The 144,179-nt window shown below is 34.5% G+C and overlaps 4 protein-coding genes and 1 long non-coding RNA gene across 5 annotated transcripts in view; 3 read left to right on the plus strand and 2 right to left on the minus strand.

Moving 5' to 3' along the window:
• The window catches only part of LOC127860987 (uncharacterized), a 10,114-nt gene extending 8,480 nt beyond the window's left edge, over nt 1-1,634 (plus strand). The window contains exon 4 of the mRNA XM_052399319.1: nt 934-1,634. Within this exon, the coding sequence (XP_052255279.1) occupies nt 934-1,114 (181 nt within the window). The 3' untranslated portion in view covers nt 1,115-1,634. The remainder of the gene's footprint in view (nt 1-933) is intronic.
• A 15,977-nt stretch (nt 1,635-17,611) lies between these two features.
• LOC127860539 (uncharacterized) lies at nt 17,612-24,998 on the plus strand. Its single transcript, XR_008039836.1, has 5 exons — nt 17,612-17,758; nt 22,556-22,622; nt 22,913-23,107; nt 23,405-23,498; nt 23,871-24,998. It is a non-coding gene; the product is annotated as an uncharacterized LOC127860539 (long non-coding RNA).
• Nucleotides 24,999-46,994: 21,996 nt separating this feature from the next.
• LOC127860012 (proteasome subunit beta type-1-like) lies at nt 46,995-63,286 on the minus strand. Its single transcript, XM_052397706.1, has 5 exons — nt 63,086-63,286; nt 55,522-55,711; nt 53,421-53,550; nt 52,501-52,607; nt 46,995-47,619 (listed from the first exon to the last, which is right to left on the minus strand). The coding sequence occupies exons 1-5, from the start codon at nt 63,172-63,174 to the stop codon at nt 47,434-47,436; spliced, it is 702 nt and encodes a 233-aa protein (XP_052253666.1). The 5' UTR covers nt 63,175-63,286; the 3' UTR covers nt 46,995-47,433.
• A 138-nt stretch (nt 63,287-63,424) lies between these two features.
• LOC127860013 (U6 snRNA-associated Sm-like protein LSm2) lies at nt 63,425-80,423 on the plus strand. Its single transcript, XM_052397707.1, has 4 exons — nt 63,425-63,513; nt 74,844-74,911; nt 75,159-75,249; nt 77,281-80,423. Exons 1-4 carry the CDS (start codon nt 63,511-63,513, stop codon nt 77,407-77,409), a joined length of 291 nt encoding a protein of 96 aa, XP_052253667.1. The 5' UTR covers nt 63,425-63,510; the 3' UTR covers nt 77,410-80,423.
• Nucleotides 80,424-84,047: 3,624 nt separating this feature from the next.
• Nucleotides 84,048-110,268, minus strand: LOC127860675 (endothelial differentiation-related factor 1-like). The gene is made up of 5 exons (XM_052398913.1): nt 110,075-110,268; nt 102,517-102,568; nt 94,370-94,530; nt 89,547-89,640; nt 84,048-84,658 (listed from the first exon to the last, which is right to left on the minus strand). The coding sequence occupies exons 1-5, from the start codon at nt 110,150-110,152 to the stop codon at nt 84,600-84,602; spliced, it is 444 nt and encodes a 147-aa protein (XP_052254873.1). The 5' UTR covers nt 110,153-110,268; the 3' UTR covers nt 84,048-84,599.
• Between the last annotated feature and the right edge of the window lie 33,911 nt (nt 110,269-144,179).

A 144,179-nucleotide genomic window follows, 5' to 3' on the forward strand; every position in this document is an offset into this window, starting at 1 on the left:
GTGAAGTGTTAATTTATTGCAAATACCACCATTACACGTAATAACGGGTTCGATTTCGGTAAGCGCGCAAGCGTTTGAGAGCGTGTTTAATGTACCGATTTACCCGTTATAAATAGCTGATGTTCTCTTTAATCGTATTTTTTGCATTTGCAGAATAACTAAATGGCATCAACCCCTTTACAAGTGTAATATGGTGTTAAACAAGTCCATAAAATCATCCGGAATATCGCGTAAATCTATATGCAGTCTATAGGCAAAGAAGCCATTTTGGTGTTAGCTTGTCTAGGTTTTCTTCCGGCTGAGCCGCGTGATTAAGTGGGCGGAGTGATCACTGATAAGGAGTCATGTCAACTACCAGGGGTAGGGCCAATATGCAGTTCAACTATATACCGCAATGGTACTACCCATTCTCAGTAAAATAACTGTGACAAATACTTAACAATTCAAAGTTTAGTGCACCATATTGCAAGTTATACGAACAATGGAAGGTGTTAGACAAGAAATATCGAAAATAAAAAAACAAAGAATTCATAGTTGGCTTTTTTATTGCGTTAATTACAGGTTCGTACTAGCGAGTATCGGTACATCACATGCCCATCTTTGAACTTGTTGGTCCAAGTACAACCTTGTAGTTACTATCTGTCAAATAAATTAAGCGTTTAAAATTATTTAAAATGCAGTGCAGACATATATAACTGTAAATTATATTTTACGGCATGGTATTTTACAAGTGCGTGCTATTACCGGTAGTGGTTGATACAATTGACGCTATTTTCGGACACTTCAATTTTCGACTCTAAGTTTTCGGACACCTGTATTTTGTGAATATTTTTCGTATCTAAGTTTTCGGACACGAAATTTTTTAATTATTTTTAAGTGTCCGAAAACATAGAGTAATTACGGTAATGTTTAACCGATTATTTGTAATTGCAGAGTGGCTTGTTTCGATGCCATCAGCATCAAGAAAGATCACCGAACACTCCTGTCTAACCCAGCCGCCGCGCAGCCTGATGCCGGAAAGGTCAGCATGGTTACCTATGGTTATGGTTCCGGCGGATGTTCCTGGACCCCAAATCACTGTGGACCAAACTATTGCTGTTGTAAAGCGTTTTAATTAGACCCTAAGAACAACAGGCAAAGCTGTCGGAGACAAGAATATAATTTTTAAGATTCGAAAAACAAAACACTTTCGATTGTGAATTCAATTCGAAAGTGTCAATATTAAAACATTGTTTACACTGATTAGTTCCCATTTAAATAATAATGAGACAAATTAATGAGTTACAGATCAAGATGCTTGTATGAATATTGTTATGAATTTTGTGTGTTATTGTAATGTACTATTTTGTTATATTACAACTCAGAGATATTGGTCCTTCTATATCTATATGACCGGTTTCAGTCTGTAAAATGCGATAGAGAAACCTAAGAGTATATGGACCGGTCACTATTTTTTGTATATGGACCGTTCGGGGTTACAAATCACTAAATTTGCAATGTGCTGAAGCGTTTTATAGAACAGGATTGACACTATTTCAGCTTTATCAAGAGTAATTTTTTTACAATAAACGACACGCTTACCTCAATGCCAACGTTAATCCAATGTTTACAACAATAAAGTCGAAACGATTTCACTTCCATTTTCTATTCTTCCGTCCCTTTATCGAAACTTATTTTAAGTCACACTATTTTAATCCTATCGAAGTTTACATTATGCATGATAAACACACAATCCGAAATACGTTTTGCATTCGTTCGATGCCATAAACACATAATTAACTGTTAAAAGAACACCACGTCCAACATATCCTTAACATCCAGAGAATTTAGCTCCAACTGGAATGTTTCGTCAGAGAAACTACGTCACACGATAAACGTCATCATTTGCGCATTCAGTTGCATGAAAAATAAAAGTACGGATAGCCGGTTCAAAAATGTACAATGATACAGGGGAAACTCTTCGGTGTAAAATAAGAAATAGTAAACTCCACTTCGGTCCCAATGGCATTATAGTGACCATCCAGGCAGCCAAAAACTGTATATGAACTACAGCCTACGGCTTCGGTCCATATACGGTTTGTGGCTGCCTGGCTGGTCACTATAATGCCATAGGGACCTCAGTGAGGTTTACTATTTCTTAAATGTAAACTGCAAGTACTTGTGAAATAAGTATCTGACATTTTTTAATGACCACTTTGTTTTTCTTGTTGTTAAAATAAAACAGAAAATACGGCATAACTAATTGGTGAAAGACGTGAAATTCATTATTTATACCAAACATTGATTAAATGTTGGCTTAAAATTTATAAAATAGATATTCTATTGACATAATGAAGGCCCATTAGCTTATTAAAAATATTCGAATGAAAAGTTGTATTGTTATTTAATGCTTATATTTTATATTAAGTTGATGGATAGAGACGCCTAAACTGCTGAGAAGTCCGATATTGTAGAAACGAATAATGACTGTAGTTAAGAAGAGAAATTGCTATACATGTCTGATAATATATGCTCCATTTCAAATACAAATACATGTTAAAATGATACTTTATACAACAAAATAGATTCTTTAGAATCATAAAAGCACGCGGAATGTGGAGGAGTTTCGGAAATGAGAAATCCTTATCCATAAATTAAGTTTTATTGAAATAGGAATTTGAACAAAAAATGTAACAGTTCAAACCCAGTTTTATTGAAAAAGGAATTTGAACAATAACGGTACTGTTCCAACCCTGTTTCATTGAAATAGGAATTTGAACAATAATGTAACAGTTCCAACCCAGTTTCATTCACTGGCTAACTTGCAAGCAACACGGGAACAAAAAAAGAAAATCCGTTCCCTCATCATTTACACGTTTTCACACACATTCATTAAATTTCAAAATGAAACGATAAATTTGTGAAAATGCTAATGATATTGGTTAATATTTGGCATAATTTAATTGAATTGCACTTATGAATAACTTATCTTACCAGGCTTAATCACTGTATTTGGCAAGACATTTATCAGATGATGTCATGTCATTGTTTACAGATTTGACAAAAATACAGAAGAAGATTTTGATAGTTTATTTAAGATACTCAGGGCAACGTATTGTACTAGAAACAAAACATTAACTGTATAGAGCTCATTTAAAATCAATGAATAGGGGAAACAAACAGTCAATGTAAGATATGACACAACACATGACACGTACATAACAGTCTTACCCGATCGCAAATACATATATAATTTATATTCTGTTTGTGTCGTCGTTCATCAATAAACACGACAAAACGGTAATTAGATTGATATTAAGAGAGTAAGGAATTTACTGGACTGTATTCAGCGTCAATTACGCATACATTGCAAGTCAAGACCTGACATAAATTTAAATTGGCGTCCCATGGGACCCACATTGTATCTGACGTATAAGTTCTCGATATTAGCAAGAAAGACAACCACATTACGGTACATTGCCGAATGCTGTTAGAGTTGCCTTCGTCTGTCGATCATCGACCAATCGTATGCTCGTGCATTTGCGGTTACTAGGTTTATTTATAATATTTCTAAAGAAATCGCATACAATTAAATGCATTTTACTGAAAAAGATATTGCATGCAACGAAGCAAATATAATCGAGATGCAACTCTTGTTTGCGTAGATATTAATAAATCATGTTTACACAAAACCATATATACGTTGCTATTATGAATAAATGTAGTACGTTTTAATGGTGGATGAAAGGCTGGTCAATAGTTTTTCAATATGTCAAGCCTTTCGTCTGCTGTTCTTAAATTAATACTTTGCTTCATCCAATGTTGTGAATAAAGCTTCAAAATCAACAGCTCTGACGTTCAGGACCATTAAGCTGACAATACCGCCTAACCCTTCAGTCATTGTTAAATGTTGTGGTCAGTGAATAGGTTAACATACGTGACAACACACATAATACATTTTTCATATTTTTTTTCTATTGAACATATGGTATCACATTCCCATGTCATCAACAAATATTCAGTAGCAAGTCGATGAAGTTTGAGACCCCTTTGTTTTATTGACTTGACCCCTGAACATCTCCAAATCACGTTTTTCGGTGACATGCGCATATGCGTTTGGGGACAGTGTTTAAGGTAACAGACCAAGTTTCATAACTCTGACCTACAATTTAAAATAAATATGCACATTTATGTACTTAGCAAATTCTGGTTATGTGTGCAACTACTCAATATATCTATATATTGTACTGATATTGAAAAAAAAACACGTTTGATATGTGCTCAAGGTCTACATGGATATTATACGACCTATACCTAAAACTATGACAAGCTTTTTAGAGAGAGTATGCTCCCTTTAGTAAGATTAAATGTAACTTAAGGTTTGCCTGCAACACATATATCCGTATGCAAAAAATACAGATATGTAATTTTTTATTTACATCTGTTTTGGCGATCATCATGCGAGGTCACAGACCAAGGCTCATAAAACTGACCAGTAATTATATAAAATGAAGTCCTTTTTTAATTAAAAAAAAAATCATATGTAAACGTTTGCATGAAACATCTCTTATCTCTGGAAGACACGTAGACCTTGCAAGGGTTTTCATTTGAAGACAGTTGGGCCACTGTTGCAGAACAAATAACATAAGTTTGCGATCTCTTACGTCATTACGGACGGAGATGTTGTGCTGAAATGAGGTGTGTAGGTAGGTTTTATTTTTATCTAGCGAGGGTTGGGATTTGGGGCCAGTGGGCTCAAGGTTACCGTAACTAAAAGTAGAAAAAAAAGACTTTGCATTAATTGTGAGTGTAGGTAGCTTAAATGCAGGCGCATATTGGGATTGGATTTGGGGCCAGTTCAATCAAGCTCACGGTTTCTAAAAATAGAAAAACCGTTTCCACTCATAATTTTGAATCGTTGAAAATGTTTTAAATTAGATATGGTGGCATAGTTTTGTGTGTACGCATACAATAAAATAATAAGACAATTCTTGGATTTCGATTGCATTTAGGGCCAGTTGGATCAATGTCACTGGGTTTTGTTTAAATAGAAAAAATGTTTCTGCTAAATAACTTAAGTCTGTATGGAGGTATTGTGCTGTAATTTGTATGTGGAGGTACTGTATATGCAGGCATTGCAGGAACCTATTTCAACTAAATAATGTGTTTAACATTTGAACATCCTATGTCATGACATGGTCACATTTGTTGTTAATATTAATATATTTTTTTCATTTGTTAGTTTACTATATAAATTCTACAGATATTCAACTTCAAATATATCTGTGTTGGCAGTATATTACTACACTGACACTAAACGTACATTGCCCTATCAAAGCGGAAGAATAGAAGATCGCGCTGACTTGGTACAGCTCTTGTTACATTCTTTAAAGAGTTCTTTATATTCCTTGTCGAGAACCTGATACAAACACTGATAATAGTATAGCGAAAATCAGTCTTGTGGGCTAATTTTAATCTTGAATTAAAATGTTTAATTTATGACGCAAGTTAATTCTGTTTACAAGTTCTCACTATACCTTTCTAAAAATAATGTTGAGCGATGTTCACTTTCAACTTTTTTATGATTGGTCGAATTGCTAACTCGAGCGCACGGGTTTTCGAAAAATAGTTCATACTTGTTTTTGTAAGCGTGGAACACACAGCGTTAAAAAATTTGAATTTTGATAAAAAATTTGATGATCGGAAGTTGTGATAAATTGGAGGAACATTTCGAGTCAGGAATCTTTTGTCAAGTAGAGATTGCTGACATCCTCATTTACTTAATTGTACATTATAAAATGGACTCACCAATCGTTAGAATCATGTAAATATTAAATAGATTCATGAAGTACGAACTATGACTTTATTCATTGTGTAAATAGTCATTGATGTTTTTTAAAAGTGTGTCTTTTTAATGTATAAACAATTGCAAAAAGTACATGGTGCGAATTCGACATCAAACCGCGAACAGTGCATGGTGCGGATACGACGTATGGAAAAAGACCCAAAACCAAAGACATTAAAAGTTCGTTTTGAGGATAAACATGAGTAATCGTTCCAAGAGGGACACAAAAAAGATCAACTACAAGAAATTGAACGATTCAGGGATGGCAGACGTGGGCGAACATAATTTAAAAATAGAAAAGTCGACCGAAGTAACCCAGTTAGAGGCTACAGCAGAAGTACATGTAAACAAAAATGGCGTCCTAAAGTTGCTCGAGGACGATGAAATCGATGAAGACGAGCTTTCGCACATGAAGGAAGAAATTGAAAATCTAAAGAGACAAGAAGAACAACTGCGCAAAAAACAGGACTTTCATGAAACAAAAAAGCAGCTGGAAAAACAGCGAAAAAGGCGAAGATCGAATCCCTGAAGGGTAAAGTAAAAGTACTTTCCAACGGTACTCCTATAAATATGAGGTCGATTTACATCGACCTCATATCGTTTAACGTTATTTTGCAATAGCATCGTTCCGACATGAATTCATGTCGGAAGCTTTAACGGCATCAAATTCATATAACAGCACAGAATAATCATGCAATTAATTATTAAACATAAAATATAAACATTATTTTACTAATTGCATTAGAAAAATGTTTATACAAACTTACAAGTAATGATAGTCCAGACCTTAAAACACTACCACTGTTCAAATTCCATATTGTTGCCATATAGCACTGTGTAAATTGAAAGTTGCATAATGTTACCTCATTGGTCGGTTATAAATACATTGTTTCTCTATATATAGTATTCGATTTAGACGAAAATAATAATTTACGTGGAATGTCATATTAGTTTTCCATTAAAACTTTGATCTTGCCGTGTGTGTTTATGGACGTTATTAATTATGTTATACTTATTTTTGTATTTCATTAAGAATTAGAACGTGTAGCCCTTTTTGTTAACTGTTTTTAGCAAACGATTCGCGGCTTAATAAGACACGGAAATAGTTAAAGCGACACTTTCATTTAAAGGTTTAATGTGAACAATATTAAATGAAACCTTTTTTGGTATTAATATATTTTATTGACATGTTAAATTCAATACTTGAAAAGGTGTTTAGTCTTTAAAAAGATGTCGCTGATATTGTTACGGTAATTTCAATAACTGTTAATATGCTTAATGTTGTATAAGAAATTGAATAGTTTCACTGAGTTGTATTCCCGCCTAAAATCCGATATCGTAAAACGCGTAACGGTTAAGAATAAGGTCTGAATAAGTTTTAGTATTAAGATCCGAATATCAGCAGCTGTGCCAGCTGGGAAGCCCCGTTTTGGCTTTAACAACCGCAAGCGAAACAACATACTTTTTTAAGTCTTGCACTTAGACTCCATGATCACAATAAATAGGTCCATGCTGTGGCGTATGACACCATAGTGTTATTTAGTATTGGTCGGCACAGTATCTGATCATAACGAGATAATTGGTTTGTTCTGAACACAGGGGCAATAAAACCACAGATCTATCAATAAACAAGATTATTGAGATATCTTTTATTGAACACCGAGATAAAAATGCTCAAACCACGGACTCTAGATTACACGGATAAGAAACATGGCAACATTCTCAGAATCATCACTGCTATATGTGTAATCATCTAACAATTTGTCTAAAAATAATTTATATATTTGAGTTGAAGACGATGTACTGTTGTACAAGTCTGAATAAACTATCCGTCTGCCTGTCTAAATCCAAGCCGTCATCGTCCCAGTGAAAAAAATCTGATTTTGAATAGTTGGACATGATGCCCTGATGTCAAAATACGAAATGACCCGCGTAACACCGCCCGTGATTTTCAAGAATCTTCAATAAATTGATAATTTAAGGTAAATAACATTTCATATAATTATACATAATTCCCTCGTTGATAATTAACAGCAAACGATGAATGTTTTTGACACCCATTTTATTTCAAGTATGCATGCAAAGCCGAATAATATCGAGAGGGTCCGCTATATACGCTGTTTCATCGTAAATTTAACACCCTTTCTGTGTAATAAACAAGAGCTGAAATCGTTAATATATTAAGATTTATTTATAATAAGCTTTATTGATATGTTTCGTGAACAAAATACTACAATATATTCCATAAAAAATATAATAATCATGGCAAAGGAAATTCAATGGCCGGTTTCTAAACAAAAGCATAATCGCATCAGTTCAGTGCGTTAGGAACGCGCGCTACTTTCTTCCGTCTTCATTCCTTAATTACTTTCGTTTTTAAACAATTTTTTTTCTATCGTATACAGAATTCTATTCTCCTAAGCAAGATGTACTTTTTAAAACTGAACTCCAAATATAAACGCTACAAATTGGTATTAAGTACGAACATGTCAACTTTAAAACTAGATTCTAAAACTCCAAAACGGTATGATATTTGCAAAAGTTAAAGTTATAAATCGCCGGGGTGTCGAAATCAGAAGAACGCTACAAATTGGTATTAAGTACGAACATGTCAACCGTAAATCTAGATTCTAAAATCCAAAACGGTATGATATTTGCAAAAGTTAAATTTATAACTCGCCGGGCTGTCGAAATCAGAAGAAAAACTTAATATATATTTATATATCTGTTTACTTCGTAACGTAAGCTTTCTAATGATATATAATTTGTCAAAATCGGCCGAGAAATGAAACTATAATTCAACAAAAGACTTGAGTGGGAACATGAAAATGTATAACCTCGGCGCTTCGCTGTACGCTTATTGTACAAGATCGATAGCCACAACACGATAAAACGCGCGGTGGTAAAACATAAAATGTGTATTTCTTGTGTTTATCTCGCTATAAATCCATAAATAACAACGGGAATATACTAAAACGTATATTTTTTGAAAGAGGAATTAATAAGCAACAAGATAACGTATAAACCAAAAAAATCGGATGAATAGTTTTTGCATAAGATTGAATTTACTACAGTAAGGGTCAAATACTCGATTCATCTCCTATCAATATACACTCCGTGATACAACTGGTAGTTTTAACACACACATATAGGTTTCATTTAATTAAAGAGTACAGAAAGCTAAAAAGTGATGTGGTTTGTTGTACAACAACAATTGGTTACGTGTAACCTATTCAAAAAATAATTTCGTTCAAGATAATTCAATGTAATTCTATAAACGACAAACACACTTCGTGTGTTGTGTATGTTTATTTTTAAAAATGTACATAAGTGGTTAAAAAGCACAATTTTTACACATTTAAGAGGTAATCGCTCACATTTATGTCTAATTAATGATAATTTTATGCATTAGCAAAGATTTAACGAGAAAAACTGAAGTTTAAGTTGAACTCAATTTGCTATAGGAAAACGACGGTAGCCGTTTAGACGTAAGCGGGGTAGCTTACGTCTAATTATTTGGACTATTTCTAACGGTAACACATACCACATGGATCTTTAGGTAAAAAATACTCTATTATACTATATAAATATATACAAGGGATACAACTGTCAAATTTTGTCCACAACATCATGGTCTGAACAATAGCAAAAAAATCGCTTCCAAAAGCAATAATTACACACAAAAAAACTGTATAACAATAGCTCAGACATTTATCTATCAGATAATAACTATGTTTATAGCAGTAAAAGTGTTCATAGTTGTGTTTGAAACGAAAGTTTCATGAAAAACTGTAAAATTTTCGAAATGCGACACAGGTGTGCACACCCACTTTGACACATTTTGTTTCATAATTTAATTATTACAGAGAAGTTGAGCAAATTTTACCTTGTTTTATTATCCATAGACACTTTATTAATCAAAGTAGACACCTTCCATAATTGCATGTAACTGCATATATGTAAAACACCGTAAATATTAAATTTGTTTACATTTCTACTATCTTCAAGGATTTGTATGCAATTTGTCAGGTAATGTTTCGTGGAACGTAAATGGCTGGATTTATTACTGCAGTGGAATTTCAACCAATCAAATCGCATGTTAGAAATACATGTGAACTATCCAAAATGAAAGTAAAACATTGTCATTGTGAAATTGAAGCAGATTGATATGAATTTCTAGCAAAATATGCTCACTAAATAGTAATTATGTTCTATTTTACTATGAAAAAAAACTATCCAAGGAATATGTACCAGCAAAAGAGCTTTATAACAAAGGAATACGGAAATTACTTCTAGAATTCTCAGTTTTCAGCTGTGCACACCTGTGTCCAAGTAAGGATTTTTGAGCATTTTGAATGAAACTTTCTCTCTTAGTTCAATGAAAAGCTTGTACTTTATTGCCAAGTGTATTATTTTCTGAAAGATAAATGTCTTGGCTGTTGTAATACATTTTAATTGGTGTATTTATTGCGTTTGGAAGCAAATTTTTCGCTATTGTTTACACCATGGTTGTGTGCAGGAATGTTCACAGTTGTATCCCTTGTATATATATGTAGTATAATAGAATATTTTTACTTAACGGTCCCTATGACACATACAGTAAAACTAAAAGTAAAAGTAGTAAAAAGAGTGATCATGAACATAAGCTTACAATTGATGACTTGAGAAAAGATAAATTACTTACAAATAAAGTTAAGAAGCAAATATCAAAGCTGGGTTTAATAGATGAATCATTATCTGAATCGGATGTTGACAGTGAATCCATTTATAACTTTTCAGAACAAGAGTCTGTGCATTCTGAATCTGATGGAGATTCTAGCTCTAATTCAGAAATATCCCAAATTAGTTCAAAACGGTCAGTCAAGGCAATTAAAAGTAAAAAGTCAGGCATTGCAATTACAGCTAATGATAAGGTTAAACATTCTCAAAGATATCCACACACTTACCTAAGATATGAATTTGTAAGCAAAAACATGACATTTGAAAGTTTGGATTTAAATTTATTTATAGCAGGAGAATTAGAAATAATTTCTGACTCTAAAACCAAATCAACAGAACGAAACGGTAGATTAGAATTGCTGAAACGCATAATGTATCTTAGTATGACATATGAATTCGAAGGGCTGTAATGCTATTATGCGGCTGTGCTTAGAGAAATTGAACTCGGGAAGAAAAAATGGAATGATGAATTCCAGTACTTAGAAATTGCTATCTTAAACAAATTTCAAATGAAACAGTCAAGCAATATCAAAAAATCAATTTCGCCAACATTTAAAAGCAAGAAACCAGATTCTGCCACTGTCGGTAAAGAAGAGTCAAATGTGTGGTTTTGTTCGCTTTACCAGAGAAACAAATGTCAACACAAAAACGATCACACAGCTGTGGTGAAAGGGAAAATGCGGTACGCCCTACATATTTGTGCCACATGTTGGCAAAAAGAGGACAAAAAGATTCAGCATCCTGAATGTTCACAGGAGTGTCCAAGTCGACTGATGTGACTAAACAATATTTCAAACAAATTTGAAAAAGACGATGTAATAATAGACAAATTTCTACCAACATATTGTTTTAAATCAGAATTAGATAATTAAAACTCCAATTTAAATAAACATCTGTGTTCACATTCAAAATCATGCAAAATATGTTCATGTACAAATAATTCTTATCATGATATGCAGGAGATGATAAGAATTCATGAAAAAGTTAAAGCTTCGGCACAATATAATTTTATTGGTTGTAAAATTCCAGTAAATAATAGAATCAATACAGAATTTATGAAGACAATGCTACATGATTATAATGATAAGACAGTGTGTGAATTGTTAAAGTATGGTTTTCCTATTGGTGTAGTAGAATATAATGATAAATTAGAAAACATACTTCCAGTGTGGAAGTATTATAATCATAGAGGAGCTAATGAATATCCAGAAGCTATGTTAAATTATTTGTTGAAAGAAAAGAGTTACAATGCTGTGTTAGGTCCTTTTAAATCTAATCCTTTTAGTAGTAAGTTAAAAATCTCACCGTTAAACTCAGTGCCAAAAAAGGATGTCTCAGATAGGAGAATAATTTTAGACTTAAGTTTTCCAAAAGGTTCTGCCTTAAAGGGATCTTTTCACGCTTTGGTAAATTGACAAAATTGAAAAAAGTTGTTTCAGATTCGCAAATTTTCGTTTTAGTTATGATATTTGTGAGGAAACAGTAATACTGAACATTTACCATGGTCTAATATAGCCATTATATGCATCTTTTGACGATTTTAAAACCTAAAAATTATAAAGCGTTGCAACGCGAAACGATTGAATAATTTGGAGAGTTCTGTTTTTGTCGTTAAATTTTGTAAAACTACGAAGATTGCTTATATAAGGTATAAAATACGTCAAGTATGTGTACTCGGCGGAATAGCTCAGTAGGCTAAGGCGTTTTTACTACAGGACTCTGGCAGGACTCCAGGGGTCACTGGTTCGAAACCTGGACTGGGCAATGTTCTTTTCCTTTTTTAAATTTTATTCTTGATTTTTTACTGGAGCTGTTACGATCCAATGTTTACATTTATCGATATAAAGCATTTAATGAATAAGTTAAAAAATGCCAAAATCTGTGAAAAGGCCCCTTTAAATGACTTTATTAACAAGTCAGAATATCTAGGGGATTCTATAAATTTAGTGTTTCCAAAAATAGATGACATGTGTGAATTGATAAAAGCAAAGGGGAATGGTTGTTTGTTGTTTAAAAAAGATCTTAAACGGGCTTATAGACAGATAAACATTTGTCCCGGTGATTATAATTTAGTGTCATTCATATACAAAAAGCACATATTTTGTGATACTGTTTTATCCATGGGATTAAGGTCAGCAGCTTACATTTGTCAAAGAGTAACAAATGCTGTAGCATATATATTACTTACACTTGGTGTAATTGTTTTAAATTTATTTAGATGATTTTGCATGTGCTGAAAAAGTACAGTATGCTGAGTTTGCTTATTTATGTTTAGAAAATATTTTACAAAAATGTGGTTTGGAAGAATCTACAGATAAATCGGTAAAACCAACTACAAGAATGATTTTCTTAGGTGTTATGTTTGATACTATAAAAATGACTATGGAAATATCACCAGATAGGTTGATTGAAATATTGTTATTAGGGCCACGACTTTTTTTTTTATTGGTTTACAAAAATTATTTTGAAAATGGTCCATCGGGCGGTCGAAAAAAAAAAAAAAAAAAAACATCATTGGAAAAAAAAGTTAATACTAATAACATCAGAACAAAGACAACATATCTTTTATAACCTTAAACACAGAGACAAAAAATCAAATTATGCAATGAAACACATCTATATCTTCAAATAAAATGAGTCCTAACAGCACATTATGTAACATCAGGCAATTTTAAACACTGCATTACATGACATGCGTTCTTCTCCCATTAAAACGAAAAACTGCGCTTCATTTCCATAATTGGATGCGCACCATTACGCAATGCGATGCCCGTTGCATAAATCTTATATAAGATAAACTACTCATACACAAATTACCCGGTATGTGTTTGCTCTTACTCGACTTATGAGATCGTACATGAAAAAAAAATCGAGGTAGATCGATCCATGCGTCGTCGCGGTAATGTTTGTCAAAGTTGTTGTTGTCATGAAAACTCGTTGATTTACAACGCAAAACGTCTTATTTGAACTGACGCGAATTAATTTAATCATATTTGTCAACTTCGCTTTTGCTTTATTTTGATAATTTAATCCAAAGTTTAATGTTAGCAAGTGTTTTTTTTTACTGGAATTGTAAACAAGGAGTCGGTTAAAGTCTTCCGAAAATGTGCAGTCTGTGTGAATTGACAGTTTGACGTCATCAAAGGAAAGCCGCTTTCTGTCGGAAGCAATAAAGCGACAAATTTCGCGCCGAAAAAATTGGCTTCCTTTGTCTAGCAATCAACATGCCGAATCAATTGTGTGTTTGGTTCTCAATTGCAATCCTCCAATTTAATAAAAGCACGTGCATAGCTCCGCCTTCGAATCTTTTGCAGAGAACGGAGGCGGAGTTTAACGGTTAATTGAGCTAGTGTTTTACACAAGTTGAGTTCCGATTTGCCGAAATTACTCGGCCCAAAGCGTTGAAACGACAAATACATTTATCAATGATTTTCCGAGATATACCGATTTGTTCCGATTTCCAAACTTTCTGTACAGTTCCTATAAACTATGGCGGACGTGTTTACAAAATTCCTAAACACATATATCGTAAATAATGGCAGTGTTTTATTGGATTATTTATACTAATTATCAAATACTATCGGGTTTGTTTAATATAATTAACATGTTAAACAATATAGTTGCGTCACAGACACGGAAATAAATTTTGATGGGGTCGACATTTGACTGACGCTGATTTTCTTATTGTCTGTAATTTTTACCCGAAATAAATTTTGAGAAGTGCCCATAAAAGGACTGGTACATAATGTGTCACATTGAAAAATATCCCGATCTCTGCAATTGAATATATGTGAACCAATCGTTGATTGTACTTACTTGATTTTATTCGTACTCAAACCGGATCGTTTTTTTTCTCGTTTTCTCGTTTTGCAGTGCGGTCGGGAATAAAATATTTAAAAAAAAGACGATTTTCCGATTTTATTTTTTTTCCCATTTTCCAAAAATTAGGGTCGGCGGTTTTGTAAACCAAGAAATATAAAAGTCGTGGCCTAGTGGAGAATTGGTTAAGTAAGGAAGTCGCTTCGTTGAAAGAGATTCAACAATTACTAGGCAAGCTGAACTTTGTTGGAGCATGTGTTAAAGCCAGCCGTATATTTATCAACAGACTATTGAACTGGCTTAGGGAGGTATATGCATTTAACTGTGAACATGATAGTCATGCAATACCAGATGAAGTGAAGTTGGATTTAAAGTGGTGGAAAACTTTTTTGCCATTATACAATGGTATTTCAGTGATTTCGGTAGAAGAATGGTCTTCTCCAGATGAAACCTTCTCGTGTGATTCTTGTTTAAGTGGTTGTGGGGGGTTCTTTCAATGACATTATTTTCATGCAACTTTCCCCACATTCATACAAGAATTAGACTTACATATAAGTGCACTAGAATTGTTGACCATTGTAGTGTGTGTACATCTATGGCATATGGCATTTAAAAGTAAAAAAATTCTAGTGCAATGTGATAACATGGCTGTGTGTATTGCTTTAAATTCAGGAAAAGCAAAGTGTAAATTTATGCAAAAATGTTTGAGAGAGATAATATTTTTTGCAGCTTTAAATGAATTTGAAATTAAGGCAGTACACATATCTGGTGTTGATAACAGGATAGCGGATCATTTGTCTAGGTGGCATTTAAATGAAAGTCATAGAAAGACATTTGAAGACATTACAAAAGAAGTTACTTTGTATAATAGTGTTGTACAAGAAAAGGATTTTACATTTTTTAATCCTTGGTAGTGTATCATGTTGTTTCAGACAGACAGATGGGTCAACTTGGTGAGGAATTGAGAGCTTCAAATAGACGAGCTTATGCTGAGGGATCCAGGAAATATTTGAAGATCCAGTGGGAATCATTTCTGTTGTTTTGCTTACATTTTGGGTTAGTTTTTCTTCCTGCTTCAACCCTTACTTTACAATTATATGTACAGTTTCTTAGTAGATCATTTAAATCAGTTGATTCAATTCGTAATTATGTAAGTGGAGTTCGAACCATGCATCAAATCCTTGGGTTTTCTTTAGATAAAGTAAATAATTTCATATTGAATCTAACCTTTAAAGGAGTTTCTAGAATGCTATGTCATCAAGTTAAACAAGCTTTACCCATATCTCCAGAACTTTTGCTAAAAATGTATGCGGTACTAGATAATTCTGACATAAACTCGTCAGTTTTCTGGTGTTTATTTCTTTTCGCATTTTTTTTATTAGCTGAAAATCTAATTTAGTCCCAACAACATTACAAGACCTAAAAGATCCTAAATTCTTATTGAGGGGTGATGTGTCTATTGAGAAGCATAAGTTATTGGTTAAAATGAAATGGACTAAAACTATACAATTTGGACAACGTGTATTAAGCAGTCCATTAGTAGTTGTTAAAAATTCAACATTATGTCCCTTGGCAGCATTTAATGATATGATAAGTAAAATTCCTGCTGGACCTGGATCTCCTCTATTTGTATTGAAGTCAGGAAAACCAGTCACATATAACAAGCTTCGTGAAATTTTATCAAAATGTGAAGTAGATCCAAATTCTTATTCTACTCACTCTTTTAGAAGGGGCATGGCTTCCTTTGCATTCAGATTAAACGTATCCGCTGATAAAATTCAGCTTTTAGGTGACTGGTCTTCAGACGCTTATAAGAAATATCTGCATATGTCTTTAGAAGATAAAGTTGAAATTGCTGAATTCATATCTGGACATATATAATAACATGTGTTGAATAGTGTATATATGTAAATAATTTTAATTTTTTCCACAGAAATCAGAATAGACTGATTCATTGTGCAGTTATGTAAAGGCAATAGGTAAGAAACTGCATGTTGTCGTTAGATGTTTATATATGATCAGTTCTATAGGTTGTCTGTCATTGCTGCTTTAGTTTGCACGCTTTATATTATTTCAGTAATTGAATGGACATGCTTATTATGTGCTATTGTTTGATTGTGTTGCTTTTATTGTATTGTTTGTTTGTGTGTGTTTGGCATTATGTTGGCTTTTGCATGAATATTCTATGAATTATTACATGTGACTTATAATTGTCTTAAATGAAATTGTATGTATGATCAAATTATCTATTTGATTTACATTACTTCTTGTTTGAATTGGAAATTCGATAATGATAATATTTGAATTAATTTCGCTGTGTTACAAGGACAATAAAAATTTAACTATTATTGAATTTGTCATTCATTGTAGTTATAACTTTATATAAATTCTCACTGAGGAAAACTTAAGGAAAGAAATTGGCTAATTTTAATCTTGAATTAAAATGTTTAATTTATGACGCAAGTTAATTCTGTTTACAAGTTCTCACTATACCTTTCTAAAAATAATGTTGAGCGATGTTCACTTTCAACTTTTTTATGATTGGTCGAATTGCTAACTCGAACGCACGGGTTTTCGAAAAATAGTTCATACTTGTTTTTGTAAGCGTGGAACACACAGCGTTAAAAAATTTGAATTTCCCAGTCCCACCCTCCCAAATTAAGTAGTTTAATGAAAATCATTTTATATACATGTAATAGGTCATTGTGAGATAAGATAATTGATAATTTGCTAATGCTTATTAACTTGCTTTGTGTCTATGTTTGTATAGTGCTTTGCAATTATAAAATTAATTGTTTATTTACATATTTAATATTTGTTTTCAGCTTGAATTGTTATTAACATATTGTATAATGCTTGTATTATGCTTTGAATGCTTTTGCATGAATATTCTATGAATTATTACATGTGACTTATAATTGTCTTAAATGAAATTGTATGTATGATCAAATTATCTATTTGATTTACATTACTTCTTGTTCGAATTGGAAATTCGATAATGATAATATTTGAATTAATCAGTCTTGTGTACGCTGACGTTTATGTCGGGAAATCGCGAGATAAAAATCTTGTACGAAAATGCGCTGGATATTTCGTCTTTTTCATACAATTTCTCGGCTCATAATTTATGACATGCTTTGAAAATTTCCACAATACAGCATGAATGTGTCCTTTAAACACTGGCACAATTGGTGGTTTGTAATCCGCTTATTTAATTCAAATTATTCCCCTTGAAAGACACTGTTTCGTTTGAGCAGTTCACATGTAGCGCAATCTGTCTCGTAGTGTTCATTTTCAATGGCTATTAAACGCTGTAAATCAAAATGACATCTTGTACTAATGGATGTCTTCAATCGAAGAAGGTTCGGAAATGATATTTCCACATGCTTAAAATAGGTAAGTGAAAGATATATGTGTATTTTGGCTTTGTAATTAATTTTCGCGACTCGCAAGTTTGACCCGGAAGTAAACTGTACGATAGCAACTGAATTGTTTACATGAAATGGTGGAAGATTTAAATTTGACTTTAAAATAATATGATTATAGGTGCTACCTAATTTACGGGCAAAAGCTTTTTAAGTTTTTTTGATAACCATGTATTTTTGATAAATATATGGACATGATTGTGTTCAAAATATGATAATTGTTGCAATAATTTAGTAATGCATCCAAAAAAATCAATCTTAAAACGAGTTACATGTTCCAAGCTTAAAGATCTAGCATCTTATTTTTTTTTTCTAGCCACAGGAATTTATAGCTGGTTCGGTGTCTGTGGTATAGTGGATGGGGTGTCTGCTAACTGGCTTAGTCACTGGGAGGTCTCTGTATTGATCCTTTAAGTGGGAGCATTCTTTAGATAACCCTAAAGACATACTATGGCGTACTATTTGGGTTGAAAGTCAAGAAGACCTACACGTTAAAAAGAGAAATGTACGTCGAAGTACAATAATTGTACGTCGACATGAATATAAAATACACTTCGAAGTATATATTTGTACGTCAAAGTACAATTTGTACTTCGACATACATGTTTGTACTTCTACGTACACATTTTCTGAACAGCCAATCAAAACACTAGTCTCTTGAGCCGCTTTTCCTTCAGATTTATTCATAATAAATGTTTAAAATCTCTTTTTTAGTTGAGGACAAAATGAATAAAAATATCAGAATGGCAAAATAACAACACATAGAAGTTTCAAGTATTTAATTCATTGAAATAGATTATATACAAATTTGAAGAAGATTCAATTGTTACCTTTTTAAAATTAAAATTATTCAGCATATTGTGTGTATGAAATAATCATGCGGGCGGAGTATCACGACCGTCCAGCGCATTACTGTGTAGGAAATTCCCAACGGTAACCAGTTACCAAGCATTAATGGGATAAATAATGTATTATAAACTCCCCATTGGTGGTATTTTGTGATAACCATAACTTGCATAAGTCAGAGGTTAATTCCGCCACGTCAGGTCAATAAATACGCACAATATCTATGAGTTAGCGGTCGATAGTCGCATAATTTGGTATAAATTATAATAATAATAATGTTTAATAAATACGCACAATATCTATGAGTAAGCGGTCGATAGTCGCATAATTCGGTATAAATAATAATAATAATGTTCAATGTCAAAAATCTCTAAAAGCAACAGACGTAAGGTGTCTTCTGATTGGCTAACACTCAAGGGTCGGTGAAAATTGTACGTCGAAGTACATTTCTCGTTCTACTTAGTAGGTCTTGTAGACTTTCGATGTCATGGTACGTCATATAGACACTAAGTAATGGTCCTACCCAGGAAACAGTTTGTTTCATCAAATGTCTCAATTCAACTTGACAGCTTGCTAAAGCAGTTGCATTTAGCATACAGTACACTGATTTAACATAATCAAAATCATGTGATGTGTCAAATCAATTTTGATTGACAAATTTGACAGGATTTTTGTTTAATCCAATAAGTTTTAGACTGTCAAATAACACACACTACGTATTGAAAGCCATACCTGGAGCTTTCGTCTGTATATCACTGACTTCATCAGAAGAATGATTTCTACTGTTGGGAAACGTTAACACCACTAATTGTCTTTTATTTATTATCCATGTATAATTATGTGTAACAGCATAACAACATGCCTGATTCGCAATTAAAATATTTAATAAATACAGGTATCTTGCAGGTTTCTAATTTTCTTTCGCAAACTATTGTTGAATAGTTTAAATTTTGTCGCCACTAAAAAACTAGCCATTTTGTAGCAATTCTAAAATCACAGTCTTACCTGCATACACTTAGCTCTATAGTTACAATTTGAATGCAAATATTAGAATGCATCATGTTATATCATCCACATTTTTTTATTTAAACATTCAAATAACACGAACACTGTACATATATAAAAAAGGTATGTGGTATTGTGTGGAGATACAAAACACTTCACATCATTTATTTGCACATAAAATAATAGTTACAAAATAAGTAAAACTAAAACACAATCATCAACCTTCATTTCAAGAATATTTACGTATATGAAATTACAAAGTGGTGTTATTGTATTACCTTTTACAAAATTAACATTGCTGGTTTTCTACTAGCCATAAAACATTGATCATGGATTAACAAGTAACAACCAATTTATTAATTACACAATAGAACGGAAATCATATTAAAGCGGGTATATACGATCTTGTCAAATATTTATTTATTAATATAAAATGTGTAAAAAACGTATTATACATATATTTCAATATAAACTAAAATAAAAGTTAAGAAGAACATGTGTCGAAAAATGCGAAATTAGCCATATATTTAATTCTGAAATCGAAAAAGGCTGTACAGCCGAATTCGCCAGCATGTATATAATACATGTACGATGTTAATCTAAATTTAGTTTAACGGTTCATTTTAAATTCCTGCAGCGATATCGATTCATACGACACACGAACACTCACTAAAAAGACGAATGCATCGGTTATTGTAGGAAAATATGTACGAATTATCTTCGTCACAATCGGCTCGGGGCGCTAATTTGTATTTGCTGCATTTTATGAAATTCGTCTTAAATGTATCATTTTTCTTGCATATTGTGTGTTATGATAACATATTTGTATCAATATATTACAATTTAACACATATAAAAATCGTATATACCCGCTTTAATTACATTATGCATTTACAAAACAAGCTATTTGCTACTGTTTAGAATTACACTATCTTACTAAAAATGATCACAGGTACTTAGTGCTTTTACATACTTGTGGTAAGCTTTGTATTACTAGTTTGGCAATTATCGGCAGACACTTGTCGATATACAGACAAAATTTGCATGGGAACTTTCATTTTTTTCAGCATAATTGCCTTTAAATTGTTAATTTAACAACCCTTTGACATTGTTTGCACATCTGATCTTATTATACAATAGCTGATTTTTGTTTATGGATAGACATATATAGACTTTTCAAAGTTCTATAAAAGTTCACACATGTTCCATCCAAGTAAACAAGCAGAACCAATAAAGATCACCACAGATAATAACTGTGTGTATAGCTTGGAAATTTGATAGTTCAGGAATCCCTCCTTTGTTGATTTCTGTAAACCATAACTGTCAGTTTTGCTGGATAGAATGGCTTGTATGATGCTCAGCTCTTGCCTTCGCAGAACAGCTTCTAAAAACGGAAAACCAACAAATATCTTAAAATTTGATCAATAATGCAGACAATTTATAAATGTCTTGTTTTTTGTTGATTTCGACTCTGGAAGATTTTTTACGTAAGATTGTAGTACGAAAATCCAACGGTATCGGATTTTGTGGTTTTAGGCCTAAACTAATTATAGTGATATGTAACCTTTAGGGATATCGGTAAAGTGCGAGCAGACGAGTTGTAAATACGTTAACAATTAAAGCTAAAAGACTAAAAAGTTAGATCGGAATATCTTTAAATTTTGTGAATAAATGTGTTTCTGGTAGATAACAACGACAACTTACCAGAATATTGCTCATGATCACACGTAAAACTTCTTTCTGAGACATTGTGTACACACCGGTCTTACTGACAATAACGAAGTGACGTCACCATCTATGTATAGAATGCTTTCTGAGAGCATTGTGTCACACCGGTCTTACTGACAATAACGTAGTGACGTCACCATTTATGTATAGAATGTTCTGAGAGCGAATGTAAATGCGTCACATATTCTGACAAACAGTAGGGTGTCGTTATTGAAATACCGCGAGAATACTGGAAGAATAGAGATGCCAACTATAATGTTTAAAACAAATAATTTTTTAACAAGCGTTTGTGATTTGTCAGGATAATAATAACAATAAGATATCGAAAAGATCAAAGCAAATAAATTCGACAGAAATCTGAGATTCGGCAATATATTAAAGACGGGTTATGTTCACTTAAATTGTGTTTGGTAAAGACTGTAACTATATGTAGTGAACTAGTCTTCGGCTTATACTCACTGAAGCATAAGCATTCAGGGGAGATAATTGAGTAATGCCTTAATTCTGGAACGGTTGCGAAGAAAAACAAATAATGCGAGAATATTTAGTGCGATTCGCTACACAATTATGATGTCATTGATATAACTTTGTCTGAGGTATGTATTTACATGTGATTTAGCATATGTCAAAGTGTTTTTGATTTGTTCAAGGTCATAAATAGCATCGCGAAAATATATGTCGCGTGGCAAATTTTTTTGAGACGTATCCATATGTGGTATTCTTATGTAATTTTATGTCTAAATTCCCATATGTATGAACGGTCAACGCCCGCTTCGCGGGCTTTTGCCCGTATCATGTCTCAATTTATTAACACCAACACTATTCCATGTGAAATTTCACAAGACCAGGACACTTCGTTTTTAAATTTAAATGATTTATCGAATGTAAATGAACTTTATTTTGAAACTTCTCACCCCGCTACTCAAGATTTGTTTGATGTGGTAGATAATTATGAAAATGACCTTGAGTCAAACCATGATGAGTCTGATATTGATATTGATGTAGAAGCCGTCAAAAAACATCAGATACTGCGTTTATTGAAAAGTCTGAACTTCATGTGGCAGAAGCTGATAAACAAAACAAATTTAAGGTTGACTTTTTAAAATGTTTAAGCACAAATTTAGTTAATAATTATTATAATAAAAAAAGTGTTATGTAGATAAATAACCAATAATTTGATATTCTACAGGTTGGGAAGTTATTTTTCAAGACCCCGAGGAAGTGTGAAGTGTATGGAATCAGCTGTGAAGGATCTGGTATTTGAATTAATTTAAAATCATTGCTATCCACAAACTGAATCGGTCTAAATGTAATCAACTACCAATTGATTATTTACTTTTTGTTGTTGTGTGTGTGTGTGCGTGTTTGTGTGCGTGTGTGGTCTGGATGATATCACTCTCGTCTAATATCAATCTTTTATGATAAGACAATAACCATGCATTATCTAAATGTTTCAAACCACATATTAATTAATTGGTAAAAAACAAACTATTTGGGTATCTCTAGTAAGTTATTACGGTTTATTTATTAGTCTTCTGTTTCACAGGAAAGCAGGTGTTTTACCTCGCTGACGAAGGTCAGTCACATGGTAAAGGTGCAAATGCTGTGGTCAGCCAGGTTCACCACCACCTCAACACATACGGTCTTGGCGAACAGCATGCTCACTTTCAGTGTGACAACTGTTGCGGCCAAAATAAAAACAACATAGTCATCTGGTACCTTCTGTGGAGAGTTCTTGTAGGTAATAACAAGCCCTTAGGTATTGTGTTTCTGATAGCTTTTTTTAATGTTGAGAAATTAATTTAGCTAAACCTGTTGTTAAAAATATTTGTTTGCAGTAATGCAATTGCAAAATGGTAAAGCATGTTGATATGTAGTAAATATGTAAAAAAAATACTCTGGTATCAATCCCAAAAGGAAAATTCTCTTAAAATAATATATTGAAATGAGTCAACATTTTTAAGTCAGTCAATGACTACAAAATACATATTCTAAATTGTAGCCTGATCTTTTTAAATAATTATTTTTAACATTTCAGGTTTACACAAAATCATCACACTAAGCTTTATGTTGATAAGACATACAAAGTTTACACCAGATTGGCACTTTGGCATCTGGAAGTCAAAGTGGAGGTAAATTCCTTATCACAGTATGGTGTATGTGACCTGCATGATCCTTCTTGATAAATCTTGTTTGCATTTCCATAGGTCTATCCAGTTGTTTAGTTCTGCCATGTAATAAAATATAAAAATAATAAAACATAAATCAATTAAAAATAGTGTGTAGGTACTTAATGTCTTTTAACAGGAAAATAAATATTCATTTTAATAGTTTCAGCTGTTTTATTGGTATAAAATTCTTGATATGGCAAACAAAATCCCATGCAAAATCATCCTTCAAACTTTGTAGTTTTCTATTACAACAACAACAACAAAATAATAATTTGATAATAGGAAAACTGTATTTTGCAATTGTTTCTTAATTAAATGGTAATCTTGATACAGAAACTTCAATGCAGAAATGTTGTCTGATGTCGCTGCGTCTGTGGGGTTATCGTCAAGGACGGGCCACAACATCCCCTAGCTTGTGGGGGACTCTTCCAATCCTGTTGTTATCTAAGACAGGAAGGATTACCTTACGACATTGTTTCACCACATAAAGAATGTCACCATATTTCATCAATTTCCATGTGTCAGCGGAGCATCCCCGGTGTTGTGGAATGCAGAGAATTTAGTGACTCACCAGTAATCAGAGTCACTCTCTGGAAGGTCTCGAAAGTGAATGTTAATGTGAGCTGTGGCAACCTGCCATAAGAAATGTTTGCAAAAGGGCTTGATCTGGACCATCAGTGGTATTTATTTGAAAACATTCATGAATTCTGTCGCATAGATGAATCAAAAACTTGACATGTCCGAAACGCGCTACTGGTGAGCAACAAAAAATAGACTGTGCCCCCCAAAAAAGAGGATGCATTAAGATGCGCATCTGATCTTCTCTGATAGTGCCACAACAATTACATACATCATGTATCAGTGTTTATTTTGGCCAAGGTATTGGGTGATATATTTTCCCCCAAACAATGCAAAAAATCCTCTATTCCTAGGAAAGCTAAAACATGTATACGATTGCAAAATATGTCAGTTGAAACAGGTTTTGAAATGTTCAATGCAAACGTTTGTTGTTCTAGTTGCACAAGCTTGTTTTCAAGTTTTTTATATCTCATATTTACGAAACAAAAATCATTTTTTCCATGTAACCATGCAATTGTTTTCACCTTATGAACACAGACTGCCTTTCCAAAAAACTGGGAAAAAATCAGTGTGAATATTGTATTTATTTATGTTTTACAATGAAAATCCTATATTTTTGTTTGTTTGCTACATTGTTTCCATAGTAACAAACACAAACAATTTTTATTTTTAAGTTATTGTTTATTTTGTCTATTTTTCTCTATCAGAAATAATGATAAATAATGATTATTTCATTTACTGAAACATTTAGTATCCAAGTGTACTTTCAACCAACACTTGTCCATGCTGTGTTTTTCCATTCTGTTGTGTTTGAGGTTACATTATACTTAAATACACATGTAACTGAATAAAAAAAAGGAAATTGTTCATGGAACACACAAATTAATGTTGTGTTTGCCTTTAAACAAACACTTGATTGAAAATACAATTCATAGATTTATAAAAGGCGTGATTGTTTGCTCTGGTGATTATTAACATGTAGATCGGTTACCATAGCAACACAAATGGTACATTTTAAATGTCCATAATGCTGTTGTCAGTTTATTGCACTGTAATTATGTATTTGACTAAAGGAAAGATTGTTGTTTTAATAAAACAATGTGCTTGTTGTTTAAATGTTTTCGTAGTTTTTTGTATTAAATGATAACTTTAAGTGACGGTAAAATGTAGGGTTGGTCACTTTGGAAGGTCATAAAATTAGTTTTGAATGGGATAAATAAAAAATCAATATCATTTTTGTTAACTACTATGTTCAGAGAATCCAAAATTGCCAAAAAGTCAAAATGTGATTTTTTGAACACAATATAATATAAAGAAGTGAAACTCCAGCTGCTGGAGCAGTATTGAATTTTCATTAAAAACAATTAGTTGGTCCTTTATTTAAGGCAAGTGACCGATTGCCAAAACAGCACAATACAGCACAATACAAACTAACATAAACACAAAATATGAATAAAGCTGGGGTCACCGCCTTGGAACGGTCAATGCAAAGCATTGGGGGTTTAAACCTGGTTATAGAGCGCTCAACCTCACACTTGGCCCAGCAATATTCATAATACATTGAAGTGTAAATAAAATTTAACGTCATAGCATTGTAACTCAAATTAAACAATAATAAAATGGAATTAAAACGCATTCAATTTAATTACTATTTAATTACTCAATTGCATTGAAGATACAAGAGTAACAGAATTACAACTTTTTGACGAACGATCAAATAAAACTATTAACAATTGTCAACTACATTCCTTTTTTATAGAAAAGATTTGAGAATATAGAATCATAGAGTTAATATCTCAGATAATCATCGCGCAAATACAGGAAGAAGCAGAAATAATGTGTGTAAAAATTACATAGCTTGGTTGTTTATGTGACTGCTTAACAAATTAAAAATAATTAAATCAAACAAGAAACGCCTATCAGAGAGAAAATATAAATAAAATGGAAAATTATAAACCCAATGACCTATGCATGTAGATTACAACTGGGAAAGTCGGTCGTATGACGTCACAAAAATCCATAATGACATGAACAAATTCCAAGGGCAGTACTAAATAAAAATATTAATGGGGCAGTGCTACGAATAAAACAAGTTTAGGTGATTTAATATTAAGAAGCAAATGAATAAAAATGGTAATTCCATTAAAGCGACATTATTGGAATCAAACAGTATATAGGTGTTTTGACAACTGAAGACAGAAATGATTTGATGTACGATTTGAGTCCAAATGTAGTTTACATGCAGATTTGTTCATACGACACAATGACACAATTTTATTCAACAGTGAAAAATGCCTATAATGTAGTATTCAGGCAGATTTGTTCATACGACACAACGACACAATTTTATTCAACAGTGAAAAATGCCTATAATATCACTAATGATTCCAAATTTTAAGGGAAGAAAGATATAGTGAATCGAAAACCATCAAACACGTGTTTTTAAGTACATAAGCATCGTATCCTTTTGATAAAAACAAGTTAATTAAATTGAAAAGTTAAATATGAACATTTGGTTTAACATATTTTAATTTGCGGACACGCTTAAGACTGATTTTCCCAGCTTTGGTCACATATATTAAAAGCGTCCATTGATTTCCGGTAAGCATTGTTGACGTTTAATTCATTGTTGAAAATATGCCTAGAAATGTATCGTTGTATGTTGTTTTTATATCCATTTGTTTAATAAATGTTTATTCTGTTATATTATTATATTACTATGATATTATTAAAAAACATTAGGGACTTTGGGCACATAGAGACTGGCTATCCTCTTCACACGTTCTGAGAGTCTTGAAGTTGGATTCCTACCCCTCAGCAGCCCGGGGCGCTAATAGTTGATATATAAGTCACATACCTTCACACAACACTACATAGGTCTCCATACATAGCTCCGAGACAAAGGTCTCCATACATAGCTCCGAGACATAGGTCCCCATACATAGCTCCGAGACATAGGTCTCCATACATAGCTCCGAGACATAGGTCTCCATACATAGTCTCGAGGACATAGGTCTCCATACATAGCTCCGAGACATAGGTCTCCATACATAGCTCCGAGACATAGGTCCCCATACAACGTCCCGAGGACACAGGTCTCCATACATAGTCTCGAGGACAAAGGTCCCCATACATAGCTCCGAGACATAGGTCTCCATACATAGACCCGAAGACATAGGTTTCCATACATAGTCTCGAGGACATAGGTCTCCATACATAGGCCCGAGGACATATGTTTCCATACATAGTTCCGAGGCATAGGGTTCCAAACATAGTCCTGAGACATAGGTCTCCATACATAGACCCGAGGTCATAAGCGTAAATAGTGAGGTTCGAGGTCATATGAATATAGCATTTGATTACATTTGATTTACTGTTCCAAACCAATTATTGTATTAATAACCAATCATAAAGCAAGGTAGCTTGAGGAAAATTATATACTATTGTATTGTGCTTTGGGTTATTGTCTGAAACATACTATAAAGACCGACGCTCGGTCGAAGGCACGTTACAATTGTGCTTTCAGTCGTTGTTTCGTATGTTCACTGATCACTGTGTGCGCAAAGTACGTTAAGGACATCTTGATTCAAGGCTAAGTACCAGTTAGATGCGCGTGCTAAACTGACACAATTTCGTTTCACGACATGTATGACCATTTTGTGCATATGTCTTGGTTGCATATCTAAAGCTGCAGTTGCTGTTGTGTCATGCGTCGCTTGATGTAGGATCGGAGCTACGTATATATTTGCGCTGAGCAACAGTTCATTCAGATTTTGTTGTTCGTGTGATAAGTAGCTTTGCAAGATGACGACGTATTAGTATATTGCTGTTGCTCTTCTAGGTGAGTTAAATGGTTCCTTATATTACTTGTTACTAGTCGTTTGTTAAATAAGACTTTGCATCTTTTTTGCATGCATAAATGTTATACATGTGAAATTCAGTTGATACGGATCACCAATTCATTACTTTCAGGCTTTTTGAACATTGCAAGTGCTGTTGACAAGTATGGGTTGAGCTATAACTACTTCGACGAGATGGCACATTGCGCTGCAAAGAGTGACGGCTGGGTGTTCAGTCTGAGGCGGGACTGTAATGGCGTGGTTCCAACATGCAACGACATCTGTACGTCAGCAAAGGCCGGCATCCTAAGCACTATCGGAAATGCACGAACTAAGAAAGTACTCACAAATCATAATTATAAGCTACTAATTATTTGCATGATACAGCGAGTGTAGACTGTAGATAAGCGCGTGGACATTGCTCCGTTTTGTTTTTGTTTATTGCAATTCGCATTTAATGCCCGCTTCTTAACTGAGTCGAGAATGGATTAGTTTCGGAATAACTTGGAAACCAGTTATGAATGAAAGATTATTTACTTGACATCGTGAATGACCACTGCGTATTATTTCTGTTGTCATGTACATTTTTTGGAAGATATAAAAGTGCATGAATAAAATGTTATTTTATCGCGTATTATAACAATATATTCAAATCTACGGATGTTAAAACATTATGGTTTTAGGCCTGTAATGAACTACGTGAAATATAGATTTATTTCGTACAGTTCCATTAACCCGAACGGTCTTCGAGTATGTACGTAAAACGATAATTTGGTCACAACCAAAATTAAATATTTGTTCTAGTATTCACCATACAATATCAAATGCCTGTGCGGTGAAGAGGTAATGGTTTCGCTTTTACATCTAAACGTACGGGAGGTCAACTATTTTTATCAACGTTTTGGTTTTGCAATTATACTTATTTAAGACGTTTTACAATCAGTATGGTGTTGTGAATAAGTACATGCTACATATATTTCTCAAGTCAAAAACTCCCCCTGTTTTATACATTATAGAAGACGTGTTTTAAATTCTAAGGTTTTGGTAAGTAATTCCTCCCTTGTCTGTGTAGGTGCCGTGGATTGCTTGCTACCATATGAGTGCGGTATATGCGGGGTGTATAAAATGTGTGCGGTGAAACTTAAATATTTCCTATTTTTCGACTAAGGATACACCCACTGGGGGCTGACGAGGTCAAAGCGTAGTCAGTTTCGCTACGACGTCGAGTATATGTTTTACTACGAAAACATTGTTTAAATACACATGACATCGAGAACGGATTAGTCGAACATTGTGTTTAAAACATGTAAGATTATGATTTTGTAATAACAAAACTCTGAATTTAAGCACAATGTCATTTCATAGGTCTGTTACATCAAATTATAATCCAAGATGTGTCTGGTTTATGCGGTTAAACATGAAATATACCGCTGATTTATCAAACCGAAGTCAAGTTTCACTTTAAAAAATGCAATTAAGGTTTACAACTGTGTATAATTGACACAATTTTACAATTTCCATATTGATTTATGTATTGTTAAGCCACTGGTGTGTTTAGAAATGTGTAGGGTGACCCAGTTATCATAAATAAAAGCTAAATATTATTATAAGGCATGATCATGTCTCTGACAGTATACGTATATGCCTCGCTACGACAACGCTTTAGCGTGCATGCGTTTCTCACAGAAGACGTATTGGTTATCTCTCAAAGGCAAAATAAAGAAAAAAAAATTTTTAATAGAGTCATGGAGTGGCTGGATATTTCCTTTGAGACAGAGGTAGTAACAACGGCACAACATGATCCGAAGCGCACAGTCGACATGGTAATGCACATTATTATGATATAATTACATTCACGTCTAGGCCAATGGAAACGATTAAAATCGCAAATCCATATATAAGATGACAGTTGAGAGTCGAGTACCTAATGTCGTCGGTCTCAATAAAAATGACTCATCTTCTCCTCGTGACAATCCCTTATACGTTTATTTTGATAGAGACCGACGATAGGTTTTCAGCATACGGTACTCTTTATCAAATAACATTCGATTCTCGTTATCCCCAACTCGCTTATCTCGAAACTCTGCTTATGTCAAAGTAAATCCCATGTCCCAACTTCGATCATTATTTATCTCATACGGATTTTGATTTTTACATTGTATATATCAAAGCGATTTTCTTGAATATCGGTTATCGTCAACTAATTTTGAGGTGAATTTCATGTTTTTATACATGATTGTACCTGTAAAATCCACACCTGTAACAGCCGTAAGGTGTGGAAAGTAGGACCCCAATGGCACAAATCCGCAATTGCATAATCAATATATTGTTGTAAAGGTGTGGCAGTGGGTTTCTGTCACAGGTTATTGTTAACTGCGTACATGAGACGGCCGGTAAATTTACCTCGTGTTACAATGCGGTTAAGGCCCAGTCTCACTATGATGCCGGCGGAGCCCCAGTGCGTGATCAGGCATCTACCGGGATGAGCCGGGGCCCTACCGGGATGAACCGGTGCTCCACCGGGATGAACCGTGGACGACCGGGGCTCCACCGGGAAAGTATTAAAATGTTTAATACCTCCGGGATGAACCGGTTGTCCCCGATTAAACCGGGGCGTTGCCGCAGCTCTGCCGGGGTCTGATGCCGGTATAACCCCGATGAGTGCCGGCGTAGTGACGGTTTACCGGGGCTCTGCCGGGACTCTGCAGGCTTTCACCGGGTTCAACCTTTTCGTTTGGATGTTCATGCGCACAGTGAAGCACGGCATCTTTTGCACTGGGAAATGGCAGTCTGCAGTAACTGCAAACTGCATGTGATATGTCCTGAAATGGATACAGAAACTTCGTTGAGCAACCTATGCATTATATTTGTACTTCGTTGCGCAACCAATACATTCTCTGTGCGAAACCTTTACATAAAGCGGCTTGTAATTTCCTTCGAAACAAAGCATTTGAATAATTAAAATATATGTTCGTAACCTGTTTTGTACTTTAAAATGTGTAATGTACACTGAATCAAAGTAAAATGTAGTTTTATTTCATTTAAGTTACCGTAATTGGCTATTTTAACAGAATAACCATCTTATGCATTGCTTCAAATCAAAATAATTCGATTTTAGCTCAAAATAAACTTAAAGGTTGCAACTACGCGCATTTGTTATTAGTTTGTTATTGAAAATAAGTACCTACCATTACTGGATGTTCCGTTCTCTAATCCATAAACACCAGAAAATATGAAACTCGCCTATGAAAGTAGTGTATTTACACCATGTTTTCGTAGTAAAACATATACCCGACGTCGTAGCGAAACGGACTACGCTTTGACCTCGTCAGCCCCCAGTGACACCAGAGAAAATGTATATTCTCAAACTGTGTATTTCCCTTCTGCCATTATTTTTGTAAACCATATTCTTAAAATGACTTACGACAAGAGATTGGTATTATGTTCTGTTTGTCTGAGTGGAACGTCTGAGAATCCCTTATTATAAGATACATATATTTCTTAAACTTTGATTTTGGTTTCAGAATACCATGACAATAGGAAAAATGCGAAGAAAAAACAGGAAATCAAAATGTCGTATAAGAGTGCTAAAACCTTAAAAAGGGTAATGCTTATGTACTTTAAAGTGATTTTTAATCAATGATTTGCTATTGCAGAGGTGCTTGTTTCGATGGCATCTAAATTATTAAAGAACACAAAACACTCCTGTCTAACCCAGCCCAATCACAGCCAGATGCAGAAAAAGCCAGTCTTGGCACCTATGGTTATTGTTCCGGCGGATGTACCTGGGCCGCAAATGACTGTGGACCAAACTATTGCTGTTGCAACGCGTTTAGTGAAACGAACAATAGGCAAAGTTGTCGGATACAAGAATATTATTTTGGTAAATGTGTTTTAGTTTCATATATTTCATTTTCTATCGTCATTATGTGTGGGAAGTCGAGGGCATCCCCCTCTACATCGTACACAAGAACATTAAATGCATGAACTTAAATTAAGCATATCTATCTTGATTTATAAGGAAACCTGTTATTAAATTTATGTATGATTCGAAAATAAACAACTTGGAGTTTTGAATGTATTTGAAAGTCAATATCTAAACAATGTTCATACTTAAATATGTCTACTCAAATTATAATGAGAAATATGAGTTAAAGAACAAGATGCATGTCTGAATATTGTAATTAATTGTGTGTGTTATTGTCATGCACTATTTTGGTATGTAAACTGCAAGTCTAGCTCAAGTAGATATTGGAAATTCTTAATGAACCATTTGTTGTTATTTTCGTTAAAACCCGAAAATGCGTCATTAATATATTATTGTCAAACGTGAGATTCTTAATTAATACAAAAAATTGATTAAATGTTTGCTTAAGAGTGGCAATTTCTATGAGAGCCTTATCAGCAAGGTCAATGACTTTCCACAAGAGAAATACATATAAATTATTAATATTTACTACAATGTAAATTTCAAATTTAATACCTGCATCTAGCAACAGTTTCGCATTTTAAACCTTTATCAGTATCTGAAAAAAATATATAATACATTTTATAAAATGTACATTCTATTCACATAATGAAGGCAAATAAGTTTATTAGAAATATTTGAAAAATTAATTGAATTGCTTTTCCATGCTCTTATTTTAAAATATAATGTCGGAACAAGATGCATCAACTGCTGAGAAGTCATATATTTTAGAAACGGATTTTGACTCAAGTAACGAAGATAAATTGCTATCCATGTCTCATAATATGTGCTCCATGTCTAATGCAAATGGATGTTAAAATGATTTTTCTTAAAACAGAATGGATTCTTTAGAATCGAAAAAGCACACGGTGTGTGGACGAGTTTCGGAAATGAGAAATACTTATGCAGAGATAACGTTTAATTGAAATAGGAATTTGAACATTAATGTTACTGTTCGAAGTCAGTTTCATTCACTTTCAGATTTGCCAGCATCAAACAACACAAAATAAAATCCGTTCCCTCATCATTAACTAGTTTTCACCCAAATTCATTATATTTCAAAATGAATCTATAACATTATGAAACTTCATATGATATTGTTTAATATTTGAGTTTAATTTAATTGCAGTTATGAATGAATATTCTTACCAAGCTTAACCCTTTGCATGCTGGGAAATTTGTCGTCTGCTAAAATGCCGTCTGCAGAATTTCTAAAATTAGCATTTTCTTCGATTTTTTTCAAAGAATACTATCAGAATAGCAAACAGTTTGGATCCTGATGAGACGCCACGTTCTGTGGCGTCTCATCTGGATCCAAACTGTTTGCAAAGGCCTTTAAAATTCAGCTCCAGCGCTTTAAGGGTTAATTATTGCATTTAGTTTAAACCTATTTATTTAAGTTCGATTGCATCGGAAGCCTACGGCTTATTTATAACGCTATCGAGTCCGTTTCCTGGGACTAGAACCAGTACCTGGTGTCTCTGGGGGAGATTTAAAGAACGCTCCCACAGTGGGGATCGAACTCGTGACCTCCGATCGCTAGGCAGACACCATATCCACAACGTCACGGCGACCTTGTATCCGGCATTTGCGACATGGTGTAGTACTTGACATGTCATTGATGATAGCAGGACATGGTGCAGTACTTGACATGTGAATACTGATAGAATGAACCGGCATTAGCGACATGGTGTAGCACTTGACATGTGAATGCTGATAGCTGGAATAGTTTAGTAGTTAACATGTGCATGCTGATAGCAGGACATCGTGTAGTACTTGACATGTGCATGCTGATAGCATGGACATGGTGTAGTACTTGACATGTGAATGCTGATAGCAGGACATCGTTTAGTACTTGACATGTGAATGCTGATAGCAGGACATGGTGTAGTATTTGACATGTGAAAACTGATAGCAGGACATGGTATAGTACTTGACATGTGAATGCTGATAGCAGGACATGGTGTAGTAGTTAACATATGAATAATGATAGCAGGGCATGATGTAGTAGATAACATATGAATTATGATATCATGAACTGGCATTAGCGACATGGTGTTGTAGTTAACATGTGAATGCTGATAGCAGGACATGGTGTATTTGTTAAGATATGAATGCTAATAGCATGAACCGGCATTAGCAAAATGGTGTTGTAGTTAACATGTGAATGCTGATAGCAGGACATGGTGTATTTGTTAAGATATGAATGCTAATAGCATGAACCGGCATTAGCAAAATGGTGTTGTAGTTAACATGTGAATGCTGATTGCAGGACATGGTATGGTAGTTAACATTTGAATGCTTATAGCATGAACCGGCTTTAGCGACATGGTGTTGTAGTTAACATGTGAATGCTGACATCATGAAGCGGCATAAGCGACATGGTGTTGTAGTTAAAATGTGAATGCTGACATCATGAAGCGGCATAAGCGACATGGTGTTGTAGTTAACATGTGAATGCTGACATCATGAAGCGGCATAAGCGACATGGTGTTGTAGTTAACATGTGAATGCTGACATCATGAAGCAGCATAAGCGACATGTGGTTGTAGTTATACATGTGAATGCTGATAGCATGAAGCGACATTAGCGACATGGTGTTGTAGTACACATGTGAATTCTGAAAGCATGAACTGGCATTAGCGACATGGTGTTGTAGTTAAACATGTAAATGCTGATAGCATGAACCGGCATTAGCGACATGGTGTTGTAGTTATAAATGTGAATGCTGATAGCATGAAACGGCATTAGCGACATGGTGTTGTAGTTAACATTTGAATTCTGATAACATGAACCGGCATTGGCGACATGGTGTTGTAGTTATAAATGTGAATGATGATAGCATGAACCGGCATAAGCGACATTGTGTTGTAGTTATAAATGTGAATGATGATAGCATGAACCGGCATAAGCGACATGGTGTTGTAGTTAACATGTGAATGCTTATAGCATGAACCGGCATTAGCGACATGGTGTTGTATTTAACATGTGAATGCTGATAGCATCAACCGGCATAACCGACATGGTGTAGTTAACATGTGAATGCTGATAGCATCAACCGGCATTAACGACATGGTGGTGTAGTTAACATGTGAATGCTGATAGCACTGGTATGGACGTGAAACGAACTGTGCACAATTTTGCTGTAAGAAAGTTTATTTAACAACAGAATTTTAACATGATCAAATAACTGTTTATTTATTACTTCAACTTTTAATTTGTTTGGTATGTGAAAAAGCCCATTAAACCCGTATGCATCCACTTTAACGACTTTATTTTAAATCCGTATTTTTGTTAACCACTGTCTAACTTTTTCTAAATAATCGGTTACAATCTTTGAACGTAGGATGGGGTTTCTTAAAACGTGCCATCGGTTTAAAGTTTAACGACTTTAATTAGAACCTAATTGATGTATAACCACTAATTTAATATTCATAGTTATCGGTCGCAAATCTTTGTAAAAAGGATGTGGTTTTCTAATACCTTACAAATCAGCATGCACGTTAGTGTTCATGATGTTTTAACGGGTGCATATCTAAAGTTTCGTTTTTTGTTTTGTCATGCGTCGCGTGATGTAGGAATTGAAAAACGCAGATATTTTCGCTGAAAAACATTTCATTAACAGCTTTTCCTCCAAATGATAATTAGGTGTACAAGATGACGAAATTTTGGTATATTTATGTTTAAATTAATTATGAATTAAACGGTTTATTATATCAATCCTATTAGTTCTTCGTTTAATAAAGACATCATATTGTTTGCATGCATTATATTTTATTTATACATGTGAAATGTAGTTTTGACGGAACATCAAACTATTATGTTTAAGCTGTTTGAACATTGCTAGTGCTATTGACATGAACGGGTTGAGCTACAACTACTTTGACGAGATTGCACAGAACTATTGCGCTGCAAAGAGTGAAGGCTTGTAGTTCAGTATTGGGCGGGAATGTGTGAGCGTGGCTCCAACATGTATATAAATTTATTTCCTCCAAACAGATGAAGAGCTTAACAAATAATCAGACACAAGTTAACAATTAGTTACCGAAAAGGATTAGCATAATATGTTCACATAGAACACCATCTTACACGTCGTCAGCGATCAACACAGTTAACATTGACATTATAAACAGAGTAAACGTATATACACATATGTTTGAACAATTATTTATAGGCATGGAATTAAATCAAATTGATATTGTGTAGGAAAATAAATCTCCTAGAAGTCAACGAAGCAGAAAACAGTATGCATGTGGTATAAACATTCATATATATCATACTATCATAGTGCACCAGTATATAAGGAAATGGGTGAATACGCTTAACGCACATCCCTGCTGATGTTTTCACAAACCAATGCGGATCAAAACAGTATTTAATTCGAGGTACGAAAACGAAATTCTAGAATAACATCTGTTTACCGAGCATGTACTCATAGGTTGATAAAAACATAAGAAACATACTGGTATTCACGTTACGAAAAGAAAATTATAGAATACCTTCAGTAAGTATTTATGACATAGTGCCCGAAAAAGAGTGTTACATTTTAAACGTATCCCTTTAACCCACGATACAACGTTTGGAGCATTGTAAAATGTTACGCGCCTGCGCTGAGGAAAGTTTTACACACCAATACGTCTGCTTGTTGTTCAAGCGGTAAACTGCACCATTGTAAGTAGAAGTCTTCCACGCCAGTTTGAATGACGAGTGCAACCATGTGTAAAATGTGGGGATTATTATACGGGCAGAAAAAGTAAGTGTTCAACAATATTGTCACACCATCTTGAGCACTTGTGACACTGTTTCGCGTATAGTCTTGATAACATACGACCCACCGCTCTATTCACAGATTTTACTATGGGTAGCAACTCTGGATGGGATTTCGAGATTGCATAAGGCACATATGGGTTACCGTCCTTCGGCAGTATCTCGGACAAACCAGGTCCTTGAGTGGATGTTTCCAAGAACCTGGCTTCTCTGGCTGGATTTGTCACGTGTCTCCGCAGAATGCTCTTCCATTGCATTTTTGAAACAAAGGTCCCGCGGCTCAATTATATATTTAGATACTTATTTAGATTATTCTTATGAAGTAATCTAAATATGTATGTGATAACTCCTTGGCATTGATACCCATTGTAAAGAAATCGCTCCAGTCTATTCAGGAACACGTGCTTTGCCAAGTATCTACAAAGAAGACTATATGACTGTCCAAAAAATGTAAGCTTTCTTTCAACACCTATTTCGAGCGATTAAACATCTTACACTGCGAGTGAAAAGTCAGTGCTGGTATATAGTTTCAATGACTGTATGTGTTTAACGCAAAACCTGTTGGCTGCCTCAAGTCTTTTTATGTTCGTGTGTGTGCATGTATTCCAAAGTTCACATCCGTAAAGTGCTTAAGGTATAACCACTGCTTGGTATAACGTTTTAAGTGTAAGTGGGTTTAAAGGGATCTTTTCACGCTTTGGTAAATTGACAAAATTGAAAAAAGTTGTTTCAGATTCGTAAGTTTTCGTTTTAGTTATGATATTTGTGAGGAAACAGTAATACTGAATATTAACCATGCTCTAATATAGCCATTGTATGCATCTTTTGACGATTTTAAAACCTAAAAATTATAAAGCGTTGCAACGCGAAACGATTGAATAATTTGGAATGTTCTGTTTTTGTCGTTAAATTTTGTGAAACTACGAAGATTGCTTATATAAGGTATAAAATACGTCAAGTATGTGTACTTCGATACATCTGTAGTCGAGAAGACGCTGGATGACCTGCAAATAAATCTCAAATACACACAAGTATGTGTACTCGGCGGAATAGCTCAGTAGGCTAAAGCGTTTTTACTTCAGGACTCTGGCAGGACTCCAGGGGTCACTGGTTCGAAACCTGCTCCGGGCAATGTTCTTTTCCTTTTTTTTTAATGTTTTTTTGATTTTTTACTGGAGCTTTTACGATCCAATGTTTACATTTATCAATATAAAGCATTTAATGAATAAGTTAAAAAAAATGCCAAAATCTGTGAAAAGGCCCCTTTAAACCTCCTGGATGTAACCCACTATTCTGTATGTTAAGAACGTTCCTCTCAGTTTGTTGCTAGCGTCGTTCAGTGATTTTGTTGTAGAAAGTGACTCGTCGCATATCAGACCTAGGTGGCTGAACAACTTAACTTCATTTAGTTGTTGCGTTCCCATATACCACTTTTTTTCATGACCAGAGCTCACACTGTCATTAAAGGCGATAACGCCACACTTGTACAATTGGCTGCTGATGGTTAGCATTTGATAACCCCTTGTAAGGACTTAATATTATTAACCTTAAATAAACTAAGAAAATGAGGATTGCGTTGATTGTATTTTAATCTTTGTATTTTCCATTTTCAAATACATTTGAAGCCCACGTGTAACATGCACGTTTTGGATAAATCCTATTTCCCTAGAAAACTGAATTGTTAAGTAGCATTAAATAAAAAAGAGGGCCTCAAAGGCCCAAAGTCGCTCACCTGAGAGGAAAGGAACTGACCTGTTCCGTGAAGCACAAGATGTCATTAGAACAAAATGTTCTTTCCAACTTTCGTGACTAGTGAACACCCTGGCAGCCACGTTTTTTCAATAGACCAGAACCATTTTCATACACATCCGAGATATCATTTAAACAAATATTCTGACAAAGTTTTATGAAGATTCATGAAGTCATATAAGGAAAAATGCCCCGCCCGCTGGTGGCCATGTTTTTCAAGCAACTGGAACCATTTTGGAACTTGTCGATGATATCATTGGGACAAATCTTCTGACAAAGTTTCATCATGATCGGACAGAAAATGCCGCTTCTAGAGTGTTAACAAGGTTTTACTATAGCTATATAAGGAAAGATGCCACGCCCCCTTGGCGGCCATGTTTTTCCACCAACCGGAACCATTTTCGAACACATCCAAGATATCATTGGTACAAATCTTGTGACCAAGTTTCATGATGATCGGACAGTAAATTTGACCTCTAGTGTGTTAATAAGGTTTAACTACAGCAATATATAGCTCCGACCCTTGGAAGCCATGTTTTTCAAGCAAACGTGACTATTTTCAAACTTATCCAAAATATCATTGAGACCAATCTTCTGACTAAATTTCATGAAGATTGGACAATAAATGTGGCCTCTAGAGTGTTAACAATGTTTTACTAAAGCCATATAAATCCATATAAGGAAAAATGCCCCGCCCCCTGGTGGCCATGTTTTTAAAGCAACCGAAACCATTTTCAAACTCATCCAAGTAATCATTGGGACAAATCATCTGACCAAGTTTCATGAAGATCGGAAAATAAATGTGGCCTCTAGAGTGTTGACAAGGTTTTACATAAGTTGCCCCACCCCCTGGCGGCAAAGTTTTTCCACCAACCGGCATCATTTTTGAACACGTCCAAGATATTATTGAGATGAATCTTCTGACCAATTTTCATGAAGATCGGACAATAAATGTCGTCTCTCGAGTGTCAACAAGATTTTATTACAGCCATATATAGCCAAATATGGAAAAATGCCCCGCCCCCTGGCGGTCATGTTTTTCAACCAACCGGCATCATTTTTGAACTCGTCCTCCAAGATATTATTGGGATGAATATTCTAAACAAGTTTCATGAAGATCGAAAAATAAATGTGGTCTCTAGAGTGTTAACAAGAAGTTACTATAGTCATATATAGCCAAATAAAGAAAAATGCCTCGCCCCCTGGCGGCCATGTTTTTCAACCAACCGGCATCATTTTTTAACTCTTCCAAGCTATTATGGGGATGAATCCTCTGACCAAATTTCATGAAGATCAGAAAATAAATGTGGCCTCTAGAGTGTTAACAAGGTTATTCTATAGCCATATAATGAAAAATGCCCCGCCCCCTGGCGGCCATGTTTTTCAACCAACCGGCATCATTTTAAACTCGTCCAAGCTATTATAAGGATGAATCCTCTGACCAAATTTCATGAAGATCAGAAAATAAATGTGGCCTCTAGAGTGTTAACAAGGTTATTCTATAGCCATATAAGGAAAAATACCCCGCCCCCTGGCGGCCATGTTTTTCAACCAACCGGCATCATTTTAGAACTCGTTCAAGCTATTATGGGGATGAATCCTCTCACCAAGTTTCAGATCGGACAATAAATGTGGCCTCAAGAGTGTTACCAAGGTTTTACTATAGCCATATTAAGCCATATAAGAAAAAAATGCCCCGCCCCTTGGCAGCCATGTTTTTCAAGCAAACGTAATCATTTTCAAACTCATCCAAGATGTCATTGAGACCAATCTTCTGACCAAATTTCATGAAGATTGGACAATAAATGTGGCCTCTATAGTGCTAACAAGGCAAATGTTGACGCCGCACAACGCACGATGAACAAAGGACGATCACAAAAGCTCACCATGAGCACGTTGTGCTCAGGTGAGCTTAAAATAATAATTTGTAAAAGCACTTGCCATTTCGGCTCTGGACATCATACCACAAATGATACAACACGAAAAAAAACGTGAACTTGTTTTGCACTTACTACGATCATTTGAAAAGCATAACCTTTAAGCTTTCTGATAAAACTGTACCTAATGTACCAAAATATCCAACATGTTACCGTCCAGTTACTTCTTATTGTCATCGTCTGCCAATTTTATGACTGTCAAACAGTTAAAACAGTTGTAAAAACAGATGTGTGATGTCACTGGATGATTACACAATTGTTAAATCTGACAGAGAATTAAACTGTCCTAAAATTGAGAGCCATTTATAATAGGGGAAAATTTAAATTTAAAGCGTCAGTTGTTTAAACGAACATAACGTTCTTGTAAATCAAAAGGCCTTATAGTGTACATAACTTTTAGATATGCTTCACTTTAAGCTGTTCGGTGAAATGATTGTCTATTACCGGTATACATGGCTATTGACCCAATTACGCAAGTTTAAGGATCGATTGCCTAATTTGCCTTAAAGGCTAGCATTCGTATACCAGGTTCTATTACCTTATACCGGTTGAAAAAAACAACACATGATCGATAGTCACTGGATACACGCAACAGGGCAGAATTCTGGTAAAATAGCAACGTAAAAGTAATGTAATGTAAAAATTGTGTTCAAACTACGTATGCATAAAAAATACACGTGAAACTTACCCCGCAGTTCCATTACTTTCAAAATACCAATCAGGCGACCTCATGTACATAACAGTGCAATAGTCATAACACCAGGCGGCAAGAATATTTTATGGCAAGAATATTTTATAAAGTAAAACTATAAGAAGTTAAAAATAGAAAATAATATGCCGTATTATATGTTTAGGCTGCACTTGTATTCGGAGGAAATATCGAGTTATAATGGTTCTTTTCGAATCCGGGTCCGTTCGCCCTAATTTCTGTTCGCCCTAAATCCTGTTCGCCCTAAAATCTGTTCGCCCTGGGTCCGTTCGCCCTAAATTTTATTATCAAAGCAGGGAAGCAATAAATAAAACGAAATTTGTTATCTTTTATAACATTTTAATATATAAATGACAATTTAAGCTACAAACTTGCCTATATGTGTGAAAAAACAAGAAGGTGCTCTTTAACGTGTAAGCGTGTTTGTAACAAAGCCGTCGAATGCCAGTAATTTTCTCTTATTGTTTAGTTATTTAAAAACGTAAATGATTTATATATCATTCACGTTCCATAAATACATCAGTTCTCTTTGTATATACATATGGAGCCTGCTTTCTGCGGACGATATATACAAATTTCATGAACTTACAATGACATCGGCAAATTTCACTGACAATACGGCTTTAATTGCTTAAAATATAGTTCTGTTATAATTAATTAATAATAATCTTATTACTTAATGTATTTATTATAATTGAGCATTTTCTTTGAGACCAATTTCTAAACAATTTAAAATATACCGCTCTGTTTCATTTACATAATTTATGTTTATTTTCTTAATCATACGCTAATAATCATATTAAAGATAATTTCTAAAAAAAATGATAATAACAGTTCTGTTTTATAAACATGATTTATGCATGCATCGATATTAAGTATACTCTTTAGGATAATAGTTTCAACTAAATAATCATATTCTACATAACTAATTTCTATATGATTTAGTAATTGTTCTCAATGTTAACTATATTAGGTAAATACGACACTCAATCAATCAATTAACACAGATCGTTATCTCTATAATCTCTTAATTAATCGTCACCGATCAATAAAGGCCGGTTGCTACTTCACACCGCGCAATACACGCGAGAATTATTGGAAGTTGATCAGTTTAGTAAATTGAATATTGATGATGTTTTTTTAGATATAATGATGTTCATATGAATTTAAATTTATTTGCCTATGCAGGGATCGACAAGAATACAAGAATTTAGATAATCCGACAGACGGTGGTTATATATTGCTGAATGAAAGAACCATAAACAACGCAAGAAGTTACACTCAAAATCTCATAATCTTAATGACTATATTACACATATAAATGTACAAATAATTTATAAATTTAATATATACAGCTTATATATAGATTAATAAATGATGCACTTTATCTTGTGTACATATTTGTAATATTTAAATTTCCATTTTAACTTATTTAAAAATTTTAATTAATCATAATTAATAAAGTTTTACTTAATTTCAATTAACAAAATTTTATAATTACTATTGCATATTTTTTAAAGTAACTATTGCATATTGTTTAAAATGACTAGTACATATTGTTTAAAATAACTATTGCATATTGTTAGAAATAATTGAGAAGGAATTGCGCAGTCTGTATCACGCATTAAGCCCATTTTTCACAAAACCACATCGGTATTCTTTTTGTGCTAGGTGAGCTACAAACTCTAACATATGGAAAAATACATTGATGTTCTATAATAAAACAGTTTAGTAAGCTAAGAGAGCGAGTAGCAAATTCCAATCTAAATTGTTTACCAAATCAAGAACGCAAACGCAAGCTTCTTTAATTAATTACATCTATAATGGATCAAAGGATATTAGCGCTTAACGCTACTTCGCATAAGTCGAAGAATGGTAGCATTTAATGCTAATTGAAAATGAAATACGATAGAGACAACATTCAATAAGACCGTAATGGACAGAATGATAAATTATTAAGAACTAAATAATTTATCGTACGTAAATGAAGATCCCGTTACCAGTTACATTAGATGGAAATAATGAAATCCTTAAGGAACATTAAAATATATAGAAAAAGTACGTACGATATGTTTTTATTATATGCAATTGACAAATTAAATTAAACTAACCAGTTCCACATAGCCGATGCTGCCACCGTTCACAAACGTCGCGTGTAATCGCATGTCGTACTTCCAAATTGCACGAAATGCACAACAGATTATCCATTTTTGAAATAATAGAACCAGACATTTGAGCTCCATTTTATATACTGTGATAATTCACAGTTAGGTTATTCCGAACATATCAAACAAAAATGTGTTACCGAAATATAAAAGACGGCGCTCTTTAACTTGTAAGCGTATTTGTAACAAAGGCCAGTAATATTCCTTAATTGCTTATTATATTAATTTATGATGAAATCTAAGGTACAAACTTGCTTGCATGTGTGAAAAATCAAAACGGCGCTCTTTAACTTGTAAGCGTGTTTGTAACAAAGGCCAGTTATTTTCACTAATTGCTTACTATATTAATTAATGAAAACTTAAGGTTCAAACTTGCTTATATGTGTGAACAATCAACTGTTCATACCCCGATATGCACATGATAATATAGGGCGAACGAACCCAGGGCGAACGGACCCAGGGCGAACGTGTAACTAGGGCGAACGGACCCGATACCGTTCTTTTCTTATCAAACAGGAGTTGCTGGCTATAATTGTAAAATGTAAACGAAGAGATCTTCCCCACTGTATTCTCTAAACGTTATCGACCTCAAACATTTTATTATCCCAATTTTTTGGAAAATTGTTAATGAATTAAAATTATTTAGTATAAAGTACGAGTTTATGGCCTTAATAAGGTATCGTGTTTTAAAGGCCATTCCTTTCACTGATACTGTGAAATATTTCCTTAAACGAAGCTGAAAAGCTGTTTGGTCAGTAACTGAAGCTATTATGTTAAATCATCTGGCCTACAAAAAAGTAAATAGAAATCACTGTTATCAAGTACCTACGGTGGGATGAGGGGACATCCAAACTATATTTTTCTTCGAATGCGCAAGCGAAGGTGTTATGTTCGCACTGGAGAACTTCGCGTAAGTCTTTACATTCCCATGTGATTTCACCGTCAAAACTTTACCAAAACGTTTAATCTAATGATTATCTTACCAACATCAATACAAACCATTATAAAACTGTCCTTTAAATTCTCAACAGTATACTTTTGGCTAATTTCAAGCAATTGTGCTGATTCTTCTGTAGTTCTCGACGTGTAAATGGTGAGGCCATTTTGATTGTAATATTCCTTTTTTTTAAATATACGTAATTACTTTTATTAACGAAATAATTTGTAATAATATGCGCCTTTATTATTATACTGTGGCACTGATGATAATCATTTTTGTTAAGGTCGTTACCATCACTCAAAAAGCTTTGGACAACTTTGAGAGAGGGACCCCTAACAATCATTCCCATGCGGCTTCGTTAAATGCATCATTAAGTGCAGAAGGAGATGTTGCTAGAAGAAACAGTTAATGTAAGCATACCCAGATGGACGGACATCCTGTATCCTTTAAGGTCACTATATTACCTATTTAGTCAGATTAGCTAAACAATCAACATATTTAACTCATAAAATACAATTAAACTTAAAAGAACTTCACTTAATATACATCGTCACTAACATCATCGTTGCAAATTATTACAATAGCAATGCACTTTACGAAATAAAAACTCAAAGAGATAATTTTGTATTAACCTACCAATAGTACTCTGATGACTATTACCGTATTGTTTCTTACTTCTGAACAAGTGTTTTGGAATATCCATACTGTTTAATTCAAAGACAACTTATAACTGAATTTTATGCCTGCCAGGCAGTTTTCTGCCATTGCAACTTCAAAGATATCAGTTCGTTTTCGGCCACTAAAACAAGTGTTGCTGTTTTTTTTCTTGAATTTTATCTGACACTAGCGTTCCAAATAAGATAACTAGACATGCAAACTGTTTGAAAGATCTCAGTATCATCAGTAAGCAAATACTTATACATGAAAATGCATGTTTAACATCAATCAATCCGGCTTAAAACTCGCTAAATGGTATCTTTAAGCAGTTGCCCACATCAGCATATAATCGAGCAGCGAGCACTCTGACAAGGAAGCGCTATCTGGAAAGTATCTGGTGAGACCACATTTGCTTGCGTGAATTTCGAAGTTTATGAGGTCCTTCCACCCCGAGTCTACATTTTGTGGTGACCCAAAGTGTATCCTGTCAAATCTACCTTTAAGTAATTCACGTGACTCACACAAATGAGGACGACACGTATATCTGTCGATTTCCAAACTATTAATGTTTATTGAATATTCGCGTGGTATTGTGTTGTGGGCTTGATCTCATCGTTTTAGAAAGTACGGACTCGTGCAAGTGCAGCTTTTCTCTGGTATCCCATGTGCGGTTGTATCCTCATTAAACTTTGCACAACTGTGATGAACATATACGGTGTTTAACAAACAACAAAGGCTGTAACCATAGGATGACTTATGCCCCCTATAAACGCTTAATAGAAGTTATGAGCTTTTTTCGAAACCTAAACGCGGACCCTAAGTTCAAGGTCAAGGTCACAGGGGTCAAAATTTGTGTGCATATGGAAAGGCCTTGTCCATATACACATGCATACAAAATATGAAGGTTATATCTCAAGGGATATAGAAGTTATGAGCATTTTTAAAAACCTAAACGCAGATTTCGAAACCTAAACGCGGACCCTAACTTCAAGGTCAAGGTCACAGGGGTCAACATTTTTGTGCGTATGGAAAGGCCTTGTCCATATACACATGCATACCAAATATGAAGGTTATATCTCAAGGGACATAGAAGTTATGAGCATTTTTCGAAACCTAAACGCAAATTTCGAAATCTCAACGCGGACCCTAAGTTCAAGGTCACAGGGGTAAATTTGTTTGAGCGTATGGAAAGGCCTTATATATATACACATGCATACTAAATATGAAGGTTATATCACAAGGGACATAGAAGTTATGAGCATTTTTCGAAACCTAAAGGAAAAGTGTGAGGGAAAGACGGACGGACAGACAGACGGACAGACAGACCGACAGTCCGATCACTATATGCCCCCTTTTCTACGAAAGAGGGCATAAAAACCAGAAAGACACCTTTAAGGTCAAGTTCATAACTCAAAGTCAACGGTTCCAAAATAGCATTTTTTTTTTTTTTAAAGGGAAGCTCTAATTTCCAGGTGTTTCAAAAGGATTTCAAAATGTCTTGGCACAAAGGTTAACCCATATCTGATTGGCTGTAACACAACAAAACCAGAATGCTACCTTTAAGGTCAACGTCATGCTTCAAGGTCAAATAGGATTTTTTAAATATTCAAATATGGCTTGTTCCCGCTGTTTTCCTCGTGTATTAAAGGATTTCAAAATAACTTTGCTCACATTTAAACCTATAACAGATTGTGTCCCATAAAAGAAAAATGACATAGCTGCTTTCAGATAAAAGTAATACTTCAAGGTCAAATGCTGACCATGAGAATTTTATTAATGAAACAGAGCTCTTCAAAACTCAATTTCTTAATAAATGTAACATTATCAAAATAACATGACACAATATTTCCTTAAATATAAACGGTTGCGTCTAGCAACAAGGTCCTTTAAGACAAGGTCAAGCTAGAGTACGTTATTACTAATTTCCTTTTTATGTTCCTCTATTAGTGTTTCCATTCTCACAACTTCTCATGCAAGCATTGAAGTATTTAGAAATAAATATCCACACATTCTTGCTTATTAATTAAATAAAATACAACCTTCCATCAATGGTTTATATCGTTTTAACAATATGGTAAAATTAATTCAGAGAATCAAGCAATTATTGCTCTTGATCCTTTGATTACATTTTACAACCACAAGACAGTGTGAATTATATTTATTTATTTGAATCACAATGTTTTGCAATCATTAATAATGTATGTCAGATAACCAAACTTTATAACTTTCCTTCTTTCCTTCAAAATTTGTTACTTTTAGTTTACAACTTGGGTTAACTCCAACAATGACAAATTTTGTTTTATTGTACAAGGAATAACTATTTAAATGAACTACAAATATCTTTAAGACGTTTACTAAGATAACACAACAAAATTACCTAAGGAACAGAGCTTGCACCATTTTGACAAATTTAATTGAAAATTAACAGCACATATTCATCTTTGCGTTCAATGAAACGGACAATTTTATGCACAAACACTGTCAAACACAAAGAAATGATGAACAATCTATAAGATGACCCAAACAACATCCCTAGAATGTCTCGCAAGATGACCTAAAAAGATGTAAATAGATGTAGTCCTGCAAATCAATCCCGACGTAGGGGGAACCTCCTGACCTCGATGCCGTCCTTGGTGACAATGTTGATGACGACCTCGTCGCCCGTGTAGATGTCACGCTCTGCCGCGGAGATGAAGCCGTCACGGACTATCTTGATCACCTGGTCCTTGGTCAGTGGGGTGCGCTCCATGGCTGGCTGGTTCTTGAATCCCACCTGTGGAAAGACAAGGATTGAATCACAGGTTGAAGAAAAATATAAACCTGTATTTAAAAGATACCTGCAGAAAGATAAGGAATGAATTACAGATTAAAGAAATGTATATGGCGGTATTTAAAACCTACCTGCAGAATGATAAGTAACAAGAGATTGCCAAGCAATATTGTCCCCTACTGGTGAAACTCCACCCTTGTCAGTATTTTTTGTGTGTATTTGTTGCCATAGCAACCACACTTATTGACATAGGAACAAAATGAATTGACATGCATAATCTCCATATTGCCATCTGTCCACGTTTCAAGTTTCATGAAAAAATATGAAGAACTTTTAAAGTTATCGCAGGATCCAGAAAAGTGTGACGGACTCACACACAGAGCGCAAACCATAAGTCCCCTGCGGTTTCACTGGTAGGGGACAATAAATCACAGATAGAAGAAACAAATATGATTATGACTGTATTTCACCCTTTACTACCCAGATAGGTTCTTTGTAGCCTTTGAAGTCCCTTAGAAAATCAAATTAAGCAAGACTGTATATGTCCCCTACCGGCTCCACCATTGTCAGAATTTTTTAAAATAATTTTATTTCTTGCCATAGCAACCACAATTTTTGACGTAGGAACAAAATGAATTGACGTGCATAATTTCCATATCGCCATCTATTCATGTTTCAAGTTTCATGAAAAAATATGAAAAACTTTTAAAGTTATCAGGATCCAGAAAAGTGTGCAGGATACACCATTTTCAGCAGTATTTCTAGTCTATTTGTTGCTTTAGCAACCAAAATTCTTGAAGTAGGAACAAAATGAAATGACGTGCATAATCTTCATAATGCCATCTGTCCATGTTTCAAGTTTCATGAAAAAATATGAAGAACTTTTAAAGTTATCGCAGGATCCAGAAAAGTGTGACAGACTGACAGACCGACGGACACACAGAGCGAAAACCTTAAGTCCCCTCCTGTGAAACCGGTAGGGGATAATTAAAGTCCTTTCTTACTAGACTCAAGTTTTAAAGGCTTCATTTCAATACCTTTGCTACTGATAAGCAGCAAACATCATAATACCTGAACAGAGATAGAATAACTTGCAGGCTATTCTGGTTTTACGCTGGTTGCATATGGCCATTTTCACTTTGAAGAAAAAATATCAGTACAGAAAGAACAAGGGACAAAATTGTCACAAAACCAGGTTTTCATTGTGAAAAAAAATCTGATAAAGGGAGACAACTCAAACTGAACTTTTGAAATGAACAAACAAAATTAACCCCCTTTGTAAGTTTGTTTTAAAATAAATCTATTTTTAGTCGTGGCGACCTTGACATTGGAGATATTGACGTGATTCTTTCGTGCGACACACCGTCCCATGATGGTGAACAAATGTGCCAAATGATTTTAAAATCTCATAATGAATGACATAGTTATAGCCCAGACAAGCTCATTTATGGCTATTTTTTACCTTTGAACTCAAAGTGTGACCTTGACCTTGGAGATATTGACGTAATTTTTTCACGCGACACACCGTCTAATGATGGTTAACAAATGTGCCAAATGATTTTAAAATCTCACAATGAACGACAAAGTTATGGCCCGGACAAGCTTGTTCCGCCCGCCCGCCAGCCAGCCAGCCAGCCTGCCCGCATTCGCCAATCTAATAACCAGTTTTTTCCTTCGGAAAACCTGGTTAACAAAATGAATTGGATATTAATATTATGCGACTACCAAAATAACAATGAGAAATAGTAATATAAATCCCATCTGCAGAAAGATACAGAACTAATCAGATATTGAGGAAACCAATATGTTGGTGTTTAAACCTACCAGTAGAAAGCAATTAATCATTGATTATGTGATTACCTAAATATCAATGAGAAATGGTTATTTAAAACCCTCCTACAGAAAGGAACGTAATGAATAGGACACAAATAACATGAATTATCAATAATTATTTGAAATCCACAAGCAGATAGGAAAGTAGCTAAAGCTTTGTCACAATCAAGACGACTCTGACAACGCTTTGTTAGCTATGTACAAGGGCTAACTAGAGTGTTATTTTAACCTTTGGTGTAAAGGTGGCAAGCCATTCAGCAAGGAGAATTTAAAGAAGAGATGGAAACAGTATTATTTTTGATTATGCATTATTACATGTTTATATATACTTTGTTACAAAACATTAATAAAACAAGAAACCGTCAGAGACGGGTGATGCTCCCCAAAGTTTTTTTTTGTCACAATATTGCACTATATATTCAGATAAAAGGAAACGTCTTGAGGGGCATAACTTTGGACAAAATAATACGATGGATGGTTAAGCAACTTAAACAAGATGTGTTTGTGAAACACAATGTCCCCCTATATGATGTTTGACCTTGAAGGATGACCTTGACCTTGTGAAGGATGACCTTGACCTTTCACCACTCAAAATGTGCAGCTCCATGAGATACACATGCATGCCAAATATCAAGTTGCTATCTTCAATATTGCAAAAGTATTCATAAAATAAGCAATTTGGGCCACATATATTTGACCTCTGACCTTGAAGGATGACCTTGACCTTTCACCACTCAAAATGTGCAGCTCCATGAGATGCACATGCATGCCAAATATCAAGTTGCTATCTTCAATATTGCAAAAGTATTTATAAAATAAGCGATTTGGGCCACATATATTTGACCTCTGACCTTGAAGGATGACCTTGACCTTGACCTTTCACCATTAAAAATGTGCAGCTCCATGAGATACACATGCATGCCAAATATCAAGTTGCTATCTTCAATATTGCAAAAGTATTCATAAAATGATCGATCTTGGCCACATATATTTGACCTCTGACCTTGAAGGATGACCTTGACCTTTCACCACTCAAAATGTGCAGCTTCATGAGATACACATGCATGCCAAATATGAAGTTGCTATCTTCAATATAGCAAAAGTTATTGCAAAATGTTAAAGTTGGCGCAAACAGACCAACGTACAGACCAACAGACCAATGTACAGACCAACAGACAGGGCAAAAACAATATGTCCCCCACTACTATAGTGGGGGACATAAAAATTCAAAGGGCCATAACACTCTAAATAAATCATCTAACCAGAACCCACTAATAACATGCGCATCTCCTCAAGGTAGTTAAGCTTCCCATAAAGCTTCAGTCAGTCCAGTCAGTAGTTGGGGAGAAATAGCCCGGACAAGAATTGCACTATATGTGCAGTTAATGAAAAATTTCAAAGGGCCATAACTCAAAATCATCCGACCAGAATCCGCTGATAAAATGCACATCTCTTGGTAGTGAAGCTTCCCATACAGTTTAATTGAATTCAGGTTCTTAGTTGCTGAGAAATAGCCGGGACAAGAATTGCACTATATGTACAGTTAATGGAAAATTTCAAAGGGCCATAACTCTGTGAAAAATAATCCCACCATAACCGGCTGATAATATGCACATCTCCTCTAGGTAGTGATGCTTCCCATAAAGTTTAATTGAATTCCAGTCATTAGTTGCTGAGAAATAGCCCGGACAAAAATTGTGCACCGACGGCGGACACACGGACGGACGGACAGACAAAGCGGCGATTATATGCTCCCCCCATTTTTGGGGGAGCATAATAATTGGCTACAAATGCCAATTTACATAATTCCTGAACTGGGTGTGATTAACATATCTGAGAATATATTTTTTACAAGCAAATTCGTTGAATTGATATTCCCCGCCTATATACTTCTGGACACAAAAGTGTTATATTTGACACTAAAAAAGCATTTTTAGGGCCATAACTCTGTTATTATCAGATGGTGTACAATGCCATTTGGTGTGCATCATCCTATTATCAATATATATACTCATACCACGTTTCAATGAAATCCGCAAAAGCACTTCCAAGATATGGCTCCAGACACAAAAGTGACGGACAGACAGACAGCCGGACGGACAGCGCCAAAACAATATCCCTCCGCCTATGGCGGGGGAAATATACTCGTACCAAGTTTCAATGAAATCTGCCAAAGCACTTCCAAGATATGGCTCCGGACACAAAAGTGCCTATAGTAAAAAGCATTTTTTCAAGATACAAAGGGCCATAACTCTGTTTTTAACAGATGGTATACAATGCCATTTAGCGTGCATCATCCTCTTATGCATATATATACTCATACCAAGATTCAATGAAATCCGCCAAAGCACTTCCAAGATATGGCTCCGGACACAAAAGTGCCTATAGTAAAAAGCATTTTTTCAAGATACAAAGGGCCATAACTCTGTTTTTAACAGATGGTATACAATGCCATTTGGCGTGCATCATCCTCTTATGCATATATATACTCATACGAAGTTTCAATGAAATCCGCCACAGCACTTCCAAGATATGGCTCCGGACACAAAAGTGCCAGCCGGCCGGCCGGACGGACGGACAAAACCAAAGCAATATCCCTCCGCCTCTTGCGGGGGATAAAAAGCCTCTAACTAATAAATTTAGGTCAAAATTTAACTAATTTGATCAAAATTAAGTTTACAACGAGAGGAGAAATTTTAAGTAGTTATATGGAAACATATATATCTTTTGATCACGGGAATGGTGCCAAATGGGTCCCCAATTAGCCCTAAGAAATTACTGGGTGAACTTTCCCTTGGAAGGCGTGTGTTATCCAAGAACAGCCTGTGCAGTCTGCACCAGCTAATCTGGGACAATACATTCTCCTTTCATGGAACTTGTCGCTAAAAGCATGTCTCTTCTAAACACAAATCCAGTATAGGCCAAAAGTGTCATCCCTGATTAGCCTATGGTGAAACTTTTAACTGGGACAACACTTTACACACGTGCTTTAAACCCCGTTTTTTTCAAAGCTTGACCAACTTGGTGAATAAATGTCTCTATCACACACACCTGGTTGTCCATGAGAGGTTGGAGCATGGAGCTTGCTGACCCTCCTGCACGGAACGTCTCCCTCTCGTAGGAACCCACGGGGTCAAAACTGAACACACAGCCCTTCCCTGAATACAGATCATGGAAAATATGAACAAACAGCCCTTCCCTGAATACAGATCATGGAAAATATGAACACACAGCCCTTCCCTGAATACAGAATGTGGAAAATATGAACATACAGCTCTTCCCTGAATACAGAACATGGAAAATATGAACGCATAGCTCTTCCCTGAATACAGAACATGGAAAATATTTACACACATCTCTTCCCTGAAAACAGAGCATGGAAAATATCAACACACATCACTTCCCTGAAAACAGAACAGGGTCAAAACAAACACATTGCTCGACTGTTAACACAGACAACAGGTAAAACAGGTAACTCACAACCCTTTCCTTTTTAAGCAGAACATTGGAAAAAAAGCCATCCCACAACCCTTGACTTTTAAAGCAGAACATCAGATAAACTAAATACACAGCTCTTGCATATATAATCACAACATCAGAAAGTCTAAACACACAGCCCTTGTCCAAAGTCTGATGATTGTAAATAAATGAAAACATTTCTTGTCCAAAGTAAGATGATAGTAAAAAAACTGAACACAGCCCATGCCCAAAGTCGATGATATTAAAAACTGAGTACAATCCTTGTCCAAAGTCAGACGATAGTAAAAACTGAACACAATCCCAGAGACGCTGAGGAAGCCTGCTACAAAATTTACAAGTGCAGGGCTTCTGGGCTTTTCATAGTTTCATTCAATGACAAAAGAATAGCAACTACAAAGTTTGCATGGATACTTATATATATCTGACTATCCATTAGTTAAACTTATTAATATTTCATAACAACATTCAAGTGATGATTGCAAACAACGCACCTTCGTCATCAATACCGGCAACAATATTGTAGACATAGTAGGGAAAGAACCTCCTGTAGTAGAGGATAGTTGACAGCATTGCGGCCACAGCAGTTGTGCTCATGTCTTTTGTGTGCTCATGGTAATACATCTGTTATGTACAAAAAAACAGGTCTCCTTACGTCATTATGCATTACACAACATTCGGGTCTGCTTACGTAATAATGAATTACACAACAAACAGGTCTGCTTACTTCATAATGCATGACATAACCAACATGTCTGCTAATGTTATAATGCATGGCACAACAAACAGGTCTGCTTACATGTACTTTATAATGCATGACATAACAAACAGGTCTGCTTACGTCATAATGCATGACCATGGTTCAAACAGAAATCTCAAACCTAAATTCAGCACTTTTCAAGGACTTTTCAAGGCCAAATTTTCACTTTCAAGGCCGAGAACCGTTCGTTAGTTTCCTTAAAAAAATGCATTTTCAAGCAAGTTTAACACAGTAAATATCATTAATTTTCTCAAACAAATTAAACTTATTCCACAATAACTCATACATGTTATTTCTAGTTATTACATACATGTTATCCATCCTTAACTCAATGAGTCTAACATACAGTTTGTCCACCAGTTCCGGATTATCAGCAATTCCGATTGATCTGTATTTAATTTTCCATAATGCCCCAATAAAAACAAAATGATAAGTGTCTAAGGTAAACATTAGGTAAAGGAATAAATTAACAAAGTTTTAGCAATAAATCTTTTGTAAATAGCTTTAATACAGGGTGGAAAAATGCAGCAAAAAGTTAACCGGAACTGATTGAATGAGTTATGTTATGAAATGTGCATATGGATATAGAAGGCTTTATTATTTTCCAATAAACGTTTTGTTGATTGAAAACAAATGCTATGGCAATATTTTGAAATACTAATTTTGTAAGTTGAATGATTTTTAATAATTTTCCGAAGGGTGAACTTTAATTGGCTATATTTGACAAAAAACTGCATATGCCGTCTTAGCCTTACCTGTTATCATACAAAATAAATGTTATCCTTTATTTTTACATCTTCTCACATAGACACTAAATCCCAAAATAAATTATTGTGGTCAAAAGAACAAATGTTTTGCCAGTTGATTCTAAACTGGTTGAATGACTGTATGTCTTTACTTTTTAAAGTTATTAAAAGCAAACACATTGCTTCTCAATTTCATGTTTTTCTTTGTGAGTTTCCCCTTTGTCGTGTCTTTTCAAAGCGCTTTCCCCCATCCCCCGACATCAATGGTCTTCATACAGACCCGACAATGTGCTTTTCGAATTTCATTTGTTTTCTGTACCTAGTAATATTCAGTTAACCACCCTGGTTTGAAACGACACTTCCCCAATTGCTGCGTTTGCACTCGCGGAAATTGATCACAATGGAGAACCTCTAACGTAGAACACATAATCTGTGACGTTGACACATAACGTTTCGTACTCAATAGTGTACGAAACTTATATTTCGTACTCAATTATTTTGCGTGAAGGAATTTATAATAAATTTTCGTAATATTTGCCTTAAGAACGATTTAAGTTTATAATTAAAGCGATGATACGTGTAATTTTGAGCAGAAATAAACATGTTCAAGGCTTTTTTACATGAAATAAGCACTTTTCAAGCACTTTTTCAAGGCCAACCTTTGTTCAAGGGCTTTTCAAGACTATGACTCGTTTTCAAGCACTTTTCAAGCCTTGTGCGAACCCTGATGACACAGTAATCAGGTCTGCTTATGTCATAATGCTTGATACAACAAACATGTCTTCTTACATCATAATGCATAAAACAAACATATGTCATAATGCATGACAAAACAAACAGGTCTGCTTACTTCATAATGCATGACACAACAAACAGGTCTGCTTATGTCATAATTCATGACATAACAAACAGGTCTGCTTACTTCATAATGCATGACAAAACAAACAGGTCTGCTTACTTCATAATGCATGACACAACAAACAGGTCTGCTTATGTCATAATTCATGACATAACAAACAGGTCTGCTTACGTCATAATGCAACTGCCAATTCAACTTGGATCACCATCATATTTACTTATGCACAATACCTTTATACGAGCCTGCAGCACTTTAATGAGTGTGAGAACATCACCGTGAAATCCACATGCACCGACCACAGTGTTCTTAGTGAGCTGGTATGTCTTTGGCTGGTCCCGAGTGTGAATGGAGAAGCCCTCACTGAGCCGGGAGTCAGACGCGATCACCGAGAAGTCCTCCCCTGCCACAGCCAGCACAGACCTGAACATTGTAATGAGATTCATCTTTAGAAAAAAGCTTTATTAATGTAGGTAAAGTGTTGTGCCAGAGTATCCTGTGTAAAAAACTTGATACATTAACCGAACTATAAAAATATTTATGTTTGACAAATAACATGTGCTTACCTAAATTAAGGGTGTTTTTATACACAGGACGTTGGTTGTTTGGGGCTTGATCAGACAAAATAAAACAAAAATGCATATGACACTGCATTTGGGTATTTAAAATGCAAGCAAGTAATTGCCAACTAGATTGAGCTGGTAATACTTACATGTACCCTGGTTACTCTTAAGTATACTTGAATGTACCCCGGTTACTCTTAAGTATACTTGAATGTACCCCAATTACTCTTAACTATACTTGAATGTACCCCGGTTACTCTTAAGTATACTTGAATGTACCCTGGTTTCTCTTAAGTATACTTGAATGTACACCGGTTACTCTTAAGTATACTTGAATGTACATGTACCCTGGTTACTCTTAAGTATACTTGAATGTACCCTGGTTTCTCTTAAGTATACTTGAATGTACCCCAGGTACGGAAAATATACTTCTAATGCTGAATTAGACATTATCGGCTTTTTCCAAATTAATTATGTTCATATTTATGTTATGTAAATATTCTATGAAGTGGCCTGTATATTATCAAAACCATTACTAAAGCAAAGCATATTGATGCAAGTTTTGTTGAAAGAGAATTTTGTTTTGTATTCTGTAGCGCGTCTTACGACATTGGATTTTGGGCAGTAATAAAACTCAGGTATAGTCTAAATTGGCCAGGTACGTGTAAGTATATTTTCCGTTCCCAGGGTACTTTAAAGGGACCTTTTCACAGATTTTGACATATTTTAAAGTTTGTCATCAAATGCTTTATATTCATAAATGTAAACGTTAAATTTTAAAAGCTCCAGTAAAAAATCAAAAATAAAATTTAAACAAGCAAATTCGTTGAATTGATATCCCCCGCCAATATGCTTCTGGACATAAAAGTGTTATATTTGACACTCAAAAAAGCATTTTTTCAAAATACAAAGGGCCATAACTCCTTTATTATCCAATGGTGTACAATGCTATTTGGCGTGCATCATCCTGTTATCCATATATATACTCATACCAAGTTTCAATGAAATCCGCCAAAGCACTTCCAAGATATGGCTCCGGACACAAAAAAGCATTTTTCCAAGATACAAAGGGCCATAACTCTGTTATTAACAGATGGTGTACAATGCCATTAGGCGTGCATCATCCTCTTATCCATATATATACTCATACCAAGTTTCAACGAAATCCGCCAAAGCACTTCCAAGATATGGCTCCGGACACAAAAAAGCATTTTTCCAAGATACAAAGGGCCATAACTCTGTTATTAACAGATGGTGTACAATGCCATTAGGCGTGCATCATCCTCTTATCCATATATATACTCATACCAAGTTTCATTGAAATCAGCCAAAGCACTTCCAAGATATGGCTCTGGACACAAAAGTGCTGGACGGACGGAAGGACGGACAACGCCAAAACAATATCCCTCCGCCTATGGCGGGGGATAAAAAGGAAAAAAGTGGCCCTCAGCAGGGCTCAAACCAGTGACCCCCGGAATCCTGGAGTAAAAACGCATTAGCCAACTGAGCTATCCAGCCAATCATATATAGCATACGTATTTTATACGTTATATAAGCAATCTTCGTAGTTTCACAAATTTAAACGACAACAACAGAACTCTCCAAATTATTCAATCGTTTTGCGTTGCAACGCTTTATAATTTTTAGGTTTTTAAATCGTCAAAAGATGCATATAATGGCTATATTAGACCATGGTAAATGTTCAGTAATACTGTTTCGTCACAAATATCATTTACTAAACCGAAAATGTTCAAATCTGAAACAACTTTTTTCAATTTTTTCAATTTACCAAACCGTGAAAAGATCCCTTTAAGTATACTTTAAGTAGTATCCGAGCCAACAGTGACCAATCGAGCATTAATTACATGTACTTAGCCCCATATATATCCAAAAACTATGTTATCTAGCAACAAATTAATAATTGAGATGACAGACGTTTGCAAAATATACCATATTGCCAGAATGGCTTGTTGAAGTTACAGATAGAAAAGATTGGAAAAATGCAGGTTCCCCAAGGATTTTGCTTTCAGAAATTCAAGCACCACAGCAAGGGACCGTTAACTGGCCAGTGGAAAGCAATTGACAATATTAATTTTTTCGCTATATGTCACAAGGTCTAAATAATTTGACGATGTACACAATTTGTCAAAAATGTGTAGGTGGATAGAATAATACATGTTACATGGTTTCATGTAGCGTACTTGACAGTCAAATAATATTAAAAGAAAGATGGATAACAAAAAAAGTAATGGCAACCTGATTTAGTCAACTGTTTGCCATGCAGGGATTTGGCTTTACATGTAAAGCACATTTTACACACCTGCAGTTACCTTAGTTGGTTTCTTTATAGATGTGGATTTGAGCGCCACACAAGGACACTTTTTATTTTTTGGGCAGTTTAAACCTGAATGTGATGGCAATACGAGAGATTTAGATACTTTCTTAAAATGCACAAGAACTGCACATGGCAACAATATTCAAGCTTTATTTTAAATGTAAAAACAATGGTTGCATATTGTACAAGTGATTCATTTTGCTGTGCGTCCCGTGTGCCGGACGCAAGTTTTTTTCTGGGGACGCATCATTCTCAAACATGTGCGTACTCGGGACGCATTGTTTAAATACTCCGATTTTCAACATCTTCAAAGTTGTACATGATACAGTGTTCGATTCGTGGAGATAAGCGCACACATGTAAACATCGTTTTGAAAAGTAGAACGGAAGTAACATTACTACATTCAGAATGTAATACGCGTATTTTAATTGGTTGAAATATATCAATTATCCAATCAGTTACGGCGTTTTATTAAAAGTTTGTTGGACGTTTAATTGGCTGTCCCAGATGGTAAACAAAGAAAATGCCACCCAAAAAAGTTTTCAAAATTAATCCTCAACAATTTAAACTCGCTGTGTAGATATTTATCAATAACGCAGCCTCGATGTAAACCATGTGGTTTTAATGTGAATAATAAACCGCGGAAAACACATTTTGCGTTTGCCTGTTGTGAGCGCAGACAGTTATATAGTAAAGCGATGTTATTATAGTTTTCTGTATTAATTGATCATTGTTGTTTTTTCTAAAGTGACAATTAAAAATTTGCAAGTTTTCAAATAAAAAGCATCTTTAATTTTTATACGGTACATACATAATAGTGATACAGATCGTACAGTATTCCGTCTTATGTAACGTAGAATGTAAGTACATCTTACAACACAGACATCTGCTATTCATACTGCAGGATGTGAGAGGGGTTTTTCTGTGCAGAATAAGGTCTTGACCAAATTCAGGAACAGGTTAACTGTATGGAAACAAGACAAACTTATGAGAGTGAAGTTGTGCAATTTTGCCCAGAATGAACTTATGGAAAAAGCTCTCCCTGTTTGGAGAAAAAACCAGGCGAGAAGGCTATACACCTTAAATACAGTATGAGTGTTGTCACACTAAATCTGTATTGAAGGTGTAAACCTTTTGACTAAAGCAGAAATTGTCTTTTGTCACACTGTTTGAAAGGGCTTATTTTGACCAAAAAATTATAAACACTAGTCATCAAATTTATTAAAACACTAGTCAGTCCAAATTGTTAAAGATGTTAAAAGTTCTCTGTTTAAGATGTCATATGTTTCACCGTTTGTTATTTAAAGTAAAACAAATAAAGATTTTACTTGCTATAAACCTATTTCTGTTTTTAGCTGTAAAATTGCATGAAAGAAGAGCCCCTGGATAAGGCGTATCATGTTTAGTACTCAGTAGATTATTTGTAACGAATTTACAAAGACACAATCTAGGACCCATTGTTTTTAGTTTGGACCCATTGTTTCAAAATATGCGAGTCCCAGGGACTCATTGATGTAGATTTCAAAATGAATCACTGTAGTACATGCAAACTGATCCTATTAAAGCAACCTCAGTCTGTTTATCTAAAAATCAATCCCCCTCTCAGGTCTAAAAATGACTCTCCCTTTGACATTGTCCAACTTGTTGACGCTCTCTGTCTCAAATATTAAGCTACATTTTATATTGGTAATATTTGGAGCGTACAACTGGGCAAGCATTAAAACAATGTTGGACAGTTTTCCTTCTTTGTCCAGGTTTTTTTTTCCACTTTTTGGGAAGATAGCCCATGGCTTTGGAATTGGGAATTTTATCGGCATTTTCATGAAATTGGGAAAATTAATTCATTAGCCTTTTTTTCACACGGAAAGTCCACTAATTAGGGAAATACTAAATTTGATATAACACTTTATTATCATTAAAATTAAAAGAACAAAATCATACAAAACTTTGTAAGATGTAATTGAATTAAAATTTAGATAAAATACGCATAAGACACTTCTTTCTAAAAAAAAAAAAAAAAAAAAAAATTTTTTTTTTTTTGGGGGGGGGGGGGGAAATTGGGAATTTTTTGCCACATTTTGGGAAAAGAGTTTACTTTTTGGGATTGGGAAACTAGCCGAATTTCGGCTATAAAATCGGGCCAAAAAAAAACCTGTTGTCTATATTGTTGCACATGGATTTTGTGCGCAACATTCAAGCCCCGATATCAGACACTTAATATCAACGGTTGCAATAATATTTACATACCTACAGTGTAGCTGTGTAGATAATTCATTTCTCGATAATGTTCATTAAAAATTATGTAATGACACTTTGAATTTTGCACACCTGAGCAATTTAAATCCAACCACTATTCAAATTGTCAATATCTCTCGATTTGCTTGCTGTGTAGATATAAATCGATAACACATCCTCGATGTAAAGCATGTGGAAGAATAAACAGCATAAAATACAGTTTGCGTTCGTCTGTTGTGGTGCAGAGGTTTATATACATGTAGTAAACCAGGGCTCTCAATCTATCAAATCTGCCGCCGAATTTCGGCGGCAGTCCCCTACCTGAAAAGTGTACTTTTTTCCCCTTTTGGGATGAAAAATTCCCCCTAAAAAAAAAAAAAAATTTGTTTTTTTTTTTTGTTTCATACAAAGATGTGTCTCATGATTTTTATATCTCAATTCTATTTCAATTTAATCTTTTCAAACATACTAAATTATGAAAAAATGCAATGAATATAGTGCAAACATGTACAAATGAAATAATGAGAGAGTAAGTAAAAAAAATTCCCCCAAAAAGGTAACGCCGCGAAAATTCCCCCTCCTAAGGGCTGCGGACCCCTTCCCCCAAAGTTAGTGTGAGGGCCCTGTAAACCAATGTTATTACACTTTTCTGGATTAACTAAGCATTGTTTTTTTTCTCAAGTGACAATTAAAAAGTTCTGAAATAAATAGTATCTTTTATTTTTATACGGTTCATAAATAATAGTGATACAGATCGTACAGTATATCGTCCTATGTAACGTAGAATGTAAGTACATAAAGCAACACAGACAGAGGTGCGAAAAAAGACATGCATAAAAAGTTGCTGAAACTTATAAGAGTGAATAAAAACTGCACCATATTTGTTTTGAACATATGCTTATTAAATCGACAAAGATACTGAGCATACTAGATCTACTTAGGTACAGTACAGCCAAAGCGGAACAAACGTATTTCGCGATCCGCGGCGGCTAGGCGAAACGAGTCGATGCCGCTTCAGTCGTTGAAGCCGCGTCAGTATGCGGTGGCAAGTCGCATTTCGCCGCGAAACTTCGCATCTGTCCGCCGAGGCATGCTGCGATCCGCGACATGATGCCGAGTCGATGCGCATCATGAAATAAAAAATCTTTTTAAAATTATTAGTTACATGTAGTTAACAAATTTTGAAAGAACAATTATAATAACAATTAAAATCATAATAAATTTATTGTGCGCAGATTGTATTAGCATATACATGTAAGCATAGCTAATGTGTCTGGCCAATTAAATTTGTTTCCCGCCCGTAGTGTATGTATTTCACACAGAAACAAGGTCACGTAATTACGTTTTCGCACATACAAGTGGTCAAGGCTCCAGCATATGGTGGATTTATAAATTAATTGCATGTTGATTCCGCTATTATATTTTAGCTGAGAAAATTAGCAGTTTGAAGCCACATCAATAATCAAGACGATGACGACGTATTTGTAGTTTTGTTAATTATCAGCTTATTATAACTATTGTTTGAATATGCGTATATAAACACGTTTTATTTTGTTCATATTATACAGTTAATATCGATACTAATTACCGGATAATCCCGTATATTCCAGTTTAAAAGCAAATGCTGGTAAATATTTACGATACACAAACATTCTCGATATTTCCTTAAGTATCAACTACATTTTGGCATTTGTTACTATTTATAGAGATGATGAAATAACGTCTAATCGGGGCGTTTTTTTTTTTCCACTGAACACGCGATTTACGCCTGACGTGATGTTCATGTATTTATACAACACAAAATACACCCAAACTTTCCAAACGACGTTCTACATGTCTGCATAATTTTCGCGCGCTTTTTATGAAACAAAGGATATTTTAGCACTGTTTATTTGACGCTAGAATTTGCAAAAGGACGCGTTAGCATTACAATTTGGAAGTGTGTTTCGGATTACAAATTTAATAATGATAATCGAACGATACATAAACAGTTGCGTGTAATTAATTCTACTATACACATACATGTATGTACATGTAGGTGGATATCTTTTCAATCGATCCGCCGCGTACGTATGCGGCGGATTTACTCCGCGAAAGTACGCGAGGTTAATACAGACTCGGCGTCGTTGCGCGGATCGATGCCGAGTGCCACGGGGATACGCCGCGTGAACACACGATTCGGCCGCCGCGGACTAATAATCTGGCCGTGGCGTAGCCACGGATTATGTTTGTGCCGCTTTGGCTGTACTGTAAAAGTCGGTGTTAAAAGCTCATGTTAAATAAAATTACGCATACTACATGTTACACCGTAATGCCTTCTTCTGCTTGGTTCATATTTAAACCAGTTTCATGACATTGCGACAGGTCAGTGATTGTTTTGCGATTTAAGCAGATGTTGAACTGAAGAATTTAAGCCTATCTAACTTCAATTCAAAGATATTTGAGATAAAAATGGACTTCTGAACTAAATCATCATGAGTTGGTAATGTTTATTACGCAAATTGATGAAAATATAAACTTTTTGGTGTCCAACACATATGCGACTCTTCCCTGATAAGACAATAAAAAGAATTTAGCCCATATAGACACTGTTTGAAAATTCTCAATATTTGATTTCCAGATGACGTGGGTGGGGTATTGAAATTTCACAATAAGAATACTTACCCTCCATTAAAAGAATAAGGACTAAAATCTCTTTGCCTGGGGCCGGATGACATTGAGTATTCAATCCCTCTTAGCTGCTCAACTTCCATGGTGTTTCTAAAAATGTGCTTTCAGAATGATACAGAAATGGTCCAGAAATGACAATGCTAAGTTGTTGTGATTTCGCCTGCAAGTCTCGTTTATTCACGAACTCTTACTCTTAACAAAAAGTAAAAGGATCATTTATTTTTTAATCACAACTATGAAAATAAGAAGAAAGAATTTATTCACATTAATGAATATAAAGAAAATAAAATGTGTTATCTGATGATATATTAAACTATCTAAAATGCTGATTTTATTTAACTTAAGTTTACGATTTAGAGAGTATAATATCAAAATCTCATTCTCTACGAGATCTGAAATAAAAACGAAGAACCGGCGAAATGGTAAATAAAAGTTGTCCATATTTTAAAAATAGGTGTACACTTATTATTTAAAAGAGCTTGTTTTTATTGGATCGGAGTGTTTCTTTTTATTTGGATTACAGAGGTTTGCATGCCAAGATCAATATATACCGTTTATATAAGATGTAAGGTATTTTCGCGGTAAGATACATACGTGCACTGTCACTGATTTGTTTAGAAATAAACATTGAGTAATTGGGTTGTATTCATGTGAATTTGTGCTCTTAGTATATTGTCCATGCTTTCTTTTTTCCCCCTTAATAAGTATTTGTTATTGACAAGATTATACACCTGTTGAGCAAGTTTGCTTACCTTTGAAGTAGTATCCAGACAAACGGCACCCGGACAATCGGCGACCAGTGTTTTTTTTGCATACGCGGACAGTCGGCACCCTGTAAATTTGTCGACACGGACAATCTGCACCCGATTTAATTGTATACCCGGACATACGGCACCTGATTAAATGTGATCGATAAAGCCCGTCAGCACCTTGTTGAACTAATTTGTCTAATCCGCTAATTGGTTTGGTCAAGAGATGATTAATAAACCCTGTCAACAAACTGTGTTATCAAACCAAGTCCAAGTCCAAAATTTTAAATACATAATATAAGTGTGGATTAATTAACGTTATCTGCTAATTTGTTTAATAACACCTCTAAACAATTTACAAATATCAAAGACAATTGAGCTGAAAAGAATAAACAGCAGTCTTTGTATTAGCCTATAAGCCCGTAGCCCGAGTCGATTCTTAGGACGGTCGGTCAATCATAAATGCATATTAAATAGCCGACCATTCGATTGAATATTTTAGCGTAAAATAATGAACAAAGTGCAAAAAATACATGAACAACGGTCAGCCACTTTGGGTTAAAGACATAATCAATGGAAGTAGTCGGTACAAGTCGTTAGCCAATCAACACGTCTGAGTTCTACTCTTACGGAGACTCTGGAGATGGACTATTTTGTTATTGATTCTTGATTGGTTTGCGGATAGAAAAACAACTGACTACAAATCTTCGCTACTTTCCGAAAATCGTACAAGTCAGGAAACGTTGCAAATGAAAAAGTTAAAATGATCGATTAGCAAAATAAAGCACTGCAATAGCATATATTTAAGCAATATGTTAACAAAAATATATATTTATTACGTATTTGCTAGGTAACTGGTTTTCATTTTTCTTGAATCATACGATATGCACATTTGATTTCATGTGCAAAACACTTTCATATTCTCGGACTGTTATTTTCGGATACAGTTTTGTTTTTGTCGATTTAAATTTATTTTCGACATTCTTTATGAAAATCTCTATAGAATGATGAATACACATGCTGTGATACGGATGGTATGATTTATAATATTTTGCATTGTTTTCACCAGAAATTGCAACTAGAAAGACTAAAAAAGTACAATAGGTTAGGGCTCAGGGCACTAACAAAACTGTATGAAAATTGTTTCATGATTTAGGACAAATGTCCTGAAAAAAATTGACCATTTAACCATTTGAGGAAACCTGTCCTGAGGAAATTGGGGCCAATCTGAAACACTGAGATATGGAGATGTCCGGATAGCATGCCTTTGCTGTTGTTATCAAAATAAATAATACAGTCTGTTGAATATGGGACAGGCAAATGTTTTTACTCATTAGAAAAAATTTCTGATTGGAAATGAATATTTTTGTTGCTACGAGCCAAAAAAGTCATAACATGTATGTTAACCTTTTCGGGCTATTGAAACTGTCTTCGGGCTATTAAAAATTCTATCTGATTAGCCCGAAGGGCTATTGGTCTAAAATATTTAGCGTGAAGACTGAAACAGGCCAAAAGAGTTAGTTAAAATGTGGTAACTGATTAATTATCTGCAACTCATTTTGTTACCAGTTGTTTATAAAAAATATATACTATATTCAATATTTTACAAAGCGGAACTGTCTTTTTATTAAGATCGGATTTAGTGTTCATGTGTCGTATGAATAGATATCGTTGCAGGAAATTAAAATGATAAATTGTCAAACGAAAGTACGGTTGACATTAAATACATTATTTTTCTCTTTCTGCGATATTGTGTTAGCATGTTGATGCTGCATTAACAAATATAAGTGTATTTGAAGTGAAAACACCAAAAATAAACAACCAGTGTTCACGCTGATGCCAGACATTAACGACAATGGCGATTATTTTATTAACTGGCTATTATTTCTTAAAATTGAAAAGAAAAAATGGTGATTATTTTATCCGACGACATAAACAAAAGTTTGCCTCTACAAGTTTTCCGGAGAGTGCAAAACGCGTGCAAATCGGGCATCAAGCAGGAAAAATCGATATCGAGATTACTGTGTACACACTCGACCCTGTGTATTGTCACACGCGCGTCAATTAATTTGTGCGACATCGTGGCCTAGAGCGTTTTTCTCAATCAGTGTCCGACAGAAGTGATAAATTTCTGAAAATTTCTTAAATCTCCCCGTGCTTTACCAATTATCGTGACATCGTGGCCTAGAGCGTTTTTTTCAATCAGTGTCCGACAGAAGTGATAAATTTCGGAAAATTTCTTTAATCTCCCCGTGCTTTACCAATTTTCGGTAACTGTTAGATCTGCATTATTTTGTCGCAAATTATTATTTAATCGTCATTATTGAAAATCCCTGCGAATATTGTTGGCTGGTTTTGTTTTTCACACTGTTTGTTTTCTGCAATAAGATTACGTTGAACATTTCTTGATGAAATAATTATTTAATCGCTATCCACTAATTATCCCCGAAATTACCGCTATGTGTTGTTGCAATTTACAAATACGTTTCGTTTCACCGATTTTTATTCCGAATTTTCAAATTTTGTTAACGAAACATTTTAACCCTCGTCGCTTGTTTTAATCAATTACAAGCGTGAATCGATTTAAAATTTAAAACCGGTGTATCCGATGTATTACTTCAAGCGGGGCCGATCAACCTCACCATTACCCAAACAAAATATATGTACATGTATACAATATATAATATGAAAACACCACAATACACAGAGATGGTACTTTTTATTGCAATGTCCGTCAGGTATTATTTATATTGACGTTTTTGTACTTGACCGTACTCGACCCCAAAATTAAAATCCCTATATTGTTGGTTTTCAACCGATTTCAACCGGATTTTCAGTGATATCCTCAATAAAAACACAATTTTTAACGATTCTGTCTATATAGCTATGACTGTAGACTTAAAATAGGGTGCCGTTTGTCCGTGTATTCAAATTTACAGGATGCCGACTGTCCGCATATGCAAAAAAACACTGGGTGCCGATTGTCCGGGTGCTGTTTGTCCTACAATCCTTTGAAGCAATACGCATTGCACTTTATTTCATTTTCAAAAGCATGAAATGTCCTTTATCTGTAGATAAGCTCAAATAAACAAACTCAGAAAAATCTTGTTGTATTCTTGTAGGGGCAAAAGCCCGCTAATTGTATCGATTTTCTGATATATACATACAGACCTTTGTTTCCTTCTTTGAGACTGGCCGTGGACGGACATTTCACAATTTTTACACTGTCAATTCACAAATCTAAAATGGCCGTGATTGTAAACATAATTGGCCATTTAAACTGTTAAAAACTTCTGTATTAAAAAGATTTAAAAAAACATCAAATAATCCCAATTTATTGCAATTCTGGATTACAATAAAGAAACAAAAGATTTTTACTGAAGGTTAAGTGTTTTTACAATCCACTATTAAAACAGACATGGAATAAATTATAAGGAAAGTCATTTGACATTTTGATGCAAATGAAAGCACATGATTTGTGTATTGATAACCCAGAGCAAGACTGGTTATTCTGATCCGTTTAAAATTGTAAATATTGGTTAAACTAAAGTATAACTGTGATCCATTCATATGAACATTGATTTTAATGCATTTTCATGATGCACAATAATAAAAATTATATTCAAACAAATCATAATGTATGTATTTATGCTTTGTAAAATCTGAAAAAATAAGATAAGTGGTTTACATTTCTTAGGCCAAAATAAAAAATAGGTCCGTTTCCGGTCGTCCAACCGTGTCTCCCGAATCGGCAAAACCCTCAACTTTTTATTGTGGTCGCCAAAAAAAATTAAAAATTTTCATTTTCGTTCGTATAAGATGTTATATTATAAGCTTTAGAAGGCTACAACATCAATGTCATTGACTATATTATTACTTTTAAAAGTATGTAAATACATAAATAATAATAAGTAACTTCATAAGTCTTAATAAGCTTTATTTATACATAAAAACATTGGTTTGCACATGATAAACAATCACATATAACCAAACTTATCTAATAATGTTAACATCAATGGAACAGTATGCTGCATACATTTTTTATAAAAATTTATTTAAACATACAATCACACAAATGCACATCATCTGGAAGGGAAAAAAATTCGAACATCAGTAAATAATGCCTCTCAATTTAATTGTTTAACAGTTACATTTCAGAAAATAAAACATCTAAATCTAATTGTTTAACAGTTACATTTGGTCATTTGGATAATATGATGCACATAAACTGAAAGGGAAAAAAATGATACACATCTGAACGACAAACATCTCAATTTAAATTAACACCACCTTATATATCGTTATAATCATTGATCTTTGTGCCAGTTTGTCCTAAGTGTTACATAATTGAGTGTTCTTTATCATAAATGAACCGTTAATCCGATAATAACCCCCATAAAACTTGACAATAGCAGTAAAAACACCGACTGTAACACTTTCACGCTGCCGTGATTTCAGTGCACTCTACACTGTAGGTCGCTTACATCGTCGTAAATCAATATTTACAACTGACAAACGCTGGCCGCTTATGCTCGGTCGCGTGCATTTCGACTCGCAGTACATTTTCGGATAGGATTTTACCGATTTTTTTAAATTCGCCACTTTAAAAAAATTGGAGCCACTTAAACAAAATTAGCGCCATTTGGCGCCAATGGCGATCGACAGCGGAACCCCTGGAAGCCTTCCATTCTAGTACCAGAGAATAAATAAAAAAAATCCCTACCTACCGACCTGTATTTTTTCCCAAGGAGACCAGAAACAGACTTTTTGTTTGGACCTTACATAAGTTAATTAAACTAGACATGATATTGACAGGGGTTAGCCTTTTCTTAGATTGATTACCTCCCCTTATCTATCGCTACTCTCTATATTATAGTCAACGGTTATATTCAACGGGGGACCAGTTAAGGCTTTTTATGATTTTAGATAGAGTTTACCAGTCAGAATATTGTTGATCTAAATGTAGGTGTTTATTTGTTGAAAGAAAGTGTCAAGACAATAAAAGTATGATTTTAATGCATTATTTTAGGACATTTCAATATAATGCAAGTTTTAAACATGCTTTTACTATACTTATTCTTAACCAACTAAATTTCCCAATAAGTTCGCGACTCGTTTTTTTCACAAATTTGAGAAGTTCGCGACTCATTTTGTCACAATTTTGAAAAGTTTGCGACTCATTTTTTCATAAAGTGAGGGGGCCAGGGCAGCTTCACAAAGTCAAGAAAAAAGCCCTTACAAATAGCCATATTTATCAGACTCAATTTTTTTCACTGATGCATTCATAGAATCACTTGAGCTACATAGACACTTTGACAAATGCTATATCACATGTATATGCATACCTCAGGGAAAAAATACACTAGAAACAGGGTTTTTTCTGCCTATTTTGGGAAAAGGAGTCTGATCAAATTGGGAATTTTTTATCGACAAAATTGGTCATTTTTAACCAGGTTTTCCGAAGGAAAAAACTGGTTATTAGATTGGCGAATGCGGGCGGGCTGGCGGGCGGGCAGAACAAGCTTGTCCGGGCCATAACTATGTCGTTCATTGTCAGATTTTAAAATCATTTGGCACATTTGTTCACCATCATTGGACGGTGTGTCGCGCGAAATAATTACGTCGATATCTCCAAGGTCAAGGTCACACTTTGAGTTCAAAGGTCAAAAATGGCCATAAATGAGCTTGTCCTGGCCATAACTATGTCATTCATTGTGAGATTTTAAAATCATTTGGCACATTTGTTCACCATCATGGGACGGTGTGTCGCACGAAAGAATCACGTCAATATCTCCAATGTCAAGGTCGCCACGACTAAAAATAGATTTTTTAAAAAACAAACTTTCAAAGGGGGTTAATTTTGTTTGTTCATTTCAAAAGTTCAGTTTGAGTTTTCTCCCTTTATCAGATTTTTTTTTCACAATGAAAACCTGGTTTTGTGACAATTTTTGTCCCTTGTTGAAATTTTGCTTTGATGAAATGGCTCATTTGGGAAAAAAATGTGAATTAATCATGCTTAAATAATTCAGTGGTTTAACAAATAAATTTGTTTTTATTTGTTATTTTGTCTTCTTTATGTAAACAGATGCAAAATTGGACATGTTCAACGTTAATTCAAGTACTGCAGTTTTGTTTTTCAGTTACAGTTACACTCTGTGATAAGAACTGAACAGTCAAAACCTTATAGCAAATTTTTTTGACCAAAACAAACACTGGTTCGTCACACAAGTTATAAGACACTTCATTCTTAAAAAAAAAAAAAAAAAATTTTTTTTTTTGGGGGGGGGTTGGGAAATTGGGATTTTTTTTTATAATTTCGGTTTGGGATCACGTCCGTTTGCTTTGGGAGTGCATCCGTTTTCCGGAGGCGCACACAGTGCTGAAAACCCCCTGAGAAAAGTCATTATTTTGTAGAGCATTTTTAAATTGCTTGCTTCTTAATTGTACAAACTCATTAAAAATTTTCTTTTACATGCCTTTTCTGTGAAATGTTCACTGTCAGTGCTCATTAGGGACCTCCTTTGTTCAGCTGGGACATGTAATTGTTTAATAAACTGAGATCTTGACTGATGCAACTGTTGGGTCTCATTTGACACTGACTTGGGTTAACCAGCAGTTTTTATGCCCCCATATCGAAGGATCGGGGGTATATTGTTTTTGGCCTGTCTGTCTGTCACTCTGTCATTCTGTCCCAAAACTTTAACCTTGGTTAAAGTTTTGCGATAACTTTTGCAATATTGGAGATAGCAACTTGATATTTGGCATGCATGTGTATCTCATGTAGCTGCACATTTTGAGTGGTGAAAAGTCAAGGTCTTTCTTCAAGGTCAAAGTTGAAATATATGGCTTCAAAGCGGCACAATAAGGGGCATTGTGTATCTGACAAACACATCTATTGTTGTTTTCTTAAAGTTATACTTTTTTTTTACCATTTATTTGCCAACATGCATCGTACATAGTGCTGCAACAATACGCCAAAAACCGTATTGCAATATATTGTCAGTTCAAAAACCCGTATTGCAATATATCGCAATATATTGCTAACTTGTACCAAAATTATAACTTGCCAATTACCCGATAATCCCGAATATTCCAGTTTTAAAGCAAATTCTGGTACATATTTACTATAAATGTGCTCAAGAATAACAAGAAACACAAACATTCGCGAATTTTCTTAAGTATCAAATACATTTTGGCATTCGTTACTATTTAAAGATGTGATGAAAAAACGTCCAACCGGGGCGTTTTTTTCCACTGAACACGCGTAATTCTTCTGAGGTGATGTTCCCGTTTTTTATACAACACAAAATACACCCATACTTTCCATGCGACGTTCTACATGTCTGTATAATTTTCGCGCGCTTTTTATTGAGACAAAGGATAAAGCACTTTTTATTTGACGCTAGAATTTTTTATTGTCGCAATAGCATTAAAATTTGGAAGCGTATTTCCGAAATTCGGATTACAAATTTAATAATGCTCAATTCAGAATCGAACGAAACATTTACAGCTGTGCGCAATTAATTCAATGATAATCTGTTCAAAGGCATCGAACGAATGCTCCGATGTAATAACGCTACTCCGTATAATACACTTTCAGAATGCTATTTTTACGAAAAAAAAAATATTTACACTGCTTTGTTTTGTTTTCCTTGTTATCATTATTTCAGATGGCTTTTCTGGACGAAATGTGAATGAATTTTTGTAAAATTTTCGTACCGGTATGATGAAAATCGTATCGCAATACAATATGCGGATTGCGTATTGCGATATATACCGATATACCGGTATATTGTTGCAGCACTAATCGTACAGTTTCATACAAACATCGCTTGAATACTAAGAAATTACAGTACAATCATTCATGTTACAATAATGTATGTCAAGGCTATACAAATATAACACAAAAAATACTAATAATTATGAGAGTAAATTAGTATTACAAAGAGAATCGACCAATTCCCAAGAACTTTTATAACTATTAGTTAAATGCGTTTTTTATATAACTGCAGAGGCTATTTTGCAGCTACATTGGAGACCATGAATTGTATGGGTTACCATTCTACGTCTACAGTTAGAAATAAAGCGTTTTATTTCAAGACATACAATCTTATAATTTTCAGAGTGGTAACCAACTGATCCCAATATAAATGTTTTACAATCAAAACTGAAATTGTTATCAATGTTTTTAATAGCAGATGTGATGTGATGTAAAACATTTGTATGACATTGCAACACCAAAATAAATGAACAACTTGTCAAGAGTCTCTGTTTCTGCTTGACAGAAAGTACATTTGTCCGAGTCACTTATTTTCATTTTCTTTTATAAATTATTTGTGGCTAGTTTGTTGTGAGTCAGTCTCACTTGGAACCATTGGTTGTATGAATCTTTTGTGATTTTAAAAACCCATGCATGAAGACTTAGTTACCCATTCTGAGCTTTCAATACTGAAAAGGCTGTTCCATTTTACTTGGCCTGTTGGAATTTGATTGTTGTGTATTAATATGTTATATATATGTACGCTATTTTTGTTGTGCAACAATATAGGCTTAATATATCCCGGGATGATTGGGAAACAATAATAATTATTGAGATTATAACAAGTATATTTTAATAACCTGTAGTATTCCTTCAAATTGTAGAAAGTTTACACTTAAGCGCCAAGTGTTTGTTCAAATTTCGCTCCAGTTAAAAATGTTCGATTGTAATTCAAGATATCTTTAACAAATCGTATTCCTTTATTATACCAACTATAAACATAAAAATGTCTGTGTCCAATTGAAAACTAATGATTAAACAATAATGGAAGATTCTACATTCCAATGTAAGTCATCATTTCTCATTACTGTCTGTGTGAAAAATTATCTGATGGGATGTTTTCCAGGGTTTTTTCTCCACTTTTTGGGAAGATAGCCCTTGGCTTTGGAATTGGGAATTTTATCAGAATTTTCATGAAATTGGGAAAATAAATTCATTAGCCTTTTTTTCACACGAAAAGTCCACTGATTAGGGAAATACTAAATTTGATATAACTCTTTATAATCATTCAAATTAAAAAGAACAAAATCATATAATACTTTGTTAGATGTAATTGAATTAAAATTGAAATACGCATAAGACACTTCTTTCAAAAAAAAAAATTATTTTTTTTTTTTTTTGGAAATTGGGAATTTTTTGCCACATTTTGGGAAAAAAGTATACTTTTTGGGATTGGGAACATAGCCGAATTTCGGCTATAAAATCAGGCCAAAAAAACCCTGTTTTCATAATATACCATATAAATATTGTGTGTATGTTGATAGGCATGTATGAGGCTGATTTTGTTTATTATGCTCATGAGCATATAGTCGCCGCTTCGTCTGTCTGTGCGTGTGTGTGTGCGTCTGTCTGTCCGTCTGTGCACAATTTTTGTCCAGGCTATTTCTCAGCAACTAATGACCGGAATTCAATGAAACTTCATGAGAAGCTTCACTACCAAGAGGAGATGTGCATATTATCAGCGGGTTGTGGTCGGATGATTTTTCACAGAGTTATGACCCTTTGAAATTTTTTATAAAAAAATTATTGTCCCCCCTGAACTACTGTGCCCTCAAGACGTTTCCTTTTATCTGAATATATAGTGCAATATTGTGAAAAAAAAACACTTTAGGGAGCATCACCCGTCTCCGACGGTTTCTTGTTTATTATACGCCCGTCTATGACGGGACGTATTATGGTATACCCCGCGTCTGTCCGTCCGTCCGTCCGTCTGTCCGTCCGTCCGTCTGTCCGTCCGTCCGTCCGTCTGTTAATGTCGTACGCTACGTCAAATATCCTTTGACAGATTTTCTTCAAATTTTAACACAATCTTAATATTGATAAACCCTGATCCCCTTTCGTTTTTGACGGAATTCTGAATTGTCGTTCCAGAGTTATGGGACTTTGTTCGTCAAAATTTCGTGATTTCATTGAATGTCCTACTGTAGCTCAAATATCCTTCGATGGATTTTTTTCAAATTTCAACACAATCTTAATATTGATAAACCCTGATCCCCTTTCGTTTTTGACGGAATTCTGAATTGTCGTTCCAGAGTTATGGGACTTTGTTCGTCAAAATTTCGTGATTTCATTGAATGTCCTACTGTAGCTCAAATATCCTTCGATGGATTTTTTTCAAATTTCAACACAATAATCTCTTAGTCAATAAATCTTGAGTATACCATCTCATTTATGACAAACATTATTGACAAACATTTTTGCAGATATTACTTGTGTATTCTTCTAATTGCTCTATGGACAAACCTCAATCTAAATTGATGTTGCAAGATGATACATTATGCTCCATTGAAATAGTATCCCTGAAAAATTGAACAAGGTGAGCTTTTTTCTATTCCGATTGTACACTACCACTTACCCATCTACATTTCTCTTTTATTATTGGTCAAAATATCTATAACAGGTTTACTTCAACTCCATATCCTCTAAAGAAATGCATACATATACTCAAAAAAAGATATGGTATGAATGTCAAGGAGACGGCGCTCCATGCTCATGTACTTATAAAATAAACCATGTATTCAAATACAAATAAACTGAAGTAAAAAAATGATTCAAAGGGTTATTTATTACCTTACTACTTCATTGGCGAACGACGGGCGTATCATGCGCTCATGGCGCAGCTCCTCAGTTTTGTTGTTATTATGCTCTATGTTTTGGGAATCCTCTTACTGCAATGTACATGAGTCGCGTTCTGAGAAAACTGGGCATAAAGCTTGTGCGTTAAATGTCGTCCCAGATTAGCCTGTGCAGTCTGCACAGGCTAATTAAGGACGACACTTTCCGTCTAAACTTGATTTTCTGTAAGGAGGGACTTCCTTGAAACTAAAAATACCATGAAAGCGGAAAGTGTCGTCCCTGATTAGCCTGAGCGGACTGCACATGCTAATCTGGGACGACACTTGACGCACATGCATTAAGTCCAGTTTTTTTAGAACGCGACTCAAATATATTTGTTCTGTTTCAGTTGTTCTACTCATTCTTCAAGTCTCTTGTGGGTAAAGATGTGGTAGTCGAACTAAAAAATGATCTCAGGTAGATAAATAATTTATAATACCTACATAAAGGTACACTGTAGTATCCTTTCAAAGGTCAAACCTTCATTTATAAGAAATAACAGTTATATTTACGATCAAATTTTTAACTTGGGCTTTCTGGTGTTAATATCTTATGAGGTTGTATGTATTGTTGTAAGACAGCTAAAATGTTTAAAATACTTATAAAACAATGTATACCATATGGTCATACTAAGTATCAATTATTTATTTATTATTTCTTGCAGCATATGCGGTACATTGCATTCTGTAGACCAGTTTCTCAACATCAAACTAACAGATATCAGTGTCACAGACCCGGATAAATACCCCCACATGGTATGAACAGTCGTATATAGGCAAATACATGATGATTTTGTATGCCTCCAGATCGAATGATCGGGGGTATATTGTTTTTGGCCTGTTTGTCTGTCATTGTGTGTGTGTCTGTCCCAAAACTTTAACCTTGGTCATAACTTTTGCAATATTGAAGATAGCAACGTGATATTTGGCATGTATGTGTATCTCATGGAGCTGCACGTTTTTAGTGGTAAAAGGTCAAGGTCATGCCTCAAGGTCAAAGGTCAAATATATGTCTTCAAAGTGGCGCAGTAGGGGGCATTGTGTTTCACAAACACAGCACTTGTTTGGCCCAAAATTACAGCCTCTTACAGGTTTTTTCCCAATTGCAAATAGTAAAAAAGGCTGTTTCCCAATGGCAAAAATGACATTTTTTCAAAAAAAAAACTGACCCAAATTTCCAAAATAAATAACTTTTCCTAATAACTCAATAATTGGTTTATTGAGTTTATTATACACTAACAGCAATTAAATTTTCTAGCACTTTATTATATAAATTTTAGAAAGCAGTTAAACATGCACTTATAAACAATTGGTATACTGTTATTAATAATCATATTAATAAATTATGATGACTTTTTCCCCAATTTCATGGTCTATCACGCTTTTTTCCCCCAATCAAAAAGACACAGGCTGCAAAATATAAAGCGAACAAAAATCACTGATGCATATGCATGTTGTGCATTTTTTTTTTAACCCTTTGCATGCTGGGAAATTTGTCGTCTGCGAAAATGTCGTCTGCTGATTTTGTAAAATAAGCATTTTCTTCATTTTTTTTCAAAGAATACTATCAGAAAAGCAAACAGTTTGGATCCAGATGAGACGCCACGTTTTGTGGCGTCTCATCTGGATCCAAACTGTTTGCAAAGGCCTTTAAAAGTCTTGGTGTTGCATTTGATCAATTATAACGTGGTGTTGCATTGGATCAATTATGAGTTAGTCAGCCTAAGTGTAGCTGAATTTAGTTACTGCCAAGTCATTTATATTCATCGGCATTAATTTTCATATTTTTTCAAAAAAGCCTTTCATTGACATGTAAATTTGAAGATTTCTGATTTAGAAAAATAGATGAATTTGCAATGGTAAATTTTCCAATGTATTTGTGTTAATTTTGTTGATTAGTAAACCCACTTAATAAACAAAAACTAATGTCCCTAAAGTAATAATGATTTTATGTATTTGGGACTTGCCAATTTTTTCAGCTGCTTTCCTGACATTATAATGGGCCTTCAAGGGGCCTTTTCACAGATGTTGGCATATTTTGAAGTTTGTCATTTGTTGCTTTATATTAATAAATGTAAACATTGGATCTAAGAAGCTCCAGTAAAAAATCAAGAATAAAATTTAAAAAAAGAAACAAATGTAAACCTGATCAGGGCTCGAACCAGTGACCTCTGGAGTCCTGGAGTAAAAACGAATTATACCGCTAGGTCATCCTGCCAAGTATATATGAAGGACGTATTTTTACTTTATATAAGCAATCTTTGTAGTTAAACATAATTAAACGACAACAACAGAACTCTCAAAATTATTCAATCATTTCGCGTTGCAACGCTTTATAATTTCCAGGTTTTTAAAATGTCAAAAGATGCATATAATGGATATATTACAGCATGGTAAATGTTCAGTTTTATATACTGTTTCCTCACAAATATCATAACTAAAACGAAAATTTACGAATCTGAAACAACTTTTTTCAATCTTGTCAATTTGCCAAAACGTGAAAAGGCCCCTTTAAGATGCATTTACCCTTTCCCACTCAGAAGCAAAATGGCTATTTGCAATCAGCATAAAACCAGAACAGCCTGCAAGAAACTAGCAGTTTGTTCAGGTTCTATACTGTTTGCTGCTCATCAGTATCTTAGGGTTGAAAATAAAGCCTTTAAAACTTTAACCTATTAAAAAACAGTCCATAATTTAAATGGATTTTCTAAGGGACTACAAACACATCAAATTATTTATCTGAGTATATAGTAATTAAAGGGTTAAGAACATTTTTACTATTTTCAGCTGTCAGTGAAGAACTGTTTCATCCGTGGGTCAGTTGTTCGTTACGTCCAGTTGCCACCAGATGAGTGCGACACACAGTTGCTGCAAGATGCTGCGAGGAAAGAGGCAGCTCAGAACAAGACGAGATGATGGGTGTGTGAAGATCGCAAGCTTAAATCTATCAGTGCCTCATTGGGACTTTTGTCAAAACTTTGAATAAAACGAGCCATGCTCGGGGAAAACAGTGTTTAATGCATGTGAATAAAGCAGTTTCAAATTAGCCTGTGTAGTCTGCACAGGCTTATCACGGACAACACTTTGGGCTTTTATTACATTTTTCCTTACAAGGAATGGGACGATTGAACTTTACCGGTACGCAACACTTAACATCAAACAGCGTACCCTAACCCTTAACACCTTACGCATAACAACTAACGCAACACCTTATAATCTTTTTTATCCTATATATTTCCTTAGTATCGGGGGCTACCTCCCTCAAACCCCAACTTTGTCGATAGTGGTAAACAACTGCGTACCGGTAAAGTTCAATCTAGCCCAAGGAATCCTGCGAAAATACTGTGTAGGCGGAAAGTGTAATACTTGATTAGCCTGTTCAGACTGCACAGGCTTATCTGGGAAGACACTTAAAGCACATGCATTAAACCCCATTTTCCCAGATCTCTGATTTAAATTCATCTGTGCCCCAATGGCTCTGTTGTAGAAACTTCGAATAATATTTATCGTTGTTAGAAGAGTGAAAAAATATTGCCTAAGATTCTTGTCTGAAGATTTGCTAAACAAAATATAGGGCTGAGATTTAACCCTTTCAGTGCGGGAACCGAATTTTGAAGGCCTTTCCAAACAGTTTGGATCCAGATGAGACGCCACAGAATGTGGCGTCTCATCTGGATCCAAACTGTTTGCTATTCTGATAGTATTCTTTGAAAAAAATCGAAGAAAATGCTAATTTTAGAAATTCAGCAGACAACATTTTAGCAGAAGACAAATTTCCCAGCATGCAAAGGGTTAACAAAAAATACCTGTAAGAGGTGCTTGGAGGATGATAAAAATGTCTGACAGCTACGTGGTTGGAAAAATGTCTGACAGCTACGTGGTTGGAAAAATGTCTGACAGCTACGTGGTTGGAAAAATGTCTGACAGCTACGTGGTTGGAAAAATGTCTGACAGCTACGTGGTTGGAAAAATCTCTCTGTTCTGAGAATTCCTTTTAAACTGTACTAGACTTTGAATGTATCTATAAGAATAATAGAACAAGTGAAGTACCTATATGGAATCCTGCATTCAGAATGTGCTCCATAACTTTATTTCTTTAGTACAAATTATGTTATGTAAATAAAGAATGCTACTGTATGCTACTCTATAAAATCAACAAAAGCCAATAAAAAACACATTGGGTGTGTTTATTTGAGAGAGAATTGACATATGAAAAATGGAAATTAAAGGGTGGGACATATTTGTAAAGGGTGGAGCATTAAAATGAAGAGGACCCTGTCATTCTGCATTATAAATTCCTCATTTTATACTATCTATGAGAAAATATGCTGGCAAGATTGACATTTTTAGCAGATTAATTTTCTCCAAGAATAATAAAAATATTTGTGTGAATTTGTGTTACAGATTCTGTGCGTAATTGAAGTTAAAATCATTAACTTACATGATATATTACCATGGTATGTTAAGTTTCATTTTAAATGATGGAATGTTTAATCTATGTCATGTATTTTATTATATTTTATTCAAAAATCATTGTAATATATAGTGCTGCAACAATACGCCAAAAACCAAATTGCAATATATTGTCAGTTCAAAAACCCGTATTGCAATATATCGCAATATATTGCTAACTTGTACCAAAATTATAACTTGCCAATTACCCGATAATCCCGTATATTCCAGTTTTAAAGCAAATTATGGTATATATTTACTATAAATGTGCTCAAGAATAACAAGAAACACAAACATTCGCAAATTTTCTTAAGTATCAAATACATTTTGGCATTCGTTACTATTAAAAGATGTGATGAAATAACGTCCAACTGGGGCGTTTTTTTCCACTGAACACGCGTAATTCACCTGACGTGATGTTCCCGTTTTTATACAACACAAAATACAACCATACTTTCCATGCGACCTTCTACATGTCTGTATAATTTTCGCGCGCTTTTTATTGAGACAAAGGATAAAGCACCTTTTTTTGACGCTAGATTTTTTTATTGTCGCATTAGCATTAAAATTTGGAAGCATATTTCCGAAATTTGGATTACAAATTTAATAATGCTCAATTCAGAATCGAAGGAAACATTTACAGCTGTGCGCAATTAATTCAAAGATAATCTGTTCAAAAGCATCAAACGATTGCTCCGATGTAACAACGCTACTCTGTATAATACTCTTTCAGAATGCTATTTTTACGAAAAAAAATATTTACACTGCTTTGTTTTGTTTACCTTGTTATCATTATTTCGGATGGCTTTTCTGGACGAAATGTGAATGAATTTTTGTAAAATTTTCGTACCGGTATGATGAAAATCGTATCGCAATACAATATGCGGATTGCGTATTGCGATATATACCGATAAACCGGTATATTGTTGCAGCACTAGTAACATATGAAGCATGGGCTTAATAATAAAGTTAAACAAACTAAAAAACACAATGACAAGGGTAGTTTTGGTCAGTGAAATGAAAGCCTAAAATTTCCAAATTAACACCCCCCCCCCCAAAAAAAAAATTTTTTATTTTTTATATTGCATCATTTAGTAATCATCTTTACCAGGTTGATGAGTTGTACCTCATTAAATATGTTAAATACACTTGATGAGGGCCCTTGCCCACGTCCCAAAATTGTGAACAAACACTGCTTGTTACTGTATGGTTCCTTTCAAAAAGTTGGGTATTTTGCTTTCAAGTGGAATTTTATTTTTTGAATTGCTTTCCTTAAGTATGTTACTGTGAAACTTTGTTTTTAATTTGTATGTTACACCTACAAATAGCTTTACACAAGTTTAAAAACAAGCTGATAAAATGTTTAAGTGTTATATTTTTTGTTATAACTTAATTACGAAAAAAAAAACATTTGTATATTGATTTGCTTATTTTGTATACATATATTTAAAGATATTAAAAAGTTCTTGAACACAAAAGTCTGTCACTTTGAAATGTTTTTGATAACAATTTGAGATGGAAAAGTGAAAAATATGACATTTGTAAAGCCATTTAAACGTCAGAAGTGGCAAATTCAGACCAGAAGACATAAAAAAAAAGTTGAAGAGAAATTATGAAATTTAACCCTTTCAGTGCTGGAACCGAATATTGAAGGCCTTTGCAAACAGTTTGGATCCAGATGAGACGCCACAGAACGTGGCGTCTCATCTGGATCCAAACTGTTTGCTATTCTGATAGTATTCTTTGAAAAAAAATCGAAGAAAATGCTAATTTTAGAAATTCAGCAGACGACATTTTAGCAGACGACAAATTACCCAGCATGCAAAGGGTTAAAATAATGCTTTATTTTTAGCCTTGGACAATACCACCATGTGAAGAATGGCAGTACAACCTTTATATGCTTAAAATAATTTTTGTGCAGTTTTCTGAACTTGTGCCATATATAACCAAACCAGCTTTGCAACACACATAATTTATATCGCATGACACTTTGTCATGCTTTTATCAAAGTTTAAAGGACACACATGTTAGGAGTATGTGGATCAATGCAAGTGAATATTGTGTCTTAAACCTTCATGCATACACTTCATGGGGATGTCACATTTTAAATTGAAATTTAACCACTTGAGAAATACAGGAGTAGTTTTCTCACAACGTTGTATGTATTTTGAGGTTTATGAGGCCCTTTCCGAATGAGAGGCTGCATTATGTGTGGACCCAGAGTGTGACTTAGCACTCCTAAAAAAAGTTTTGATGAATGATAAATTAAAGCTGCAATTTCCAGCTATTTTCATGTTGCTGAAAGATTTTCAATTATGGTGTGGTCTTGTGTTGTGAGGTAAAGCCAGTGTACCCAGAGGAAACCCCATCTGTCCGGTATGGTAACCACCAACTAAACTCACATGCTGCCAGGAACGGGAATTGAACCTGGGTCGTCTAGGTGAGAAGCGAATGTACCAACCACTGTGCTAACCGGACAGCCATTAGCTCACAAACTAATAGCATGTGTGGCAATTATGTTTAAATTATGGTATGTAAAGGGCGTGTAACTCATCAATCAGGAGATCAGTTAACCCTTTGCATGCTGGGAAATTTGTTGTCTGCTAAAATGTTGTCTGCTGAATTTCTAAAATTAGCATTTTCTTCCATTTTTTTTCAAAGAATACTATCAGAATAGCAAACAGTTTGGATCCTGATGAGACGCCATGTTCTGTGGCGTCTCATCTGGATCCAAACTGTTTGCAAAGGCCTTTAAAATTCGGTTCCAGCGCTGAAAGGGTTAACATCTACACTTCATGGTTATGACGTATTGAAGTTTCAAGTTAGTCCCTTGAGAATTGTTTTGAGTATTTCCCCTTATTTTAAACGTTTAATTTGACAGCCTTACCCATGGCAAAGTTCAATGGCAATAAAGAACAAGTGGATCACAGCGGGTGAAGAGGTCATAGACTGTATCGTAATGACGTTAAAGTCACATAAATACACAAAAACAATGAATATTTCGCAAAATATTTTGTAAATACGGTTAAAGTCACTATCACGCTCACCAATACATACGGCTTCTGTATTATGCTATATAAAAACATTCGACAACAAGTAGTACCATACAATGGTTAATTACAATAGGAAGACCCTAAAACAAGTAACATTGATGTAAAAACGTTATATTACACGAATTCGGCAAGTTTTAAACATCTAAATATCATTCCACGCTGTAATCTACTTTCGCTTTCGAGTAAGGATCGGATTCATTCGGGTTGCGTTCATTTGCATAATTTATACAAGCCATTTTCGCATTCGCTAAGTTCCAGTTACCCAGAATTCATTTTGATTTCACAGAATGATTATTCATGAGAGCTACGTCATGCTTCCGACGCTTAACGTATCCAATCTCGTGTTCGCCCGTAAATGTTCGGATATTTCACGGGAGATATAAATGGAATTATTTGTGGCCACAAAAAATTAAAAACGAGCATTTTGTATCTTGTTAAATCAATTCTACCAGACACATCTAACTTTGAAAATTTGCATTTTGCTAAAAGGAACATTGATTTTTTTATGGGTTAGCTTTATTTAACGAACTATTCAATATTTTTGAGCGTGATTGTTACTTTAACACATAACTAGTGTTCATCATAGCAATAGCCAAAATTTCAACGCTAGATGTGGTCTGGTAACATAGATTTAACGCGATACAAAATGCTCGTTTTTGTTTGTGCCACAATTTATTCCATGTGAATTTCCCACCAAGATATCCATATATTTTCAAGCGACATTTTCACGAGAACTAAGTTTTAATTCAATCACTTCAATGAAGAAGTAGTTTGCTCCACAAATTTATAATAACTTTGATGGCAACCATGCCTATGGCTCAAATCAGGGGCACATAACTCAGGATCAAGTTGAATCTGGACTTTAAAATTGGGCCTTATGTATCTACACTATATGGTAATGACATATTTCAAGATTCAATATAATCACTTGAGAAATGTTGAATTACATTGCTCCACAAACTTAATACATTTTATGTTTCTGACAAAATAGAACACTTAGCTCAGAATAAAAGCTCAGAATAAAATTGATCACTGTGCCTGAAAATTCCACATATATAATTCATGGTGAAAACATTGTTCAAGTTTGATTTAATTGCTTGAGAAATGTGGGGAAGGTTTGCACCACAATGCAAGTAAATTTTATGCTTCTGAAATAAGAGGCTTAATTTAGGAGGCGTTTAACTTAGGAATGTATGTGGATCAAAAAGTGTCTTGCATATATCTATTCTACATTTTGATAATTTAATTGCCAGAACAATCAAAAATAATTTTGTTTCATAAACTTGCAAATTAGTTTGCTGGGTATCGGTAAAGTTATAAGACTGACATGTCAATTAGCCAGTTGGATCAAGGTACTAAATAGCATGAATTATACCAGCCATAAGGTCTGGAAAGTGTTTGACAGATTGGCCCATAGACTAAATTTGTTGTTATTGCTATCATCAAAATAAACAATTAGACCAAGCAAACAGAATAAAACCAAAACACCCTTCAAATAACTTTCTAAGGCACTACATATGCGTAAATATATATATCTTCGTGGTAAAAGGTAAAATAGGTATCTAAGTGGTAAAGGGTTAAATACATATCTAAGTGGTAAAGGGTTAAATAAGTATCTAAGTGGTAAAGGGTTAAATAAGTATCTAAGTGGTAAAGGGTTAAATACATATCTAAGTGGTAAAGGGTTAAATACATATCTAAGTGGTAAAGGGTTAAATAAGTATCTAAGTGGTAAAGGGTTAAATACATATCTAAGTGGTAAAGGGTTAAATAAGTATCTAAGTGGTAAAGGTTTTAGTACATATCTAAGTGGTAAAGGGTTAAATACATATCTAAGTCGTAAAGGGTTAAATACATATCTAAGTGGTGAAGGGTTAAATACATATCAAAGTCGTAAAGGGTTAATCTGAGAATCTGGCCAAGCCAGGTTGAAAACCTACAGGAACTTATTTGTATCACTGTTGTGAAAGCCATTGTTTTCAATATACAGCAAGGTAGTCACATCATTATTGCCCCTTAGATACAAAGTGAACAAGCAAACAAGACCAGTAAATAAAACTGATTTATTGTATATCTGCTGCATCAGCTAAATTACAGACACCTTTAATGCATGAAATGCCAACAAACATTCCAAATGGTAAAGTATAAAATACGTGTATGCCCAAGTACCATGCGATATATCGTGAACCATATTCCTAGTAATATCAACAAAATCTTACAATCTTCACCAAGCAATTTACACTTGCATAATAAATTAATAATGCAGAGCAATCTTGAATGTTACATGTTACTAGAAAATGCTTGTTTTTCACTGACAAATTATAACAGTAAATCGCTATATATTTTGTTCCAGCTTTCTCCACAAATTATCAGCCTTAAATTCATCCGAAAAGAAAAACACTTAAAACTGCAAAACACAAACCAAATAAACAGACGTACACAAGATTAAAACAATTTTGAACACATTCAAAAAAGAAAATATTGAGGATGTTTCTCTTCCATTTTTAGGCGCATGTGAGTGATAGAAGCTCTTGTTTCCATGGAGCCCTGACAATTGGTTTCCATGTTAACTAGCGTGTGTTATGCAACCAATGCAGCAGATTATTTCTCTTTGCGGCCTTCGAGGGGTTGTCCCTTATCCTTTCCTCTCAGTTTGACGCCTGAAACACAGTAAACACACCTAGAGCTTTGTCACAAATTTGACTAATAACCCACACTTACTTATCCAATAACCCACACTTACTTATCCAATAACCCACACTTACTTATCCAATAACCCACACTTACTTATCCAATAACCCACACTTACTTATCCAACCTCCACGCAGAGATTTGACTAGAACCTGCAAAGCTGGATCAAGTCCCTGCCTTCATAACCAACCACTTTATGATAGCCGAACCATGTGGTACAATAATTTTTCAGTTGTTATTTAAACTTTTTTTAAAGTTAGATAAATTAATTTTTCATATTGAACCTAAACTTACATGTATACACAATTTTCTAAATATAAAAGGATACTACTTTTCAAAATATAACATTTAAACAAAAATATCAAATCATACCAAATCGGGTAGGATTTTCTTGTGATGGCAGAGATTGTATGAGAGAGCAAGGAATGACAACTCTGCGTGGAGATTGTTATTATTAGCTAAGTTCAAGGGCAAATAACTCAGGAGCAGGTGTGAATAATCATTGTGGATAAAAAACATTATCTAGCTAATCTTGTCAAGATTTACTGAGAGATCTCAGACCGCCACAAGTGCTTCTAAAAAAGCAAGGAGGAGCTACATGTAGACCAATCTGAGGGGGAGGAGCTACATGTAGACCAATCTGAGGGGGAGGAGCTACATGTAGACCTATCTGAGGGGGAGGAGCTACATGTAGACCAATCTGAGGGGGAGGAGCTACATGTAGACCAATCTGAGGGGGAGGAGCTACATGTAGACCAATATGAGGGGGAGGAGCTACATGTAGACCAATCTGAGGGGGAGGAGCTACATGTAGACCAATCTGAGGGGGAGGAGCTACATGTAGACCAATCTGAGGGGGAGGAGCTACATGTACACCTATCTGAGGGGGAGGAGCTACATGTAGACCAATCTGAGGGGGAGGAGCTACATGTAGACCAATCTGAGGGGGAGGGGCTACATGTAGACCAATCTGAGGGCATTTTCAAAATTTAACCCTTTGCATGCTGGGAAATTTGTCTTCTGATAAAATGTCGTCTGCTGAATTTCTAAAATTAGCATTTTCTTCGATTTTTTTTCAAAGAAGACTATCAGAATAGCAAACAGTTTGGATCCAGATGAGACGCCACATTTGTGTGGCGTCTCATCTGGATCCAAACTGATTGCAAAGGCCTTCAAAATTCGGTTCACGCACTGAAAGGGTTAAGGAATTTTTTACACCTTGGTATTTATGCATACCGTAATCGTTTATCCCTTTACCACTTAGATACGTATTTTGATGCATTTGTTGTCCCTCAGAAAGTAAAATTTAATTAAAGACCTTTCTTACTAGATTCAAGTTTTAAAGACTTCATTTCCAACCCTAAGATACTAATGAGCAGCAAACAGCATAAAGCCTGAACTGACTGTGAGTTTCTCGCACGCTGTTCTGGTTTTATGCTGTTTGCACATAGCAATTTTCCCTTTGATTCTTAGTGGGCAAGGGGTTAACCATTACAGAAGGGCATGAGGCAGGACGCAACAAGCAGGCTCAGCGTCCTGCTATTAAGATCAAGATCTTTCCCTCTGTGATAAGACACTTTATGGTGATGATATTTAAAACTTTATTTAATCTCTTAGAAATGAGGAAGTAGTTTGCTTAATTAAAATAGATTGGAAAGCAATTTCATGAAACAAGCACATCTGACCTGTTCCTTTGACCTGATGACATAAAACTTAATACCCAGTATGTTTTTTTTCCACTCAAGTAAAAATTATACCAATATGCAGGGATCATATTTTTTCGGTTTTGTCGGTCCTAGACCGATTGGGGTCATAAAAGACCGATTGATAATCCCAAACAGTCAGTCCAATTCTGTTTGCTAAAATTCCCATGTCATGAAATCGATTGCGAGTTACATACACAGTGCACATGCTAACACACCCTAGCTAGACATGGCGCGGCAGAGGCCGACGCGTATCCCCACGCCGCAAGTTTGACCCAGGGGCGCCCCATGGTCGGTAATGGGTCCATGCATAGTTGAGATTGACCATATTGTCATATGAGAAGTTCAGTATCAATTAGAAGTGAATCGGTGTAATAATGAAGAAATTATAGTAAAAGACAATTTTGGGTGGGTGTGGCCTATTATGGGCGGGGCGCCCCAGGGTTGGTAATGGGGCCATGCATAGTTGAGATTAACTGTATTGTCATAAGAGAGGTTCAGTAACAATTTGAAGTGAATCGGTGTAGAAATGAAGAAATTATAGTAAAAGGCAATTTTGGGTGGGCGTGGCCTATGTGGGCGGGGCGCCCCAGGGTTGGTAATGGGGCCATGCATAGCTGAGATTGACCGTATTGTCATAAAAGAGGTTCAGTATTAATATGAAGTGAATCGTTTAGAAATGAAGAAATTATAGTAAAAGGCAATATTTTGAGTGGGCGTGGCCTATGTGGGCGGGGTGCCCTATGGTTGGTAATGGGGCCATGCATAGCTGAGATTGACCGTATTGTCATAAGAGAGGTTCAGTATCAATTTGAAGTGAATCGGTGTTACGTAAGAAATGAAGAAATTATAGGAAAAGGCAATTTTGGGTGGGCGTGGCATATGTGGCTGGGGCGCCCCAGGGTTTGTTATGGGGCCATGCATAGTTGAGATTGACCTTAGTGTCATAAGAGAGGCTCAGTATCAATTTGAAGTAAATCGGTGCAGAAATGAAGAAGTTAATGTAAGATAACATACAACAAGGGACAAAATTGTCACAAAACCAGGTTTTCATTGTGAAAAAAAATCTGATAAAGGGAGACAACTCAAACTGAACTTTTGAAATAAACAAACAAAATTAACCCCCTTTGTAAGTTTGTTTTAAAATAAATCTATTTTTAGTCGTGGCGACCTTGACATTGGAGATATTGACGTGATTCTTTCGTGCGACACACCGTCCCATGATGGTGAACAAATGTGCCAAATGATTTTAAAATCTCATAATGAATGACATAGTTATAGCCCAGACAAGCTCATTTATGGCTATTTTTTACCTTTGAACTCAAAGTGTGACCTTGACCTTGGAGATATTGACGTAATTTTTTCGCGCGACACACCGTCTAATGATGGTTAACAAATGTGCCAAATGATTTTAAAATCTCACAATGAACGACAAAGTTATGGCCCGAACAAGCTTGTTCCGCCCGCCCGCCAGCCAGCCAGCCAGCCTGCCCGCATTCGCCAATCTAATAACCAGTTTTTTCCTTCGGAAAACCTGGTTAAAAATGAGTGAAAATCTCTGACCCGGCCCCGCCCCAACCCCCATAACTTTTGACCCAGGGGTCAGATCAAAATTCCGTCACTGTCACCATCGCACATATGCTCATAGCTACCATGTATGTAAGTTTCAAGGTTGTAGTGCTAATAGTGTAGGAGAAGCAGGTGGCCAGGACGGACAGACGCACATCAATACAATATCCCCACTTTTTCTCCGAAAAACGTGGGGATAATTACATTCTTATCTTGATAAGGTACGATAAACCAATCGCTGCAGTCTCTAAACCAGTCAGGATCAGTTTATAGCACGTCAGACCAAGAATCAAAAACTTGTGATCAGCGGATTAAAGATGCGTCCGAATTAATGGAGGTGGTCGAAAATGTTGCAAACTGTAAAATTCGCAAAACAATTTATGAGCCGGTAATGTACATATCGATCGATTTTCGGTGTCATTGTTATCACTGTGAACTGTAATAAATTTCAAAATATTTGAGATAAAAATTAAAAACGATTATTTGGTTTTGTTATTGTCAGTAGCAAACCTCCTCACAGTCATTTGTTTGTATATATTATAACGTAATTTTTCATGATTTCAGATGTAAATTTTCGGATACTTTTTCCCAATTTAAATCCAGACAGATTGATGTTGCGGAAAATATGATCCCTGCCAATATGTATTATCATAGTTAAAAGCATTCACAGAACATTGTGTGGAAACCATCTTCCTGCTAAAAGATTTGACATATTGACCTCTAAATAAATGGGCTTCATCCTTTCCCCCAAGGTCACCAACGAACCAATATACATGCTCTAGGTCAAGTATGTTCTAAATATCATGCAGAAACCAATATCTTGATCCAAGCTCATCTGACCTTTACCTTCCACCTAAAGACCTAAAAATCAACATGTGTTTTCTTTTCCAGCCATGTAACCACTGTATCAATTTGCATGATGATCATTAGTCAAAGAATTCTTCAAATATAGTGCCAAAACATATTTCCTTCTACAAGCCTTTATGATCTTAGCCTTTAGTTTAGTTTAAACCTACTTACTTGAGCTCAATTGTATCGCAAGCCAACGGCTCATTTAAAGCGCTCATGAGTCCGTTTCCTGGGAATAAAACCAGTACTTGGTGTCTTTTGGGGGTGAGGTGTCTAAAGAACTCTCCCAACTTGGGTATCGAACCATGAACTCCTGGTCACTGGGTGGAAACCTTATCCACTACGCCGAGGCGACCATCTCATCTTAGCCTTTGACCAGGAAACCTCAAAATCACCCTGAAGCTTTCCTTTCTCCCAATATACAGTTACTTATTTGCATGATCATTGGTAAAAGTTTTCTAAAGATATCACGAGGAAACTAATTTATTGCGACAAGTACTGTGACGTTTTCCTAAGACCTGTTTCCATCAGAATTGATATGCATCGTAACCATCAAACCAGTTAGCATGGTTGTAGGTTAAAGCGTTCTTTGGCAGAAACAAATGGTCTTCAGTAATTCCTCACAACCTACTATCACATTGACAGGCAAAGCAATAGTGGGGGGTATAATAATTTAATATTAATCGATCTGAATGGTTTGGTATGACATATATTAATTACAAAAGTGTTTGCATACCGAGGTTGCGTTCCAGTTTGGATATGATCTGCTGGTTTGGGATAGCCTTTCCCGCCTCATACTCATTCACAACTTGGGGCTTCTCACAGATTTTCTGAAATCAGAGTATAAATAATGTATTGAAAATGCTATTACATGACTGTATAATGACTAATAGTACATGTAGGGCTTTCCTAAGATTTGGTATCTTTTCTGAAAATCAGGTGTTTAGAAAGATTAAAAAGAAATACCGGTACACATCTTCAATTCAAAAACATTATTAATATTTTTTCACCATAATTGAAACTTTTTATAGTCATATCATAGCTAACAACTGGCATAGGTAAAATAAGTAAGTCACCTGGTAAACTATTGGCTATGGATTCCCAGGGTATGAGAACAATACTTGAACAGATGGCTAAGTAATGATAGGGCACTGGCCTTGCTTAACAAAACTTTTTACACAATTATATAAAACTTACAAACACAATCATTTAACAAGATTTCCATCACTATGAAGTGTAAATGTGTCCAACCCGTGGACAGTCGCAGCTTATGTATTAATTTGGCAAGGTTGGGTGCCACACACTCTTGCTTACTGTACCCTTTCCCACTCAGAGCCAAAGTGGAAATGGCTATGTGCACACAGTAACTCGCAGGCTGTTCAGGTTTTATGCTCTTTCCTGCTCATCAATAACTAAGGGTTGGAAATGAAGCCTTTAAAACTTGAATTTAGTAAGAAACATATTTGATTAAATGTAACTTTCTAATGGACTACAAATGCGTCAAAATACTTCAATCTAAGTGGTAAAGGGTTAAAGGGATCTGTTCACGTTTTGGTTAATTGACAAAATTGAAAAAAGTTGATTCAGATTTGCAAATTTTCGTTTTAGTTATGATATTTGTGAGGAAACAGTATTACTGAACATTTACCATAGTCCAATAAAGCCATTATATGTATCTTTTGACGATTGGAAAACCTAAAAATTATAAAGCAGTGTTTTTGTTTCAGTTTTGGGGGAAGGGGGTCGGGTCCCCTGGGAGATGGAAAATTCGCGCGTTAATGGGGAAAAGGGAGAAATTTCGATGCTTAGCTAGTAACAGTACAAAATCAAGTTTTAACACTATAATTCACCATACAGAGGGAGAAAAACATAATTCAAACTCTTTTATTCATTAACATGTTATGTTCATGTTCATAGTTCAACATTTCTGGGCTTTTCAGCGAATTTATCAATTATTCTGGTGACATCCTCTTCACCAAGTCTCTCCGTGTGCAGACAAAGTCTGATAAGGGACTTCAGTGTAGCTTCCCCAAGCCTGTTTCTCTGTGGCGTGCAAAGCAGGTTGAGCAAACTAAACAGTCTTTCAACACTCTCTTGACCGGACGTTTCTGGCGTTTCACTGCCGGCATTTGAAGAAGACTGACTTTTAAGTTGTACTTGTTTGAAAAGAATATCAATTTATTTTTAAGTTAAAACAGCTTTGTCAATTTTTTTACAATAGCTTTTGTTGTTGTGCGACATGTTGGAATACGTATGGTTTGCGGTAGATATCGTAAAGCGAAAGTCGTGATAGTGAACTATGTACGGTTTGCGGTAAAGGCTAAAATAAAGTAAACACGCGGATGCAGTTCAGGAAAATTGTAGTAAATTCGTAAAGAAAGTCGTATTTAAATGAGGTACATGTATTGATTAAAATTGAATAACACTTCCGAGAGAGGAATTTTAAAAATATTTGGGGGAAAAATATATACTCTAAAGATGGGGGAATGGGGCCCAATAACCGAATATTTCATTAAAAAAAACACTGTAAAGCGTTGCAACGCGAAACGATTGAATAATTTGAAGAGTTCTGTTGTTGTCGTTTAAATTTACGAAACTACGAAGATTGCTAATATAAGGTATAAAATACTTAAACTGTGTATACCCAGCGGAATAGCCGAGAGGGCTAATGCGTTTTTACTTTAGACTTACTCCAGGTCTCCGGGGGTCACTGGTTCGAGCCCTGGTACTGGCTACTTTTTTTTCCTTTTTTAAATTTTATTCTTGATTTTTTACTGGAGCTTTTTAGATCCAATGTTTACATTTATCAATTTTAAGAATTTAATGACAAACTTCAAAATATGCCAAAATCTGTGAAAAGGCCCCTTTAAGTACTTTACACAGCTAAAGAAAATAGACTTGACATGATCAATCCCAGATTATTATTATTCAACTGCATTTGCTTAAAATGTAGCCCCAGATTAACCTGGGAAGTCCACACAGGCTAATCAGGGACGAACCTTTTGGCGCGGACAGGATATGAGTTAAAAGAGCCTTCTTTAAAGGAAAAATTCCATATAAGTGGAAAGTGTTGTCCCTGCTAGACCTGTGCAGACTGCACAGGCTAATCTAGGATGACACTTTTTTGGCGTAGCTGATTAACGTCACTTTTGACCTTAGGTGACCTTTAGGTTACATTCATAAAAATGCCCGTGGCTACCCACGAATGAATACACTTCATTTAGTCCATTGGCTGATTTGAGAATACCACCAGAACATTGGAAACATGGCCGCGTCTTTCTAACACTGTTTTACTGCGTGTTCAGCATGAAACAATTTTATCTCTTATGAAAAGGCATGATAGAGAGAACAGTTTTACACTCAACTCTTCACATCAATACAATTTGTGCGTAGATTCTACATCTTCGTCAGTTCGCGGTTATGTGTGTGAATGTCAGAGTTTATATACAGGTCATCGCTGGGTCTTCACGAATACCTTATGTTCTGACAGGAGTTCGCGGCCAGTAAAAAAATCGTTATAATAAAGATGCTATAGGGTGAACTATGTGAACTGGAATTTTCTTTAGACCAAAAAGATGTTAAATGAAGATATCCAGCGATATAATTATGGTATGTCAATAATAGATTCTTAATGTGTTTTCAACAATACCATGATAAATATTATTTTTAATTAATTTAACAAGAATTATTCCACCATATTGACTTATGTATTAAGCATGAGCACGATGATTCTCGATACTGTTAATACTCGAATAAAATAGCAATGCCCGACAAACCACTTAAACTGGTTTGTTCGAAGAACGCGCGTATAAATATTTAAAATATGTACGGATACTTCGCGTGTGGCCGGTTGGCTCATATGTTTTAATTTCACTTCCATTTTTCTTTTGGTTTTCTGTTTTGTATCTGCACAGAAAGACATTCGCTATCCTTGATCTCATTCATTGAACTCTTTACCTTTCATAAACTCCAACCACAATAAACGCTGTATATCTTCTTTAAAGATATATCATGTTACATATGCACCAAGCTCTGTTTTCACAGAGATTGGCCTTATAACACTTAGCCAGCTCTTTTTTGAATCCATCCCTTGGTCTGGACCACCTTTGAATCCATCCCTTGGTCTGGACCACCTTATGTATAAGGTTGTGAGCCTAATGATACATGTAATGCTAAATTAAAATCTTTACACAGCTAGAAAACTAGACTTGACATGATAAATCACAGGATATGCAAATGAAACATTATAGCACATACAGTAGCGAGCTCTTTCTTGTTCCATCCCTTGGCCTGGCGCTTAACCTGTCAAGAGACATGACTTTTGACTTGTCTACAAACAGGGCGAACAGGGGTGACCTTTTGTCTGGACTGGATTTTTGTTTAAAAGAGACTTTTTTCACACAAAAACTTCATTTAGCCTGTTCTCACTGTGATGACACTTCACGCACAACGCCACATGCATTATGATCAGTTTCCACAGAGTGTGGCTCTAGTATAATTGGCAAGGACAACAGTCATATGCTTTTGACAGCTTTTGAATAGTCAAGAGACAGGGTTAGACTTAAGTAAAAAGCTGCAAACTATTCTTACAGGGTTCGACATTAACTTTTTTTACAGCAAGACCGTTGGACCAGCTCCTCTTAAAATGTACTTGCCCGAACCTGATGTCTACTAGACCACAAATGACATAGCAAATGAACACAATTGTGTCATGTAACTGTTTAATCAGGATTTATCAGTAAATAATCAGTGAACAACATATTTTTTTATGCATAGAGTAAAACAATAAAATAAAACTTTTTTTTGCTTTTCTCCGTCAAATTCAATCCATGGGAACTGAATCGATTTTCCATCTAGGATAAAATTGGTGTTTTCGTGTTTCTTCATATTTACGTTTCGTGTCAGTTTAAGCGTCGGATTCTTTTTTATTAACTGATTTGTAGGACGAAAATCCGAACTTGAACAAAGCCATTCTTTAAATTACCTTCTCTTGTCTGTTACGCAAAAATGTTTACATTGACAATACCGATTTTTGATAGAAGTCGTAAAATCATGCTCTACAGTTTTACGACACTGCAGAAAATCATTAATATTCATGACAACTTGACCAATGGAAACAAGCAATTTCTGCAGGAAGCTCTCCTTTGCGTCAAAAATAGCGATGAATCATGTGAATGCTCCGCGTTTATTTAAATACACTAGTTTTGTTTTAATGTAAATAACAGATACGAGAGTAATTTTACACATTAAAAATAAAGGTTTTCACAGCAGTTAGTTATAGTTATATGAATCAGTATAGATTTTTGTATGTACGACCAGTCGGACAAGCTAGACCGCAGTTTTACTAGCCCGACCACCGATCTTACTAGACAATGTCTGTCGGACGTGCCTTAGTGTCGAACCCTGTCTTACAGTGGGCAGCTCTTTTTGTGTCCATCCCTTGGCCTGGCGGGCTTGCTGTATGATTTTTGCAAGTTTGAAAGTACTTTACACAGCTATAGAAACTAGACTTAACATGATAAATCACAGAATATGAATCTGAAAATTAATTACACTTACAGTGGCGAGCTCTTTCTGAGTCCATCCCTTAGCTTGACGCGCCTGCTGTATGAGTTTGGCAAGGTCTAGAGGGACGTGCTCATGATGGAGCTCCTCTGTCTCCCGGTCCAGCTTGGCTGTGTTCTTGGCCGCAGAATGCTGCTTGTTCTGACCCCCAGCAACTGAAGGCAGACAAATGCAGTCAGTGACATTGAGGATATTGTTGTGTGATTTCACAATTGCCTATTGACCCAACAGATTTTTGTTCAATTTCGGTAAAGGCTTTTCTAAGGCTTCCTAGATGTGTGACACAGGTGCGGCATTTGGACAAATCAATAAGTTGGATTTAGAGGACTTGCTGCTTTTTTTTAAATTATACTAGGACAAAAACACATCAAAGTGCAATTATTTAAGAAGGATACAACAGCTCAATATAAAACAAAGTGAAACACTGCCAAAATTGGTAGAAGCCAGAATTACTTGCTTTACAATTATCTTCATACAAAAGTTAGTCAGACCAGCAGTTAACACTTTGCATGCTGGGAAGTTTGTTGTCTGCTGGCTTTCTATAATTAGCATTTTCTAGGATTTTTTTTCCAAAGAATACTATCAGAATAGCAAACAGTTTGGATCCTGATGAGAGGCCACATTCTGTGGCGTCTCATCTGGATCCAAATTGTTTGCAAAGGCCTTTAAAATTCAGTTTTCAGCGCTATAAGGGTAAAGTATGAGTTGAAGGTGAAAAAAATTGGGACTATTGTATAGTGGAAACAAGACAAATTGCCATAATTCTACCAACACTGGTTTCAACAAAAAAATCTTTTTTTAACAATCATATTTGCATGTAGCAGGTCTTTTTTTCCCATGTTTGTGAAGCAACCTTGGTCCCCTCATTTAGTGAAAAAATGAGACCTGCATTATTCAAATTTGTGAAAAACTGAAACACTATCTGTTCAAAATTTGGAATAAATGAGTCTGGAACTTTTTAGAGTTCTGAAAATTTGATCTTGAGTCATGAACTTCTTTAAATTGTGAAAATTTTAGTCGCAGAGTTTGAAAATGTGGGAATAAAGCTCTGCATGGATTAATTCATTCAAATGTAAGAGTTTGAGAGAGATCTACCAAGCATTTCAAGAGGAGTTGAAAACTACAACATTTTGGATTCAATATTTCACAGTGGAAAGACACAAAGGGCCATTATTACATGTGTAATTTGTGAAAGTTTGAACCTGATCCAACTAGAAATAATAAAGGAGTTGAAAAAAAGCTTTGGGATACACATATGAATAGATGGACAAGAGCAATGATTTGCTAATGCCTCCAACTTTTTGGGTTTTAACCATTTCCCTCATCAGAAGCAAAGTGAAAATGGCTTTTGCAACCAGCATAAAACCAGAACAGACTGCGAGTAACTGGCAGTCTGTTCAGGTTTTGTGCTGTTTGCTGCTCATCAGTAACTAAGGGTTCAACATGAAACCTTTAGAATTGAATTAAGTAAAAAGGTCTTAAATTAAACTGAAATTTTTTGGGGACTACAGATGCGTCAAAATACATATCTAAGTGGTAAAGGGTTAAACCATCATGAGTCACAACTGACCTGTAGGATCTGAGAGTCCATCAGATAAAAAATATGGTCGTTTATGTTACTCATTACTTATTTATGTTACTTTTAAAAATTAGACCTGTTTTTTGCCATGACTATATCATTTTTTATAGGGGGGGGGGGGTCAGTAAGCTTTAAAGAAACAACAACTTCAAATCAATATTTATTGTTTATTTCTCACTGTATTGTAAGAATTCTTCCAACATCTCAAACTGAGGGCAATTAGGTGATTTTATGACACAAATATGCCCACTCCCAACATTATTAGACCCGTAAATCTCCAAAGAATCAAACAAATTTGGGGCATTTAGCTGGGTCTCTTTTGATTGCTTTGACTTAAACTTGGATATTAATAGTTGTTTTTATTGCAAATGCTCTTAAACAAGGGCTGTAAAACATGCATGCCCCCCATATGGGCTCTCCGTTGTAGTGGCAGCCATTGTGTGAATATATTTTTTGTCACTGTGACCTTGACCTTTTACCTAGTGACCTGAAAATCAATAGGGGTCATCTGCGAGTCATGATCAATCTATCTATCAAGTTTCATGATCCTAGGCATAAGCGTTCTTGAGTTATCATCCGGAAACCATTTTACTATTTCGGGTCACCGTGATCATGACCTTTGACCTAGTGACCTGTAAATCAATAGGGGTCATCTGAGAGTCATGATCAATGTACCTATGAAGTTTCATGATCCTAGGCATGAGCGTTCTTGAGTTATCATCTGGAAACCATTTTATTATTTCGAGTCACCGAGACCTTGACCTTTGACCTAGTGACCTGAAAATCAATAGGGGTCATCTGCCAGCCATTATCAATCTACCTACGAAGTTTAATGATCCTAGGCATAAGCGTTCTTGAGTTATCATCTGGAAACCATTTTACTATTTCGGGTCACTGTGACCTTGACCTTTGACCTAGTGACCTGAAAATCAATAGGGGTCATCTGCGAGTCATGATCAATCTACCTATCAAGTTTCATGATCCTAGGCCTAAGCGTTCTTGAGTTATCATCCGGAAACCATTTTACTATTTCGGGTCACTGTGACCTTGACCTTTGACCTAGTGACCTGAAAATCAATAGGGGTCATCTGCGAGTCATGATCAATCTACCTATCGAGTTTCATGATCCTAGGCCTAAGTGTTCTTGAGTTATCATCTGGAAACCATTTTACTATTTAGGGTCACCGTGACCTTGACCTTTGACCTAGTGACCTCAAAATCAATAGGGGTCATCTGCGAGTCATGATCAATGTACCTATGAAGTTTCATGATCCTAGGCCCAAGCGTTCTTGAGTTATCATCCGGAAACCACCTGGTGGACGGACCGACAGACCGACATGAGCAAAGCAATATTCCCCCTCTTCTTCGAAGGGGGGCATAATAAATAATCAAGGTAGTCTTAACATGATATTTGCTAGTGCTGCAACAATACGCCAAATACTGTATTGCAATATATTGCCAGTTCAAAAACCCGTATCGCAATATATCGCAATATATTGCTAACTTGTACCAGAATTATAACTTGTCAATTACCCGATAATCCCGTATACTCCAGTTTTAAAGCAAATTCTGGTAAATATTTACTATAAATGTGCTCAAGAATAACAAGAAACACAAACATTCGCAAATTTTCTTAAGTATCAAAAATATTATGGCATTTGTTACTATTTATAGATGTGATGAAATAACGTCCTACTGGGACGTTTTTGTTTTCACTGAACACGCGTAATTCGCCTGACGTGATGTTCCCGTTTTTATACAACACAAAATACACCCATACTTTCCATGCATCTGCATAATTTTCGCAAGTTTTTTATTGAGACAAAGGATAAAGCACTTTTTATTTGACGCTATTTTTTATTGTCGCGTAAGCATTAAAAATTGGAAGCGTGTTACCGAAATTCGGATTACAAATTAAAAATGCTCAATTCAGAATCGAACGAAACATTCACAGTTGTGCGCAATTAATTAAACGATAATCTGTTCAAAAGCATCGAACGAATGCTCCCATGTAACAACGCTACTCCGTATAATACACTTTTTAGAATGCTATTTTTACGTAAAAATTTATTTACACCGCTTTGCTTTGTTTACCTTGATATCGTTATTTCGGATGGCTTTTCTGGACGAAATGTGAATGCATTTTTGTAAAATTTTCGTACCGGTATGATGAAAATCGTATCGCAATACAATATGCGGATTGCGTATTGCGATATATACCGATATACCGGTATATTGTTGCAGCACTAATATTTGCTAAGGTTCAACTCTTAGAGCTGGATAGAGTGGATAGGGAGATGAACTGAATGTTTCAATGTATTACCGTATATGTCCTTATGGACGCGCACTGCATGTTTTTTTCAAGACCCCTGCTTGTTAAATTCCAACCACTATTACATATTCCTCACATTTGAACAGTGTAAGATTTTTATTACCTGCCGCTAACAACATTGTTTAATCCAATCGAATGACATCGTGATGTCCAATTTAACGCAAATCGGCCGTGGATCCCATTTTATTTTTTATCGACTTAAATATTTCCCCATTAAGAGTCGCGCACCATTAAATTCAGTTTGACCCGGTATTTCGCGCCTTCATTGCGTCTAGTTGATAAGTATTTATTTTAAACAATACACCTGAACGCTCAATACCATACAGTTGGCGTCATCGGCGTAAAGTGCAAGTGCCACCCATGACAACGTCCTTTCACTGCTGCCTAGCACCCGAGTTACACGCAGTCCTCGAGGAATATACATAGACAAAATATATAATCAATAATGAACAGTGTAAATGGTAATTGCTTAACAGAAAAAGCGTACTCATTCCGTTTTGTTTTGAAATCAAATGCATGATTATCATACACGATCACGATAACCAAGTTTTGATACTAGGCACAGTACAGACTATGATAGCGCTGGTCATTAGACCAATTTCATTTGTTTGTCTGTAATGAAAGAAGAAACAAGAGATGTGTTCGTCAGAAACACAATGCCCCCTATTGCGCCGCTTTGAAAAAAAATTTAAAAAAAATTTACCTTTGACCTTGAAGGATGACCTTGATCTTGAACTTCCACCACTCAAAATGTGCAGCTTCATGAGAACGCCGCTTTGAAATTTTTAAAATTATTTTTGACCTTTGACCTTGAAGGATGACCTTGAAGGATGACCATGACCTTGAACTTCCACCACTCAAAATGTGCAGCTTCATGATAACGCCGCTTTGAATTTATTTTTTTTCGGCGTAAGCTGCATAAGCCAGCTTTTCACCTTAGCCTGACCTTTGTAAGTGTCCAATAAAATTCCAATAAAATTTCCCGCGGCTAGGTACGAATGAATACACTTCATTTATTCCATTGGCTGATTTGAGTATACCACCAGAACATTGGAAACATATACGCGTCTTTGTAACACTGTTTTACTGTATGAAACAATTTTATCTCGAATGAAAAGGCTTAATAGATAGAACAGTTTTACACTCAATTCTCGACATCAATACAGTTTGTGCGTACACCTTTTATTTTCAGAGTATTACCAGCGCAAGAGCGTTTATACTTAAAAGGCTATGTTCTCATATTTAGTACTTACTTCCTTATTCCTGTCAACATGTTAACATGTAAAAGTATAAAGAGCAATGGAAGCGAGGCCTCACTTTAAAGCATTGCATTTCAACCCGCGAGGTATATCGGGTCAATTCGCGGACATTCAGAGTTTATATACAGGTCATCACCGGAGTTGGCGGCCAGTAAAATAATCGTTATATAATAAAGACGCTATCCGTGAACTAGGTGACCTGGAATTTTCTTTAGACCAGAAATATGTTAAATGAAGATATTCAGCAATATAATTATGGTATGTAAATAATAGATTCTTAATGTGTTTTCAACAATACAATGATAAATATTATTGTTGATAAATTTAACAATAATTATTCGTCCATATTGCCTAATGTACTAAAGTGATATTATGAGCATGTAACAGTTTATAGGTGTCTATCGCAACCGTTGATTATTTTTTATGTTTCTACTTCATATACACTTATATTAATTAATGCAGCATCATCATACTAAAACAATATACCAGAAAGAGAAAAATAATGCATTTGAATATCAACCGTACTTTCGTTTGACAACTGATCATGCGTTTACGAGTTGAACCTAAATTTAGTTTTAGTGCAGATTTGTTCATACGACACAAAGACACGAAATTGTTTTACGGATCATTTCAGCTTACAGGACTGGGTGGGTCACGTAAGAATATCGAATATAAAATATATTTTTATAAACAACTGGTAGCAAGGTGAGTTGCAGATAATTAATCAGTAACCACATTTTAACTAACTATTTTGACCTGTTAATTCTTTTCAGCTCAATTCAACAGTGCAAAATGCCCATAATATCACTTTAAGCATTAGCACGATGATAATTGATACTGTTAATAATCGTATCAAATAGCAATGCCCGACAAACCACTAAAACAGGTTTGTTCGAAGAACGCGCCTATAAATACGGATACTTCTCGTGTGGCCGGTTGACTCATATGTTTAAATTTCACTTCCATTCTTCTTTTGGTTTTCTGTTTTGTATCTATAGGTTTATGACCAGCAATATGTTATAATGTAAAATAAGCCGCGAAAACTCCCCGTAACATCCCGTACTGCGTGTGATGCAGCTAAGAACTGCACAGAAAAAGACATTCGCTATACTTGATCTCATTCATTAAACTATTTAAGCCGAATATCTTTTTTAAAGATATTTCTTGTTACCTTTGACCTTGAAGGATGACCTTGACCTTAAACTTCCACCACTCAAAATGTGCAGCTTCATGAGAACGCCGCTTAGAATTTTTTTGTTTTTTACCTTTGACCTTGAAGGATGACCTTGACCTTGAAGGATGACCTTGACCATGAACTTCCACCACTCAAAATGTGCAGCTTCATGATAATGCCGCTTTGAATATTATTTTTTTACCTTTGACCTTGAAGGATGACCTTGACCTTGAAGGATGACCTTGACCTTGAACTTCCACAACTCAAAATGTGCAGCTTCATGAGAACGCCGCTTTGAATTATCTTTTTTGTGACCTTTGAACTTGAAGAATGACCTTGACCTTGAAGGATGACCTTGACCTTGAACTTCCACCACTCAAAATGTGCAGCTTCATGAGAACGCCGCTTTGATTATTTTTGTTGACCGTTGACCTTGAAGAATGACCTTGACCTTGAACTTCCACTACTCAAAATGTGCAGCTTCATGAGATACACATGCATGCCAAATATCAAGTTGCTATCTTCAATATTGAAAAAGTTATGGCCGATGTTAAAGTTTTTGGACGGACAGACGCCATATATTTGACATTTGACCTTGAAGGATGACCTTGACCTTCACTTTTCACCACTCAAAATGCTCAGCTCCATGAGATACACATGCATGCCAAATACCAAGTTGCTATCTTCAATAGTGAAAAAGTTATGGCCAATGTTTAAGTTTATTTCTTTGACCTTTGACCTTGAAGGATGACCTTGACCTTGAACTTCCACCACTCAAAATGTGCAGCTTTATGAGATACACATGCATGCCAAATATCAAGTTGCTATCTTCAATATTGAAAAAGTTATGGCCAATGTTAAAGTTTTCAGACGGACAGACGCCATTTATTTGACATTTGACCTTGAAGGATGACCTTTACCTTCACCTTTCACCACTCCAAATGTTCAGCTCCATGAGATACACATGCATGCCAAATATCAAGTTGCTATCTTCAATGGTGAAAAAGTTATGGCCAATGTTTAAGTTTTTTCAGACGGACGGACAGACTGACATACACACAAACACACATACTGACATACACACATACTGACATACACACATACTGACATACTGACTGACGGACAGTTCAACTGCTATATGCAACCCTTCCGGGGGCATAATGAAGCAAGTCTCTATGATTTATCACTCACCTTTGCTGACGACAATAATTATTATTATTATTTGTAACCTACGTAGTATACTCGCACGGTAGCATATTAACTGTGTTACCGTGTTGCAAACAAAATGGCAGCCAAAAATAATGTTTTCAGATGTTATGTGCCACTCTTTAATGGATTACGGGCTACATTAATCTTATCTAATGGTTTCGATAAATTCCGATGAACCCCAGATAAGACGGCATGCGCGTCTATTAGGGCATCAGCGTCAATAAGGACATATACGGTATTATATCAATTATATATTTTTTATACCTTCATTGGGGGAAATTAAGGCAGCCATTTGAGAAAATGAACACTTTTGGAGATAGGGAATTGCTTCAAATGTTGCCCGTAATATGACCCTTTAAAAAACTGATAACTGACATCAGAAATGTAATAACCATTGGTGTTTTTACATTACTGGCACTTAGAAAGTTGTGCATTTTTTAAAGACATTTTTAATTACAGTGTTACATTTTATTTATTACCTCAGATAATCTGATATACTCAAGTCATACATCCTGAATCTCCATATTGCAGTTTTGAATTTTCAAAAGAAATCACACACAATTTATGAGTAAGAACAGATGCACTTACATTTTTTCTCTGTATCTATAGCAACACCTTGCCTTTGAGCTGCACTGAGGGCCTGCAAATAAACAAACATTATAAAGGTTCCCGTAGAATTTTTCCAATGAGTGTAATATTTTTCGGACATTTTTAAATATTTGTATTTCTTAATATTTTTTTTAATAATGTCATTCATTTAAAAAATACTAAAGCATTTTCAAGGAAATTCTATTGGTTTTCAAAATAAATAACTTAAATTTAAGGTAAAAATATATACTGTTCACCCGTTAAGTCTAAAATGCATGTTTCTTTATATTGGGGAATTTCATGCCAGAAGAAAATCCGATTCAGGACCGAGATAATGTATATTTTTAGCTGCCTGTACCTGTATATTAAAGCAGATGAAGTCAGACAGAAACTGTCTTCAAGCTGTCACAATGTTCAATAATGTGTATTGTATTGATTTCAGTTAATTATAATGTAACTTCATTAGTGAAGTCTTCAAAATGTCACGCTACCATATGTCTCCAATGTTGGCCAATAATTTATTTGAATTCTGATACAAATATAAATGTATTGAACATTTTTCTTTTATTTCATCATTAAAAAAACTTCTGTCAATGTGAACAAACTGTGTTCCATGTAAATCATTTAATGCATCTTTTTTCACACATTCACACAAGTGTTATTTGCTTTGTTTGTATGCACAAACTTGTACAGAACCCAGGGTGCCTAAGTGCAACCTCTAGCCTTGATCTTGAACATTTAGAAATCTGTCTCAAAATAAAAGGTTGTGGAAAATACTCTCAAAGCAGTACATTTTAAGATTATATTTAACACAATATATTAATTGATTAAATATTCAAGGTTTTTTTCTATTTTTGTTGGTCCTTCAATTTGTGAAAAAATTGTTGCAAAATTTTCCAACTTATAAAAAATAAATAATAGGATAAAATAATATTTTAATGATCTGGACACTTCTTCTTTCAAAAATAAAACAAATAAAACAAATTTCTTTCTAGATATCCAAACATAGGAAATTCAAACTAATGTCAATATATTGTATTGCTTACGTTAAACATTAAAAATTTGGTCTTTTTTGTCATTTGGTTTGAAACATTAGGTATTCATCTTATTAAAGTAATCTTGTGAGAAATGTGAACAATATATTTTTCATTGTTTAAAACCTTTGTCATCAACAATCTTGCCATGTTTCATGTGTATAGGATTTCATACAAATCATTAAAATTTACAGTATTTGATACTACACCGATAATGCATTTTATTTAAATGCATTTAAATTGATTTTCAAACAAATAGATCACACTTTAAACAGACTTTATAATTATAAACATTTATTTTATGCTTTCCGGTGGTTTATAAAGAAATATCAGTGAATTAAACTGATAATTTCACTGTTTCAAACAGTGAAAATTATCGATAATTTTCACTGTTTACTGTGAAATGACGTCATTTTTTTAACGAAATGACGTCATTATTTCAGCGAAATTCTATAGTTAAACTCTTTAACAATGTATATAAACTGTGGAAAAAAGCCTAAAATAAAAAGAAAATTTGTTGGATTCGGTGGATTATTGATTATTATTCACTTGTGATCATAGAAAATATATATTTTCACTTGTGACTGCGCCACTCGTGAAAATATTATTTTCTATGATCACTTGTGAATTAAAATCGATAATCCACCGAATCCAACAAATATCCTCTATATTATAATAACAAGTGGACTCCATTTTTGCACTTGTCTCGTATTTAGTCATCACAACATCACTAATGTGTTTCTCACTTCAGGCCGTGAAACATTCACTCGACCGCTCAAGTTTGCGAGTGAAGTTGACAATCTGGTTTGTTAAATACTCGACTGCATGACCGGGCGAGTGCTTTTTTCAGTTGAGAAATGTAAATTTAGTTCCAAATCTCCTGCCACATCGATACAAATTTTGAACTATTTTTCGAACGAACAAAAAAAAGGTTCACAAAGAAACAGCACTTTCGTTTTGACAATGTAAATGATGTCACAGGCACAGTAACAATAATTCTCGATGGTTGCACTCGTTTTGTAGATGTCAGTGCTCTTAGCTAATCAATAAATAGTGAACAAGACAGTTAAATATATTGGTCATTCCGTGAAGAATAAATTTTCATTTTAATGAAAATATCAATAAAATAAAAAATACATAACTGGTTTATTATAATACCTCTTATATTTAATTATAAATAAACAGAAAAAATTAATTCCTAATAAACAGAATAATTCATGATCAGAAGCCTTAGCTAAAATTTATCATACTGTACCCATTTTTTCAATAAAGCATGTCTTTCAGTAGAAATTCGTCTGAAATATTAAAACTCAGCATGGAAAAGGGTACTTTTCATATTAAAATATCTGCAAGGTGATGGAGACAGGGAAAACGAGAAGAAAAGAAGCAAGCTACCATGGAGAATTTCATAAATTGCAGACTCTGCCACTAGGCCCACTACTTGATTAACTGTATTTTTTTGTTTGTTTATTACGATGAGATAGAGCCAGATAATAGTTCAAGTTTAGAAAAAGGTTCTGGTTGATAATTACTATAAATATTAGGGCTGCAACAATATACCGGTATATCGGTATATATCGCAATATGCAATCCGCATATTGTATTGCGATATGATTTTCATCATACCGGTACGAAAATTTTACAAAAATTCATTCACATTTCTTCCAGAAAAGCCATCCGAAATAATGATAAAAAGGTAAACAAAACAAAGCAGTGTAAATTATTTTTTACGTAAAAATAGCATTCTAAAAAGTGTATTATACGGAGTAGCGTTGTTACATGGGAGCATTCATTCGATGCTTTTGAACAGATTATCGTTGAATTAATTGCGCACAGCTGTAAATGTTTCGTTCGATTCTGATTTGAGCATTATTTGTAATCCGAATTTCGGAAACACGCTTCCAAATTTGAATGCTAACGCGACAATAAAAAATTATAGCGTCAAATAAAAAGTGCTTTATCCTTTGTCTCAATAAAAAGCGCGCGAAAATTATACAGACATGTAGAACGTCGCATGGAAAGTATGGGTGTATTTTGTGCTGTATAAAAACGGGAACATCACGTCAGCTGAATTACGCGTGTTCAGTGGGGAAAATGCCCCGGTTGGACGTTATTTCATCACATCTTTAAATAGTAACAATTGCAAAAATGTATTTGATACTTAAGAAAATTTGCGAATGTTTGTGTTTCTTATTATTCTTGAGCACATTTATAATAAATATTTACCAGAATTTGCTTTAAACTTGGAATTTATGGGATTATCGGGTAATTGGCAAGTTATAATTTTGGTACAAGTTAGCAATATATTGCGATATATTGCAATACGGGTTTTTGAACTGACAATATATTGCAATACGGTTTTTGGCGTATTGTTGCAGCACTAATAAATATAGATATTTTTATTGTTAGATGAAGGGCGAGATGACTAAAGTGAAGGGATTGTCAGGCCTACAGGCCCTGCAGGGCGAGTGGCTCTGGAACATTTTTTTCAAGGCCTGCACTTTCATCATTTGACAGGTTCATCATCCATTTTCGTTTTAAAAGTGCATGGTTTTATACTTATATTGATTTATTGAAAGTGACTCCAAATTTGAACAAACCCGGCTCACCATCCAATTCTGATTTTTTATTCACCTTTTTTTCATAATAGAACATCGAGTTTTTTTGAAACTACTAAACTTTTAATATTTTAAATGCAATGGTATTTGATTGGTAGAAGTTATATTTCTTCACTGGTTTCAAATTATATCCAGCGTGGACAGTCTGACACTTAAACTGCGTTTTTAAAGAGCTTGTCCAACAGCACGGCTGTTGGAAGTGACCTTATTTTACTCCTCATATTTGTTATGGTTCAAGGCCCAGACATGCTCGATTCACAAGAAGCATTAGCATGGCCCTCCCTGAAATCATTTAATAGGCTCAGACCCATTTACACATTCACAATTCATGTTCACCTTGTGGCCATTAAATTGAAAAATCCTGAGCTCCAATGGAGGATTGAACTTGGATCTCCAGAGTGGAAGACAGGCATTCTAACTCCGTTGCTAAGGTGCTAAACCAACAGCAAGGCTGTTGGAAGTGACCTAATTTTACTACTGGTTCAATCCTCAATTGGAGATCAGGATTTTTCACTTACATGGCAACATAGCTAAGATGAAACGTGAATAAGTGTAAGGGCTTTAGATCCATGCGGATTCAAAGCTCATTGAAGCAGGTGTGTCTGGTAAAGCTGGTAAAAGTGTCTGCTTATCATTCACTAGCATCAATGTTCAACATCGCTTTTTGAGCTCAAAATCCCTTTAACATTTTTCCACTCAGAAGCAAAGTGACAATGGCTATATGCAAACAGCATAAAACCATGCTGTTTGCTGCTCTTCAGCATCTAAGGGTTGGAAATGACGCCTTTAAACCTCCATAAAGTCGGAAAGGTCTTTAAGTAAATTAAAGTTTCTAAGGGACTACAAATGTTTCTATGTACATACATGTATCTAAGTGGTTTAGGGTCAAATATGTACCTCAGTGGAAAAGGGGTTAAAAAGGTATCTCAGTGGTAAAGGGTTTAATACATGTCTTAGTGGTAAAGGTTAAATACCGTTTAAATTACGTATCTAAGTGGTAAAGGGTAAAATAGGTATCTAAGTGGTAAAGGGTAAAATACGTATCTAAGGAGTAGCAGGGGTGGCAAAATCAAATGTCCGAGTTGCCCGAGTCGTACATTTGCTTGTCTGGGCAACTGATTTTTTTCAATTTAGTTGTCCGTGGACAACAAGTTTTTTAAAAGTCGGGTCCAGGTATACAAAAAAATACATTGTATTAAACCCGTAATTAAGTTTTACAAAACCGGATGTTGACATGCGATTACATTGTCAGTGCTATTTGCGGAGCAATCAAGCTAATATACGGGCACTCTCCTGCGCATTGATCTCCCTTATTCTATAAGAGACCAGGAGCATGCCGCATTTTAAACGTTCGGCCCGACTGTTAAACAGTGTACAGACTGGTTTCTTTATTTTTACAATCATACGGAAATAAATAGTATCAATCTAAGATAATCAAAACACGGTCTACCTTGTTATTTAAGACGACTTTAATGGTAAAGATGAAACTTTTTTTTTTAATCTTCAACAACGGAGCAGAAACCCGAAGCTTTGAGCAGCCCACCTCCCAAAAAACTAATTTGATTATGATAATGATAAAAATATGATCTAAGTAAATGCCCCAGAACTTTTCAAGAAATTTGGCTAACAGATTTTCAATGGTTACCAGTTTATATAATCACATTGCTACCAGTAGCGGAGCCTCAGTCTGATGAGGTCCACATATTTGACTAGTTTAATTTGTTAAGATTACAATGTACTTATGTTCAGCACATGTTTTAATAACACTAGCTTCGCAAGATTTAAAGTTTGAGAAAGTCTTTACATTGTTTACAATATCCTCGAATAGGTTGGCCTAATTGAAAAAACGAAAACTTCCGGTCTACTTCTACGAGTCAACTCCAGCCGACAATGCAAACGGACTGTCACATGTTTAAAAGCGAGTTTGGGACCAAATAAAGGGGTTTAAAGGGGGCCATGAATTCGGAATAGTAGAAAACATACAAATTAAGGTGTGAGAAACATTATACACGAGTGTTAGCTGTTTTGGTCTCATTTCCAGCGATTTTTCGTAGGTGACAGTTGCGTTGGCATCTGTCAATATTTACTGAACTGCGCGTGCGTGACGTCATCTTAACTCTCGCGATTCGAGACAAAAACAAATGTCACCGGAGTTCGGGCCTTGGAGGATATACTGCTATAATGAATGTACCATTTAAATACAATAATAAACAAAACAAGCAAATCATACTCAGTTTGATATATTCCACATTATTTTACATTAATCAATAAATGCGTTTATAATTTATATAAACATTAACGGACAAGTGTAGTTCAGCAACGGGCAAGTTAAATTTCCTAAATGGTTGTCCGTGGACAAGTATAGTTTTTAGATTTCGCCACCCCTGAGTAGGGTTAAATAGGTATCTAAGGGGTAAAGGGATAAATAAGTATCTAAGGGGTAAAGGGTTCAATAGTTATCCTAGAGGTAAAGGGTTAAATAGTTATCCTAGAGGTAAAGGGTTAAATATGTATCTAATGGGTAAAGGGTTAAATACGTATCTAATGGGTAAAGGGTTAAATACGTATCTAATGGGTAAAGGGTTAAATAGGTATCTAAGGGGTAAAGGGTTAAATAGGTATCTAAGGGGTAAAGGGTAAAATACATATCTTAGGGGTAAAGGGTTAAATACGTATCTAATGGGTAAAGGGTTAAATACGTATCTAAGGGGTAAAGGGTAAAATACATATCTTAGGGGTAAAGGGTAAAAACATATCCAAGGGGTAAAGGGTTATTTGAAAGAGTCAAAGGAGTGAGGTTCCCATCAAAAGTCATCAGCATGATCAGTGTTTGTTTTTATTAAACACAGATACTCACATGAAAAAATGGATGATTGGCTAAATCAGGAAAGTATCAATTTAATGTACTGACAGTGTTTGTTATGAATTGTATTTATCGCATACAGGGTTTTTTCTGCACTGTCTGCGCCTCCGGACAACGGAGGCATTCCCAAAGCAAACGGACCCGTTCCCACTCGAATTTTGATTACATATTTCCCAATTCCAAAAAAAGAAATCTTTCAAAATCGTTAAAAGTAAACATAATTTATATCGAAAGAGTGACTTCCCTTCATCCGCGACATAATTAAGCCTTTAGCGACTCAGATTTTAGCAGGTGTATTTGCCGGATGCATCTGCCAATATTGACAGCGATAAGGTTCGAACTGTTTCGCATAATAACAAGTATATAGAGCCGCACAATACACATTCTAGTCCAAATCTGTAGACGCTTATTTTCAAGCATGGCTTCCCATAACGATAAGTACTACAGCAGTGTTGCATTGGAAAAGGGATCAACATATGGCGGTGTAGATTTGTTGGATTTGATGGTGCTAATGTAATGAGCTGTGAAGTATCAGGTAAAATGATATAGTCGTTAAATAGATTAATAATGTAGCAGTAAAATAAATGTTTTGTTAAATGTAACTGGCTTGCCTATTGTGGCTATGAGTGGAAGAATCCAATTTGAAATAATAAAATTTTATTTGTATGTGTTGTTAATTTCTGTCTAATGTTATTTTAAGAAAGCAAAGAAAAATCATGCTGAGACTTGTGTGACTTACTTACCTGTTACCAGTGTTTGTTTTTGAAGACAAAATAACAAATAAAAACATGTTTTTTTTGTATAACCACTTACTTATTTAAGCATGATAAAATTCCCAAATTGACCGTTTCATCGACTCGAAAATTCCCAAAATGGACAATTTTGTCGATAAAAATTCCCAATTTGGTCAGACTCCTTTTCCCAAAATAGGCAGAAAAACCCCTGGCATAATTACTTAACAGGAATGTATGGACCCAGATGTTACGCTAAACTATCCGAAATAAGTGTCCGAAATTATATCTACTACGTAAAAAAACAGCGACCTGTGGTGTTTTAAGGGTTCCACTTTTTGGCTGTCTTCTTCCAATGTATTTAACTTCATCCCAGTCCGCTTCAGCCATGATTATTTTCTAGTTTTTGTGACAAATATTGCCGCAAAACACGACCCAAATGTTTTTTGCTTTTAGTTTCACAACTATGTGATGTTGTACTGTACGGTGAGGTTGTGTTGCAGGTTACACTCCACTCAGCGATCCCAAGATATTTCGACCCATTTTTTTCATTCGTATGCGTACATTTAAAGTGGTATTTTATAGTTATTTTATTTCTAGGTACAGCACGCGCGAGTTATTAAAAGTAATACAGAGACTTGCAATGTAGTATGTTATCGATTGCCACAGTAAACCATAGCTCAGAGGATTACTAAAAGGGGTCAAGCAAAAAAACAGTTTGAGGCTGAAAAATACTGTAAGTAGACTGTAATATAGTTCTGTTCAAGGCTTACAAAGGATTCAGTAAATATTTGTTATGTGTCAGTGATATGTATGCGTTAATGTTGTATGTTTCGAGCCAGTTGCATGACACCAGTGACAGGCAAATGAACATTATTTACTTTTCATTACTATTTTTTTATTTTGTACGTAATCTGTTTACCTAAATTCTAATACGACCCGAAGCTTGCCTTGCTTGTCAGTCTTTACGTGTTTGATGCCAAACCATGAACATTTTACCATGAACATTTTTCACTATTATTTTGTTTAGCATGAAATCCGCCTTTACCTTAAATCTTTAACTACCTTCGGTCTGCTCTGATTGTCAGTTTTTATATGGGCTTATATGTACTTGCTGTGCTTGTCAGTTGTATATATGTGCTTATATGTACTTGCTGTGCTTGTCAGTTTGTATATGCTTATGTGTACTTGTCAGGGTTTTTTATGTGCTTATATGTACTTGCTGTGCTTGTCAGTTTTATATGGGCTTATATGTACTTGCTGTGCTTGTCAGTTTTATATGTGCTTATATGTACTTGCTGTGCTTGTCAGTTTGTATATGCTTATGTGTACTTGTCCGTCTTTTATGTGCTTATGTGTACATGCTGTGCTTGTCAGTTTTATATTTGCTTATGTGTACTTGCAACTTTTTATTTGTGAGGAAGCTGCTGACCAGTTCAATTCGAATCTGTTTCGATTTGATACCTCGCCTTTACCCACTTTCTTAGCTCATTTTGTGTTTGGTTTCTTCTTAGTATTAAACTCACAATTTTTTTACGGCTGTTTTTTCAGATCTTCTTAGAGATCAAGGTCAGCGGCCTCCTGCACAATATTTATTTAAATAGTATGAAAACTATTGGAATGTAATACTGTACTTTCATTAACTTATTAGCATGCATATCACATCTGTTAACTTAATTTTGCTATATTTTATTTCCATATTGTAGCTGTTTTATACTTGTTGCATTTATACACATGTTTATATAGTCGGTTCAAAAGCCTTAATGGCTTATGTTGTCTATTTATGTCTTGCCGACTCAAAATAAATCTAATCTATATTATCTTATCTTTTAGCTTATTTAGTATTTAATTGTAAAGAGTCTGTCATTGCTGTATCGATTGGAGGCTGTCTAAAGAGACGGTCATATTATAGATTGCCTGAAAATGATGCAATTGCTGATATTGTATTGTAAGCATTTGAATTCCAGAGTCATATTTAACATTATTCCATCAGTGACAGGCTATTATCCCCCATTCATTGTATATATATATATATATATATATATATATATATATATATATATATATATATTGTTTGCAAAGTATTGTAATCATATCTTATACACTTTACAAGTTATATCAGTTTTGACAAACGGACGGATACAGGAACAGAGGGTGGGTTCAACACCAATGCTAAAAAAATAAAGACAAGGATAAGCCACTTATGTTTATCAAATTTCGTAATTTTTTAGTAATTAAATTAATGTTTTGTTATGACCTAACATTAACGTTGACATATGGTGTTGGACAGACCGACGAACGGACAGACATGACGGACGGAGGTTAAACTTAACCCATGTATGCCTATCGTTTAGAGAAAAGGACTTGGCAAACAGCGTAGACCCAGATGAAACGCCGCATTATGCGGTGTCTCATCAGGGTCTACACTGTTTGCTTAAAAGAATTTCTGTAAAAATATTCTTAATATAGAAATTAATATACTAGACATCCCTAATTTTGGAAATAAATTGTTCCAATTTAGAAGGATAGGAGAGTCTACTAGGCATAAATGGTTTAAACTTAAAGTCTTCGGACTTCTGATGCATGTGGCCCATTTCAGAAAGATAATAGGTGACTTGCACGTTTCGCAGTTTTCGGCTAATCCGTAAATTTCTATAATTCGACATGAAACGTTTTTTTTTATATAAAATCATAATTTATTATTATGCATTGTAATAATATTTGACATTTTATGCGTTATTCGTTAACACTGTGCATACTTAGGACCATGATAATATTTAGTCGTAAGTGACCTTTTTCGAACACTTAAATTACATACCGCATATTTGGATTACAATTATCTATATAGCACTTATTAATCGTTATTCGTTTAACTGACATTCATTTTATGAAAAAGTGTTGTTAATTATTACTATATAATGTAATTTTCACGCTGCTGTTCGTAAATTAAATAGCTATTTTAACTTTATATGGTTCCACAAATTCCCACGTAGCGTGTACCAATGGAAAACGATGACCCAGGTCGTGTATGCCAATGGAAAACGAATGCCCAGTCGTCATAATCTAAAACTAAGGTCCAGGTATCATGTAACAATGGAAAACGACGGCTTATACTTTTAACATCATACATTGCACTTTCCGCTTTTATGGATTTTTTTTATTTAAAGGAAGTCTCTTCGAAAGGAAAATCCTGTCTAGGCGGAAAATGTTGTTCCTGATTAGCATCCTGAATACTATGATTGCATTATTTTCAAAGAAAATAAGGTTTCATTAATTTATAATCAGATATAAACACAATTGAAACTCTAGTTGTATGTGATCAAGAGACAAATCGATATACGGTGCTTTTTTATGGCAAGTGATCACTAAGCTAACAAATTGACCCACACAAAAACAGACGACAATTATTACACAAATGAAGAACGATAAAACTGGCTTCACATCATTCGAAAGGTTATACTCTGTTATTGAAAAGCATAGCATTATTACAATCTATGTGCGACCAATACTGGTTCGGTTGCGGTTTGACTAAGTGTGTCTAAAAACATTATTTATGTATTTATGTTTTAAATAAAAGGTATGTTTTCGTTTGTGTAATGTCTATTTCCAAGTGATCAAAATAGTTTGTTGTTTTTATCCGCTGACTTCTGGATCGAATTATATGACCTTTTTATTTCGCGCCCCTTAATTCATTTAATGCATTGTTTAATTCATCTACCGGTACTAGTCTTTCCTTGTTATGTTCATTGAGATTTTTTTCTAATCACATTCCTTTAAAGATACAATCTTATTGTTTTAAACTAGATTATTAAAAAGTTGTCCCCCTTATTTCTATTATAAGTTTTTTGAGAAAAAGTTTGTCATTTATATTTCGCTATCAGCAAGAGTATGGAAATTATTCTGTTGTATATTTGCCGACAATATTGTCCTTTAATCCCCGCATTTTTACTTTTTCTTTACACAATTAACATAGTTATAATAATTATTTATTAATATGCGTTTAACAAGATTATCATGGATCTCGATCTCGTCGAGTATTCTGATTTGAAAGCACTTTACAAAAATATCTTTTAATTGTTAAGTTCACTGAATAATTTACACATAATATGCGATATTAACGTTAGAAAAAATATTAAGGTAATTATTATATTTTCGCCATTGTAATGCGTCATTGAATGACAATAGTTGGTTTGTTAGATATTTTAACAATTTAAATCACATATTTTAGATTTTCTTCACTGCAATACGTTTTTAAATGACAGCGATCAATTTTAACGAGATTTTAACTTAATGACCTTCTAAAGGCTAGTTGAAGTTACACAAATGCAAGCGTGTCTGCTATGACAATACTTGTGCACATAAACAAGTGACGTGTATTGCCACGTAGTCCCAATTTTCGATAAACAAATGAAATAGTATATAAATAGATTAAAAAAATCACTTAACAAAAGCATATTTACTAACGCTTTTAAATATTCATAAAAGAAAAACTAACTCAAAGTTTGTTTATTTAAACAGACAGAACAGAACAGAACAGACAGTTTATTCAGACTTATACATATGTACATCGTCTGTAATGCATATATTTATAAATTAAACAATGTCACGTGTCAAAATATAATGATTTTGACAAAATCAATGATACAATATTATATACATATTTATAAATTCAATGTGTAAATTCAGTTAAATTTCAAAACAGAATATGAACAGAGAAAACACAACGATTTTGAAAAGAAGAAACATACTTATTTTAAAGGCAGTAAGGATAAACTATTACGTTTAATTTGGGTATGGTATATATGGTATAATTTTTGCAGAAAGTACAACAACAGAAGAACAATTGAACAATTCGCATAATATCAATGCAAAAAGGTGACAGATATTTATTGGAACTTAATAAGAAAAAAACTATTAAAGGCTCTATAACGGTGAAGATTCGTAATTATTTACGGATTTTAAAATATTTTTTTTCATATTTTATTTATAAAGGTTATCAAAAAACAATATATATATATATATATATATATATATATATATATATATATATATATATATATATATATATATATATATATATATATATGCTATTGGACATTACAATAAAAAATAAGCAAAACAACTTGTTTTGAGCTCAAAATAAAGTGTCCTCCAAGCCAATTGTGTTTACAAACAATCAGTTTCAAAACAAACATTTAACTTTTATCAGAATTACTATCAATACGAAAATCTAGGCCTGCAAGGCTTGAACAGGAAGCAACTAGACCCCATTTATAAATTTAGTCGAAGGTAATTTCGGCGTCTTTTACCAACTGTCCCACATCACTAAGTGGCATACGATCATTCTGCAACTAAATTAAATTTATTTATGTATTTTGTATTTTAAGGGCTTAAGTATTGTGTATTATCGTTTATATTTGAAAGGGTACCACAACACGAGTATTCCTGTATTATGTTCAAGGATTATCGTATATATGAGTTTTTGTTTTGTTTTGTTTATTATTTGTAAAGATATGCTGTATGTTAAGATAAATTTAACATCAACAAACAGCCTGATTCGGAGCTCAACACACACTTTGAGTATTTGTTAGTGCAATCGCATGAAACAATTGAATAAACGCACAATGCAATGAGACTTGTTTTTAGTAGCGTCTACAATAAATACATTGTTTATATAACATACGCTTAATAAATGATGACATAAGTTTCTGGGATCGTTTTAATGTAAGTGAACTTAAAATATATGTTTATTTAAGAATAACTTAAACCCATGAACACATTTTCAAAAACGGTAAATGTATCTACATACATCAATTAGTAGTGCGTGCGATATTTTTGCCGATGGATCATACAGTAAGCACACTGGATCCGACAGCAGAATGGATAGTGTTTGAAAATAGTCCAGTAGATCAGCATCTAACAACTAACTGTCGGATGTGTGACGTATATTTCGACCTACCTGGCGAACCTAGAGTATAATAGAGTACAAAAACACAAAACAATACACGTTATGAAAACATTCGATGTTTACCGAAATTTGTTGAAGTACTTTAAATAAGTTTAAATACTCGACCTATAAACTTCGGTTTTAAGTAAACTTAATAATAATGTGTGGACTTTTGTCAAAAACAGAATTCATGTACGCATCATTAAATCAAAAACGTTTAAGTTATACATCATATAAAATATTGAGTCATTTCTAAATGACACAAAATCGGTAATCGGTATTACCTTTTCTAATGGACAGGTGGAGGGGATAGACACGAGGAGGAGAGGCACGTCTGAAAATGTGTGCAGTTCAACATGATGCTTATATCGCCATTGAAGTCCGATTCTTAAACCGAGAAAATTCCGCTGTAACCATCCGGAGGAAGGAAACATTTACCAATTTTCCAGGGATAGGTTGGCCATTTTTTCGCTTGAGTATTCCGCCACGAAGGTCCTTTAAATCTATGTAACGATGTAATATTCTGTTTTACATGATAACATCTCTGGCAATGCTGAGGTTGCTGTAATTTGTGAAATTTACACGTAATTCCTTTCTTCTTATTACAAATACCATTGGTAGGACATGGCAGCAGATTTTTAATAGAACAACCTCCACAGCTGTTGCGAAGAGTTGCCTGAACCTTTTGTAGCTCGGTTTCAACAAAAGGAGTCAGGCCATCTTTCTTCACATTGAGTGCTCTGCTAGCCTTGAACCAGTTATAGGTCTCCTTATCGGGGAATATGTTTGTGTTGGCAAGCATTGTGCCGATACGTTATTAACCATTCAGTCGTTAGTTCGTTATGGATAACCACGATATAGCAGTTCATCCGTTAAATGCATGGCATCCGTTATCTTAAATTAAATACGCAGAAGTTCACAACTTATTATTTGTTTATAAAAGCGGTAACGGTGGACGACATGCAACGTACATCTTATTTAAAACAGTTCGCCCAGTCCACAACAACAATATAAATAAAGTAATTGACATTATACACATATCAGTAATTGACTCTTGAAATAAAGTAAACAGAGGCGCGCCTAGATGACTACACTTAAATAAAATCCTTCAACATGACTTTGTCAAGTTACGCAATAAGTTTGTATCATGCATACTATATAGACAATTGTTCTTGCTCTCTTAATGTCCAATTAAAAGTATGGAACATTTGAGCAATTGTGTGTTCGATCTACAAACTTTTTAAAAATTTAACCAATAGTATCTGACGTGACGATTTATAAAATTAGCCATATTAATGAATGCGTGCTTAAGCTTATTCCCAAGTCATGCAGTATTTTCTATATAAAAACACCAACAAGTGTCAATGTTTCTGTGTGGGATAACCACACAGTTTCCAATTAATATTTTAAATTTTGAATGCAGGTGTTGCAACGTGTAACAGTTATTTTACAGTTCTCAAAATATGTTGATATATAAATAATACGTCAAAAGTCATTCGTGTAAAACATCAGAACATGAACATACTGATTTGGAAATGTTTCGTTCCTTTGAAATAACTTTTTAGAGCTGTTTGTGTAAGCAGAATCAGTTCATGTTCAAGAAAATGCATATTGTCGGTTATCAAAACTTAGTTATTTTATTTAGAATGTCAACGCCGTATAGCCACAGACATTCACTTATGGTGAAGCTTTTGTAAACATTGTAATAGAATGACGATAGAGCTAGCTTCTGATATCACAATATGTTACGTTTAACTGCATGCGTGTGGCACACTAAAATCTTTGGCAGCTTTTATTAACGTTCTAAGTTATAAAACACTGTAGCAAACATTGGCAACCGCAGCTTGCATGACGGTTCCCTCCACGATTTAATATTTAGCAATACATAATCAGTGTAGTTACCATACGAATACATGCATAACATAAACGAGTTACCATACGAATACATAAACAATCATCAATTATATAACAAAAAACAGATAGATTATCTTTATACATGTTGAAAGTCTAAACGTGATATTACATACGCTTTGTTGGATATAACAATAATTATTACAAGGGTTAGACAGCAACAGCACAACACTAGATATCTGTATTTTCTATTTTGTTGCTTGTGTGTTACACAATTCTGCAATCAAAGAGGAAGACAGTAAGTGTGTGATATAAACAATCAATCTCATATTAATTTACACTGTGATGATGTAACAACATGTTTTTCATCTACTAGGAATAGTGTTATCGATTATAACAAAACAACATGATCGATTGCTAAAGCCGCGGCATTTCCATACGTAATTAATTATGTCGCGACAACGTTTGAGATTCATCAGCCTATAAGTATAAATAATATATAATCACGCTGTGTTGTACGTTTTAAGGACAAGCTTGATCAGTGATATTGCAGAACATGGCCTCGATGTGAAAGGTCAAATAGAAAGTTTCAGGACAATTTGACCAGACGAGACATAATCAAGCAAAAGTATAAGATTAATACATTTGATTGAAAAGAAAATACCTTGTGTAATTTCCAAAAACAATAGTCACATATAAAAGTGGTCAAGTTTAGTTAATTAACAAATCTTATTAGCATCTCGCGAACGCTACTCACACTTAATCACGTTACCAAGCGGTTAGAAAACCTTGTCAAGATTACACTAAACTTGCGTATATGCTGGTAGATTACGCGATATTCAGGATGATTTGTATGAACTGTTTATATATTTCGCAAATGCAAAAACTATACGTTTTTAAATACTATTTGCGATATATATAACGGGTATTCCGGTAAGTTAAAAACACTCTCACTCGCTAAACGTTTGCGCGAGCACCGAAATCCCCAAGTCACACGTGATATCGTGTTATAAGTACTAAATAATACCTCTACGATGGTAGTTATTGATGGTGTATGTCAAAAGTATTACAACAACATTGTTATCACTTTATCTTACACATAGTAGCGATTCACAACGGTGATTGCGGTCAGTATGTATCGTGTATCGAAGTACTATATTTGTGTACATATAAACGTGATATACGTCATATTTAACATTTATTATACGGTATTAATCAATCTGTTAATGGAAGGTGTTACACACTCACATGTAATGGTCACGTTTCGCCTTTGAAAATGGTATACAATTCAACACTTCCAACTATACATTATGTATATCGACTGTCTGCTGTACATAAACCACATTTACACCGTTAAACCACTATTAATTTACATGTTTTTAAGAGAATTTATTAAACTTTGTGAACAATAAAATGAAACTCCACATTCAGCTACTCGGACAATGGCGGACAAATCTCTAGAAACCGTCTCTCTAATGTATCGATCGCTTATTGGTCCATTGATATTTATACAAGGATTAAATTGATTTAATTACAAACTATCCTCAGCATTTTCCTCAGCGTATATTCGCACTATATCATTGACAGGACTTAAAAATCATTTCAGCAGTAAAAGTGTTTTACCTAATTAAATTAAATTAATTTCTTATATTTAAATATTGTCCTGCATTATTTTACTCTGGACTCGATAACCTCCACATTGCTAAACGATATATATGTATTATTGCTTTATACGAATAAATAAAGTTACGAACATTATAAATAATGAACTAATTAATGAATAAATGAATGAATCAAATTTAACTCTTTCAAACATATTTAGTTTTTTCTTTAGTTTAATTTAGTTTAAACCTATTTATTTTAGCTCGACTGCACCAAAAGTCTAAGGCTTATATAAACGCTCTCAAGTCCGTTTCCTGGGCCTAGAACCAGTACTTGGTGTCTTTGGGGGAGATCTAAAGAACGCTCCCACAGTGAGGATCGAACCCACGACCCCCCGATCGCTAGGCGGACACCATATCCATTACACCACGGCAAATTTTTTCTTTGGAGACAATAAGCAGGTTAATCATCCCCGGAGAAAAAAAGTTTTACCTGTGTGCGTTCGCTACTTTCAGTTTAAAGCATGTTCGTCGTATTGAACACTATAAGAAATACATGGTTGTTATAAATTACATGTTTGCTCTTGACAAATGATTGTGTTTGTAGTTGACTGGCTTCGACTCGGGTGTTGCGCCTTATTATATTGTTATCGAACGATTAGGTTTATCTTTTGTTCACCATGATATATGCACACATGTGAGTAAGAGTGCGAGTACTTTTGTATGAGTAATCGGGGAGATGACCATGAAGTCACATTGATCATACTATTTGTTCTAAAACCCCAGATTGTCATTCTACTGGAAGATATCCCCGACTTTGCCTACGTGACAACTAGCAGCATGTTGTGACCTCGATCAAGTTTACGATCTGATTACCTTGTTTAAAAAGCCTATTAATTTGATAAAAGCTTGTTTTATACAATTTATCAAATCATTTTTTGACTTTTTTACCCTATGTGATCACTGATTCTATTATCGCAAGCAATATGCCTCTCCGATTTTATCCCTGCCTCTTATGATTTGCATAATATTATATCTATGTAACCTACAAAAATATTTCCATTTATGCAGGGCGATTTCGCGCAACATTATTTCTTAAAGCTAATAACATTAATGCATAATAATTGCATACTAATAATTGCATACGATTGGCATGTGTTTGCATTTCGTAAAAATGTATATGTTTTTTTTTACTGAAATATCATTATACAATATATCAGCGTCATCTTTACCATACATATTTAAGCGTTTACTTTGTTTTGAAAGATAAATTAAGATATGAAGGGACAATGTTCACAGTTATAAACCTAATATGGTGTCGCCAAAAATATAGAACAGAGTTCTATATTACCAGTAGTTCGGATAAACATAAAGTGACAAAAGCGGTAAATACAAGTGGATTATACGTCTAGTTTGCGCAGTGATTGTGACATTCTCTGTTGACCTAGGAGAAACGGGTTCAATCTCCCGTCCAGGCTCACGTGAGCTTGGTTGCTGCTTACCCCAAAAAACACATACAAATCTCTGAAAAGCCAGAAATTGCAGCATAAATTTGAATAAGTCCAAACAGTCGTGTTTAGTATAGCAGTTTAAATTAAAATGGAACGTTGGCGTGTTATCATGATTTTTGTTACATGAAATGTTTACCCGTGGAATTATGTGAGTTTCGCATTCGTTCTGTAATGTTAATTACCAGGTTATCTTATTGAGGACAAAGTACACGCATCATGTTTCCATAGTGTTAGTCGTATTGAGACCAAACAATAATATGTTAAACGTATTTGTTTTAAAGCACTGCAAGATTTATTATATAAAACATCAACTTGTATTATAAACATTGCTTTTATTGATCTGTGTAAACTATCCAAGTTTTTTCAATGAAAAAAGAAGACGACTTTACGTTATCGACAACTATTATGTCTATAATTTTGGATAAAAACAAAAACAAACAAATATTTTCCTAGAATTACGTGCATACACTGCTATTTATCTGCCTTTATAAAAAAAATGTCAACTTTAACTAACAATACATAATATGATTTGATAATACATATTTATATCAAGCTTTTATCTTCAGTTTACGGCCTTATATGATTGTTAAGGCTTCTTAATTATATACGTTAAAGGTGGGACGTAGCTAAAGAAACGTCAGCGTACAGTTTATTTATAAGTAATGACAGACCTTTACGCTGAAGCGAATCCCATATCGAAAGTCAACCAGAGTCGTAACATATTTATGTCACGCTATAAATCAAAGACAGTTCATTTTCCTGGATACATTTCTTTATAAATTGGTGAATGAATATAATTTACTGCATCGGGGCATATTTTAAGGTTCAAATGTTTCAAATGCATCTTACAATAGATGAAAATAACTCTCATCAGCCTGAAATTCACAAATTTGACGCTATTGTCACTCTGTCACGTGACGAGTGTTCATTTGGATACTTTCGGATCGACCTTGATATGTTCGGCTGAAATTGTAAACATTACTTTCGTTTTATGAAATCTATTATTTGTAATTAACAACTTACGTCTGTTGGATTAAAACACTGATTTCAAAGTGAATTTGGTAATTTTAAATAATGTTTACTTTGAGTTTGTATTTACACTACAATTTGTTTACAAAACAAGCAAGAGTAATCTAAAATACCGGGAAATGTCATTCTGAATTTGATAACACTTGAGCACATGGTATGCTACTTAAAATAGAAATCACATCGTATGACCGTGAAATCTCGAGAGATTCGCATTTCAATCATGTCTGTCGCATCGCTGTTTTTCTCGATATGTAAGAGCAGAAAAGATAAATTTTAAATGTTTAAGATAGTATTTTGTAAAAGAATATATCAGATAAATGTGAAAAATTTCAATCTTTTCGATCAAGTGATTTGTTTGGGCCAATAACTGCATTTTAAAGCTGTTTTGGACCGGTCTTTATTAACTGTTAACTTTTCGGAAATTTCTGGTTGACTTACTTAATGGGGTTGGTCCATAACTTTAATGTCGCGCCAGTCAAAAATCATAAAAAGCGACATTTAAAGTTATGGTAGCCAGAAATAGGTGGGACGTATCTGAACTGATTAAACTATAAGTCTCATGTTTTAATGAGCTTTGTGGATTCCTCAACTAACAATTCTTAAAAAAATCTAACGGCATTGTGTAAATTACTTCAAAGTATCGCGCGTTCCTTTAAATGTTAGTTTTGCGTAAAGGATGTCATGTACTGTTGTGAGTCATATATCTTCACATGAACACTTAAGGAAATAAGACAATTTTAAAAAGCAATTAAACATGGCACATTGCAGAAAGAAATGTTCAGATGTTTAGAATGTGTATTCTGTTTCTAAGGCATGTGGCCGATTAGTGATTTAAAATAGAACATTTAAAAAACTCAAGACTAAACACATATATTGTTGTCGGCTTTTAATGGTCATTGCCTCGCACGTACGCATGAAAATAATTATTATTATAGCAAAATACGTTTAAAAACACAGTTGTGAAGTATTTCATTTCAGTGTAAAAAAGGTACACGAGGAATATCAATTCTATTGTATTTAAACTTGAGTACTAAAGGTATATTATCCGTAAGAGCGACAGAATTGCAATTGTCTGACCCTTGATGGAAAACAACTAAGTCTTATATGCAACAGAATTTATTTCACAGTTCGTATTTCTCAAGTGTCTAATGCATTTTACATGGTCAAACAATCAACAGTATTATTCTAAAACCGCATTATTGTGCTGAAATGTAATGTGTTCCAAAACAAAACAGCGTGATTTATGATATTGTTCTAATCAAGCAAAACGCAAGAGATTTGGCACTGATACATTCACCGTTTACTGTCTGCAAAGTATGATTTTATTAAAACAAGAAATTGATTGTGTATCCGTGTACCTTATGCGATGTGAAGAAATGAGCTTACCTCTATGTTTAATTTTCTTTCCATCGAATTAAGCATCAACGATAAAAAAGTTTGTTTTAAAAAAAATCAACAAGTCTTCAATTTTAAACTTGAGACTGCTTTCAGTATATTATCTTATGTCAAACCTGGGCGACAAACAATTTAACCAGTACGAGGTTTATTAGATAGCTTAATATGATACTTTTATCAGGGGTTGATGGGCCGAGAAGATGTATTTGAATGCAGAAGCGGACATACTAATTTATTCACACCCCTTGCATCTTTCACAGAAGATGGGTCATATTGCTTTGAACCTCACCGTCGATTGCACAAACGGTAGGCATGCCAGTATGAAAGTCGGTCGGACGGTTGATAGACATACTCGCCTACAACAAATCACATTTGTACAATGGTAACCTGGGAGAAGAAAGAACCCTATTCATTATGGTCACCTGGTAAAACAGCAAGCCCACTTGGCCTTTTCAAATATGTTCCAACCCTATATTTTGAGAATAAGTTTTCCTACAATCATGCACATAGGTATAGCGGTTGCGTGGAGAAAAAACATGACGCATTCTATTTTGAAATCAACAAGTTAAAGGTCATGGTCACATTAACTTGTATCAAGAAATAGGTGTTTGCATAAAATATAGAGAACGCTTTGATCTGTGGTCATCTAAATTTATATGCTATTGTCTTGGGAGGAAAGAACATCTCTTATTAATTCTAAAGAAAACAGGTATAAGTTAATGGTCACATGAGCTTGTAAAAGGTAATTCACTTTCTTTTAATTTCTCCAGAAATCTCTAATCTACGATCATACGATTTGGAACAGTGGTGAGCTTGGTGACACAACTGACACATATACGTGTATATTTATAAGGCCAAACGTAAATGTCCCATAAGCTGAATATTGAGAATAATACCCGCACAATATATAGAGATCGCTTGAAATATGATTATCTAAATAGCTACGCAAGTCAATTAAGATGAAATAATGATATACATGTGCAGGTCAACGGGTCAAAGGAAAAGGTCACATGAACTTGTAAGCTGCAACTTTCTCCCACAAAAGATGTAGATAACTCATAGATAACTCATAGGATAATATATACAAGTGTATGGATGCACTAGAAGATATATGTTTAAAAAAAATCAAATGTCAGGGTCACATGGACGACTGTACTGCCATTAAGGTAATCTTTTAAATGGAGTACTTTGAAGCGATCGATATCTGAACACCTGAAATGCTATCTGATTTAGAGAAGATAAATCCAGCGTGTTTGCCCCTGTTGACACTAAAAAACATAATGGAATATCTTAAAATAATTACAACATCGATTTGTCCCCATCTATTGCATAAAATGGCCATAAATAAAATATGCATTCAGTAAACTGGCCGATTATTGAACTTATCCGAGAATATATGCCACGAGTATAAGCCAACAAACATCAACACCAATTGTCATGATTATCCGAAGTAAATTGTTTGAAATCGAGAGCGCACATGGCTGCTTGGACACAATGTTTATCATTCAAGAGTCATAATTAAAGAGTGATTCAATCGATATGGCTGATAATAAAACCCGAAATATTATTCCTACAAATACCATCACCAAGTGGTAAGATAATCCTGTTTAAACTATATGAGTTAGGACAGCGGATAATCTAAATTTGGCAACAATTTATTTAAATTAAAGGCTGTGCTAAAGCAATCTGGCTGGTTATACATCCTGGCCGAGATATTATGTCCTTATGTGTTATTATAACATAAAGATGACGATGGTCTGATTTAAACTGGATGAGATAAGCAAAGGACATCGTATCTCTAGACGCCTCTTTAGACATCACACCCGCCAAAATTATTATCAAACTTATTACATGTCTTCAGTTTTATTGATAAGAATTGCTCTCAATTTAACTTTCGAATGACCCCCTACCACTAAGATTTGTTCGGACCTTTAAATACTTCCTGAGTTATGCCCGTCACAAGACGAACTTGTTTATATGTATAACCGAGTGGAAGGAAGGGACACAGTTTTGTTTCAAATGTATTTATATTATTCATATGTACGTATGTTGTAAAAGTGTATCGGTAGGTTGAAGTAGCAGACTTAGCAAAACACGTTATTTTGCTGTATTTAAGACTATTTGACTATGTTAATTTAAGCAAGTAATTTTAGAATAAGTCGGATGTATCTACGAACTGGTTCTGAGTACGTCACTTTTGACACGACGGCGTCTATTGTAAAAATCATGACTTAAAAGCATGTATTTATTAATTATAGTGTTTCTACTTATAGGTTAATGTCGAATCATTCCATCATTGTCATCCTAATCATCATAACCATCGTCCTAATTCCCTTGACGTTGGTGGTCGTTATGGGGTGGGATGAGAGACCACGGCAAAACCAGCGATCGAAAAGGCCTAAACTTTAAATATACGATGTATGAATATACTGACCTGATCGATTTAAGGCATGTTATCCATACACTGCTTCTTTAAACCCGTCGGCTCGCCCTAGTTGTATGGTCATTTTCTTAGTCTCATTGGATACATTTTCTCCATCCCGTCACAATCCGTGTATTCGCTTATTTTGTATGTTTCTTCGCTTATTGCTTTATGCTGAATAAAGTGCTTGCCGTTCCGATCCTTCTTAAGACAGCAACTGAAGATTGCATATAATTTGGTAAGAGAAGACGTGTTTGCCTTAACATTTAGGAGCAGTCTGTTTTAAACAACTAAAATTAATCGAACAATCAGTAGGCATTATACGTGCCCAAGAGTATGAACTTTTATGGAAGATATCAACTGTAGATTACATAACGTTTGACTTTCAACTTGATTGTTGTCGGTCAATACATGTTATTCTGAAATAAATTCTGAAATTGAGCTGCACAACGTTCATGAGCAGATGTCAGCGGATATGAATGTAAAGCAACTATTTGTTCGAGGAAAATCTTTAGTGTAATTTCTTGGCAGTTAAAATGTAAGTTTACAAGCTACCATTTTGACAAACGGTCATATTTGATCAAACATATATATATACCAAAAACATGCACGAAAACAAGAAGGAAAACTGATGGCGGCAAAATACACAGCAAAATAAAAATTAAATAGAATCTTGATTAAGCGGACTTCATCCAACTGCAATGACCCAGGGCGTGTTTGCTCATGGAACGGAATACTGATGATTGACTGTTTGAAGTACTAAGCAGAAACCCAAAATGTAAAGGCCATCTTGGTAACTGAAAACATACTAAATAATATTACAGCAAAGGAGTCAACAAGTGAGTAATACTGAAAAATCAATACAAATGATACCGTTGGCTGCGTCTAATATGAAAATCTGAAACAAACTCCATTTACTATATTAACAACAATAGTGTATGAAAACTCTCTTAAAACCGTCATAGACGTAAATTCTGAAAATAAACAATAAGAAAAACAAAACAAAATATGCTATACACATACATATGATATAACACATTTAGCCAAGTAAAGGGGGGGATGTGGGCGGGCAAACGACCTTTCTTTGCTGCCAACAAAATCTCGAGTGACAAAAAACGCCTCTATACACCTTTATAACGCCACGAAACCTTGCAATGCACGAGCTAATTTCCCGCTTAATCAAATCGTAAAACGAACAAGTACGATCATAACCGAAAACTATAAAAAGAACCAATTTAGAAACGTGAATAATTTCATTTACTCACTCTTTCATTGTGAATAAATCAATTATTCCCTAATCTAAATTGCTTCAAAAAACAAAAACGAACAACAACACAACAGATAGGTATAAGGCATGTTATTGGCATAATATCGAGTAAAACAAAGAGAGGTTCTTGTATCAATATAAAATTATGTAATTTTAAACTTAATTATGAAAATAAATTTAATAGAAAGTATGCATAGCCAATTTTATCACCATTCTGCACTATTGCAAACATCTAGACAGCCAGACGTCTATCCTCATCCTCTTACAGCAACCGACATCAGGATGAGCGCTTCTTCTGCAGGGCACGTACCTTGGCATTCCGCCAATTGCAGAGCACATAACTTGGCATTCCGCAAAATTGCAGAGCACATAACTTGGCATTCCGCCAATTGCAGAGCACATAACATGGCATTCCGCCAATTGCAGAGCACATACATGTTACTATGTATTCGGCCAATTGCAGAGCACATAACTAGGCATTCGACCGATTGCAGAACACATAACTTGGCATCCCGCAAATTGCAGAGCACATAACTTGGCATTCCGCCAATTACAGAGCACATAACTTGGCATTCCGCCAATTGCAGAGCACATAACTTGGAATTCCACCAATTGCAGAGCACATACATGTAACTATGCATACGGCCAATTGCAGAGCACATAACTTGGCATTCCGCCAATTGCAGAGCACATAAATTGGCATTCCGCCGATTGCAGAGCACATAACTTGGCATTCCGCCAATTGCAGAGCACATACATGTAACTATGCATTCGACCAACTGCACAGCACATAACTAGGCATTCGGGCAAATGCAGAGCACATAACTTGGCATTCCGCCAATTGCAGAGCACATGACTTGACATTCCTCCAATAGCAGAGCACATAACTTGTCATTCCGCCAATTGCAGAGCACATAACTTGGCATTCCGCCAATAGCAGAGCACACAAATGTACATTACGCCAATTGTAGAACACGAAACTTGGCATTCCGTCAATTGCAGAGAACATAACTTATCATTAAGTCAATTGCAATACACATAACCTGCTATTCTGCCAATTATCAAACAAATAACATGCCAATCCGCCAATATTAATGCACACAAATATTGTATTCCGCTTACTACAGATTAAATCACTACTAACTAACATTCCACTAATAACAACGCGAATTTAAAACGAATAACTTATTATAAACCAAATAGAATATTGAAAAACTATACTCATCAAAATAGCCAAACATATTATTTTGCATTCAAGCCATTTAAATAGCACTTACATCATGTATACAAATAATACTTAATAAAAAACAAACAGAAATCCATATATTTTAATCATCAAACATTTGACAAGACAATCTATGAACTAGCATTGCCACAAATGAAGATTACACGCGATTTAACGCAATAAAATAGTGCATTCTATAACATGCAACATAAATACGTCTAAATAATAAGACATTAAACAATGTTAACATGTTAAACTATGTAACAGTTCATAGACCAAAGATAATCATGAAAAATTAAAGGTTCAAATTTTTCGACACCTTAATTTTATCATCCAAAGTATCATGCTCATAACCATCTCTAGCAGAGACGGATTTCCATCGCCCATGTCTCTGCCACAGTCTATCTCGTACATTATTATAAACACACGTCGTTGCCCAACCAGACCGAAAAGAATGAAAACCGAATTTAGCAGCATCCAACCCTAACTCAGTAATTTTCTTCTTAAAAATATATCTAACACTTGAATACGAGAGTGACTGACTTGTGTTAGAACTAAGAACATACGTGTTAGTACTTTTACAAAACTTAACTGAACGAAACAAATACTCAGATGACGAATGCTCTATTTCAGTCTTATTCAAATAACGTTCAAGTAAATTTACAGGACAACTAGCATTTACTGTCCTGGCAATGATAACATTATTTCCTTCTCTACAAACGTCTGTTTTGATTTTTCAACAAAACTATTACAGTGCGTGTCAAGAATATCAATAGGACATCTCTTAAGAGCAAGCGCTTCAGAGATACGGAAAAAACCAGCAAACGATAAAAAAATAAACAACTAATTCTTAAATCAGCCAAGGAACTGTTTTCAGACGCATTACGCTCTACAAATAATTTAATAATATCAGAAGAAAATGGTATCTTTTTATTTACAGGTTTGGAAACAAACCGAATACTCCCACTTAAACATAACTTTAACCAATCATTATCACATGGATTGTTTAGCAATCGTATGAGCCCACTTAATAGCATAAAAGATGTTGCTCAACTTAGATTTGCTGCACTTCTTATCATTCTTTGAAACTTGTGCAATGTATAAAGCAACCGAAGAAATGTTTGCAGGCAAAAAATCCAAATTGCATTCAACACACCACTTACTAAATTTGTCAAAAGCTAATGTGCAAGTCCTAATCGTGGAAACCTCACGTCCGTTTAAACATGCTTCTCTGACAGCTGAAAACAGTTCTGGGGCCAACGTAGATGATTTCGAAACATCCTGCCAGGTCTTAGACATAAAAACATCTGTAAACATAGAACAGAAATTAACGCCTGGAACAAGCCATACACGTATACATACTTAGTGATAAATCTTAAAATTAATACATATTTTCACGAAATTCAATGTAAACAAGTTAATACACATTCATAATCATCTTAATTTATAATTCTACTTAAATCATCTGCTATCTTATTTCTATCTATTGAAATCCATTTGGACTCTAATGAAATAGCATGCGTTGCACATATATCAAAAATATCTTCTGCTAACATTTGTACGTTTGTTTTCATGCTACCTTTCTCTATAATGCTTACACAATTTAAAGAATCTGTGTTCCAAACAACCTTTTTCCCTTTCAAAAAATCTTTGAAACAATCGAACGCATACCTTATCGCTAATAACTCTCGGTATGTGGAATTTTTAGCCTTTTCTAACACTGACCATTGCCTATGCGCTACAAGGTTTTCACTTTCAATAAAAGCTGCACCGGCAACAACATCAGAAAAAACAATGGACACAGGCATATATTTTTGAAACAACTTCTTACTAAAGTCTTTCACACAAAAATTATTCCAAAATTGCAATACTTGAAAACACTCTGCAATATTGAGCTTCGAATCCCAGGAGGAACGAGATTCAATGCACATAAAAATATCTTAGTTTGAATTAAAGCTACCCTAAAACAGGAGCCATAGAAATAATTTTTCCAGCTAACTGTGCTAAAAATCGAGCTGTTGAAAAAGGATAAGATGTTAAAATATTAGCAAGAAATTGTTGAACATTGCTAATTCTGCGACTGGGAATCCCTAAAAACCCTTGTTGAAGATCTCAGGTAAACCCTAACCACTTTAATTTTTGAACTGGTAAAAAATAGTTTTTTTTCAACATTAACAAGAAAACCACATTTAGATAGCGTATCACTTACAAAATCTGAACTTCTTTTTGTGCTAACAAAATCTTTGTTTACGCCCCATCCATCATCTAAGAAAACTACAATTTTAAGACCATGTTTTCTCCAATATTTCACAAGAGGACGCAAACACTTAGTAAACAATCTTGGGGCAGAACTTAGACCAAACGCTAAAACTGAAAACACGAAAAACTTTCGTTTTCCATTGAAATTTCACGAAAACCCCAAATATTGTTGATGATTATTTTTAATGGAAAAATGATGATTGCCACTGGACAAATCAAATTTATACATAAAACTATTCGGTAAAATGTATTCAAGAGCTACCTTATAATCCTCAAATTTAACTCGTTCCTTTTTAATGTAGGTGTTCAAAATGCTAAGATCTAGAATAAGTCGTTTTTTTTACCAGTTGAATTATTAACAGCAACAGATAATGGGTTAACATAATGAAGTTTGAAAGGAACATCAAACACACATTTGTTTTGAATCAATGTAGAAATTGCAGTTTGGACAAATTCCGAATTAGATAAAGCTGACCTGTTATTACAGATATCAAAACAAGGTGGCTCATTATTGAAAGGAATAACATATCCATTCTTAATTACAAATAAAATATCTTCATTTGCACCAATAACTGATTTCCAAAATTCGTAACAATTTTTAAGACGACCTTTGACAGAAGAGTCTATGACTACTATTGAATGTTCTATGTTAGCGCAGTAGAAATCTTGAAATTCGTAATTAGGGATTTTCTCAAAACAACCAGAAAAAAAACAATACTTAAAGTTCTCACTCGATAGGCTGTCTTTTACATGCAGGGGACTATGGACCGGCTTTTTCGACTGTGTTGCCTTATGTTGCGTCGCTGGTACCACTTGCGAGGCCCATTGATCTACCATCCTGCTTGACGTACGCTCCGATGCTGCTACCCACGGATCTGGTACCTTGTTGTAAGAAAGCTCCACAGCCAATGGCAAAGTGACATGGTATCCCACAGGCGAAGCAGATGACGTCACGCCTGTCACTGTTTTGGACGGGAGCCATTCTCTCTGAGCGTCGAAAACCACCGGTAAAAGGCTCAAAACGAGAAGCTGCATCCTTAGCGACCTTAAACGCAGCTGATGTGGTTTCCGGCTTCTTAGACTTTTCAAGCCGTTTTTGTGCCCTTTTCTCTGCCCGCCGAATTCGCTTATCATCTTCGGCGTCACTAGCAACTTCATTTTGTTCATATTCTTGAATAGTTACCCAGCCTGCCGGGGAATCATCAGCTATTCTTATAAGCTTATTTATGTGTTTAAACTTCCCTTCAGCTTCTGACAAAAATTCTTTCGCTTTATCAGCATTGCGTAAAGAAACTGTCTTGGATGCAATCTGGATTTTCAATTGCGGACATACAAAGTAACCAGTCTCGGAGTGAGCGATGCACCGATTAGTTATCGAGGTTACGTACGTACCATATTCAGCTTCTGTACAGCGATAAGAATATCGGTTATCTGGACACGCACAAGGGGCGCTTAATGTCGGTTGTTGTGGAAACGCCGCCTCCCTTAACGCATATATTTTACAAACAATACTTTGAAAACATTAACTTATCGCTTTGATCCGTTTCTTACAGCAATTCTAGTTTCATACAAAAAATAAGGTTTCGTATGATATGCGATGTTAAAAGTGATAAAATTATTCTAGTCAATACCAGGTTTATTTCATTTAATATGTGATAACATACAGAGAAATATGAAAAGCATTTCACTAAATAATAATACATTTAAATATGTGACAAATTAAATTAATGTGACCATTTGTTAATTTTTATAAATTATTACATAATTTTTATGACACGGGCAGAAAAAAAACACAATCAAACATAAAGCAGGGTACACAATTTAGCGGTCTGATTTATTAACTGCTGATGTGCAAGCTGGTAGAATAATTTTATTTGACATTGATCACTCGAAATTGTATATGGTAGAGGTGTGCATTTTTTTAAACATTTTTACGTTGGTAAACCGGACGTACAGCGTTGGAGGGGTTGAATGAGGCAAAAGTTGGTAGGGTGTTTATTTGCTCAAATCATTTCATATAAAACATTCAGGTCTGTCGGTGAAGTGATCTAAGTCTTTGACTATTATGTGCTTAATGATTGCTGGGTCGCTGATGACAAGCGCTGGTACGTTACCTAGGTAAATGCTGTTGACAGAAAGTGTAATGATTTAGCGGCATATACGGCAGTGTTGTTGAAATATTTTTTTTACAAATCGTTTTGTTTTTTATGTGTCGATATTTCAACCTCATACTTCAAAGGTTCTTAATATTGGCAAGTATTTCATTAAGACACGTACATTAGAACATAAATGACGGCGCGCTATGCATAAAAATTGGACCGCTTTTCGTGTATATGTTTATAGATGTTTGGCTATTTTGGTGTGATAAGGGATTTATATCTGCAATATTAGCCTTTTTAATGTTCTTGATATACGTATTTTCTATGTTAATATGTAATGCCATACTTTTTCCATGCCTTATTAGTTATATGTTATTACAATAATTATATTGCGACAACAGATGATGCCAGTGAAGAAATATTTAATACAGAGGAGTGTATTTTATTTGTGGGGAAAAATGCTGAAACATGGTCTTAATCAGTCAAGTTCGTAACATGTTAAATCAAATCCCCATGGTTTGTGTCGATTGTTCAATAACATATAAAACGAATATTACCCAAAGACTTTCCGGTATCGTTTGTACAAATTCATGCCCAAGTAGCTGAACCTCTAGAAAGAAAATACACGAATATTTTCTGCACAATGTATTTTATGATTACAATTTAATATGTAAGTTGCATAAACATTAAAAGTGACTGATACGATTTATCCACCCGGTAAGCTCAGTACATAACGACCGATAAACAAATTTCTAACTACTGTATCTAGTAAACTAGTATCGTGCATAATCGTTACTTCTAGCATACACCGTGCTTAACTTTATATTGTGCAGTATCGCTAGAGTGTGTATCTGTTTACCTTTTCCTTCCCATGCTAAACAATTTAATTTATAAACCAACCACGTTTGCCAATACAGTGGCTTTACATACGTTTCTTAAACAGCGTGTATCCTTTAAACAGGTCAATGATCTAATTTATAACACGACTCGATAACGCGAGAGTTTATACCCAATGCAATAACCGAGATGTTCTATCTAAAACATGTAAGGAGACTTTTATAGAGGTCCAAATGTTGTTGTATAAATTCACTTGACACAAAATGTATTGTGAATCATTCGAGATTTATACTTCAATACTAATATTTTTAAAACATTTGCTTATAAAAGACAAAATATTTTTTCGAGATGTATAGCTGTTCAAAAGCATTCGGTTTTGTTCTAGAAAACATATCGCAGTTGTTACCTTAATTTGTTTATGATACACCTTGCGATGTCATCATGGAAATTCTCGACAGAATAAGCTTGTCAAACTGCTTTGTCGGATTATTTGCTTTAGTTTTAAAACATGTCTTTTCATTATTAAAGAAACACATTTTAATTGCAATTATAATTATATTTAAGTTCAACCAATGAAAATAAATTCCAGCAATATAATGAAGCGTGGCTGAAAGGACTATATTTACTTGTGTGCCACACTAGTGTTCAGGGTCAAATCGGTTTACCTGCTTTCTGTCTTGGATATTTTGTGAACATAAATATTTGATCGAATTACTAAAACGACCGCATTGTCAGCTACAAACTTGTACGATTTAATTTTAAATGCATCTAAGGTATAGTAAATATTTACGACGTTACGTAATATTGTTTTGAATGCATACTAATTACATATTTATATGAACACGTAAAAGCTCTTTTTTAACAGATTTAAGGTATCAACCGATATAAATCAAAGAATTAAGCCTACAAGCATTTTAATTGGTCAAACTGTGTGTAAGTTTGCGTGTAAGTGTAAGTCTGAATATTAAAGGTTCATACTCGTGCGCACTGATAATGTCTGTGAATGGATAGCTTAATTATAGTAAGTGCCAACATACTGCTTAAACTGTATACAAACTACCTAAGATAAAAACAAAAATGGAACGTCTTTTTAATCTTACCCCATTAAATTTACGTCTAAAAAGGGCGGGTACTGATCAGAATAACACGTATCGTGTTCCAGCGCTGTGTTCAAGATCTTACTCGATAAACTGGTTGTCATTAGTGTTCTCTAACCAATACGAATCATTGACTTTCTCTTTAAACAATCCGATAATAAAATCAGTTCAACTCACCTTATGCGAATGCGATATTGGCCAGCTTATCTTTTGTTTTGATTTAAAAGTTAACTTTTGCTTATTTGATCGAATTTAGCAAAAATGAATGAAATATCAACCTTAGATATACAATGACCAAGAATAAGCGTTTCAAAAAGTCTACACAATTTTCAAAACATTCTTCATTTCTGTGTCACGATCTACCAAAACTTAATTTTAATGTCACAAGGTGATTTATAGCTGCATGTTTAATACAGTATGTTAGTCTTCAACACACCGATTTTTCTTTTCAGAGGTATATGACTTGCATGGATTAACAAATAGATGCACGTGTAGCAGATATCTGAATACCTGACCGTGCAAAGCCCATTTTCGAATACATGTGTCCCGGAAAAAACTACTTTTTGGAAAAACCCAGTAATCTGCTGGTACAATCTGCTAACCCATTTATAATCCGTTCACAATCAAACACTGAATCAACCGTTAAAGTAAGCTGTAAGCTATCATTGGTTGATAAAATGGACCAGCATTGTTTGTACCGGGTTGATTAGTGGGTTTTTCTAAACTCGTGCTTTTCCGGGATAAGTCTATTGAATCATGTTCCATAAACATTGGTTTCTAGTAAGATGTCTAATGGGTTGTTAACCAATATTTTCGGCATTTAATGTTCTCTGCAGAGTCCGTTACATTTACAATTAATATACTATGCAGATGGTTCTAATCAATCAGCATTTCTCGGGATATCTTCGAATAAAGTAACTAACCTAAATCACGCACCCCATACTGAAAGGTCAAGCGCGATGTGTTTGTTCTATTATGCTACCGCTTTTCAGTTTATGATGAAGACTAAATTTAAGGCATAATAACTGCTTTTGTGTGTGTTTTGCACAAACTAATATTTATTCTATGATTGCCGGCGCGAGAAAGATGTGGTTTAATAAGTTAAAACATACAACCTAAGACAACATGCAGTCAATATACTAAGAAATCAAACGAAGAAACATATTTAAAATGAGTTTGAAAAAATAGTTATTATACATGTATGATCGTATAGACGTTTGCTTTGTTTCGATTTAATGTGCATCGTTTTATTGACGTCCATGTTTAAGTGAGAGTGACTGTTTCTACCTTAAACATATATATTGTACTTGAATTCACCGTGTATAGTGATGTGCTGCATAAGCCATCTCTTATTAAAATACGTTTGATTACAGAAACTACATTTAGAGAAGACGATCAATACAGTTATAGCAAGTATAATATTGGCTTAGTGTGACAAAAGTTCTTGATTTGTTATAATACTAAACAGAGTAGTTTTATTTGCCGCTTTACTACATCGGTCGAACAAACATTTTAATAATGTTACGGCCAATACACAAACGTATATGACCATATTGCAACTTATCATACAACTCAAAATTTGAACAAGTTAAGCTATTAATTATTATAACCAACGATGCTTTTTTGTCTAATGTTTATACGTATCATATGTTTATAATGATGTAAGTGTGGAGTTGTCGTTCATTCATTCTTGATTTCACCTTATGCTATCGTCGACGTAGTTTAACTGGCACTCATATTATACAGTCATTATATATTTAGATTAGCAAAGTTTTGTATTAAATACTATAACGTTTTGATATGGTATGTGTGGATGCAGAAAAAAGTATTGAGTATATATTTTCAATGATGTCGTATTCCAGCATTCAGAGTCTGTTAGCAGTAGAGCTCGTGTGTTCGTTATGTGGATCAAACATAATTACAATCTTTCTTACACCTGGTTTGTTTGAAATATTTATGTAGATAAAACGCCTACTTGGTCGTTTATTATGATTAATAATTGGATCAACTTTCTTTCTATACAAATAACTTAAAAACTTTCCACTAATCGTGTTAATAGATGTCAGATACTCAAGACACTCGTACACTAAAATTGTGTGTGCAATATACGATTCGGGGCGAAACCGCAAATAGCCAAGGCAGTGTAAATCTTGCGCTCCGTTAAAATCTAATATATTTTTAACCTATGGTTTAAAACATATGAACAGGCTTTTTAAAGTAAATTATCATAAGTTTCTTTAGAGTATCGACAAGTGTGGAAATTGGTGTGAAAACGAAAACGAACATGTATAGGTCAAGTGCAACTGGGGAAGTCAACAAAGGTTGCGGCCTGTCATTACTGCTTATTTTGACAAGCGACCTCTTTTGAGAGCGAAAGCCGAAAAAAGCAGTCTGTTTAAGACATACGGAGCTATAAAGCGCAACAGTTGAACGCATCGTCCCAAGCCACATAACAGGATTTCAAGGGGTAAGTACCATGTGGCGTTTCTATTTTGACAATTTTAGGGACAAATTTATTTTGATGTTTTATGGTGTCCTGTTAAGTACACGCATAATAGGTAACTTAAATACCAATTCTGATAGACTAAATGGCGAAACACTACACGGGTGTGTGTTTAAAACATTCTTATTTCTGTCAACGACAGGCTGATCGCCAGAAACATCAACGAGAACCTTGACGTTATTTAAAAAAAGAAGCAAAGTAAGCATACATGATAAATTGACCAATGGTTGCACAGGTCACAGATTGAAAGTGTAAGAAGTTCTTCAAACCGTTTAACGCCCACTGCTTTGCATAAACCAGTTCAAGGTGGTTATTCATGTGTGTTTATCATGATTGCATTATTATAATTGGTGTTATGATGTAATGGGATTGGAAAAGAACAATATTTTCTCCTCCGATATAGTTTCTGAGTTTAGGACAATTTGACGATATTTTATGATAATGGCATCATGTTCTCAGTAATAAAACAGATACGATATTCATTCAATATTCGGGATTCATTATATTGATATTTTCCTAATAGGGTCACTTTGAAATGCCTTCTTTGACTTAAGAAGGACACCTTATTTAAAATTTTCGATGAGAGGGGAGGCATCAGCTATAGTAGTTGTAGCTCTTGCAACAACGTCCACCAGATCAAACATTATTTAATGCACATATATATCAATCATGATTCGGTTCCCATCGCAGTCTCTAAGATCGAACCGCTCATACAATTATCATCATCATCGTCATCATCATCATTATTAGTATTTGTATGAGTATAAGTATTAGTATAAATATTAAATAAGTATTATACTAACATAATAAATCTAGTTTTTAATAACTAAAGCCAGGTCATCACTTAAACTGCAAAACATGTCCAATATTGCTATCCGTATCAAATACACGTCAACGGAAATCCCCGTTAAATCCGCTCTTCTTTCGATTTCACATTTTGGTAAATGCAAATGGAAAATATACAACAATGCGATCTGAAGGTACGTATTATGTTTACTTGCATTGCTTTAGCGATATCAATTGTATGGTTTATTTTAGAAAAAAGAGTCGGTATAAGTTGTAATAACTAGAAATAAAACAGAATAGCCCTAATTGCAGGCAATATAAATTGCGCAAATTATTAAATTTGATTGAACAACACAATTTTTGATATAACCGAAATATCTTAGAGGTTATGATGGCAACATGAGCATTATTATTATTATTATTATTATTATTATTATTATTGTTGTTATTATTATTATTATAATTATTATTATTATTATTATTATTATTATTATTATTATTATTATTATTATTATTATTACTATCATCATCATTATAAGTTGTATTTATATTAGTATAACTATTCGTATTAGTATAGATATTAACATTAGTATTATATTAACATAATAATTCAAGTTTTTAATGATTAAAGCTAGGTCATCACTTAATTGCAAAACATGTCAAATATTGCTATCCGTATCAAATACACGTCAACGGACATCCCCGTTAAATCCGCTGTACTTTCGATTTCACATTTTCTTAAATGCAAATGGAAAAGATACAACAATGTGATCTGAAGGTGCATATTATGTTTACCACTTGCCTTGTTTTAGCGATAACACTAGTATGGTCCATTTTAGAAAAAAGTGTCGATATAAGTTGTTATAAATAGAAATAAACTAAATAGGCCTAATTGCAGACAATATCAATGGCGCAAATTATTATAGTTGATTGAACAACACAATTTTCGAAATAACCAAAATATCTTAGAGGTAACGATGGGAACCGAAGCATTATTATTAATATTATTATTATTATTATTATTATTATTATTATTATTATTATCATTATTATCATTATAATCATCATCATCATTACTAGTTGTATTTGTATTAGTATGAATATTCGTTTTAATATAAATATTAAAATATGTATTATATTAACATCATAATTCAAGTTTATAATAATTAAAGACAGGTCATCACTAAAACTGCAAAACATGTCCAATATTGCTATCCGTATCAAATACACGTCAACGGAAATCCCCGTTAAATCCGCTCTATTTTCGATTTCACATTTTTGTAAATTCAAATGGAAAATATACAACAATGTGATCTGAAGGTGCGTATTATGTTTACCACTTGCCTTGCTTTAGCGATATCAATAGTATGTGCACATTTAAGAAAAAAAACGATATAAATTGTAATAACTAGACATAATAGCCCTAATAAAAACTGAATAGCCCTAATTGCAGGAAATATAAATGGCGCAAATTATTATATATGATTGGACAAGACAATTTTTCGTTTGTGAGCGCTAGCTCACAAATAATGCAGACGCAATTTTGCAAATCAATATGGGCTTAGCTACGCTAGGAACCGTAACCCGTGACACATCACACGCAGACACGTGACACGCAGCACATCGTTCAATTGAAGTGTATGCGTTTAAATTTTATTAATTAATTCTTTTTCAATTCCCCATGCTAAATAACTTATAAATGATTTTTTTTTTATTTTAACGTTTCTCCGCTATTTCAGCTATTTTTAACATTGTGGGAGTTGTTGTGAAATGAAAACGAGGGAGTAACTATAACAACAAAATTGACTCCCGGAGTAGAATTGTTAACTAATGCGTTAAAATTTGAAAATTACAGCGGTTGAGCTAGTATCGGCGTCCCACACAGAGAATCAATGTTCACGTACAACACGCGCTCATTATTTAACAGCAGATATTCATTAAGTATATGCACAGTATATCCATAGACACAAATCCATCAATTTACATGTAAATGTTAAACAAGGTTAATTACTTTTATCCTTACATTTTAAGAGATTATAAGAATTCAATTTGGAGTCAACTTGCAACAACTTTAGCTTATAATTAACAAGCACATTCCCATAAATCATTACTTATTCTATTTAGTGATGTTTATATGACTACAAGGCAAGGAGTATATCTCTTTTATATTCAAACCAAGGTTACGGCATCAATACTAGTTATGTCAGACTGTGTGACGAAACAGCATTTATAACACAGTAAATTTAAGTTGCTTTAACAAATAAGTGCACGATATATGTACGAGTTTTAGAAAATAACTCACGTCTTCGTTAGTTTTTTAGAGTGGTCCAATACATATATTTTTGATTTTTGCAATAGTGCTCCATCCGTTCGTCTCTCGTATTCTTCAAGCAGCAAAATACAGTTATTGAAAAGCGTGTATACTATTAATGTCTGAAAAAACATAATAACACAACAATTCAGCACATAGTTCACCTAAAATGAAAAAATACAGGTTTCAGATTGTTTGGATATTAATAAAACTTAATAATTATTTACATGTTTTGCCAGCTTGCAAGTAAAGAAATAAACGTTGTAATTTAAGTCATTTAAAACTTCAGCGTCTTAAAATAATCTCAAATAAATATCAAAGTAATAAAAAATAACTGATAAACGTTACAAATTGATACATGTAACGCAAACGAAATCTTAAGAAAAGACCACAAACTATTGTAACAACTGAATGACACGACGAAAATTAATATTAAGAATAATTGTACAATGCTGATGTTACTTTCAATATAGCTCCTATCTCTTTCGTAACTTTAATTCTAAAAGATTAAGCTCAATCTTCTTTGAAATTGACAAGACGTGTAGCAACTGCCTACACTTTTTTAAATTTTGGATATGCAGTTCAAAAAATATTAATGTTGTTTCGTGTTAGTCTTATATGTTTTTAGTTTTCTTGAAACTTTAAGTTACAGTTTATGGGCACAATTCAATTGGACAATAACTCTTATCAATACAAAAATGAAAATATTTCATATCATTTAAAAACTGTAAAACCGAATGAAAAAGTAAGGACACTGACATTTACAGCTGACCTTCACAATTTTTCTAAATACGATTAATTTCTCTGGCATTGTCTTCTATAGTAAAAGAAAAATAGTTGTAACTTAAGAACGTTTTGGCTATGCATATATCATTTCAACTGTAAACCAAATTGTGTTTAACAAACGCACAATTAAGGCTACTGACATTTACAACTGAACTTCGAAATTTTGCTGCATATGTCTAAAGCGGCAGTCGACTTACATGTCTAAAAATGTTCAAAAAATAAATAAAAGAAGTAAACTTTTTCCAAATAAATAAAATAAAAGCCTGTTCAAATTAAGCTATTTGTATTTAATCAAAATAATATTATGATAAATACGTCATCAGCGAATACAAAGATTAGTCTGTAGGTATTTCATGAGGTTGTATTTTTGTATTAAGATTAGTTTTTTTTAAAGACTTTACCTCTCATAGGCTCTTTTTCGTATACTGCGTACAACTGTGTTTGTCTGAATTCATCCAAGGGGACTGAAGCTCGACTCGAACAATTCTGTTAAATATTATTTTATATATTGTTCGTTATTGTGTCGTGTAAAATATATTATTAAAAAGCTGTAAAGTTTCATGAAAGTTGGAAGTAAATGAATCGTCCTATAGCAAAACATTACTTTAGTTGAACACTCGTCGATAATGTATTGCCATCTGTTAAGGAATTTATATTTTTTTTTTATAAAGGACCCTTTCTATAGAGCCTAATCGGAATATTAATTTAGTCGCTTCAAATTATATGTGTGCACATAAGCAGAAAATAAATACCGTACCTGAAACAGGTCTTCTGTTACTTCATCGCTTCCGTTAACTGGTTCCTCAATATTTCCAATGTCTTTCATTTGACTGCACAGGACATAATTTGGCATTAGGCCTAAATGAAAACTCCACATTGATTTCATTTTTTTTGCAAACTGTTTATCCTTGCTGATATTTCATTTTTCTTCCGATCAAGGCGACACACCTCAATGTAAAGCTGTCGAGAGTATTGCTTCTGAACTAAAACCTCTACCATATGTTTATGTTGGCTCACCATTAGTTTTTCTTCGTTACATTTCTTTACAAGTTTTCTCAAATGGTTGCTATTTTGCTCATGTATGTCCGTACATACTCGCTCAGCATCCGTCTTGAGAACCAATAGTCTTGTCATCATTTTAGAGCGAAACGATTCAACATCATGCATAGCCTTTTATTTACACCGATCGTTTAACCCAATATCTTTCTTCAACGTGATTGCATAACCTTCTATTTCTTTTTCAAACGCACTGAGCATGGACACGGTTTCGCTTTTTCGTGACTCATCAACGGTCACAGTAAAGAGATCAATGCGTTCGCATTGTTTGTGCTTTGAATGTAAGCATCTTCCACAAATTGTGTCGTCATGATTGGCACAATAAAATATTTGATTTTCAGTGTCATGATGCCGACACTTTTGAAGATGTACATCAGTCTCTTTAATTGTCGCCATCGTCGTTTTTCTATGTAAAAGTAACATTTGGTCATCAAAAAATGAAAAGGCTGAGACAAAAGTTCTTATTTTAAGAAACACATATAACACGACACTGAAAATATTTGAAAAGATATCCGGTAAAGTTGTTTCCAAGTTGACTCATATTTAAATTCATCTGTAACGTCATCTTTTTGTCGCTTTTTGAAAAATGTACAATATAATATTTTAATGCAAATCTGCATATATGTGTGCAATTTCATATCACTCATGATTAAGCGTGCGATTTTAGATTAATAAATATCAATGTTTTTTTAAGTTAACCATAAACGTGACACAACCAGAATCCGATTGGAGTGTACATATTTAATTCGACTCATAGATCGGCAATTCTTTAAATCAAGATTCAGATTGGGATTCTCAAACTAGCTATGTTCAATACCGGTACTAAAACTTTAAAATGGTTATGTACAAACGTCCTTACGCAAATGACTTAAACATACTGAAATACTCTGTTTTCTCTGTCTTATTGTCGGAACTTTCCGTATAATCGTTTATATCAGCAGGTGTTATATCAAATTTCCACATGACATGCTTCTAGAGACTGAGAATACTGGAATGAAGTAAGGATTATTCTGCGAAACCGAGGTTATGGACATTATAGTATACCGGTTTTTGGGATAGTGTGCATCAAACTGAACGCTCTTAAACAAGCTTTTTCGGAATCATTGCATACTCACCTTTCGTTTATATAGTGTTTACATTAATTTTTTGATCAATTCACAATAACACTTATTTAAAGCGTACGTAATGGAACAATTATTTAGAGAAGCATATAGATAATATTTCCCCGTAAAAAGATAAGTATACAAAACCTTATGTCCCTTTTCAACGCACATTGTTACAAAAAAATAAATAGGCTAGTCAAAAATAGTTTTTGAAAACACATTCAGCGGGATTCGAACTGGCAAACAAAACATGCATTTCAATATTAATATTACAGAACTGGAATACCAAAATCAATAGGGCAATTTCAATAAGCGGTAGGTCATTTAAAGCTCATTTATAAAACATTTAATACTAATTAGTGCCCTTCACAGCAGACAATTATCCGAAGGACAAGTTTTTCAATTATCTTCAATTATGGCGGAATAATTGATATGTTATTGTTGTCAATGAATCTGACGTTATGCTTTTAATGTATATCCTTTAGGCACCTGGTCGATTTTTTGAGCGAAACGCTGAAGCGTATTGAAACGTATACAATTTTTCTCTCCTCAACAGGGGCTTTTTTAAAGGTAACACCTACAACGTTGTTATACGTGCACGTTTTCACAATTTTCAATATTTTAACAGATGTTCGCGTTTTTTAATACATTTTACGGTTTACAACGAAAATCGGGCCTAAAATACGATTTTACCCTTCACAGTTGTTTATCGTTAAACAATTATCTGCTTAAATACGGTATAATTTGTTTTAGAAAGGGATGCCCCATAGCGGTTTCTACCGTATTGTTACGCTTTAATACAACTGAATAATGAAGTGCATGAAAATACTAAGAAGGACTGTAACGTAATTTTATGAACATTTTCAATAGCAAATAAACATCTGTAACGTATAAAAACGTATTTTTAAAAAAATCAATAAACAATATTACACATGATCCGTTGAATGATTTGATGTATTTTGCCAAAACGTTGTCATATAAACATTTGAACTGCAGAACTTTCTTAAGTTTATACCACACACATGACAGAAAATCATTGCTTTCAAAATACCACGCATTAGCTTTTTTAAGATGAATTTTGAGCATTTACATATTTATTGATTTTAACTCTCAATTATTAACCATAAATGGTCGAAAATGTATTGGACAAGTTTTTATCCCACTTTTACAGCGAAATCGGTTGATTAAAGCCCCGTTTATTAAATTTCATCTATAATCAACGGCAAGGCTATAATCAATGGCACGAAATGACGTCATCAACTGCCGAACCGGGACTACTTTTTCCCACGCACCTCGTCACCTGTATTTGCCAAGTTCATCAATAATAAAAAC

This window comes from Dreissena polymorpha, chromosome 15 (genome assembly GCF_020536995.1).
Source record: "Dreissena polymorpha isolate Duluth1 chromosome 15, UMN_Dpol_1.0, whole genome shotgun sequence".
NCBI lineage: Eukaryota > Metazoa > Mollusca > Bivalvia > Myida > Dreissenidae > Dreissena > Dreissena polymorpha.

Coding starts and splice junctions, on each gene's coding strand:
- LOC127860012 (XM_052397706.1), bottom strand. CDS start 63,174: ATGGAAGTTGAGCAGCTAAGAGGGATTGAATACTCAATGTCATCCGGC. Junction 53,551..55,521: donor TGCTGCAGGCTCGTATAAAG/GTATTGTGCATA, acceptor TGTACATAACAG/ATGTATTACCATGAGCACAC. Junction 47,620..52,500: donor AACCTCTCATGGACAACCAG/GTGTGTGTGATA, acceptor GTCTTTCCACAG/GTGGGATTCAAGAACCAGCC.
- LOC127860675 (XM_052398913.1), bottom strand. CDS start 110,152: ATGGCTGAAGCGGACTGGGATGAAGTTAAATACATTGGAAGAAGACAG. Junction 102,569..110,074: donor GAACCCTTAAAACACCACAG/GTCGCTGTTTTT, acceptor GTTTATTTGCAG/GCCCTCAGTGCAGCTCAAAG. Junction 94,531..102,516: donor TATAGATACAGAGAAAAAAT/GTAAGTGCATCT, acceptor GTCTGCCTTCAG/TTGCTGGGGGTCAGAACAAG.
- LOC127860013 (XM_052397707.1), top strand. Junction 74,912..75,158: donor GAACTAAAAAATGATCTCAG/GTAGATAAATAA, acceptor TATTTCTTGCAG/CATATGCGGTACATTGCATT. Junction 75,250..77,280: donor CGGATAAATACCCCCACATG/GTATGAACAGTC, acceptor TACTATTTTCAG/CTGTCAGTGAAGAACTGTTT.